Below are 144,179 nucleotides of genomic sequence, written 5' to 3' on the forward strand. Positions count from 1 at the left end.
GTAAATGTAATGAAACATAAAAGTGTGATTTTTTTCACAAAAGAATTGAGCCACAGTCTGGGAAACTGGGCTTAAACAAGACTTCAAAGGCTAATCAGGGACAACACTTCTCAAACCGGGCTTAAACAAGATTTCAAAGGCTAATCAGGGACAACACTTCTCAAACTGGGCTTAAACAAGACTTCAAAGGTTAATCAGGGACAACACTTCTCAAACCGGGCTTAAACAAGATTTCAAAGGCTAATCAGGGACAACACTTCTCAAACCGGGCTTAAACAAGACTTCAAAGGTTAATCAGGGACAACACTTCTCAAACTGGGCTCAAACAAGACTTCAAAGGCTAATCAGGGACAACACTTATTAAACCGGGCTTAAACAAGACAAGAAGGTTAATCAGGGACGACACTTCCCACTTTTATGGAATTTTTCATTGAAAGAAGTCTCTTCTTAATGAAAATCTCGTGTAGGCAGAATATGCCCTCCCTGATTAACCTGCACAGTGTAGGCAGAATATGCCCTCCCTGATAAGCCTGCACAGTGTAGGCAGAATATGCCCTCCCTGATTAGGCTGCACAGTGTAGGCAGAATATGCCCTCCCTGATAAGCCTGCACAGTGTAGGCAGAATATGCCCTCCCTGATTAGGCTGCACAGTGTAGGCAGAATATGCCCTCCCTGATAAGCCTGCACAGTGTAGGCAGAATATGCCCTCCCTGATTAGGCTGCACAGTGTAGGCAGAATATGCCCTCCCTGATTAGGCTGCACAGTGTAGGCAGAATATGCCCTCCCTGATTAGGCTGCACAGTGTAGGCAGAATATGCCCTCCCTGATTAGCCTGCACAGTGTAGGCAGAATATGCCCTCCCTGATTAGGCTGCACAGTGTAGGCAGAATATGCCCTCCCTGATGAGGCTGCACAGTGTAGGCAGAATATGCCCTCCCTGATTAGGCTGCACAGTGTAGGCAGAATATGCCCTCCCTGATAAGCCTGCACAGTGTAGGCAGAATATGCCCTCCCTGATTAGCCTGCACAGTGCAGGCAGAATATGCCCTCCCTGATTAGCCTGCACAGTGTAGGCAGAATATGCCCTCCCTGATTAGGCTGCACAGTGTAGGCAGAATATGCCCATCCTGATAAGCCTGCACAGTGTAGGCAGAATATGCCCTCCCTGATTAGGCTGCACAGTGTAGGCAGAATATGCCCTCCCTGATTAGCCTGCACAGTGTAGGCAGAATATGCCCTCCCTGATTAGGCTGCACAGTGTAGGCAGAATATGCCCTCCCTGATTAGGCTGCACAGTGTAGGCAGAATATGCCCTCCCTGATTAGGCTGCACAGTGTAGGCAGAATATGCCCTCCCTGATAAGCCTGCACAGTGTAGGCAGAATATGCCCTCCCTGATTAGCCTGCACAGTGCAGGCAGAATATGCCCTCCCTGATTAGCCTGCACAGTGTAGGCAGAATATGCCCTCCCTGATTAGGCTGCACAGTGTAGGCAGAATATGCCCATCCTGATAAGCCTGCACAGTGTAGGCAGAATATGCCCTCCCTGATTAGGCTGCACAGTGTAGGCAGAATATGCCCTCCCTGATTAGCCTGCACAGTGTAGGCAGAATATGCCCTCCCTGATTAGGCTGCACAGTGTAGGCAGAATATGCCCTCCCTGATAAGCCTGCACAGTGTAGGCAGAATATGCCCTCCCTGATTAGGCTGCACAGTGTAGGCAGAATATGCCCTCCCTGATTAGCCTGCACAGTGTAGGCAGAATATGCCCTCCCTGAATAGCCTGCACAGGCTAATCTGCATTAAAACTGAACGCACAGGAATTACGACAGTTTTCCAAAAGCTTATCTCAATTAATTGTGAAACAAAACATATAACTGTTCAGATTTGACAGTAATAGCTACTAAATTATGTCATTTTATCATTTAACACTTTTGTATTTCCCTTTAGAACAATGTGATGACATAAAAGCTGGTCCAAACCAAAACCTCACCCTGGTAACAGATGGACATGCAAGCCAGGCAGTATTCCAGTGTGACCCGGGCTTCTCATTGTCCCATAGCAACAATGTCACATGTCATGGCGATGGCACGTGGGATGGACCTCAACCTGTTTGTGGTATATCACTCAACCTTGTGTAATTTGTATATCACTCAACTTTGTGTACAATTTATAATATTTTATATTACACGATATTGTTTTCATTAATCCTTAAAATGTGCCCCTTATTTGAATTAGTTCTTTTGGTGTTTATTGCAGTCTTTTACATTTAATACAGGTTACAAACATGAATTTGTACACTTCAAAAATATTTAAATACCTCAATTCAAATAATGATTTGTGCTAACAATTTTTTTTTAAGTTCTCAAGCTGAGACAAGGAGCTGCACCCTGCTCCTTTAAGCTCATTATTGCTGTGTTTGTTCTGAACAATAGAAAATGTTAAATATCTTTTAGATATCATGTTTTTGCACCTTTTTCTGGTTTATGGTATTAAACTTTATTTCGAAATAAAAAAACCTACATGACCTTTTTTCCATTATGATAAGGATTACATATGGCCTTTCTCTGTGAAAAAGGGGTTAAATGCATGTGCATAGTGTCGTCCCAGATAAGCCAGTGCAGTCTGCACATGTTAATCATGGACAACACTTTCTGCTTTGATGATATCATTTGTTTAAAGACAGTCTCTTCTTACCGAAAATCAAGTTAAGGTTGAAAGTGTTGTCCCTGATTAGTCTGGGCGCACTGCACAGGCAAATCTGGGACGACACTTTACGCACATGCATTAAACCCCCTTTTTACGGAGCTTGGCCAATAAATTTTGACCCCGTTTGACCAAACGATTCTAAATGTCTCCATACGTTTGTCATCCATACAACTTCTCATTTTAGTGCGTTGCCCATCTATGAGCACCAGTTCAGGCCTGTCCTACGTTGTGTCTGCCACTGCCGGGGGCCAGTCTGTGGCCTCGTTCCGGTGTGCAGACGGCTACTCCATAGAGGGCGCCCTACAGGTCACATGTCTGCGCAATGGCACTTGGGACACTAAGCAGCCAACCTGTGGTAATACTCTATGAGAACCAAGCTCTGGTAATACAGGGTTCAATGCATGTGTATAGTGTCGTCCCAGAATAGCCTATGCAGACTTGCCGCTTTCACTGAATCTTCTGACTGCACAAGCTAACCTGGGACGACAACACTTTACACTTATGCATTAAGACCTGTTTTTTCAGAGCAAGGCTCACTTATTTTTAGGATCAACTATTTTCTTGTTGAGAAACCAAGCGTTTTGTATTTTTTGTGAGGGGTTCTTGGCAAATGGAATTGATTGGAATAAACTTGAGCACAATGATAACAATTCAGTCATTATGTAATTATCTTGTGAACAAAAAAATGTGGCAACATTAACAATTTGCTTGTGTTTTGGCTCACCTGAGCATATTGATCCTAATCTCGACATGTTAATGGTGTTTGGCTTTTGTGTCATGCATTGTCACATTTTAGCTTGAAAACACACCAGAATATACATGTTTTACCAAACAACAAGAATTTAGGCCAGACATTTGTCTATATGATTATCTCTACTAAATTTGAAAATCATTCCACTCAATTTAAAAACATGGTTGCCAGGGGCAGGGTATTTGTTTCTTAATTGACTATTGGAAAATGATATGAACACATTTATGACCCAATCAACCTAATACTAGTCACAATATTTTGTATGAATTACTACTACATCAACTTAGTTTGAATAGTTTTACTTAAAGCAATAGTGTTGTTGTTGTTGTTTTTTTGGAGGACTGAGGGTGACCACAGAACAGGTCTCAAAAATAATTGCTGCTTTTTTTACAATTATGACCTTGACCTTTGGTTTAAAGTATTCCACCATCAACATATGTATCAACTTCTAATAAAAAACATTAATGTAGCTCCTTTTAAGTAAAAGTTCTTATAATTCCTTATATGAGCGACATAAGGCCTTCTTGGCCCATTTGTTTTATTGGATTCTATTGTCAATCTGAATTATTTTTTGTTGATTACACTCTGTAATAGTTTTATAAATTAAGTTGCTCATGAGCTAATCTTGTTCATTCCAGGGCAGTCCTTTGGTCTTACCTCGGGAGGGGGAGAGTGCAGCAACTCAACTGTCACTGCTCTGATAGTAGTCTTCGTCCTGGTTGTCATAGTTGCAGTCGCCCTGGGTTACCTAGCCTGGAGGTACTGGAGGAAGTACAAGACAGAGAATACTCGCACTATCACTTATTCCCAAAGTAAGAAGTTTTCTTATGTGTTACTATTTTGCTGCTATTTTTGCAGTCATTCACATGTCATTTTTTTAAAGATCCAAACTAATTCTTACATGTGACAAGTCTCATTGAGCATAAGCTTGTGTGTTTCTTCAAGTTTCTAGACAGTTTTGAAGGATTTAAGTACAGCTTTATGTTTAACTCTAAGATTAATAAACTAGTAATTATGTTGAACTATTTATCTTCAGGGCAGCCTATTAAAACTAGTCCAGAAGGGCATTATATGTTCGATGACCTTGACATGAAAATACCAGACATGCAACCCCCTCGAGGTCACCAGCGCCACATAACTGAGCTAGGCAGTATACCAGAATTGACATCTCCACCTTTGTTTTCTGGTCGCCACATCACGTTAGGTGGCATGGTTTCACCTTCAATGGGTCCAGTTACCACTAGAGACATTGAAATCCAAAAACATCCAAAAAGCAGTTATTCTCAAGGAAGTGGATCAAATGATAGTTTTAGTACTTCAACATTTGAATCATTTTTACCTGTACCAAAGGAAAGAAAGAAACACGGCCTTCATAGTCCCACTAATAGAAAACCTCCAGAAGGCAGTGAAAATGAAAGTGGCATTAACTCGCCAGCAGAAACATTACAGGCATCTTCTCAATTAGATCGTCTAACCTTACCTGAACAAATACTCACACCAAGAAATCCTGAAGAATTGAAAGCAGCAGCATCAGCAAAGAAGTCGAGACAAAGAAGAAATTCATCTAAAGGTGGTGAGACAGAAAAGGAGAGGAAACAAAGGAAAAAGAGTGACCTGATTGATAAGGACAAAGACTTTCTGAGGGTGATAAAGGGGGACCGATCAAGCTCCCCTATGGCCCCTCGTACCCCCTCACCCTACAAGATAAGTGGTACTAGCCAGGACTACGAGGTGGACGAAATGGATGCTTAAATGAGTCACGTTCTGGGAAAACTAGGCTAAATGCATGTGTGTAAAGTGTTATCCAAAATTAGGCTGTGCAGACAACACTTTTCATCTAATCTAGATTTTCGTTAAAAAGAAACATATTTTATTCAAAATAATCCACACAAGTGAAAAGTATCGTCTCTAATTAGCCAATGCAGACTGCACACGCTTCTCTGGGATGGCGCTTTACGCACATGCATTAAGCCTAGTTTTCGGTTTTATTTTGGAACATTGCTCATAGAACTGCATGCATTGGGTAAAACTAAAGCAGCCATGTCTTTTTTATTTTTATTATGAATTTTACGTTTAATATTTAAAGTTAGTAAATAATGCAAAGAGTTTCATATTTTACAATGTATTAAAAGTATGAATTATATTCAGATACCCAGAAAATGTTATCTTTAAGTTTTGACTTAAAAGGTTTGTGAATACAAGCCTTGTGTGATTTTGAGATCAGAGGGTTAGGGTAAGGGCTAAGGGCCTGTGCTCATGGGGGATATTGTGTTCACCATATGTCGGGCATCAAGCCTGGTATGGTGTGCCAAGTCAATTGTTAGCTTGTTAACAATCAAGAGGCAACATTTTTATCAAGCTTGAAGAAAATTAATCAGTCATAACGTTTTTGTTGAGAATATCTAAGCCAACTTCCGGTTTGGGTAAAAGGTAGTCAAAAAGTTGATCCCAAGGTTTTTAAAATGATTATATTCATGCAGACTGACACGAGAAATTCATGACTTACCAGACATCCAACCAAAGTTCGCCCATCAAATGGAACTGGAGTTTTGTTTTGATAATGGTGTTATTATTTTACATTGTGTGTGTGTGTGTATACATAAACAGCAAATGTCTATGTTGAACTAAATTAAACTCATAATCAGGGTAGATTCAACATATATTGAAATTATACATTAACATTGTATTGAAAACTTTAATAAAATTTATTATTTGGTGTTCAATTCCAAATTTAAAAGTTAGTTTAAATGTCAAGTTATTATGAGTTTGCGTTGATGTTTTTGTCACTCATAATATGATACAATTTTACCTGTTATTGTATTGTTGTTTTGTTTGATAATAATTTTATTTATAATGAATTTATTTGTATGTAGTCCCTGTTATATTGGTTTGACATGTTGTACAACGCATTATTTAAATAAAATACCAAGTTTTAATAATTGAATTGCAATTAAATCTTCAAAAGTGAGAACCATGCGTTACAATTGGAGCCGGTCTTAGGGTTAGGGAAAACCGGGCTTACTGTTTATGCATCAAGTGTCATCTCAGATAAGCCTCCGCATAGACTTGATTTTCGTTTCGAAGATACTTCCTTTAAACAAAATGTTCCATTAAGGCGGAAAATATCGATCCAAATATCCTGTGTCGACAGCACAGGCTAATCTGGGACGATAATTTATGCATTTGCATTAAGCACGGTTTTCACAGATCGCTGCTCAGTTACATAACTAGCGGTTAGTGAGAGGAGACTACCTGTAAACGATGACCAGATCATGGTCTATACGTCTTAATGAAACTGTGTGTGTACTTATAATGACGTGTTAACCGTGAAATAACTTTTTTGGCCTGTGGTTTCTGGAAGATGACCGACACGTAATTGTTTATGAATGTAAACTTCAAGTGTGTATGCACGATTATGTTCAACTTTAATGTCGTTACCAGTTGTTACACGGGTGCAGGATCACGTGACTTTATGGGGTTCACATGTTTATGGATGTAAACACACCGGTAAGTGGTGCTTTTTTACAAACAATTTTCTGAACTTCAACTTTCTAACGCATTTCCAGTAGTGGATAAGACAGTTTTTATGCGAATTATGGCAATGTAAAAAACAACATTAGAATTACTTAATTTAAAATAAGCCTGTGTTCTTGGCTGAAATTCGATGTTTACAACATTCATTTACACGGTTATGCTGCACGCGTTGTGAAATTTTGGCACCGATTTCAGACGTATTCAATAATGTATTCTTAAATCTTGAGATATCGGCACAAACTGCAAGAAAAAGCACTAAAGAGTTTTGCAATTATATTTCACTAACTTGCAAAAATAAAGTTCTTAATGGTGTGTGTTCAATCTGTCCAGTCCGTGTGTACTCATCTGTGAATTCCGTTGATCCTGCACCATGATTACTGTTTGGCTGGCTTGAAGCACGCCAACATGTAATAATGGCACATGTATGCTTTAATTCCCTTGGCCGACAAAGAAGGAGCGGCAATAAAACCAAGTTCGTAAACACCAGAGCGACAACACGATACATAAATATCTCATTATTTTGCCCATTTGCTGGAATCTTGGCGTTTCTGATTTGTTGTTCTGGATGTCGTTATGCCAGGTAAGAATGGCATCATAAAGGAAACACTCTCAAACGATGAATATACGCACCGATGCGAAAACTCTAATATTGGATTTTTTTTCGTATTGGCGGATTTGAAAGGCGCGCTCAATGACACGACATTGTTGTATCGGCGGGCTTGTTTTGTACGTGTCATGTCGCCCTCCAAAACCATAAACACGCCAGAACCATTGAACGTATACACACCGGTCACTAACGCGAAAGGAATTGTGGGTAGCACTTCTTATACGAGTGAAAAGTGAAAGCGAAAGTAGGTCAGGTAATCGTGCTTCTGATAATCACTATCAGTCCTAATAGAGATTCAAAATCACATTTAAACATAATTAATTAACATTTCTTTAAACAGCATTCCGTTTTAAACACACAATAAAGAACGATTTTGCTTTCATTATTAACATTTTCATTCCTACGCAGATCTACTTTGATGTAAGCATAATTCCCCAAACCAGGGGAATGTGATGCGTCTTAGTTTAGAGATGACAATAACGTTGTGACGTTATTATCTATGTATAGAATGCGCCAGAACGCCTTTTTCCAGGGCGCCAAAACACGCCAAACAATGGCGCAATAACAAGAGATATGTGTCGTGTTGCCCTTCTGGTAGGTTCAAACTACATCAACCGGCGCTCCTACTTCATGGTTATTCTACCGTCTTGGCGGATTTGAAATTCGTCGACACACCGGAGCGCCTAAATGTTTTCGTATCAGCGATACTTCTGTGTTTCGTATCGACACGTATTTTTGTCGTGTTCTCGTGATGTCGCCTCTCGAACCCGCTAACACTCCAGAACAATATGGCAGAAATCAGCCACCGCAATTTACATAGTCATTGTGATAAATATATTTCGTATTTATTAATGAAAGGAAATGCATACATAGTGGGTAATTTGCAGATGGTAAACAAATTAAACACACAAACAAGTTTACTTCGTTTGAAATCAAACGTATACCTCTGCTCTAGACGACAACCGAAACTAATTAATTGATTTTAAAGGGATGGTTAACCAGATTGCTTTATGTCACAAAAAAAAAAGTTCTAAAATACCGTCATTTAATGCTTTATATTGATAAATTTAAACATTGGATCTAAAAATCTCCAGTTAAAAATCAAGAATAAAATTTAAAAAAAGAAAAAATGCAACCCTAAACAGGGCTCGAACCACTGACCCCTGGAGTCCTGGAGTAAAAAGTCTCACATTAAGACCACTCGGCCATCTATGCTCATACAATGAGAGATGTATTTTAAACTTTATATAAGCAATCCTCGTAGTTTCACAAAATATAACGACAACAACAGAACTCTCCAAATTACCTGTTAGACATTTTTTAAGTAATGTAATATAACAGTTGTGATATGTTAATCAATATAAACTAATAATTGTAAAAAAATACAGTATTTTAAAACTTTTCTTTTTTTCGTGATATATAGCAATCTGGTTGACCATCCCTTAAAAATACTATTATACCATTGTTAATGACCGATATATTTAAATGAATCAATACTATAATTTACGTGTAAATTTCTGATATAAATTTTGGCTTAAAAGCCATTTATACAGGTATTTACATAATTTATTCAAATATATGTTTTGGGTTAAATGCCATTAATCTATTTATTGACATGTACAATTCAATATACACATTTGGTAAAATGCATATAACTAGTCTGTATAAAAAATAAAACAAATGTGCACGCTATTGCTTATTTAACTCATCGTCATCACCATCGTCATTCCCTTGACCGAACTAGAAGTAAGGGGGGCGAAGAGACAGAGATACTCCAGCAGTCACGTCTGTTGTGGGCGGCTGTAATAGCTCAACAATTGGAATGGGGAATACGTCCACTCTTTCACATTTTCCATATAGCTATTCTTCTGACGATCTCGACGGCGACCTCCCTCTTGCGTGTCCTGGAGCACAATTTTGCACAGTTAGTCATGCCTGGTGACGTGTCGAAACCATGCCCGCTTTGTCGAATGAAGGTCGTCAGGAGGGGTTCTTGTGGGCAAACCTGTGCTGCTGTCATGTTCCGGACGTACTCGTTGATTTTGTGCTTCATGTAGGAGATGCATAGCAGTCTTCGGAGACACTTGTGTTCAAAGGCCTGTATCCTGCACTTTTTGACCGCGTGAAGCGTCCAGATCTCGTAGCCGTAGAGTAAGATGGAGACTACGAGGGACTAGTAGAGCCTGTTGTTTGTTAAGAAGCGGATTGTTCACAAACTTCTTAGTCTTGTCAACGCAGCGGTCTCCATGACAATTCTTATTTGAACCTCAGCGGTACTGGTACAATCATTGGACAGGGTTGCTCCCAAGTACTTGAAGCTTGTCACTTCTTCCAGCTTTTCGCCGTTCAAAGTGATTACTGCAATGCTGCCGTTCGTGCTGGTCACCTAGTTCTTTTACTTCTCCACTATTTTATGAGTGTTTAAAATCTTTAACACAAGGGTTTTTGTTTACTAGCATCGCAATAATGATCATAAAATACTGATCACATAAAGTTTTGGTAAATACCATTCATATTTGCTATTTAAACTTTATCTTCATTTAACACTAATCTTGTATGTTTATTAATCATCGTATTTCAACCAATTTGCTAGAGCTTTTTCCTATTCCATCAATTCCAGTTTTTACCAATATTTCAAGTGAAATATTTGCTCCAAATATTGACATTTAATACACTCTTACAAAATACTATGAAAACACAATTGTAAGATGTTTAACCATGATGAACACGCACCTGAGTTTGTAATATACTGAAATCTGATTTTCGCAATAATGAAATCAACAGTTTTCATTATTGTTAAAGTTGTAGTACAAAAGTGTAAAATATACTGAAATCATTATTGAAACTGGAATCCTTCACACATGTTAACAGTTTTCAAGACCACACATTTAGTACAGGTAGTCTTTGTAGACCAAGACTATTCATAACAATAGCAATAGAAATTATTGTATTTTATTTTCATAAATCCAAAATGTCTGTAAGTCAGAGTTTTACTTACCTTTACTTCAGCCATTGGATTGGACGCATCCAGAAAACTGTACCGAGCAACACAGCTTTTGCAGTGTCTCTTGAACGTGAACTATTTGCATTGACACTGTCCATTTAAAGGGGCAAATGTGGTTTTAAAACTGCCAACCGGATCGCGGTCACACTAAAGGCAGCTTAGTTCAGAGTGAAATAAGAAGTTTTAATTGAAAAATAAAACTAAGTAGACGGATATAGTGACTTCCGCATGGACTCGTGATGGGGTAGTATACTATAGGGACATAAACGAACAGATCCACAAAGTGCCACCGGAGCAGTACCGCTACAAAATAGATCTAACCTGGCCGAATGCACATTAAAACTTAAATTCAGAACTTAAATGAACAGTATACACACATGATATGGATAGCAAGTGATATACAAACAGTTACAAATTGTAATCCACGAAAGACTGGAGAACTTCGCACACCAGGTTTTTAAACGAGCACAATAAACGCTTACGGTAAAAAAAGAAATATTGTATGCCGGCAATAAACAAGTTTACAATAAACAGAAATATTTCATTATTTTTACCTTAAATAAGATCTTGTTATAAATAACGCAATGAAATTACCAGTAATATGCATTAAACACCAATATGTATAATGGAAAGGTACATATGGATAAATAAATATATAGCATTTGATCAAATAAATTTTATATGGACATGTAAATAAAAATTGCTATATCAATTAAGCCAATACAAGAATGTAAATCAGAGGTGTAAATGTAAACGCATGCACTTTTGTATAAAATTTAAGAAGTAGAATTGGCGATAGCGTGCTAATTTTTGTCATATTTTGTTTCTTGACTAGTCGTATGCATTGAACACAATATGTATATAAGAAATGTACATACATGTACATGTATATATAAATGTATTGACATTATTTAACCGTTTTGTTAATTTTGCGGTATATCTTGTTTATACAATAAACTTACCTTGAAGAATACTAAACCTGAATAACCGCAACTTACCAAGGTTTAAAAGTTATCGAGGGGTAACTTTAACCAGCGTTTATGCAATCGGGTTCAGATAATGCAACAGAAGTACCCTGCGGAGTTATGGACGATCCTGGACTGGAATAAGGCCATACACAACAAGCTCACCGTCGAAAACTTGGGAGGGCTTTCCCATTTACCCTGACATGTTGCCGCATTACACAGGCCAATGTGAGATTTCACTGGCTAGCTCAGTTCGTAAAGCCCCGAACTCTGAATCAGCAGTTTTGGAGTTCGCATTCCAACCTGGCCATATAATGTATGTGGAGATTGGCAATTACAAAATGACCTCCCCTTACCTTGGATTCACGTAGTTGTGATTTACTGGCATGTGTTTGTACACTTAGTATTAGTAAAGCCCTTGTAATGCCTGTACGGATTTGGATATTCCATTACAAGACGATGTGTCGCATACAACTTATATGCACCATGGTCAATTGTCAAAGTCACAATGAATTGTCAAAGGTCACAGATGTTTATTTCTGCTTTATAACTCCTAATCGCGTGAAGGTATTGTGTATTATATCGGCCTACTATTCCATGGTACAATACAAACTCGCGCAACTCCCTTGTTTTAGGTTGAAGCTTGTGATAACAATTCAAGGTCAAAGGGAGTATTTACATGATATAAAAGTAACTTGTGTCCCACACATCAATCTGGACAATTGCTGTTATGTCAAGATGTTTGTCTAGGTCAAGTATTGTGCTCTTTCTTATTGGTTTCCTGCATTGGTCAAGTATATGTTTCGTAAGCGTATCTGACATCCTATACCATGTCATGTTTTATTATGTGATTTTAATATAAAAATGGGTTGTCTCTTCAGGATATGCACGCTTCCCAACAGATACATCCATAATTCGTTAAAAGAGATCAATACATTCGGTTTCCGAATACAGATTCACACTGGGATAATCTTCTTCATACACAATGGAACCGAAACATGCATTTACTGCGGATTGATAAAGGGTGCACTGCACTGAGTTTGCCATTGGCCTCTCGGTGGGTTCAGTGATGTTTAATCGACCCGATTTGAACTTTTGCAACAGTCAGTGGAACTACATTACGCTGGTTAAGAATAACCAGCAGGCAAAAATTGATGGTAAGGATTATGGCACGGAAAAGTCAGGAGAAAAAAAAACATGGCGTTGAAAATTTTGACGTCTTCCGAGAACCTGCTATGAAGCATTCCACCAAAATCTGAACAACGTTTTGAACAACTAACTATTGCTTGTTTTCATCCAAATAGTTTTTTATTAAAACAAAAAGTTAACTATAACAAAAGTCTGCAATTGGTTGTACCAGGGTCAAATTTTATCAAGCTTCTTATGCCATTTGTGGACTTTTGCAAATACTTAAAATTCCATAAGTTAAATTGATCATTTAGAATTTATTGTTTCTTACACAATTATTAAGTTGTTATAAATACCAACGTTTAATAATAGTAGACAGTAGAATATTTGAATATACTAATACCGTGAATTTTAATTGTCTGCTTATCGATATTGTTTCAGCATTTGGATGCTGTTCACGTTACGTGGGGTTCAACTCCACGCCCATGGAACTTCCTGAAGCATTCGATCAATGTGATTAATGTGAACAGTGACGGGTACCCGCAATATCAAGTCCATACGGACCAGAGCATGGACGACCTCATCACGGAGGTGTAGAATGGCACCGTCATAAAAGACCTCGATGCAAGACTTCACTGATACATATGGGTCACCTACTGTACAAGGCCAAAACACATGTGAAGTATCAAGCCAATCGGTTAATCCGTTGAAGAGTTATTGATGGAAAACAATTTTCCCACTTATTGTCATAGTGACCTTGACTTTAAACCTAGCGACCCGAATTTCAATAGGGGTCATCAGTTATCCAAGGCCAATGCACATGGGGAGTATCAAACCAATCGGTCGATTCGTTGACGAGTTATTGATCAAAAACGATTTTCCCACTTATTGTGACAGTGACCATGACCTTTGACCTGGTGACCCCAATATCAATAGGAGTCATCTACTGTCCAAGTCCAATGCACATGGGAAGTATCAAGTCAATCGGTTAATTTGTTGATAAGTTATTGATCGGAAACGATGTTCACACCTATTGTTACAGTGACCTTGACCTTTGATCTAGTGACCCCAATTTCGAAACGGGTCAACTACTGTCTAAGGCCAATGCACATGTGAAGTATCAAGCCAATCGGTCAATTCGTTGATGACTAATTATCGGAAACAATTTGCACACTTATTGTGACAGTGACCGTGACCTTGACCTTTTACCAAGTGACTCCAATTTCAATAAGGGTCATCTACTGTCCAAGGCAAATGCACATTAAAGTATCAACTCAATCGGTCAATTCGTTGATAAGTTATTGATCGGAAACTATTTTCACACTTATTTTGACAGTGACATTGACCTAGTGACCCCAATTTCAATATGGGTCATCTACTGTCAAAGGCCAATGCACATGTTAAGTATCAAGCCAATCGGTCAATGCGTTGACGAGTTATTGATTGGAAACGAACTGGCCTACCAACAGACAGACAGACCAACAAACAGAAGACATCCAGGAAAACAATTTACCCATTCTTCTTTGAAGGGGGCATAAAAATGGAAGATGCGTGTTGTTCCTTAGAAAATGACTCTCGAACAACAAAAAGGCTTCGAGAGCCTTGCATCCTGGATTGAGCTCGTATGTGACTCTTACCTGAAATGTAAAATGTTTGATTGCCAAAAGCTTTGAATATAGGGCTACCTTTAAATGTTGTTATGGTTACACCGCCATCTAGGCCACATGTTTGATTGTCAAAAGCTTTGAATATAGGGCTACCTTTACATGTTGTTATGGTTACACCGCCATCTAGGCCACATATATGCTTTTGACAAAATTTGCTTATCTTATCCTGTAAGTTAACCATTTTACACTTTCACATTCTTTTGGTAACCTGACTTAAAGAGCAACAGAAGAATTCTGACTTAAAAATATAATTCTATAAAGGCATGCCATATAATAACATTGAAAATAAATAATAAAATATTTTGAGCTAAAAAACGATGATTTTGATTATCGGTAATTTCCGTTTTGCGTTCGGTATTTTCCGCCGCTATTTTCCCACGATGACGTAGTCGAACACCACTGCGCACGACCCAGAACGACCTCCATTGTTTTTTACAGTTACGCAAATTTAGAGAAAAACGTCTCTGTATATAGGACTGTGTTGATCATTTACTTGCATTTTAAGGTATTTTCAATCTACGTTGAGTTAATTACGATTCGAATTGTTACGTGACATTGCGGATCTACATATTATTCGATAGTGCAGTGTGCAGCAATTGTTTGCAATTCTCGTCCTAAAAAAATGGATTCTTCGGCTTCCCAAAGGACGATAGTATCAGGCGCAAATGGATTCTAGCCGTAAATTTACGACGGTTAATCGACGGGAAAGTTGTGGACTTTACGCCCAGCAAATATTCAAAGCTTTGTATAAAACATTTTGAATATTTTACTTTTTTTTATAACAAATTTTTTCAAATAAAACTTCCATGAATACTGTTTTGCTTATCTTTTAATTTTGTTAAATGTCAAAATGGGCTCTTTATTGTTGATTATGCTGCTATTGCTGATATTGCCTTACTGAAAACAAGTTCATAATAAGAACCGCAAAAAGTGTTTTTACCAAATCCATTCAGATGATTTCCAATTGCTTGTTTAGAAATAGAGATGATAAGCTAGAAATAGTGTGTGATTTTACTGATTTCTTTATGTGGTGGATTTTCTTTTAAATGATAGACGTATGATTAGCCATTCAAACTGTATGAACAAAACAAAAATACTCTTTCACTGTTAACAGAATAATTCAGAAATTTACAATTTCAATAGTAAATGCCATTTTCCCAAAATAGTTCGCAAAATAGTCCCCGAGCTTGATTCAATAAATATGAATTAGTAGCCAGCATGTGTCATATACCAATTATTCCTCATGTAGTGTACATGTATCTTAATTTTATAATATTCCGTTATGTTTTTATAAATAAAGTAGCCATCGTTCAATAATAGTTATCAATTATACTGATTCTACTTGCCAATGGCTATTGAGGCAAAAAACGAACAACACAGGGTGCCGATTGTCCGGATGCCGTTTGTCCGGATATCTATTTAGGCTACTGGTAGTGCAATATATTTTTTAATACAAATATTGTCATATGCATGAACTTAATTAGAAACAGTTTTGCGGTGTTATAAACAAATTTTGGTTAGTATGGGCGTTAGCCATTTCGATATATCATTATAGAATGTAATTATTTTAATATACTAAAGGTGTATTGCTTTATACATTTCTAAAGTGGATACAAAGCAAAACATGTTTTATTACTATTATAACTACAAAGTTAAATTTATCATACACGTTTGTGTTGCAGTTGTAATAAAAGTAGACAATACACAAATGTAAACTGTCATCTTATGACAGCATTATAATGAATGCAAAATTAAATAAGACGATTTCAGTTTATTATGTTTACATTTCATTTATGAAGTTCATTCAATTTGGTGGTTTCTTGACAAAATAAGTAGGTCACTAAAGTGTCTGTACTGGTGCAAATCACTATGCCAACAAGGCATAGACGTTGCACCAAGTTGGCAAAATTTGGTGTATTACCACCGTACAGCTGCCATAAATCAAGTAAGTGTCATGAAATAGTTAGTCCTGTTTGTTACTGAAGTCATGTTATCAGTGATCTACTGTTATCAATTTCATCTGGCACTGACATTAATAAAACAAGCAGATTATTTGTCTGCAGTTATCATTGTAACAGAATATACGACATACTGCACCTGCAGGAGAGTAGTGACAACTAGATATGAAATAAAATGCAAAATAAAAATATTGACATGGTATTTGTCCTTTATGATATAAATTCACCTCGCTCGTGGAGAGTTTAGAACAATTCAATTTCTTCATATTTATATGAAATCACGGTTTATTGTTTAGACAAATTATTTATATATAAAAGAACAGAAATGAGATAATTTTCACTTAGAAGTGAATGGCGACAGCAGCGAGATCAATTTACCATAAATACAAAATCGTGTGCAGGGACAATATCGGGTTTCAACAAAATGGCCATGTCCGGTTAATAGCAAAAGAAATGAAACAAATATTCTAGACCATTCTGTTTTGAATGACACGACATTTACGTAAGCTTTATTCAATTCAAATCAACATTATTTGGTTTGACTACGTTGTTGAAGTGTTAAATTGGAACTGTTAGTTTGGACTTGCATTCGTACATCGATCAGTTTCTGGTACTAATTGTATCTGCTCAATATGTGTCATTTATAATTGTCTGATTAAATCATAATTCAATACTTAAAACAATCAAGATACGCCGTCATGTTTGCGTACTAAGAAAACCTTCGATATATATGTCGAACTTTACAATGACAACAGCCGATATCGATTCTTTTGTTATGTACTCAAGCAAGTGGTATTCGACTACGTCGCTTCCGGTCTATACAAAAATGGCGACTCGGTCACGAAGTCCGAATACAAGTAGGATACGGCAAAGTTTTCGGCTGTATACACGCTGAATAGGTTGGTTTTAATAGAATAATGGCATGGATATGCATGAACACATTATAATCTCACATAAAATTGGTCTATTTAAGGTTATTAAAACCTCGTCCTTTATTCTTTAATATAAAATTTCTACAGTCTAAAATTATTAATAATTTCAAATAACTATGCTATTAACATGTCACTCATATTCTAAATAAAGAGTAAAATATTTCTGAAAAATAAAAAAGAATGCTAATAGCGAGAAATAGGTGTGTTTTGTTAGTTTCTCTAGATGAACGTTTTTAATTCACGATAGATCGAGAATAGCAGCCATGCCCCTGGTTTTTTTCAAGGCACATAACTCATAAATATATGGATAACTGCACGTGAAAAGTGTGTCTTGCACATTTACACTTTATGTTTATGAGATATTTCAAGTTTCAATTCAATTGCTTTAGAACTGCGGAAGAACTTACATTGTATGCTCGTGTCACAAAAATTACTAAGTACAAGACACACAACACATGCATGAGTGGATCATAGCGCGTGAAAATTATGTCTTAGACGTTAACACTTCATGGTGGTGATAAATTATTCGCTCCAAAGACTTTAAACATAATATACATGTAAATCTTATCAAGAGCACATAACTCAGAAATATTTGCATTATAGTGAAAATTGTGTCCTGCACACTAAAACTTTATTGAGATGATAGATTTCAAGTTTCAATTCAAAACGTTGAGACATGTGATAATAGTTCGCTCCGCTAACTTGAAAAGCTTATTTTCAAAGGAAGAAATGCCTAAGACACCTGTCTTTTACTAAACGTGAATTTTGTATTGCAAATCTACACTCCATATCAATGGTAAATTTAAGGTTTGAATTCAATAGCTTGAGTAATGTGGAATAGGTAGTGGAATTACAGTTATTTTAGAAGAAAATGACATTCAGAACAATGCTAGTAATGTTAAAGACGATTTTAATGACAATCTATAATTAACAATTAAATGATCAAGCAAATGCAGTTAAAATTATGAGGAGAATAATTGAAGATGGAAATTATGGGAATGATCCTTTTTTATCACAACATGACGACAAAAGAAATGTCAACACGAAAAATGACACTATTAGTTTTGACATGAAAATATTAAATGTGCATATTATGTTAACACCAAAAGCCGATATGAGTATATATATATATATAAAGGGTCACAGACACACGTGTGGTAGTGCGGTCTCGTCCGCTTACGCAAGTGAACCGGTCACGGGACGGTTACGAGTTATGTAACTTTGTGAGCACTTATGTAATACGGAACTATATTATCGAGTCAAATTAAAAAAGGCTTATTTCCGGTCAGGATGACACCACTGACTGGTTGTAATTCAATTAACTAAAGGCATTCAGTCCGATACGCCTGAATATACTCAAAGAATTAATCTATAAGTGAAAACCAAAGCAGCTTTAACGAAAATAACTTACTTTTATTATAAGAACTAAGAAAATGAAGAAGAATGGCAGAGAATTAAGAACAGGTACATGCCAAGTCTAAAGTATCCAAGTATCGTTAAAAATGAACAAAATACAGCAAATACCTTAATAAATGTAAAAAGAAGTTCACAATCTGTCAAAAACTGATTGAAATATTAGTTACTGTTAGTCTGGAAGTTTCTTCAAAAATTTAGTTTCGAAAATAAGTCTAACTATATTTAAAGAACACAATTTATGGAGAGTGGAAAACTCCAGTGAATCAAATGTAAAAATAAGAAGAATTTACTAAATTTATTTAAATAAAATAGTCTTTCTAATTTAGAAAATGCCAAATAAAAATTAGCTAAATAATGGGAATAATTTGGAAAATAATGCCAAAAAGTCTTGATGCTGGTCTTACAATAATTTAGAGTTTAATTAATTATTTACTTATAAAATTTCCCACCTTTTACTAAGAGTTGTTACCTTTTCAAGAAAGCATCAAGAAGTCATTTATTCAGCCAAAACAGCTGATTTTATACAGTTCTGAGAGCACTGGCGGAACAGTCTATTTTCCCTCAGAACAGTCAATTTACATACATTTTGATTGGTTAAAAATATAATCTCTACTCATAGACTAAAACATAATAAAAACACTCATATCAACAATATTATTTAAATTGAACATAACCAAAATACTTCTAACAAAAGATTTCCAAGCAATATGGTCCCCTACCGGTGAAACTCCACAATTGTCAGTATTTGTTTTTACTTTTATTTTATATATATATTTGTTGCCATAGCAACCAGAATTCTTGACGTATGAGCAAAATGAAATGACGTGCATAATCTCCATATTGCCATCTATCCATGTTTCAAATTACATGAAAAAATATGAAGAACTTTTAAAGTTATCGCAGAATCTAGAAAAGTGTGACAGACAGACTGACTGACAGTCAAAGCGCAAACCATAAGTCCGCTCCGGTTTCACCGGTAGGGGACAATAAAATATGCTAGCTCTATGTGCATTCATTTATCAAAACACACCAATAATCAATAATCAAGATCTTAGTTCTGGGGAACATTGAAGGGGTTTTCTTAAAGATGGCTTATCATTAACAGTTCCCATTATTGATTAAGTTGCAACAAACTGATAACAATGCACAATGTAAACAGGCCTAGATTGTATAATGTTGTTAATATTATAATGTCATATTACTTGTATTTTTTTCGACGAATCCTTGATAAAAAGCAACTATTTTGTATAAATCATTTTCACATTTTTTTTATTTATTTAATACGCGCCTTATGCCAAGACTTAAAATGTATGTTATAGTGTTTACGCTGGAGGTAAATGGTAACATTTTAAATGGGTATACTACTAATAGACTCATGGTGGACATTCATAATAATATTACAACATGACAAGCTTTAATATTTGTAGATTTAATGTCAAAGGACTGGATGCCAAAATTAAACGCAAACAAGTTTTTACATGGTTAAAAACAAAATCAATTGATATAGCAATATAACAAGAACTTCAATATGATAACAAACAATTAAATACTGACTGGGCTCAAGCATGGGGAGGGGATGTTTTTTTGCAGTGGACAAAGTACAAACAGCTTAGGCATCGGAATTCTATTAAAACCCAACCAACAAATACATATCCTCGATTATAAAGAAATTATAGTAGGAAGGCTACAGGTTCTAAAAGTAAAAATATATATTTCTCATATTGCTTTAATTAATATATATGCTCCAAATAACGACTACCTTGATTTTTTTAATACATAAGAGAATACAATTTTCCAGTCTAGATGAATTCATTTTGATAATAGGAGGAGATTTTAAAGTAGTACAAGATTTTAAGTTAGACAAGTTAAATGGGAAGACAACTACGAACAATAAACGCTCAAATAAAGTGAATTATATAAAAGATAATTACGATTTATCTCACATTTACAGGAATTTTAATCCTTTCAAATCAGCTTTTACTTGGCATTCAAATACTAACCCCCCATTTTTTCCCAACTAGACTACTTTCTAATATCATCTTGCCTAATAAGTAACGCTCGGCAATGTTGAATAAAAACTGGCTTTAAGTCAGACCATTCCATTGTTATCCTAGACATACATTTTGATTTGAATGAAAGAGGTCCAGGTTACTTTAAGCTTGACACAGATTACAAATTCAAGATAAAAAATGCAATTACAGAAGTTGTCCATTTCAACAGTGATGCAAATCCTAATATATTATGGAAACTTATTAAAGGCAAGTTCAGAGATGAAAGCATTAAATTTTCGGAAAACAAAAAGAAACAAAATATCAAAACTGATAAAGAACTAGAAAATAACATAAGAAATATGGAAGAATAACTGGAAAGAAACCCAAACGATGCAATACTTATGCAAAATTACAAAAAAAGAAAAAGATGCATACAATGCACTAAGCGAAGAAAAAATAAAAGGTTTTCTAATAAGATCTAAAGCTGAATGGATTGAAGGGGCTAAAAAAAATACAAAGTTCTTTGCTAATTATAAATCCAAAAGATCTTAACAAAAGGTGATAAAACAACTAAGGATAAATGATACATTAGAAAATGACCATGTACAGATACTTAAAGAAATAAAAGAATATTACTCAAGCCTTTATGAACCTGATATCTGACATAATTATGATGACAAAAGTCCTTTTTTTGAAAATGTAAAACTGTCAGATGAAGATAGAACAAAACATCCTGAACAATTAACAGATTACGAATGTTTCAATGCTTTGAAGGAAATAAAAAATAATAAGAGCCCAGGATCGGACGGTTTGACCATTGAATTTACAAACAATTTTGGAATGATATCAAGCAGTATTTAATTAACTCCTTAAATTTTTCATTTCAACACGGACATTTAACCCCACTTCAAAACCAAGGAATAATTTCACTGTTGCCGAAAAAGAAAAAATATATTTTATCCATAAATAACTGGCGGCCCGTTTCTTTATTAAATGTGGATTACAAAATTGCAACAAAATCGATTGCAAATAGAATAAAAATATTCCTTGAAAAAATAATCAATTATGACCAAACAGGATTTATCAAAGGGAGATATATTGGGAAAAAGATACGAATTTTAAATGAAATAATCGACAAAGTAAATGACAATAACGAACCTGGACCATTTTTTCAGACTTCCAAAAAGCCTTTGATAGCCTGGATCACACTTCAATGGTCAAATGTCTAGAAACAACGAGGTTCAGTCAGTCTACTATAAATTGGGTTAAATTATTTTATAGCAATGCAAATTCATGTATTACTAATAATGGTTATTTCTCAGAATTTTTTAACATCAAAAAGGGCGTAAGACAGGGATGTCCCCTCTCACCATACCTATTTATAATCTGCATAGAATTTTTAGCTAACCAAATACAAAATAATCAAAATATTAAAGGAGTCAACATAGGCAATATTGAAATAAAACAAACACTGTTTAAATGTGATGCATGTTTCCCACTTGATGGCAACCAACAGTCCTTTGAAAATCTCATCAGTACTATAAACAATTTTTCTAACATATCAAGATTAAAACTAAATAATAACAAGTGTTCAGTTATGACACTAGGTTCATTAACTAATAAAAATGTAAAATATTGCCCGAAAGAAAAATTCGAATGGAATTGCGAACACGCAACAGTGCTGGGGATAAAACTGTAAAATACAACAAATGCAACTACGGAATACACTATTTTAAATAAATTTCAGGAATTTAACAACTGTTTATAAAATGGAAGAAGTGGAAACTTTCCTCAATCGGAAAAATTACTGTTCTTAAAATGTTTGCTATACCAAAAATAATATATCTACTTACAGTCCTCCCCAAATGAAAGTATAGTCAACGAACTTAAAACAAAAACGTTCAAATTTCTTTGGAACGAGAAACCTGATAAAATTTAGCAAACACAAAGAATACAAGACTACAAATACGGTGGGCTTAAAATGATTGACATCGAAAGTTTTATAGCTGGATTAAAGGCAAGCTGGATCAAACGTTTAATATATCAGCCGGAATCAAAACTGACGGCCCTGTATTTATTTTTTAGAAAACAATGGCAACTTTTTCATTTTGAGAAATAGTAAAAGCCAAATAATTAAAATTTAATCATTAACCATTAAATCCTCATTTCTAAAAGAAATTTTAATTTCTTGGGCTAAACTAAATATCCAAGTAAATAAAGAGAACATAGGAAAAGAAATAATTTGGAATAATTCACATATCAAAAACAAACACACTGGTCTTCTGTTTTACAAAAAATGACATGACAGAGGTATCGACCTTGTGGAGCATTTTTAAGACTATAGAGTTCGAGATTTTTACACTTGATATCAAATTAAACAACTATATGATTTAGAAAATACCGAATTTCTGAAATATTATACATTCATTCAAAGTATTCCACTACATTGGAAAGAGAAGCTGAAAACAGAAGCTATCAGTTATTAACAACCCGATCGCCTTATTTAACTGATCAACAAAAAAACAAAAATATGCACATTTATTTACTCCAAGTTAGTCCTATTAAAAATTCCAGATACTGTTAAATCCATTATCAAATGGGAAACACATTTCGTAAAAGGACTTGATTTTAAGAGTATCTTTGTTAAACCTCTATTGCTTACAAACTATACTACATTGAGAGAATTTCAATATAAATATTTAATGAGAATTATTCATAATAATAGCTTTTTACTGAAATGCGGACTTAAACCCTCCAATTTATGTGATTTTTGTTGCATGATGATTGACTCAAACATTCAAATGTTTTGGGAGTGCACAACAATACAAACATTCTGGCATGATCTGAAATTGTACATTGAAACAACAATTAATACACGCAGTGGAATTGTCTACACATACAAAAAAAAGTTTTTCTTATGATTAAGATGGTAATTTACCAACATCCGTAGCTGTTAATTGTATTACATTACTGACGAAATATTTCATTTTGAAGAAAAAGAACCAGGCAACGATACCCACAATCCATAACTTTTAAGATTAACTCCAGCATAGACTTAGAATTGAAGAAATGATTGCTATAACCAAATATAAATTGAATATATTCAGAGAACAATTTCAACCCCTTTTAGCAAATTTACAATAAAAAATAGATTTTTGGGCTAAGATTTTTGTGCGCATTTTTTTCTATGTTTTTTTCTCTTTTTTCAATTATGTTTTTTTTAAAGCTCTTCTTTCAGTTCCTTGTTTTGCTCCTTACGTTATTAGCTACAAATTATCTCAAAATATATATGATCTCTGTATTTCGGTACTTGTGTAAAACTTGATGCTTTTCGAGAATAAAATACTAAAAACCAAAAAAAAACCTGATAACAAATGTGACAAAACAATTAGTACAGATTTACAAAAGAAATTACAACTTAGCTAAAATTGTCATTATATTAGAAAAATATGCTTTTTGAAGTATTATACCTTAAAGTGTTTTGAAACCAAGGGGTCTAACAAATTCCAGAGCTGATCCAAAATAGATTAGGGAATCTGAGTGAGCAGGTTAAACAAGGGAGATAAATACTGCAAACTTATGTACATGTTGTCTTTGTTTAAGTTAATATGCTTATCATAAGTGCTGATGACTAACTGTTAATTATGAAAAATCTGTGTTATGATAAATGACATATTACAGTTGGTGTTACATAATAATGACATCATAAAACTAAACTTTACTACACACGCAAAAAGATGCTCACAACAGTTGCAATGCGGGCGAAAGTTCTGTTGTAATTGTTTGATAAAAAACATAATGTGTTCAACTTAAGAGAACGTCCTTTAACATCCTCGCAGTTTACTCTTCCCTCTTCAGAGTCACTCGTACATTGTCCTCATTTTTAGTGTCTGAAAAAAGAAAAACAAATACAATTATGAAGATGCAAATTTGGAAATAGAACATTGGGAAAACAATAGCTGAATACCAATAAAATAAAATAATTTAGACACAAAATTTGAAACAGCCTCCTGCATTCAGTTTTCAGTGGAATCCTTGTCATCGTTAATTCATGGGCTTTTTGAAGAAGATGAAGTCCAAAAAAACAATTTCAAGGTCAAAATGACGTTAGGTAATGTAGTTTTAATGAGAGTATTCATATGTTACATCCGTACAATTATCAAAGCTTTAAGTTTTATCCAAAATTTGAACCTTCTGAATAAGTCTAAGTCCAAAATTAGGTCAATGTCAAGGTTATAATGAAGGCATGTGCTGTGGGTGTGTTTTCAGTTTTCAAAAATTTCATCCATTAAAGTATCCAAGCTTAGAGAAAAGATTATTGATGTCACACGAAATGCACCATTTTGGATTCACCAAGAATATGGAACTTATGAATAACTCGTAAAGTAAGCAAATGTCAAAGTAAAAGGTCATGAGATGTGGATGTGTTTGACTTGTTTAAATATTACATCCAAATAAGTATCAAAGCTTTGCAGCATGTTGTACTGATGTTAGACGAAACGCGTCAGTTTGGATTAACCATGAATTTGGAACTACTGAATTAGTCATGTCAAAACGATGATCTATGTCAAGGTCAAAATGGCGTAAGGTAATATGGATATATTGATCGTTTTCAAAGACATAATCTATGCAAGAATCAAACCGTTGTAGGAAAAATTATTGATGTTTAACTAAACGTATCATATTTGATTAACATCATAGGACTGGTGGCAGGAAAGACAGAAAACCGGACAGGTCAATCGAAATATGACTACAGGTATCCATAGATGCCGAGGGAATAAAAAGACCTCTTGGAGAATAAGTGCTCTATATGCATTCAAATAAAAGAAATAAGATGCAAAATTGTGAATGATCCCAAAGAAAAAATACCAAGCATTCTAAAATACTGATCGAATAAGCACATTCTATAAAAAGCGTGAGTATAAAGCTTCTGTTCATACGATATGTTGTAATCTGATCTATTTGGTTAAAACCATATGAGCTCTGCTGTTTCAAATAAGTTATTATTTCAACGTCATTTTCGGTCCCTTTTTTATTCTTTATTAATTGTTCATTAAAAAGTATTATAGAGTTGCCTATTTTGGATTAATCACTGTTTCGAACTGAAATTTTGGTACACACATCAGTTTTGACACAGTATCTTCAGTATTTATTTTGAAGTTGACACTGAGCCCATTAAGTATTTTATTAAAGGGTATTGTTTTACTAGACATCGTAGAATTATGTTTTTGCGCCCATCGACTGTTTTCTGCTTGACCAATCTGAGCTGATTGAAATATGAGTAAATAATCAAGATTAATTTGATAAAATACGCACTGATGTTCTGGTATGTAATTGGATTTAAACTATGTGTATTTCGAAGAACTTGCCTGTATATTGCTCAAATATATACATATACATTTCTTTGATTTCTGAAATAATTGGTTTAACAATACTAATATAATTGAGAGATAATAGATGTTTACAATCTCTACAACGATTTGTATGAGACTTCACATCCATTTACACATACTACTACTACTAATAATAATCTTTTTATTTTCTGATTATTAAAGATACACAATCTGATCTTTTAATATCTATGCTTGAGTATAATTATATTTAAAAAGATACAAAATCTGATCTTTTAATATCTATGCTTAAGTATAATTATTGTCATGCCCTAGATTGTTCATGCAAACATGTGTTTATATACATGTACATTGTTCATTTTCACCGTTTATGTTTTGCATCTAAATGACTATGTCACTGTTATTTAATGCTTTTATTGGATGCTGTGTGAAAGTTAGAGCTGATAACAGCCGATGCCTACCTTTTGCGCTTCTTTATTATTTGTAATATCCTTTTTAAAAGTCTCACTGAATTAGCGTCTGTTAATGTGGCAGCCATTTTTGCATAAACAGGAAGTTGATTTCCTGATGCTGACATAAGTGCCTTCTGGGTAGTTTACACTGACTACAGTATTTTGACAGGTTAGTCATACGAAATAATTTGATTAATACTCATATTCCTTCTTAAAAATTGTTTAAAAAGGTAATAGTTGTCTTTATAAATGATTTATTTATTTAATTGATATAAATTTGACTTCTGTTTCATTGTAATATTGTCAGAAATAACGTTTTAATATGAGTGACATTTACCGTGTCAAGAACGCTCAAATTCTATTGTGCGCTCTTGCGCGCTGTGCTGCGCGTTGTTTGTGCGCTTTTTGTGCACAATTCATATGTGCGCTTTTACGTTATTATTGCACAACGTTATGTGTGCGCTTTTGGAGAGTATAAAAGGCACTGAAAATTCTCATTCAAGGACTCTGAACTTTGTTTTCCTAGGTGTGAGATCTATTTTATTTTTCTTATATAAGCATTTAAAATATAGTTTTCAATAAGACTTAGCTATTAAAAATTAAGACTGAATTTTATAAATAATTTAAACTGCATTTGTCATCTTTTTAGGACATTATAAAATAGAGAGTGCAAATACTTGACATGACACATGTATATTGCTGTATTGTAATGTAAATGTCTGAGAATTAATCTGTCTGTTAAGAAATATATATATTGAAAGTTGTAATTTATTTATTCGTTATGAATGAATAAAATTTAGGAAGGTTGTAAATCTTGAGTTTGTATTTTTTGACAATTTTAAAACTACTGAATAGGCAAAATGTTATTTTTAGTTTACTGTTTATCAGAGTCCATTTTAGTTCCATGTTAAACTTGAACAAAAGCTTCAAGTTTGGAAAAGTTAAAGGAATTGAAGTAAAATCACAGCTACCGCTCGGCTCGTGACATAATTTATGGTGGCAGCGAAGTGGAATCTTTGATTTCTACATAGATTCAGCGATTGAATCCAGTCTTCGAAAGCAAAATGTCAGACTCCGAATCAGAACAAGAGAATGAAGTATTCTTCAGAACAGCAGCTTACCAGCATTCTGAAGAACCATATCAAGAAAATAAAACAGCACCAATATCATCTAAGTCCAGTACCCCTAGATTAAACCAAAGTGTTTCTAACATAGAAATGTCAAATGGCAATACAACCGATTGGATGAAAGATGCAGTCACAAATATGGTGTCAATGCAAAATCAGATGTCAAATGCTTTACAGAATGTTACAACACTTCTCGCAAATTTATGTGATAGAAGCCACAAACACGTTGAAATTTCCCCCCAGGAACAGGAAGCAAACAATAACCACATCTATAATGACAGAGGTCAGGGTGAACAAAGCTGGGACATTGGTTACCAGTATTCAAGGGAGAACAGGTCTTATGACAGGCAAACAAGTAGTGTAAACTCTCATAAATGCAGTTCAAGCATGAAAATCCCTTTTTGTACTGGCAAAGATGAGTGGAAAGTATGGATTAACCGGTTTGAAATTATTGCTGAAAGACTTCATTGGAATGAAGAAGAAAAACTTGACAATTTATTACCAAAATTGCAAGGCAGTGCTGGTGAATTTGTGTTCACTCAACTGAATCATGAAGTTTTAACCAACTATAGAGAACTTGTTAGTGAAATTAACAACAGATTTAGGGTGTTGAAACTCCAAGAACTTTTGCTGTAAAATTTAGCAAACGAGATCAGAAAGTAGGTGAAACAGCTGAGGAGTATGCTGCAGAACTTAAACGCCTGTATGACAAAACCCAAACACGGAGAGACTACAGAACACGGCAAGAAGATTTAGTGAGAAGATTCCTGGACGGTCTACGAGATGAAAAAGTGCGGTCAGAAATTAAGTTTATTAAGGAACCCGAGGACATTGATGAGGCAGTGCACCATGTTGTCAATTACATACAAACCAGAAATAGGCATCAATTTCACGATGACAGAAAGAGAAAATTTGTGCGTAGAACTTCGGGATCAGAAAATGAAATAGATTATGAAGTGATTGAAACAGATAATGACGACACTAGCCAACATGTCTATAGAGTCCCAAACAAGAGCCAGCGAAAGCAATTTAATTCAGAAAATACCAAATGTGGCATGAAGACTGATATTTTAGGAGAGGCTGCAAAAAGCAAAGAAACTGATGTATTGCAACAAGTTCTAGACAAACTAAACCAGTTAACCCAAGCCCAACAAAAACAACAAACAACTGAACATGGTTTTAAGCAAAAACTCAAGACAATTAAATGTTATTCTTGTAACCAAGAAAATCATTTTGCTAGGGATTGTCCATTGAAAAATGCCAGGTATCAGAATGAGCAAGTTGCAAGAAAAGACTTCTATCAAAATCAGCCTTTAAACTTGAAAGGACCAAGCCGATTGGCCGAGGGGAGGTCCTTGCAAACTTAAATGGCCATGATGACTCAGCAAGTGTAGGCGAAGAAATCGTGCGGCGCAAAAGAGCATTTAGTAGTGGAGTCTATATCAAAGGAAATATTGAAAATGTGCCAGTTATTTTAACAACTGATACCGGAGCAACAAGAACAATCATTTCAGACAGAGTTTACAATAAATTGGACCCTAAAATAAGACCTCAGCTTAACAAATCAGCTTGTTTGACAGGTGCAAGTGGAATTCCTTTAAAAGAATGTGGAAAAGCATTTTTTAATATTGAATTAGGACCAGTCTCAATGTACAAAGAATTGATTGTTGTTGAAATTAAGGATGATGTTTTGTTAGGAATAGACATTCTGCAAAATGATGATAGAGGTCCCGCAGGTATTCTTTTGTCAAAGGGAGTCATAGTTTTGAAAGGCAAAAATATACCATGTATTCAAATTGGAATGAAAAACGATGTTCGAAAAGTAACAGCAGCTGACCATTTCATTATTCCACCTCTCAGCGAAGCGGTCATTCATGTGTTAATTGAGCGTAAAGAATCAGATGATGTGTCTCAAAAAACAGATTTTATTGTAGAACCTACACAACACTTTTTGTGAAACATATCCATTAAAGATGGCCTCAGTATTAGTTGATATAAATAGAAACCCGACAAGCTAAATACGTCTTTTAAATCCATTCCCATATAGTGTGGATATTAATCAAGACTCAGTATTAGGCCAAGCCGAACAAATTGACAGTATAAAAAGTACACTTAAAGGTCAAAAACACAGAGGAAGAGGACAATAATTTCTCAGTACGCCGAGTTACTTTCAGTCACAAATCAGAGCAAATTATCAATAAGGTGCAAGAAGAAATATCCTTAGAAAATAAAGAAATTCCAGAACACTTACAAAAATTGTACCATATGTCTGTTAAAAATTGCAATGAAGAAGAAAAACAAGTCATAGCAAAGCTGCTCATTAGATTTCAAAATAGTTTTTCAAAAAATGATCTTGACATTCGTTTGACAAACTTAACAGAGCACCCTATCAATACAGGTGATGCACAACCAGTGAAACAAGCGCCAAGAAGAGTGCCAATGGCGTATGAGGGAGCAGAAAAAAAGGCAATAGAAGAATTACTGGACAAGGGAGTAATAAGAAAAAGTACGTCACCATGGGCAAGCCCTATTTTGTTGGTTATGAAGACAAATGGACAGGTCCGACCATGCATAGATTATAGAAGAGTAAATGCCCTTGTCAAACCAGATGGATTTCCCCTGCCGCGAGTGCAAGATTGCCTAGATGCTGTAGCTGGTGCTAAATATTTTAGCACATTTGACCTTACTAGCGGTTATTTCAAGATCCCACTCAAAGAAGAAGATATACCAAAAAGTGCATTTGTCTGTAAATATGGACATTATGAAATGTTGAGAATGTCGTTTGGACTCAACAATGCTTGTTCAACCTTTCAGAGGACAATGGAGCTTGCTCTTCACGGTTACAATGGGAAACATCTCTTATTTATATTGATGATGTGATTGTCTTTGGCATCGATTTTAGCCAGCATATGAGCAGAGTGTATGAAGTTTTAGAGAGAATAGAAGCTGCGTGATTGAAGTTGAAGCCCGAAAAGTGTGAAATCTTACAGGAAGAAGTCTTGTTTCTTGGGCATGTGGTATCGAAACAAGGAATAAAGCCTAACCCAACCAATGTTGCAAAGATAGTTCAGTGGCCGGTACCCACAAATGTCAAAGAGGTCAGACAGTTTGTTGCTATGGGATCATATTACCGTAGATTTGTTAAAGATTTTGCCAAACTTGTTAGACCAATGGTAGAGCTCACGAAGAAAGATGTGACATTTAAGTGGCATGATGACTGCCAAAGGTCTTTTGCATATCTCAAGAAGATTCTGATCAGTCCAAATATAATGGGATATCCACTTCAGGTTGGAGAATTCTGCTTGGACGTTGACGCCAGTGACGTTGGCATTGGATCTGTACTTCACCAAAAGCAAGATGGCCGTGAACGTGTTATCGCATATGCAAGCAGAGCACTTAACAAGAATGAAAAAAACTATTGCGTAACTGTAAAGGAACTTATTGCAATCCGTTACTTTGTAGAATATATTCGACAATACTTGTTTGGCCGAAGATTTGTTGTGAGAAGTGACCATCAAGCATTAAAATGGCTTCTCAAGCTTAAGGAACCAAGAGGAAAAATTGCAAGATGGATTGAAATCTTGTCACATTATGACTTTTCAGTTGAATACAGACCAGGACACAAGCAAGGTCACTGCGATGCCTTATCAAGGTGTAGAAACCCAAGAGACTGCGACTGCAATTTAGAAGACATGAATGAAACTCTCAAGTGTGGTCCGTATAAGAAGTGCACAAAAAAGCACAAGACATGGTTCATGAAGACTTTTTTAATGATTGTTTAACGGGTGTAAATGCAACCTGCAAAGGGCAAACGTGCGAAACCGAACCAATAAGGTAAACAAAACAAATGGAAGACAAGCCTGAAAGTTCAGGACTTCAAACTCAGCTTCCAAACTTTGTACCATGGGCATGCAATAAATCATTAGAAGACCTTCAAAAGTTACAATCTTTTGACCCAGATATAAGCTGTATTTTGGAGGCGAAAAAAAAAAGGCCCAGCTGTAATGACGTCTTAGCACTCAGCCCAGCTTCGAGACACTATTGGGTTCTCTGGGATGTTTTATTTGTTCGAGATGGATTATTATTTAAGAAATTCATAAGACAGAACCAAACTGATGAGCACTTGCAAGTTATTGTTCCATTTGTTATGAAAACTGATGTTCTTTTTGAACATCATAACTCTGTAATTTCAGGTCATTTGGGTGTTAAGAAGACCTTAGAGAAAATTCGGCAACGGTATTTTTGGTATGCAATGAAGACTGATGTCCTTTTGCATGTTAAGAGGTGTGAAACATGTGCTGCGAACAAAAAGCCAATGAAGACACCTCGAGCGCCTATGTGTTCAATTACAACAGGTGCACCATTTGATGTGCTTGCAACAGACTATCTTGGTCCACTGCCGCTCACAGAACGTGGAAACATATATATTTTGGTGCTAACTGATCTTTTCAGTAAATATATTGAAGTAATAGCTGTACCTGATCAGAGCGCAGAGACGTGCGCATCTTGAATTCTCAATGAATACATTTCAAGGTGGGGTTGTCCGCCAAACATCCTTAGCGATCAAGGTCGAAACTACGAGAGCAAGGTCTTCAAGGAGTTGTGTAGAATGCTGGAGATAAGAAAGATAAGGACCAGTCCACGAAACCCACAGTGCAACGGCCAAACAGAGCGTTTTAACAAGACCTTGGTGCGTATGATAAAGGCATACCTTTGTGGAGAACAAGACCAATGGGATAAGAATATAGGATGCCTCGCAGGAGCTTATAGAGCCACACCTAGTGAGTCGACCACATTGACCCCAAACCTTCTTACCATTGGCAGAGAAGTCCGTTTACCATCAGAGTTGGTGTTCGGTAGCACAACAACATGCGACAACAACACTTTTACATCGTATGGAGATTATGTCGACTGGCTGCGGTCAAGATTTCAAAAGGCACATCAGGTAGCAAGGGATCACCTTGGGACTGCTGCCAAGCGCAACAAAGCAATTTATGATGCAAGAGTGTCAATAAACATTTACAACACTGGTGATGTTGTTTGATATCTCAATGAAGCAAGAAAGCCTGGAATAGCACCGAAGTTAGAACGAACATACGATGGTCCTTTTCTGGTGAGCAAGAAAATTTCAGAAATGAATTTAAAGTTACAACTAGACAAGCAAGGAAATGAAAAAAATGTTCATCATAATAAACTCAAGCCATACGAAGGAGATCAAGTGCCAAAATGGATTCTGAAAGAACAACGGAAGTTAAAATTTTAAACCATGATGTTTCATATTTAATATATTTTGTGTGCAGTTATAAAATTTGTTTAAGTGATGTACATGAGTGTAAACCAAGATTGTATGAACTTCATTGCATTAGATGATGCAGAGAAAAAGATTATATTGTTTATTTATTTGTGTCTTAAAAATGTGTATTTTAAAAACTGTAAAAGTATCTGCACCTCAAAAATCACAATGGATACATAGTTATGGAAAAATCAGCTCTTGTAATTGTTGTGATAAGTAATGTCAACAAAAGAAAACAGTATTTGTGATGGAATAGTGCTAATGTGATACTGTTATAGAAGAGATGAAAAGTTAACTTGTGGTATGATTAAGTTGTGAAGTTAAAATTTCAGAGAGTTGTTTAAAGTCTTAAGTACGGGTATTCACGGTATTGAATAGGGAAAGATTGACCTTAAGTATGGTCGGGAATGAATCATCATGTGTGATGGGCAATGAGCCGGGAACCGATTGATAAAATGCAATGATTAAGAATAAGAGCGGGTTTTGAGTCTGACAAAATAATCGTTATCAAGTTAACAGTGTAACAGAAAGCACAGCAGTGAATTTGAGCGTTGTTGATATTTTGCATTTGAATTTTCGTCAGTGAAATGATAATGTGTAATTGGGTGTTAAATTCATCAGAATTTGAACGAAATCAATTATTTATTTATTTTTTTATATTTTAATTTCGGCGAAAGGAAATATACAATGTGAACGCATACATAATCCAAAGACATAAGTGGAGAACAGTTATTTGTTAGTGATGTGATGTGGCTAAAAATATGTTTCAGAAGAAAAGTAACAACATGCTTGTTTTTCATTTTCAGTCGACAATCCAATCATCTTGCCATCATGTCTCAATTCTCAGTAGTCAACGTCGTCGCGCCTATCAGTGCCTGAAATGCTATCATCGGATGGACAAAGTGTACATTGAGGCCAAATACCGCGTGTACAACCATTTCCTGAAGGAGCACATGAGTCTGGATCAAGCTCCATACTACTGTCGTCAGTGCCTCTTCAGATGTTTCAAACGCGAAGAACTGGAAAAGCATGTTCACAGTTTCCGTCGTCATGCACTTGTGCTCCAGGAGAAAAACATCCCTGACAGTCCAGAGTTCCTTGTCAGTAATCCATCTCCATATCTCATTACTGACCGGGATGTTGCTGTCCTTTCTGCTGAAGAAAGCAAACGCCATTGGCTCTCCATCTCCAAGAAGCCATACATCTTGTACCAAGCCATACAGTCTGCGCTGTCCAATCAGCAACTTGCCACTGTCTCCTTTCCTACAGCAATCTTCTCCAGCACAACCGTCCAGACTTACTCCTCTTCAGACATTTCAACCTCAACCTATCACCTACGTCAACCTCTCTGAATGCATAGGCCCCCTGCAACAACTGATCAATGTCATCGGAACATCAACAAACTCCCCAACGCCAGCACCAAACCAACTAACCCTGACCAGCCTCCCACCATCTCACACCGCACAAACAGAAGCACCTCAAGCCATATTCAACCAAGAAGATCCTTTGACCACTCTGCCAACCATCGAAGAATGTCGTACTCTTGCCCCTGAAACAACATCTGACTCCAGCTCTTCATCTGCCTCTTCATCATCTTCATCATCAGTCTCATCCAACTCTTCTGTTAAAAGACACAATGAACTAATGGCTGTGTTGGCAGACATCAATAACAACTTGAAAAATATACATACAGAAATCAACAAGCAGTATCGCTTCAATTGTGACTTCACAAAGAGCATGGCAGACCTCACTGACATCCTGAGGAGTCAAAACCAACCCACACAACCAGCTGCTGAGTGTCCCCCACCCACATATCATCATCCGGATTACAGCCACAGCAACACCCATCACCGTCTTGACCATTCTGCAACTGAAACATCTACCGTCCGATACAACCAGCACCGTGACCGTTCTCCTTTGCGCCCCAGAAATCACGACTCAAGGGACAGACATGATAAGGAAAACCACCGCGACAGAAGATTCGTGCATCGTCGTATGTATTAGTTGTCTGAAACATTGAAACATTGTCATTTCACTTACAATAAACATTGGTTAACATCTTTTAAAGCTTTACATATTCAGGATTGTATCATTTAGTGCTTTAAATTATCTAGTCATTTTGTTTAGAAGGTTTAATAATTATTTAAGTATTAATGTTTGAAAGTGATTACCTGTTGACTAATTAACTTTGGTATTCAAGTTGAAATATGGTATTCAAGATTTTCTTGAGAGTAATTTTTTGTTGTTTGTCAAAATATTGCTGAACAATTCAGTTAAATTATTTACATTGTGTTTACTTGTACAAATTGGAAGTCTAGTCATCACATTATTTATATTGACTTTCTGATCTCAAAAAATGTATTATTGTACATAGGATTGAAATTTGTTGTGATTGTTTTTACAGCATTTTGTTGTATATGATAGTTCTTGTGCTTTAAGCAGTGAAACATAACACTGTACAAAGTGTTGTACCTTAAAAAATGCTCTAAATTACACTGTACAAAGTGTTTATTTATTTTTTATATATTACAGTTCTACTTATATTGTAACTGTAAGAGAGTTAAAGTACAAATTTTTAATAACTTAATTATTTAAAGGAGGACCTTTAAAATTGAAGGAGGGGTAATGTCATGCCCTAGATTGTTCATGCAAACATGTGTTTATATACATGTACATTGTTCATTTTCACCGTTTATGTTTTGCATCTAAATGACTATGTCACTGTTATTTAATGCTTTTATTGGATGCTGTGTGAAAGTTAGAGCTGATAACAGCCGATGCCTACCTTTTGCGCTTCTTTATTATTTGTAATATCCTTTTTAAAAGTCTCACTGAATTAGCGTCTGTTAATGTGGCAGCCATTTTTGCATAAACAGGAAGTTGATTTCCTGATGCTGACATAAGTGCCTTCTGGGTAGTTTACACTGGCAACAGTATTTTGACAGGTTAGTCATACGAAATAATTAGATTAATACTCATATTCCTTCTTAAAAATTGTTTAAAAATGTAATAGTTGTCTTTATAAATGATTTATTGATTTAATTGATATAAATTTGACTTCTGTTTCATTGTAATATTGTCAGAAATAACGTTTTAATATGAGTGACATTTACCGTGTCAAGAACGCTCAAATTCTATTGTGCGCTCTTGCGCGCTTTGCTGCGCGTTGTTTGTGCGCTTTTTGTGCACAATTCATATGTGCGCTTTTACGTTATTATTGCACAACGTTATGTGTGCGCTTTTGGAGAGTATAAAAGGCACTGAAAATTCTCATTCAAGGACTCTGAACTTTGTTTTCCTAGGTGTGAGACCTATTTTATTTTTCTTATATAAGCATTTAAAATATAGTTTTCAATAAGACTAAGCTATTAAAAATTAAGACTGAATTTTATAAAAAATTTAAACTGCATTTGTCATCTTTTTAGGACATTATAAAATAGAGAGTGCAAATACTTGACATGACACATGTATATTGCTGTATTGTAATGTAAATGTCTGAGAATTAATCTGTCTGTTAAGAAATATATATATTGAAAGTTGTTATTTATTTATTCGTTATGAATGAATAAAATTTAGGAAGGTTATAAATCTTGAGTTTGTATTTTTTGACAATTTTAAAACAACTGAATATGCAAAATGTTATTTTTAGTTTACTGTTTATCAGAGTCCATTATAGTTTCATGTAAAACTTGAACAAAAGCTTCAAGTTTGGAAAAGTTAAAGAAATTGAAGTAAAATCACAGCTACCGCTCGGCTCGTGACATTATATTTACTGAATAAGCACAGGAAAAAAGTATTAATGTAACCACTATATAACATCTAAAATAAGAATTCTTCGACTTGTTTAATGTTTTAATAAGATCGGTAAGAAAATCTAGTTAAATAATTTACTTAAGATGTGACAACCTATACAATAATTAAAGCAAACTATAATATAATAATTAAACAGTTATAAAATAAAGTACACGTACAATGTATTTGAACTTACATTTTATTGCAGATTATTAATGGTCTATGACAGACAGATCTTCTGATAGTGTATTATAACAGTGTACGCAATAATTACTATACATTGTATTGATTAACAAAGATTCTTAATCTTGCTCGAACTCTTTCTGACAATCCAAACAAATTTGAAATAGCAGTGTTCAACTGTAAAACTTAAACAAGAGAGCCTGAAAGGCCCAAAGTCGCTCACATGAGATTCAAAGGAACTTACCTGTTCTGTGCAGCCCAAGATGTCATTAGAACAAATGTTCTAACCAACTTTCATGAATAGTGAACACCCTGGCGGCAACGTTTTTCAACAGACCGGGGCCATTTTTTTACACATCCAAGGTAATATTCTGACCAAGTTTCATGAAGATTGGACAATAAATGTGACTTAAGAGTGTTAACAAGTTTTTGCAATAGCCAAATAAGGAAAAATGCACCGCCCCCTGGTGGCCATGTTTATAAACCAACTGGAACAATTTTTAAACTCGTCCAAGATATCACTGAGACAAATCTTCTGACCAAGTTTCATGAAGACCGGACAATAAATGTGGCATCTAGAGTGTTAACAAGGTTTTACTATAGCCATATAAGGAAATATGCCCCGCCCCCATGTGTTTTCAACCAACCAGAACGATTTTTCAACTCATCTGAGATATCATTGGGACAAATCTTCGGACCAAGTTTTTTTATGATCGAAAATAAATATGGCCTCTAGAGTGTTAACAAGGTTTTACTACACCCATATAAGAAAAAAATGCCCTGACCCCTGGTGGCCATGTTTTCAACCAACCCAAACAATTTTCGAACTTGTCCAAGATATCATTAGGATAAATCTTCAGACCAAATTTCATGAAGATCGGACGATAAATGTGACCACTAGAGTGTTAACAAGGTTTCACTAAAGGCATATATAGCCATATAAGGAAAAATGCCCCGCCCCCGTGGTGGTCATGTTTTTCAAGCAACCGGAACCATTTTCAAACTTGTCCAAGATATCATTGGGACAAATCTTCTGATCATATTTCATGATGTTCGGACAATAAATGTGGCCTCTAGAGTGTTAACAAGGTTTTACTATAGCTATATATGGAAAATGCCATGCCCCCTTGGCGGCCATGTTTTTCTACCAACCGAAACCATTTTCAAACTCATCCAAGATATCATTGGGACAAATGTTCTGAATAATTTTCATGAAGATCGGACAAAATATGTGGCCTCTAGAGTGTTAACAAGGTTTAACTAAAGCCATATATAGCCATATCAGGAAAAATGCCCCGCCCCCTGGTGGCCATGCTTTTAAAGCAACCAGCATCATTTTCGAACTCGTCCAAGATATAATTGGGATGAATCTTCTGACCAAGTTTCATGAAGATCGGACAATAAATGTGGCCTCTAGAGTGTTAACAAGGTTTTACTATAGCCATACAAGGAAAATTCCCCGCCCCTTGGCAGCCATGTTTTTCAAGCAAACATTACTATTTTCGAATTCTTTCAAGATATTAGTAAGACCAATCTTCTGACCAAATTTCATCAAGATTGGACAAAAAATGTGGCCTCTAGTGTGTTAACAAGGCAAATGCTGACGCCACACGACGGACAAAAGGCGATCACAAAAGCTCACCATGAGAACATTGTGCTCAGGTGAGCTAAAAACTACCATTTCTTACCACTTGATATTTCAACCATAAAGCGTGATTTGTCCTGAAGTTCGTAACGAACAACCTGAAATACAAAAACCAAGACATATACTTCCAAATACTGGACAAGTATGCAACAAGAAAAAATCTGATTTGATGTATACATTATTGCCAATTTGAAGACAGTTTGTGTGATGACTATTTCCAAATAGTGTCAACTTTGTGAACATATTGAACTAAGATAATGTACAAAGGGACATTATCATTATTGCTTAACTCTTACTATTTTTTTCACATGTGTTTTGTATATGTGAGTTATCATTAATTTGATCAGCAATTTCAACAAACATGTTTTCTGGGACAAGTGTCAATTAAATCGGATTGATAAGTTTAAACTATGTATAGAATAGGACTTAACAAGAGCTGTCAGAGGACAGCGCGCTCGACTATTCGAGTGCTTGACAGTAAAACGTAAGCCATCATGGGGAAATTGTTCAAATTATTCAATAAGGTCAAGGTAATAGTTCATAGGTAATAGTCGAGGTAATAAAGAAAGGAAAAAACATTTTTTTTTTTTTTTGGGGGGGGGGTAGGGGGTTTGAGAGGGGGGTATATTGTGGGGTGTGGTCATTTATTAGACGATCTTTCAAAAATAAAAAAGGAAAAAAACAATATTTTTTTTTTTTGGGGGGGGTAGGGGGGTTGAGAGGGGGTATAATGTGGGGTGGGGTCATTTATTAGATGATGTTTGAAAAAAAAGTAAAAAATAAAATTGGGGGGGGGTTTTGGGGTTGGGGGCAGGGATTCTGGATAGGGGCGTGGGGTATTGTTTGAGTGGAATCCATTGTGGTATTCAGGTAAGTGTTGTTTTGTCAAAGTATTAATAAAATCTGATCATAAATAGAGAAGTTTTGGCAATTTAAGCAAAATGTTCAATTATCTAATTATAAAGGGGGCCATAAATCTGTCAAAATGCTTGATACAATGGTCTTCTCTTGTTTATAGGCTGGGGTTATGTTGGTAAACAAGTATGCAAAATATAAAAGCAATATGTCAAAGGACATAGGAAATATTTCGGTTAGTAGGCAAACTTAAACATAGATTTATCAATAATATGCATATTATAAGTACAAAAGGGGCAATCATTCTGTCAAAATGCTTGATACAGTTGTCTGCTCTAGTTTATAGGTTTGGGTCATGATGGTAAACAAGTATGCAAAATATGAAAGCAATATGTCAAGGGACAATGAAAATAATTGGGGTAGTACGCAAACTTTAACATTTGCACGCTCACGGAAACGCCAACGCCGACGCCGGGGTGAGTAGGATAGCTCCACTATATATATATTTCATATATAATAGTCGAGCTAAAAATGCTTAACCTATATGAATCATTTTTTAATCAAGTTTATTTTTTCAAAAGAATGTTTCCGTCCTGACGGTAAATTTGAGGTCAAAGACTTTGAGGTGCTCACCATTGACCAAAATTAATTTAACTGTTATAAGTTGGTATAGTATTTCAATACAAGAAACCGTCGGGTGATGCTCCCCAAAGGTTTTTTGTCACAATATTGCACTATATATTCAGATAAAAGGTAACGTCTTGAGGGGCATAACTTGGACAAAATAATACGGTGGATGGTTTAGCAACTAAAAATTTTCAAAGGGCCATAACTCTCTAAATAAATCATCTAACCAGAACCCACAAATAACATGCGCATCTCCTCAAGGTAGTTAAGCTTCCCATAAAGCTTCATTGAATTCCAGTCAGTAGTTGGGGAGAAATAGCTCGGACAAGAATTGCACAATATGTTCAGTTTATAGAAAATTTAAAAGGGCCATAACTCTGTGAAAAATCATCCGACCATAACCGGTTGATAATATGCACATTTCCTGTTGGTAGTGAAGCTTTCCATAAAGTTTCATTGAATTCCCGTAATAAGTTGCTGAGAAATAGCTCGGACAAGAATTGCACTATATGTACAATGGAAAATTTCAAAGGGCCATAACTCTGTGAAAAATCATCCGACCAGAACCGGCTGATAATATGCACATCTCCTCTTGGTAGTGAAGCTTCCCATAAAATTTCATTGAATTCCAGTCATAAGTTGCTGAGAAATAGCCCGGACAAGAATTGCACTATATGTACAGTTAATGGAAAATTTAAAAGGGCCATAACTCTGTGAAAAATCATCCGACCAGAACCGGCTGATAATATGCACATGTCCTCTTGGTATTGAAGCTTCCCATAAAGTTTCATTAAATTCCGATCATTAGTTGCTGAGAAATAGCCCGGACAAGAATTGCACTATATGTACAGTTAATGGAAAATTTCAAAGGGCCATAACTCTGTGGCAAATCATCCGACCAAAACCGGCTGATAATATGCCTATCTCCTTCTAGTAGTGGAGCTTCCCATAAAGTTTCATTGAATTCCTGCCATTAGTTGCTGAGAAATAGCCAGGACAAGAATTGCACTATATGTACAGTTAATGGAAAATTTCAAAGGGCCTTAACTCTGTGAAAAATCATCCGACCAGAACCGGCTGATAATATGCACATGTCCTCTTGATAGTGAAGCTTCCCATAAAGTTTCATTGAATTCCGGTCATTAGATGCTGAGAAATAGCTCGGACAAGAATTGCACTATATGTACAGTTTATAGAAAATTTCAAAGGGCCATAACTCTATGAAAAATCAGTCGACCATAACCGGCTGATAATATGCACATCTCATGTTGGTAGTGAAGCTTCCCATAAAGTTTCATTGAATTACCGTCATAAGTTGCTGAGAAATAGCTCGGACAAGAATTGCACTATATGTACAATGGGAAATTTCAAAGGGCCATAACTCTGTGAAAAATCATCCGACGAGAACAGGCTGATAATATGCACATCTCATTTTGGTAGTGAAGCTTTCCATAAAGTTTCATTGAATTCCAGTCATTAGTTGCTGACAAATAACCCGGACAAGTATTGCACTATATGTACAGTTAATGGAAAATTTCAAAGGGCCATAACTCTGTGAAAAATCATTCGACCAGAACCGGCTGATAATATGCACATCTCCTTTTGGTAGTGAAGCTTCCCATAAAGTTTTATTGAATTCCTGTCATTAGTTGCTGAGAAATAGCCCGGACAAGAATTGCACTATATGTACAGTTAATGGAAAATTTCAAATGGCCATAACTCTGTGAAAAATCATCCGACAAGAACCGGCTGATAATATGCAAATGTCCCATTGGTAGTGAAGCTTTCCATAAAGTTTCATTGAATTCCGGTCATCAGTTGCTGAGAAATAGCCCGGACAAGAATTGCACTATATGTACAGTTAATGGAAAATTTCAAAGGGCCATAACTCTGTGAAAAATCATCCGACCAGAACCCGCTGATAACATGCACATGTCCTCTTGGTAGTGAAGCTTCCCATAAAGTTTCATTGAATTCCGGTCATTATTTGCTGAGAAATAGCCCGGACAAAAATTATGCACGGACGGTCGCACACACACACGCGCACACGCACGGACAGACGAAGCGGCGACTATATGCTCCACCCAAAATAAATTTTGGGGGAGCATAAAAACAATAAAAGAAAAACTGATATCCCACCCAAAGAATTTCTTGTGTAAACACACGGAACCATTTTCTAACTCGGCCCAGATATCATAACAAGAACTGTTATGAGCAGGTTAAATAATGATTAGACAAAAATGTGTCTTCTATGGTGTTTACAAGCTTTTTCCTAAAGTTGACCTAGTGCCCTAGTTTTTGCCCCAGTGACCAGTTTCAAACTAATTTGACCAAGTTTCATGACGTTTAGGCAATACATATGACATCTATAGTTTTAACAAGGTTAATGTTGAGGACGCAAAACAGACGATACATGATGGATAAAAGATCACAAAGACTTAATATGAGCACAACATAGGGGGAAGAAGCCTTAACGAGAGGCCTATGGGCCTCAAGGCCCTTAACTATTCTGAGAAGGTGAAGTTTATTGGCCAATAAATGTGGCGAATAGAGCGTTTACAAATTTTCACTAAAGCCATATAATGGAAAAAAGGAAAACTGCCCCGCCCCTGGCGGCAATATTTTTCAACGGACCGGGAACTTTTTCGAACGCCGATGTTTCAGAATAAATCTTCTGACTAAGGTTCATTCATTAACGTGTCTTCTACAAGGTTAACAGGATTTAACTATGGCCATCTTAAGAAAACTGCCCCATCCTGGCAGTCAGGCTTTTCAACAACCCAAACCATTTTTGAACTCGGCCCAGATATCACTATAACATAAGTTCTGGACTGGCGGAAATATTTTCCAACGGACCGGAACCCTTTTCAAACTCGGCAAAATTAGCATTACAACATATGTTCTGACCAAGATTCATGAAGATTGGACTAAAACTGAATCTTCTGGAGTGGTAAAAAGGTTTAAACACTACTATAAAAGAATTAAAAAGAAAACTGTCCCATCCCTGGGGGCCATGTTTTTTTTTAAATCCGAGAATAACATTAAATCCAAGTTTAATGAAGTTTGGACTATAAATGTAACCTCCACAGTGTTAACGGGCTTTTTCTTTAACATGACCTAGCGTGTGACCTTAGGAAACCAATTTTCAAACTCGGACAAGATATCATTAGGACAAATGTTCTGACCATGTTTCATAAACAACGGACGATAAATATGACCTCTGGAGACTTTGTAAATGTTTACAACACATATTCATGATCCACGACGCGCGATTCACAACGCTTAAAAAGCAATCATCAAAGCTCACCAGAAGCACTTCGCGCTAAGGAAGCCAACTCCTACCTTATCCGTGAGATATAAAGGAATCTTCGATGTCGGCTCTTGCATGCAGATGTTGCTGATGGAGTCTCGGTTACCCACAATTTCCGGTAGATCAGCAATTTCCTGGATGAGTTCCTGGCAGCTGAGTTGCTCCAAATAAACTGCGTGGTACACTGCAATGTAAGGAGGTCAGTTTGAATGCTCTATTGTTTATATAGACTAGCGGTGTATTTAAATGTGTTTAAAGGGGACTGTGTCACTAAGAATGGCCCACGGGGGCAACATCCTAACACAAGAATATCAAAGGAAACTGATAAAGGCTTCTCAATAATGTGCATAGTCAATTTATGGGTTCATTGTGTGGAAGCATATTATTCTCGGGGCAATAACTCCATGAAAACTTACTGGAGCAGAACAACAAGACAATATGTGCGTGTCCACCTTGAAGGAATAATACATATACAACTTATTAAATTTGGATCATAAGTTCCTGGGAATTAACAAAAAAACCCAGAAAATTCATTAGAAAAATGTCATTTTATGAATACAAGGGTAATAACTCAAAATTATTTGAGCACAATAACCTGATCATAAAGCACAACAGCATGTCTACTAAAAAGGGATGCTGCATATAAAATTTCATAAAATTCGGGTCATTAAAATACGGTGTCAAACGCGGGAAGACATTATTATTCAAGTGGTAAAAACTCAAAGAACATTCTACAGACCGGAACGCATTGACAATACGCGCAAGTCTGCCCTAAAAGAAAAACGCACATAAACTTTTATCAAATGCGGATCATTAGTTCCAGTGCTCTCGAACGGACACAAAAATCAAATAGTAAAATAACATACTAACATTGAAAGGGGAATAGCTTACTGAAATATCGTTAGACTGGAAGGATCTGATGTGCGACTCCACCAATCTAACGGGATGCTGCAACTCAACTTTTATCAAATTTGGATCATAAGTGTAGGATATCTCACATGGAAAAGAACTGTAAAATCAAAGGCAATAGCTCCCTGTAAAATCATTGGACCGGAATGACCTGGCAAGGATGCACATGTCGATCCCAAATAAATGCTGCTACCAAGTGTCATCAAATTCGGACCATTAGTGTCTGAGATCACACGCGGTAACATTGAGAAGTGTAGATGACGGAAAGTAGAATGAAAGACAGACAGACGGAGGGGGGACATTGAGAAGGACGGAAACGATTATCGGGAAAATTCGTGTCAGACCCATTCAAACTCTATTCCCAAAAAATTAGAATATGGACGGACAGACAAAGAGGCAACCATATGCTTCCGAATTTCATAGAGCATAAGAGTTTGACATACTAGTTTACACATTCTGAGACAAAATCATTTAACAGTAAGCGACCTGATCAGTCCTTTTTTTCCATTTCCATCTTTTACATGTTTACACCATTATTGTGAGTATTTTAAGTATCCATAGGATAGACACAGTTCTTTACCAAGCAAGCTATCACAGTTTGTTAAAGCGATGTATATTGGCATAAGTATGGATCCTTAGTTCAATGTTTGTTTTTAATTACTGTTGGCTAATTTGTTTCCATCAAATTTCTCGTTTTTCATAATATTATATTTAATTAGCTTATCATTCATATGTTTTAGTTAAGTGAATTAATGTACACAAGATGCAAGAGGAATAATGCCCTAGACGCTAAACTTCGACCCCATGGATCTAAACTGTGCTGAGCAGGTAGTGTTCACTAGGTTCCATAATAAAACTGCCCCAACATGGCAGCCATGTTTTTGAACAAACCACATTTTCTAAATAAGCCCAAACATCATAGCAAAACACAATGTGTTTAATGTTCTAAGCAAGTTTGATGACGTGTAAGTTACAAATGTGATTTTGAAAGTGTTAAATTGTTTGAATAAAGCCTCATTAGAAAATCTACACAGACTTATAACAGCAATATTTTCAACTAACTGGAATCACATCTTCCTCAATCGGCGAAGAAATTGTAAGACCCAATGTTTGGACCATGATTAGTGAGCAATAAGTGTGGCCTGTAGAGCGATCTCAAGCTTTTTCTTTACATTTGACCTTGTGACCTAGTTTTGACCCCACGTGACCCAATTTCAAACTCGGCCGAGATTGTATGAGGACCAATGTACTGATCACGTTCCATGAAAATTGGGCAACAAATTTAGCATTTGAGTGTTCACAAACATTTTATTTAATTTGACTAAGTTACCTTGTGTTTGACCCCAGGTGACTCAGTTTTGAACTGACTGAGATTTTATTGGGGCGAATATTCTGACCATGTTTTATGAAGAATATTCAGAAAGCAAATGTTGACTGCGTACACCACACAACGAACAAACAGCGATCACATAAGGTCAGCATAAGCACATTATGCTCAGGTAAGCTAAATACATTGACAACTTTGATAAAACAAATCTAAAGTTTACACAACAGGACAAGACAAAATCAGGAAAAGTAAAATAATCATTTTAGTTCCCTTATAATATCGGTTTTAGCGGAAAACATCGGTCTACATTCTTACTTGTGTCAGACCCTACACGCATGAACAACGTTAATCTGGGTCCCACTGTTCTGATGGGTCTGAAATGAAAAGAAAAATACACTTAAGACCCATCACAATTTTTTTCATTAAATTGAATTTATTTTAAACAAGGCTTTAAATAATCGTGATGTATTAGGAAGGTTATTGCGCTTCCTGACCTCTATTCAGACTATTGTCTAAAATGTATCTTATTCCCTGAACACCAACATTTAAGAGTATGACATCTTTGGTCAAAATGGTATTTTATTCCCTGACAATCAGCGCTAAAGAGTAATATACCACCTGATCTATATCGTCAAAGTTTTGTTTACATCCCCAACATCAACTTTAAAGGGTAATGTTGAATTGCAAAGCTTATTTTCAGAGCTTCAAAGGGTAATTTCAGAGCTTCGAAGGTATTTTCATCCAATATTATAAAGTGTGATGTGTATAAATATGTGCGTAAACATCGCCAAAATAAGCACCAAAACTGTTAAATCAGGGATGCGATTGAGGACAAATTTGAGGGGAAGAAGTTTTGTCGATGGATTTTGAACAAGGAAATGTGCATACCGAGTCACAAACCTCATGTTTATCGATCCCTGTGAACGATGCTGGAAAACTATATACTTTCGCAATATGGTTACCACTTTTAGAGAGTTCAATTTACAATAAATTATCACGGGAACCATAATTCACGATTTTTTCATATGGATGATGGAAGACACTTTGGCTTACCCAAACTATGTGGAAACTTATATTTATTGCTCATTTATACCCATGGTTTGTTTTCGTATTCCAATTTACATTTGTTGTTCACTGATTTGTCAATCAGTGAGATTTGGTGAGAGTCATTCGTTCTTTTTATGAACATCAATATCTTCAAAACCACACCAGTTGCAAATGAATCAGAAAAGAAATAACAAACACATTTTCAAAGACTGATTCTGATTGGAAGACGACAACAAACGACATAGGTCGTAAGAAAAATGCTACTAAAGCAACATTAGGATACAATCATGATACATCACTATCTCCAGATATTCAAATTTTGCGATGTTAAACACTAAATGTTTGAGAAAGAGAATCGAACAAAGACAATGGAGTATTTATGCAATACAGACTATTAAAGCAGATTTAACTAAAGGCTAAAAAGACCTGATATGATAGGTAATATATAAAAATTGCTTTACTCATATTAATGACAGGGTTGATTATTATAATACAATTATTACTTTATGTGTGTGTTGTATATTCCGCTTTTTTTAAACACAATATTAAAAGTTTGTCATAAATTAACATTTTGTGAACGATTATTGATATTAATTAATTTTACTATAATTTATAATAATTTATAATAAGCATTATTATATATTCATATACTATAACTATTTTTTTTCATTAAATTTAAATGATTGCCCATTTCAGCTTTATAAAATATATTGTTGCTTAAAGAATGATGATTTGGTAAATAATTCATTTGCAGATGTATAGTCTAAAAACTTAAACTTTGATTGTGTATTGCTCTACATTAATGTTTGATAACTATTTGTCCTTGATTTTAAATTGCATGGTCCCTTTTCACAGGTATATTGGATAATGAAACACTGATGAGCATCAAGTAATCTCCCCAATAACATCTCATGTGGCTCATACTCGGGACAAAACCACTATCAGTGAGAAAACTTCGGTGTATAAACACCACAGGATTGTGAAATTCTGGCTGACAACCCAAATGTCATAGTTGAATATAAACAGAAGACCTCCGTTTTAATAAAGACATTATAGAAAAACATTTAATAACAAAAATAAACTAGAGCTTTTTCACAGACGTGACGTATACCCCAACGTGCCGCATTGACACAGACTATTTTGCATGCTGTCTTCACAAAACAAGAGAATCTAATTTATGGCGATTTTTAAGAATTATTATGCAATTATCATTTATGGCCATTTTGACCTTTGAACTCTTGAATTCTTGCCCACGACACGTCGTCCAATGACTATGAATAAAATTAATGTACAGAGTCATTTTAAAATCTCACAATAACGACATAGTTATGGCTCAGACAAGTTCATTTATGGCCATTTTTTACTTTTGAACTCAAAGTGTGACCTTAACCTTGGAGTTATCGACGTAATTCTTTTGCATGACATATCGTCCAATGAATGTGTACAAATGTACCAAGTTATTTTAAAATCTCATAATGAATGACATAGTTATGGCCCGGAAAACGTAATTCTTTCGCGCAACACACCGTCAAATTTTGGTGAACAAATATGCCAAATGATTTTAAAATCTCACAATCAATGACATAGCAATGGCCCGGACAAGCTCATTTATGACATTTTTTGATCTCTGAACTCAAAGTGTGACCTTGACCTTGGAGATATCAACGTAATTCTTTCGCGCGACACACCGTCCAATGATGGTGAACACATTTGCCAAATGATTTTGAAATCTCACAATGCACAACTTAGTTATGGCCCGGACAAGCTCATTTATGGTCTTTTTTTACCTTAGAACTTAAAGTGTGACCTTGACCTTGGAGATATCGACGTAATTCTTTCGCGCAACACACCGTCCAATGAGGGTGAACAAATTACCAAATGATTTTAAAATATCACAATGAACGACATAGTAATGGCCCGGACAAGCTCATTTATGGCCATTTTTGATCTTTGAACTCAAAGTATGACCTTGACCTTGGAGATATCGACGTAATTCTTTCGCGCGAAACACCGCCCAATGATGGTGAACAAATTTGTAACATGATTTTAAAATCTCACAATAAATGATAAAGTTATGGCCCGGACAAGCATTTGACCATTGAACTCCAAGTGTGACCTTGACCTTAAAGACATTGATGTACTTTTTTCGCACGACACACCATCCCATGATGGTGAACAAATGTACCAAGTCATTTTAAAATCTAATGATAAATGACATAGTTATGGTCCTGACAAACTTTCGGTTTAAAACGCACTAAGTAACCCCGTGACCTAGTTTTTGACCCGGCACGACCCACATTCAAACTTGACCTAGACATCATCTAGATACAGCTTTTGACCAAGTTTGGTGAAGATCGGATGAAATTTCGGGACAGACCGACAGACTGACCGACAAAGTGACTCCTATATATAATACTACAAAGGTTGATTTTCAATATATGGACTCGGAAAAGTTCATACTGTTTTAGCTTCTCAGTCTTCCGTGTCTTAGAATAAAATTCCTAAATTAGGTTATACAATCATACACATTTTTATATATCTTATAATGGTATAAGTTACATCTTGTTTATCTTATGTTTATGGGTTAAAGTAATGGATCTATGTTTTGATTTGAGTCACGACTATTGCAGCAAAATATAACTATTTAAATCACTATTGCAGTAGTATTCCAAAAGTAATAAACTCATAATCAAGACTAAATTGCAATTCTTTTGTGCACGTACTTGAAAAACTAGTAATAATTATTTGTCGCATAATAATCCAAATACAATATTAACTCGTAGAATTGTTCTTTGTTCTTTATTTAGTTTTCAACACAAGGTTTCCAAGTCAACATATTTTTTTTATTTCCCAAATGTCCGTAAAATATCCTGAAGAGCTAGATACATGCGGCGGCCAAACGGCCGGGACCGCCCCGCGACAACAGCTAATTGTGTACCGTCTATACCCAGCTGTATGCGTGGTTCTGACTTCTCAACATAAAATTCAAATATTGATGTAGATTGGAATACTCAATGGTGACGTGTGCAATTACCGACGGAAACATGTGCAAAATCACGTGCCCAAAGGTATCGACGTTATACGACGTATTCAACGGACGTATATTGACATTAGCCTGCCGTTTACATAATATTTTACACCAATTAATGGGAGGCATGTAACCCGATACATGACTAATTAGTGAAACGAGCAAAGTTTAATTAATTTGGGGGTTCTCTTCTAGTGTAACGTAAACATATGGTGTATGTGTGCACATCCATTTAGGTAGACACGATATTGAACTTGCTGCAAAACAAACATAACTTAATACTATCCTTAGTAGTATATTTTAGTCACTATGTGACATATTTTACTAAGTCATTGGTGCAAAAACAGTGATATTACATGTTTATAATTCTACTTAAAATGCACCAAGATTATCAGGACAATGTATAAGTTAATAAAGAATAAATAATAATTATACATTTTGTAATTATTTCAGTATTGCCTGAAGTGATTTGAAGTTATTTCGTGTCCTTGTATCAAACAATGATGATTTACTATGTATTATGTGGTTTTGGATTACGACATTAAGCTTTGAATGGACATCATCTTGGTTATTTTCTCAATCTGTTCATTTCTAAATGTATTATTGTAATATTCGGTAATTACTGTTAGTACAATAAGCGTTTTTCCATGACATTTCATTAACAGTGATGGTATTTTTTTTATCATTCTGACTGTATTGTTGAACTGTGTTCATGCAAGCATGTTTTGATGATTTAAACAAATCCAATTAAATATTCAGTTTGGGTATAAAATCAATTTGAATATTCAAGTGTCTATTGTACATATAAATGGTCAAAATCAAAGAATTCCATAGGTTAAACACTAGTATATTATACATTCTTGTAAAGATTATTCCACGACTGACGTCTTATTCCAACTTGTGTGTTTATTTTGACATTATATTGAACGTTATAAGTAGCTATTTTTTGAAGTAAAACCAATACAAAATGTATTATTTATACTTCAAGCAAACCATGTTAGGCCTCATGCCCATATTTTTGGATGGGTTAACATACCACACTGTTTTTAATACACATTTAATGCAATTGTGTTTTTTTTGCTGTTCTTTTCTGCAGTTTTTTACAAAAACAATAACAGATTAATGCATTAAATTTTTTAAAAAACATTTACACTAAAAATGCACGCATAAATGCTTATTTTCTAGTTAAGTGTATTTTTTAAAAGAAGATACATTTTTAACGCACGTTACTGTATTTACGCAGGGGACAATATCAAAGAATGAGTTACACTTATTGTAGTAGTAAATAAGTGGCTAAGTATATATTACAGAATCATCAATAATTATATTTATTGATTATAAAAAAGGTTGTGCTGGCATATTGGATAGGGTGTCCGTCTAGCTATCAGACTGTCCCAGTTTGATCCCCACTGGCACTGAAGGAGAGTTCTAAAGACCTTGTCTGAGGAAACAAGTAATATAAATGGTTCCTCCCAGAAAAAGAAACTAGTATCTCGATAAGCCTCGCGCTTCTGCACGTGCAATCTAGCAACAATAAAATGGTTTACATAAATAATTTCATGTCATATTTTAAGATAAACATGCCATAAAAATTCAATCTTGCAATTATTCATTTTATCTGTATACAAGTACAATGCCAATATTGGTGGTTAGTGAAATATTTGAGAAACACCATAACTATAAAACACTAGTATCACAGGCGTTGACGGCTTAAACGTTTGAGTTTGTTTTCTGGCAAAAAAATCGACATACCTATGCAACTCTATTTTCGCAATACAGTTTATGTGCTGCCCCAGTCCCAAGTTGGGAACCAAGCGATTGCAAAAGTCTGATTCTTTTTGGTCATTTTATGTTATGCTTTGTTTTTCTTAGGGGTACATAAAATATATCAGTTTCAGGAAAAAACACACAACATGGTTAAGTTAACAAACATGTTTCGTAAAATAATCTTAAACACCCTTATGCTTAAAGCCCATGGCGTATTTTACATATCTTAACATTCTTGTATTTCAATTGTTTTGGATTAAAACCTTATTTCCTAAAGAACGTTGATATTAATTAATTATTTTGTATTGATATTCAGGTATTGTTTGTTTGTTTAGTTTTGTTAGAGTTTGTTTATTTGCTTATAGAGGTATATTTGTGTATACTAGTGAAACATTGCTGTATTATTAAGATTGAGAATTTCTTTGTATTTTTCCGTAATTTACCACATTCACATCTGTAATATCATTCGAAATAAAGGGAATACAGATGGGTATTATGGACTTGGTAACTTGCCTCATGTAGAAGACTGCATAGTTTACGTTAATGGATTAGTAACATAAAAACAATTGCTATATTATATGTATATACATACCTCAAGCAAAAATATGAAAAGAAATCATTATTTTGTTGCGAATTGTACTCTATATGTTCTAGAATTGTATGTTTTTCACCGCGAAACATACTTTTATTACTCTATGATACAAATTTAGTTATGCTTCCTGTGTCCTATTTCCCAGGCCTAAAGGGAATAATCCATAGACTGGTTAACTACTAATCGTGATAACTTTTTCCAAAATCTATTTTGATAAACATAACCTGTCTAAAACTTATTTACTCAATCCCGATTTGTTTCGAATGTATTTGCTTCGATCAATGTTATATTTAAGTTTAATTGTTATCATTATAACATGATAAAAATTTGTTTAAAAAGTTTGATATGTTCAAAACATTATAGTCCGCATCTGTACTCTCGCGGTATGGATATTCTCGCGGTATGGATATTCTCGCGGTATGGATATTCCCGCGGTATGGATATTCTCGCGGTATGGATATTCTCGCGGTATGGATATTCCCGCGGTATTTCAATTTCGCCCCTTATATGCTGTTTACATGTCAGGGTTTTGTGACCCATTTCCACTGGATGTCAGAAAATAATTTTACCTGTGATTATGTGCAATATTCTGGTAAGTTAAGGCTGCAATACATCAGAAACCCTTTTTTCACGGAATTAAACAATATTTCTATTTACCTTTCTTGTAGTTTGGCTAATTTTTACGTGTTTTCACTTGCTCAACTTGCACTTTCCCGATTTCATTAATATAGGTTACACATTATTATATAACAATAAGGCCTCAAACCACTTAATATAATTCTGATGGATTTTTACTGCCCTGAATGCTCAGAAGGATTGGGTCTTAAAAGTAAGATTATCAATTATTTCATTTGCAAAAATGAAAGATTTTAAGAAGCCGCATGATAACATCATTTTCGTACCAAAAATCCTCCTGATTGTTCAAAATACACAAAAACTTGACATTGGCATATTAAACTACTGTTGTTGTTTTTTTTAACTGTATTATTTTTGTTGATTTTACTTTTTGTAAGCATGTAGATATGCAAGAATTTTCAAAGCGTAGATAAATTAATAACAGTTTGTATGTTGATCGGTACATGCAAATGAATGTTTAACTTGTAAATAAATAAACTTACCACAAAGGCATTCAGTTCCTTGACCTCTGTGTTGTGATCATTTTGAGTAAGACAGTGCAATTCTAAACAGTATATACTAGCTTGTCTGGTTAAAGTCTAAATTTGATTTTTTGTTTATTGTTTAATTAATAAATCGGCTATTATTTTTTTGCCATGTTTTATATGCTAGTACAAAACTAGCATGATTTAAAGATAATAAATTAAGTTTCTTATAAAGAAGTGAAACTGTAGCTGCTCCAGCAATTATAATTGCATTCTTATAATACACAATTTTGCCAAAAAAGTACGGCAAACTACGAAACAACATACACACAAAGTAGAATAAAGCTGGGGTCACCGCCTTGGAATGATCAATCCTAAGCACCGGGGGTTTAACCCTGTTTTAGACAGCTCAACCTCACACTTGGCCCAGTAATATTCATATGTGTAAATAAAATTAAACCTTAAAGCATCGCAACTCAAATTAAACAGTATTAAATTAAAACGTATTCAATTTAATTTCCATATAATTACTCAGTGGTTGGAAGGAGACCAGGTAAACAGAGTTACAACTTTTTGAGGAACGATGAACTGAAATTACTAACAAGTGACAACTACACACCTTTTTTTTTAAACAAAAAGATTTAAGAATATTGCATTTTTATAGTAAATATTTCAGATCATCATCGTGCAAATACAGGAAGAAGCAGCAATATTGGATGTAAAATATCCATATAACATAGCTTTGCTGTTTATGTAACTGTAATATACTATGAAAACAATAATTCCGCGGTTGGAGACATGCCTCCCCAAACAGGGCTTTGACCTAGTGACCCCAATTTCAAAAGGAGGTCATGTACTGTCCAAGGCCAGTGCACATATGATGCATCAAGCCAATCGGTCACTTTGTTGACGAGTTATTGATCGGAAACGGTTTACACACTTATTGGGACAGTGACCTTGACCTTTGACCTAGTGACCCTAATTTCAAAAGATGTCATCTACTGTCCAATTTCAATGGGCATGGGAAGTATCAAGCCAATCAGTCAATTGGTTGAGGAGTAATTGATCAGAAACGATTTTCACACTTATTGAGGCAGTCACCTTGACCTTTGACCTAGTGACCCCAATTTGTGTAGGGGTCATCTACTATTCAAGTCCAATGCACATGTGAAGTATCAAGCCGAACGGTAAATTTGTTGACGATATATCGATCGGAAACGAACTGGCCTACCGACAGACCGACCGACAGACAGACATTCAGCAAAACAATATACCACATCTTCTTAATGGAGTTATTTTAACCACACCTATTCAGCATTGAACAATATTCCTTGAAAAAACAATGGTATTGTGTGATTTTCTTTACCTAGACAGCAGTAAATTTTCCAGACGTATACTATCGGCAAGGCCACATATCTGTATCAAGTCATCTCTCGTCAACCGCAGAATATCTGCACCTGCAATCAACAAAAGCACCTTATATTGAAAACGTTTGATTTTAAGCAATGGGATGCATACGTGAAGAAAACCAGCAAATGACAACTTGATCATCTCACTCAAGCTTGAGTGAAACGATAAAGTTTAATGATTTCACTCTTGGTTCTGTTGACATACTTTTAAACTACACATGTGTCTGTCAGTCGAGGATGCCCCAAGATTCAACTTTTGTTTCATAACTCCACCGATATAAGATAAGTAACTATACATGTCAAGGATCAGAATTGAACTATATCAACGACCATAGTCCTATGGATACAGCGTAAATGATAAGTTTAATTTAGAGAAAAGGAAAAGGTTTGCCTTTTAATTGTTGAAAAAAATAAAAATAGATTTTTTTTACAAATAGTAAATATTTCAACTTTCTTTGAACTACAGAGTTTCTTTTTAGCAATCAAAAGTTCTAAGCCGAAGCTTTCCACCAGAATAACGTGAAGTTGTACATAAAGTATACTTTTCACATTGTTTTTCATCAGAAGATAGGGTTTACATGAGATATATGAGACCTGTTTATTTGTTAATATTACAAGAAAAATAAAATATTGGAATGCATTTTGTATAACAAATGTTTTTTATGTGCATTTTGAAATACTCACATAGAAACACTTCTTCATTGATATACTAATATTTTACAAAAGGATATAACACAAAATAAAACAAAAAAAGTAAATAACGTAAAATACATAGATTTTTTTTATTATATACTTGGATATATATTTAAGGTAAGATTTGAATACATATTCCACATACACTATCTTTTAACAATCTCACTGTATGCTTTGTCATTTTCAGCTGCCTTACATCTGTACTAATGAACATTAACACTCAAAAGTCTTCAAAAATTTAAATTTTAATTTTCGAACGCTTTTATACGAGTGTTCCCAACTCTTTTATAAGGTAAATTGTCCCGTCTTATAATCAAGATAATATGTTAAGCATTATGTTTGTGTCATAACATATGACAGAGCAGATAATATTAACAAGAGCTTTGAAATTAACTTGATTAATACCACAGCACATTTCTAGGCTCAAATTCAAGGTCAGATCGGGAATGCGATGTGGATGAGAAACATGTCTTGAACATCTACACTACATGGTGATGATATATTTTATGTTTCAATTCAAACGCTTGAGAATTGTGGAAAAACGACCCACAAACCGACCAAAAAAAAAACAGAGTGAATCAAATATATTTATATAAAATCTAATATTCACATATTAACAATTGAGACCTTAATATACGAATGAATAATATCTGAATACAACTAGCATTTAGTAAAAGATCTGGGACCACAAATAGTTCAGGATTCTGCTTAAAATGGGAAGTGTTAAAAGTGAAACAAGAATGGTGACATTTTCTGTTCAATTCAATAAATTTCTTAATAATTAGCGAGTATTTGTTGGACAAAATATAGGATATTTCTAGGATTATTTCGTTAATAATAAGGAATATGTCATGAAAAAATTTACTTGTTTTTTAACATATTCATTAAGCATTTGCAAAAATGTCAGCTTTTTAAAGATATTTAGACTTTTTGTGTTAACTTGTTCACTGGGACAGGAGTAGATAAGCAAAATGGAGAATGGAGTAGCACCCTTTAGTTTGGCTCCATATCTTTCCCTACCCACACACTAAGACATGCACATACCTACATAGTCCTGGAAAAAACTTGTGTACTTTGTAAATTGATGTTCATTCAGCCACTTCTCTACTTCTTTTGCAGTCGCGTCCACCGACATTTTCTGAGGCTGAAAAACAATCACATCTCTGTCTCTGTTTTTTGATTGCCGTGCTCAACAATATTACAGTCAAACAACAACAGTCAGTTGATTTTTCACTTAACAAGCTCAGTCAAACGCAGTGGTAAACTCAGTACGACTACATTTTAAACAGCGATGCAAACGTTATAGATTGTGATGCGTAATAACAGATTCTTAAATAAAATGTGCTAAATTACCAAAACAAAAAACCGCTCGAAAAAGTTCAAAATCATTCAAACATGTTTTGGAATATAATTTTATTACAGGTAAAGAGGTCATGTTCAAATCAAAAGAATTCTAGTAACCTTTTAATTCGGTTTATCTAATTATTTATTTATTCATTGAGTTTATTGTGATGAAAAAAAAACACTTCATGGAAGGAAAATACCGGTAACCAGCCCCCTTACAAAGTCAACCATAACTATTCGCTTTAAAAAGATCTGATATAGTTTAAGAACAATTTGTAATACTAGTTTGCATTGTGCGGAAAACATTATATTTATGTTTTGTTTTACAAAATCACTAAACTATTTTGAAAAAAAACAACAAATTAAACAAACAAACGAGTGTTTTGTCCCAAACATGACTAAAAATGCCCCATCAATCACTTTGACAAAGGCATAGCAGCCATCCCATGCCAATGGCTAAGTGCAAGGACACAAAAGTAAGAAATAAAAAAATCACCGAGCTGAAAATGTATTGCATATTTACTGTAAACTTGATGGTTATGACATATTTCAAGTTACATTTCAATTGCTTAAGAATTATGGGAGTAAAATAAACCTAATAACATTTGATGTGTTTTAAACATAGTATGCTTTGTCATAACAATAGCTTAGACCTAGGGCATATAACGTATGGATTACTGGTCATGAAAAACTTTGTTTGCGAAGGTGTAAAGAGAATACAAGAAACATTAATGAATTTAATTGTTATATGCTATGCCCAGGGTAATTATTTATGGCCTCATTGAGTAAATCAGCTATTCTGTTATTAGAATTAACTGCAATAATAATATTATTCTTACATATCATAGTGATAGAATTTTCGGAGTTTGTGCATTGGATATAATATTTTATTAACGTTCTTGTGAATTCATAATGTCAGATCTTTGTAAGAACATAGTTAGTGAACAAGAAGAAGCTATTGAATGTGATTTATGTAACAAGTGGCAGCACCGAACATGTGGAACCGATAAGTCAATTTTGATAATTATAGAATTATATTTTTCATCAAGGACTTAGATATCTGCTATAAACGTCATTTGATTCATATATGTATACTGGAGCACAACAATTCCATGTAAAATGTTCATTATAATTGCTAGTTTTTTGTATCATTCTTTTTTTAAATGAATTAAAGGCATAACATGATATTTACATAATGAATAATAATCCATAAGTTATGATTTGAAAGAAGAATAATAACTATATTCAAATTTTAACTGAAACAACAAACATTTTGACTAAATAAATATTATATTCGGAAATTTATTTGAGTAAATAAAATTGTTATATGACATTTAAAAACAGCTAGTATTGAATTGTAGTTCTCAGGTGTTACCTCTCAAAAATAATCTTTAAAAATTAAAGGAAACACAAGGATGAACATATTTTCAACACTAGGCAAATAATAAGAAAGTTATGAGAGTTTTGAAAACAAATTCAATATGATATTAATTAGGTAAACAGTTGACCAAGCCCCAGTTTCTGAATTTCATTTTTGATGTCTGTTTTCGTTGGAATTTTTTACATATTGATTCAGTCTGTCATCAAGATTATCATACAATAAAAAGTTTGACACTAATGGGTGATTTCAAAAATAATGAAGCCTATATGAAAAAAATTCTCAAATTGTATATGTTAAGTTATGGCAACAATTTTGTTTGTATTGCATAGGGGAAGGGTTCAAATTTTATAAATGAATAGGGTCGTCTGTCAGATGTAATCCTTTAGCAGGTTTACTGGGATACATGTGTCATCTTTAATTTGATAAATAACTAAGTTTATAACTGATGGGATATCAGAGACATAAGGAATCTCCATAATTATGCAGTGTGTCATAGATCTGTACTTCCCATAAAAAACATTTATTTAACAAATTGTAGATACATTTGACCTGGTTTTCAATATATTTCACATAGTTGTAGATATGTGACCTTGGTTTTATAATTTACCTTTTTCAATATAATAAATATCTATTTGACATTTAGGCTTCATTATTTTTTAATCACCCTATTATGTTTAGTCATGCAGAATATTTACTATTTACTATTACTATTCACCATCCCAATTTAAAAATTAATTTAATCTGTAGCCAAAAAAATGTGACAGCATTTTAGTGTTTTCGCTAATATTAAGTTACAACACACATCTACTATTATATAAGATATTAGGCACTTATGGTGTAATATACAAGCGTTGATTAGATAAGCAAGTGTATTACACAAGATAACAGCTAGTTTATAACGGGTACTTAAGGTGCAATATACAGGCCCCTTTAATCAGCATTGATGAGATTAGGTGATATCTTTAAAGGGGGATAAGATGGGATTAGCGCATCATCATGCAAAAAAAAAACAATTTTAAAAAGTTTATCACTGTATTAAGTATTATTAATGAATTGATTTGATTTGACTTAATTAATAAACACAGTATTATGTGAAGTTGGAATAAGACATACATTTGGGAATAAACTGTGCTTTTTTACAGTGCATAATATGCAGTTGCATAATATGCAGTTTTACATGTTGTATTTATTTAGTTTGAAATATTATAATTAAAATAGATACTTGCATATATAATAGCATCATTTAAATTGATTTTACTGGATTGTGTATTGATTTTTGACATTGCCAAGGGTGCACGGAATGCGTATGGGTCCCACAACAACTCAAACCTCCCATTGCCAGACAGTCTAGCTAGAACGGCCAACATATATAGAGCCAAGATCCGACCAGCGGAGCCGAAGGACTTGCGGTTTGTCATAGACCAAACCTTCCAACAGTCCAAGACTTCCTGGAAGCGTATATCTGGAACGGTCCGAAACCCCGACACCTGGTGTTTGCCACACAAACCCAGCTTGATCTAAGACCAAGCGTTGGTTCATGGACGGAACTTTTAAGGTAATTTACATTAAATTTACAAAATTCTAAACATCAATTGAAAATATATAATAGCAAGGATCAAACCAATAAACTCAATAACTGTGCTTCTAAATGATCTTCCTTCAGTGCGGTAGTCACACCCAGACAAGAGAGGAATAGAACCCATTCAAACAAATCTGACTTACCTATCTTCCCAATTTTGCTCCAGTCTGGTTCCCTTCCTACCTAATTTTATTTCAAAGTTGACTCCATAGCTTTATAAACAAAATTGACTGTCACATGTATAACTCTTTATTCTCAGGTTGTTGGTGAACCATTCTCATCTGGTAAGCTCGAGTCTATCCATGACTTCATTACACACAATGGCAAGGAGAAGCAAGTTCCGTTGGCATTCATCTTAATGTCGAGGAGGAAAACAGACGATTATGTTCAGGTCCTTACAAGTATCCGTGATGCGTTAGATCATGTTGTTGTCGAAAACTTTGTAATGGACTTCAAGCTTATTTGACAGTGTTATATAAACATTATACAAATTTCACTTTCAAAAGAAAATAGATCAACCATATTCATGTATGAGCTACCCAGCGTATACTATCTTAAAAAAATATACAAATTACAGACATTGTTATTATGTCTCATATGATCATAATATTATTAATATAATCTAAGTTCGATTTTATTTAACTTTCAGCGGCGTGGTTGGCGGTCCGTCAGGTTTTTCCGGGAGCAACCATCAAGGGATGTGTTTTTCACTACATACAGGCTGTTTGGCGCAAGGTTGGGGACCTAGGGTTAAGGCCAGCCTACATGGAGAAGACATCTATCCATACGTATATTAGAAACATGATAGCGCTACCATTCCTTCCAGCCGCCGACATTGAGCCAGCGTTCCAGCTGCTTGCTGCTAGAGCCAAAACTGAACAGACCGTAAGGTTCGCAAGATACATGGAGGAGCAGTGGTTGAACAATGAATTATTCGATATTGACTGCTTGTCAGTGTATGGGATTAGTGTAATAACTAACAATGACACTGAAGGCTGGCACCAATCCCTGAATAGGAAAGCAGGAGGCCAGGACCTGACATTCTACCGCCTGGTCCCAGCACTATGTGCAGTGGCCGAGAATGTTCAGTACGAGTTGCGGTACCTCAGGGATGATCAATCCACTAGGAGAGTGAGGCCAGTGAGCCGTATGATAGAGAAAAGTATTAGAGACCTCTTGGCCAGGTATAAGGCCAAAGACATCACAACGAGTGAACTGTTAAGTGAATGCGCCAAGGTATATGGCCCCAAGGTAGAACTCACATGGAACGCACTGCACACATTGAGACACTTGTTACCAGATTATAAAACGTTGGTGTTCATGACATTATTAAGTAGGGATGTTGTGTTTGTAAAACTGAAATGCTTAGTTTTGGTGCATGACGACTATTTTTAAAGATATTGTGTTCTGTAAATCTGATATATTTCATATTTGTGCATTTAAAACATTTTTTTGTTAATTTTTAAAGATATTAACTTTTCCTTTTATTCCAAAAAATCATTAAATAATAAAAAAGTTTATTTTTTTATATTTTTGCTTTTTAATATTATTAATATCATTTAGTTAAATTATAAAATATCAATAATTTTGATTACTTTTTAAAATTAATATAAATATGATTTTACCATTTTTCAATTCACCAAATGACCCTATTTAATTGAATTATAAACAACAAACAACTATAGTTCCACAACATTAATGAAATACATGCATTCCAAAAACCAAAAATGAATTCTAAAACCAAAATTTTCTAAACAAGCTGCTTCATAGATAAAGTTAATTAAAGACTTCATAAACAAAATAATCATTTTGATAATAAATCAAGATTATACTTCAACCTAACAATGATAAATTTATAGGGGGGAAATGTCTGCACTAAAACTGAAATGGGGGAACCGTCTGGGGAGGAAACGTCTTGGGGAGAAACGTCTGGGGAGGAACCGTCTTCGGGGGGGGGGGACCACGAGTCCACAAACCCCCAAAGGCATAATAACGCTTTTTTTTAAAGGGTTTATTCCAGTTCATGATGATTGAGATTTTATATAATTAATTGAAAAAAACACTGCTTATGCTGCATATGATTGGAGGAAGAGGTGAGTTTTTAGTGCCTTTTTGAAGGAATTCAGTGTTGAAGAACCTCGAATGTTTGATGGAAATGAGTTACAGAGTTTAGGAGCAGCGTACATGAAACTTCGCTCTCCGTATGATACGGATTGAATCTTCACTGGAATCACTAATGAAGTCGCTTCGTTCTTTGATCTTAAGTTTCGCCTTGGTTCGTGGACTTCAAGTAGGTTTTTCAGATATACAGGCGATTAGCCATTTAAGGCTTGGAACGCATTGGTAAGTATTTTGAAGTGAATTTTTTTTTCTACTGGGAGCCAGTGCAATTCTTTAAGGATCGGTGTTATATGACTTTAGCGAGATGGTCTTGTGATAATACGCGCCACAGTATTTTGAACATTTTGAAGTTTCTTGATAGCTGATTTTGCCTGATGTGACCTATTTGCCTAATCTGACCGAAACATGATCTACGTATAGCATTAATATCGTGTTCCATGTTTATTATTGAATCAAACCAAGCACCGAGATTTCGAACTTATTGCGATGGTTTAATTGTCGAGTCCCCTTCTTTAACAGTTATCCTATCTACGTACTTGGCGTTGTTTTGACTTGAATACTTAACCGATCTGTTATATATTTGTAATGTAGGTACATTGCATCGACCTTTACATTTTGATGAGGTTTGAGGTCACTGGGGTCAAGGTCACCGAGGCTAATAATATATTTTCCGTGACACTTTTGTTACAGATTCTCATAGGGTCTTCAATACTTTACCGATCTCTTACATATTTACCATGTAGGTACCTTGCATGGACTTCCTTTTGACGAGGTTTTAGGTAACTGGGGGTCAAGGTCACCGAGGCTAATAATAGATTTTCCGTCACGCTTTTGTTACATTTGCTCATAGGGCCTTCAACACTTTACTTATCTCTTACATATTTGGCATGTAGGTACCTTGCATGGACATCTACCTTTTGATGAGGCTTGAGGTCACTGGGGTCAAGGTCACCGAGGCTAATAATAGATTTTCTTTAGGTCACCCTTTGGTTACAGTTTCTCTTAGCGCCTTCAATATTTGATCGATATCTTATATATTTGGCCTGTAGGTACCTTGCATGGACATCTACCTTTTTTATGAGGTCCCTGGGGTCACTGGAGCTAATAATAGGTTTTCTCAAGGTTACACATTTTCCCACACAATTAAACCATATATCGACAATGCATCATTGGGGAGCATCCATCTGTTTTACTGATATTCTTCTGTCAACTTCTTCTTCAGTTGTCGGACGGCAAAGTGTAAAATCGCATGTTTTTGCTGTTTGGTTATTAACATTACTCTGTTTTGAATTTGAATAAGATAGGGCATGTTCAGAAATATCTTTTTTGATATCTCCAACTTTATCTATGAAAAAATCATTAAAATCTTGTGCTAACTCATCGGATGTTTTGCCATACGGGAGACCTGTTTCAGATGGACCATCTAGCAAGTGTTTTGTGATTTTGTGATGCTCTTTTGATCACGGCCACAGGATGTTACTTTATCTGAATAAAAATCTACACGTGCTTTTTTCAAAACATTTTGTTCATTTTGGCGCAGTGGTTTCTTCAAATTTCATGGTCAATAGTAAGTCTCGAATTTAGCCATTTTGTTTCCAAGTTTTGTTTGATATGTTTAGCGTCATGAAGCTCATCGGTGTACCACGGGCAAGTCGGCCGCATGGTTATAGATTTTGTTCTTAGTGGAGAATGTTTGTCTACAAAGCTAAAAGTTTAATATCATAAGTTTGGACAAGGGTTTCAGAGTCATGTATATTTTCAAAGTGTATTTCTGACTCTGTGATATCCTGTTTAAATGTTTCAATATTGATCTCTCGTAGTTTCCGAAAGGTTAAAGTTTTTCTTACCAAAGCTGGTTTTGATGCTCTTGCATTGAAGATGACGGCATAATGGTCTGAAAGTTTAGGATTGATCACAACTACGTCGGAGACCGTATCCACAGTGTCCCTGGTGATCACAACGTCCAGAATGTGCCTTCCTTTGTGTGTTGACTCTGTTACATGCTGCATCATACCAAAAGAATGGAGTATGTCATTGAATTTAACAGTATCCTTTTTAGACGGATCGTCAAGGTGGAAATTCAAATCGCCGGTCAAAATGATGTTTTTATCTGCTGATGCATATCTTAATAAAAACTGGGAGAATTCTTCCGTTAAGAAAGTACTTGATTTCAAGCGATTGGCTTTTGATGGAGGTGGTCTGTAGATCACAGCCAATCGTAGAGAGTAGTCTTTTATCTTTACACTACAGTCCATGTGTTCAAAGGTAGTGAAACGTGTGTCTTCAGTTGAAGTCAATACTTCTATTTTAATGCTAGTCTTGTGTATTAGAGCGACTCCACCCCCACGTCCAAAGGGACGTGGTTCATGTTTTATTTGGTAGCCTCTAGGTAAGACATCGGTAATATCTGGCGATGTCGGCGTAAGCCAGGTTTCTGTTACAGCTACAAGATCAAACTTATTAGTTGATATAAAATCTTTGAGTTTGAGAAGCTTTTCTGAGAGTTTTTTATTTACCGATCTAGTATTTATGCTGCATATTTTGATGTTTTTCTGCCCGCTAACGGTGGTACCCTGGTTTATATCCTGATTTCGTTTCGGCTTATGTTTAACGACCTGGGCGCCTCTGTTTTCCTACAATAAGCAAATAGTATTGTTCATGTAACACTGTGACGAAAATCCAGAATCTACAAGTCAAGATAATCACACTTAAATCCAACATTTTATCAAAGCTAAATTTTTGCAGCGACACTTGGCGCACTCGCTCATAATTTGTGTTCCTAGATTATGAACATTGATGTATTGCTGTTTGATGATACATTGTGACAACTCCGTACATTACTTCCCTGACACGAACTTTAAGGACTGTTTAGAAAAAAAATCCTTTATTATTTTTCTAAGAAGGGGGTGTATGTAATACTTTTTATTTACTCAGCAATGTACTGGTAATTGGACAAAGTACATAGTCATATCTGAACTATATTGTGGAAAACAATGACGTACATTCGACCTTTATATGGCGGTTAGACCGACATTTATTGTTCACTAACTGCCTAGGCAAACAGGTTAAGGAGCCCAATATGTACCAACTTATTTAATGACGACAGAGTGATAGACAACTTTATTATCAATTTATACCTTTTTTATGTTATTAGATTATGCCAAAGTGATGGATAGCGCTGTTAACTTACTAAAAACAGGTGGGCTGACAATCACGTTTTAGCCAAGGTGGTCAACCTGTATAAAACTAGGTGTATTTCTGACTCTGGGAGCCACTTCTATCGAGAATCACACTGGATTAATATTTCAATTTGGCCCCACGGGATTGTGTGCGGAGTGACGAAAAGACGGACATTTACTTGTTGGACGGATTATAGTTGTGTTACAGTATCTTGTTTTAATTATTTAATAAGAATTATGAACTGAATAATACAGTCTAAACGATCATTTTACCAAGAATAAAAATGATATATAAAAGAAAAGGATATGTTGCCTTCTTTTGCAAACCTATGGGTTATTTAACGAATCCAAATTACACAACGCAACTTAAACGAACCTAGAACTCTTTTAAATACACAATAAGATTGAACAACAACGAAGTGCCACAATTAGGCTGGGTCTAATAGGAGAGCATTAGGCTGGGTCTAAGAGGACAGCATTAGGCTGGGTCGAAGAGGAGAGCATTAGGCTGGGTCTTAGATGAGAGCATTAGGCTGGGTCTAAGAGGACAGCATTAGGCTGGGTCTAAGAGGACAGCATAAGGCTGGGTCTAAGAGGACAGCATTAGGCTGGATCTAAGATGAGAGCATTAGGCTGGGTCTAAGAGGACAGCATTAGGCTGGGTCTAAGAGGACAGCATTAGGCTGGGTCTAAGAGGACAGCATTAGGCTGGGTCTAAGAGGACAGCATTAGGCTGGGTCTAAGAGGACAGCATTAGGCTGGGTCGAAGAGGACAGCATTAGGCTGGGTCTAAGAGGACAGCATTAGGCTGGATCTAATAGGAGAGCATTAGGCTGGGTCTAATAGGACAGCATTAGGCTGGGTCTAAGATAAGAGCATTAGGCTGGGTCTAAGAAGACAGCATTAGGCTGGGTCTAAGAGGACAGCATTAGGCTGGGTCTAAGAGGACAGCATTAGGCTGGGTCGAAGAGGACAGCATTAGGCTGGGTCGAAGAGGACAGCATTAGGCTGGGTCTAAGATGAGAGCATTAGGCTGGGTCTTAGAGGATTACATTAGGCTGAATCTACAAGTAGAGTGTTCAGCTGGGTCTAAATGGCATTAGGCTTCAGCTCACTTTTATTGTATTGCAATAAAGCAGGTTAAAGTTGTTTTAACTTATTACAAACATTAAATCAAATCTCACATGTGAAATAAACAAAATACATATTTATGTGTTTGTACAGCACCATTAACTAAAAAATTGAATAATTAATCAATTACACTACATTAAGGCCAAAGAAATTGTTAGAAATCTTGGCCAGAGATTTCTATTTAGATATACCCATAAATAAACCTCTGTGTTACTTGTGGTAAAAATACATGCAGACCATGGTTTTAACGTGTTCAAACAAAACCTCAGTCGTCTAATTACCCTAAACTCCCAAGGCCTCGACCGGCAAATTTCTCTGAATCTCAGTTTCATACAGGTGGCTATGTAAGATTTTCTTAGTCTCAATAATGAAATAATTCGAATATCTTTGGATGAACTGCTAATTTTGATGAATGCTAAGTATTAATATCAACACATCTTTAACTCTAGTAAGTATGGAAAGCCAAAGGGGACCCCCGCTAAAATACATATACTTATATAGTAATCATCGGAATTTTTAATTTTCGCGGAACTTTCACTTTCCGCGAAAAAATTATGCCAGCATGGCCATAAAACATTCGATAAGAATCGAAATCTAAAACGCGCTGAACTTTCATATAGATCTTTATTTTCCGTCGGAACATTTTATCTTTCAACCATGTACAAAAAGCGGGCTCAATTATTCGCGCGGAAACTACTCTGTACAAAAAGTAGTGTATAAAATCGCGCGGAGATTGTAGAATGCTATTTTAAGAAGTCTATCTAAGAAAGAAAATCCAGTAAATACCGGATCCGAAAAGCGCGGAACACAAATATCGTAACACAAATATAGTCTGCGAAAATTGAGCATTGAATTACTGTACAAAAGGCGGGTTGCTAGGTGTTAGAATCCCTAGTTACCCGATGTAATTTGATTGGATCCGATACTTAGAAATAACCAATCAGAAACTTTGTAACACATTCAACACAATCAGTGCGTTCAGTAAGTGTAACGTTTCAAGCTGGCGGAGCGAATTGCATGGTTATTGTTTCTACTCGATGGATTCGCAGATAATTCGAAAATATATCAGATTGGGATCAATAACTTTATTGCATACGATCATTTACATGTATTACCAGGTTCGTACTTGTACTTTTTTAATATTGTGCAAAACCTATCCGATAATATGCATAATGTTGACAATTGTTAATGAGCCGCGTTCTGAGAAAACTGGGCTTAATGCATTTGCGTAAAGACTAAAGTTTCATCCCAGAATAGCCTGTGCAGTCCGCACAGGCTAATCAGGGATGACACTTTCCGCTTTTATGGTATTTTTAGTTTCCAGGAAGTCCCTCCTTACCGAAAATCAAGTTAAGGCGGAAAATGTCGTCCCTTATATGCCTGTGTGGACTGCACAGGCTAATCTGGGATGACACTTTACGCACATGCATTAAGCCCAGTTTTTTCAGAACCCGACTCAAATAATAATTTATTGTAATGTAATGTACTTGTGTCTTGTATTCGTTCCATTGAAAGTCAATATATCAATAAATTTATTTTTGTTTTCAACCTATTAATTAAAATAAGGTATTGTTTCGAATCCGTTTTTAGTTTCGTTATAGCTGACGTAGATTAAAACATTTCGTCATAAGTTAATAATTTTTTTTTTATCTTATATATATAAATTGTGTAGGTGTGTGTTGCCAGTAATGGTTTAAGATATGCCAAACAAATTGTGCCACTCTATACAGACAGATTTCAGGTCCCAATTTCAACTTCAAAGGTCAACATATCACTGATATCAGGTTTGTCAGCTATTGGTTTGTATTATTCTTATCCACATTGCAGCAAAAATAACTGGATAACTTAACTTTTCAAAAGGTATTACATGTGATTTAAATTAATCATGTTTCAAAATCATTCACTAAATGCGGCTAATTCTCCACTTGAAAGTGTTGTATGTTGGAATTGTTTTGTGACAAAAACTTGGAGTAGATCTATTTTACTCCCCAACTTCCTTTAAGAAAGAGCCGCCACTGTAGAGTGATGGAAAATCTACTTCTTTAAAGTATTTATAAGTGAATATACCCTTTTCACAATAAGCCAATAGTGCATAGTCAAATGACTCGTAAAATTCCAGAATGAGGCTTAACATGTAGATTTCTAATATTATATATATAATATATACTTTCCATTTTAAGTGCCAATATAAGAAATACATTTTCCTGATTAAAGTACTTCTTTGTATTCAATTTTTAGCGAGGCTGTTTTCGGAGAAAACCCGAGCTATTTTCATAGCCTGCTCGTCGTCCTCCGTCCGCCGGCGTCGTGCTAAAACCTTAACATTTCCTCTAAAATCAAAGTGCTTCCACCTACAACTTTGAAACTTCCTATGTAGATGCACCTTGATGAGTTCTACACGCCACAACCATTTTGGGTCTCTAGGTCAAAGGTCAAGGTCACTGTGACTTCTAAAAAAAAATTCTGACAAGATTTCGCAGCCGAGCGTCGCACCTGTTTACACGGGAACATTATTTAACCCAGGACGTTGTGATCGAACAAAAAATGCATGTTTTTATTACTTTGTTCCGTACGCTACTGTACACTCTGTATAAGACTAGGTAATGAGGGAGTGTTATTTTTCGGGTACCCGCTAAATACGTTAATGTTTAGCATTACATATTTTAAGTATTAAAAATACATAGGTATAAAGCACTTTATAATTATGATAAAACTGGCTAATATTTATATAGTATTATTTTCTGACAATCTGTTTGGAAAGATTACTTTCAATGTTGACAATATCTTTTATATTAAATAAAAGCAACAATTAAGTATTTGGCGTTAAATTATTCCAAGAAATGACTACCCAATGCTACAACCATGAGAAGACAATCACATTTCTATGTATATTTGATAATTTGTCAATGGATGTTACACGCGTGAGCCCTACCATTAGCCCAAACAGGTATTGCTTAGGAGTTTTGCTATTTTCTAGTGAAAAATACTTCTCAGGAACTATTGCATTTGGGAAAGTCTATGGCTAGTAAAATTTGGATTCCTTTGGGTTACCCAAGATTACAAATTTATGTTTGATGAATTTGCAATAAAAAGCTTTGACAGAATTTTCCAACATAATGTCACAGAGTCGAATCAAAAGTGTATGGAATAAAGTTGATTTAATGTGTAATACACATGCATATGCTACTTTGGTTCAAAGTTGGTGTTTTCACCAAAACTGCAAACATAGTAAGCTTAATGGTATTGCAACTAAATAAAAGATTCAGATTTAAATTGTATTATTTGAATGCGCTGTCTTATACACATGAGCCTCGCTCTGTAAAAAGGGGTTAAATGCATGTGCACTCCAGATTAGCCTGGGCAGACCGCACAGGCTAATCAGGGACGATACTTAACGCACATGCATTAAACCCCTTTAACAGAGCAAGGCTCATATATGTTCAATAAACCAAAAGATAATCAAAAACAAAATAAGACAATTTAACCGTGTGCCACTCAAAAACACACTAAGACGCATTCGAGAATTAATTTAATTTAAGACCTTTCTTACTAGATTAAAGTTTTAAAGGCTTTGTTTCCAACCCAAGGATACTGATGAGCAGCATACAGTATAAAACCTGAACAGATTGCAAGTTACTTGCAGGCTGTTTGAGTTTTATGATGGTTGCATGTAGCCATTTTGAAATTGCCTCAGAGCAGGAAAAGGATAATAATAACACAACAGCAATTATACTTAAGTTATTTTAAGACGTCGGTTCCAATCAAAGTGTCATAGCACCCATAAATGTGGTATGTACTTATTTCATTTAAAAGAATAGCACAGTGGTAAAGAAGTTTACTCTAGAAGACCCTGGTTTGAATCCCCATGAAACCAAATTATCTTTTTCTTTAATCAATACAGCCTGGCTTTAATAGAACCGATGTTCATACTAATGCAAGTAACTTGCAACTGTCTAACCAAAATCGGAGATGGTGGAAGGCAAAATTAATGGCGGTGCAACTTAAATTATCTAATCATACTCAAACAATATACTGTTGAATTACAGTATCTTGTACAGCATGCATCTAATACTACAGCCAATTTTGCTTACAAATAATATTATAAGAAACACAAATCATTAAAGACTTAACTGTATTGCATCAACTATTTAGCAGGAATAAAATATAAAGAGAAAAATTATGGCATTTTTTTCATCTGAACATACAAGTCTTGATATACAATCCCATAGCATATAAAAACGACAGTTTACTATTTCTCCGTTCTATATGTCAGCATAAAGACAAGATGGTATTCACTGTGCAATAAAACACAGGCAATCCTATTACAATTGCTTTTAATTACATGAACTGTACCTTCACTAACATTCAAGAATTTTAATATAAATACATGATGAAAGATGAGCTTTTTCTTGTCTTAAAATAACTTGATACTTTGTAATGACCAAACAATACAACTCAACATACAAATTATCCAACAAAATATATTTTAATGACACAATATTTTTATTCAACATTAGGAATAGCTTAAGATTGCAACGTATTACACTAAAGTCACAGTGTCAATCTAAGCAAAGAGTAAAATCATACAGAGATGTCCACAACGGATGATGTGCAACATGGCTCTGACTCAGATTTCCACATCAGATGATGTGCAAGCTGGTTATTACAAGGATGTGAACAACCGATGAGGTGCAAGCTGGCTCTAAGACAGATATCCACAACAGAGATTTTCCTCGCTGGCTCTGACTCTAATGTCCACAAGTAAATGACATGCAAGCTATCTCTGACTGATATCCTAAACCTATGACGTGCAAGCTGGCTCTAACACAGATGTCCACAACAGATAACGTGCATGCTAGCACTAACACCGAAGTCCACAACAGAGGATGTGCAAGCTGGCTCTAATACTGATGTCCAAAAGAGATGACGTGCAAGCTGGCTCTTACACAGATGTTCACCACAGATGACGTGCAAGCTAGCACTAACAAGGATGTCCACAACAGAGGATGTGCAAGCTTGCTCTATCACAGATGTCCACAGCAGACGACGTGTAAGCTGGCTCTTACTCGGTTGTCCACAACAGATGTCAGATGGGCAAGCTGGCTCTGCCCCCAATATCTCCACAGAAGATGATGTTCAAGTTGGGAACACTGCTACATCTATAAAATACAAAAACCATGTTTCATACTTGCATGTTATTTTACTACATCATATTTCTTCCACAATACAGAACATTATACTCATTATTTGCATTCTGCTATTGATATCTGAAGGTTTACCAGATGCTTTGTTTGTGTGAAGATAGTTCATACCAGAAATTAGCCATAAAATACTTTTTAGACATAATGTGCATTCTGCTTTAAGAAATATAGCTCAGAATTCACTGGTTAAATCAAATTGTTTGGACTAAATTTGCTTGCCATGCAGACAAAATGTTGAGTTTTGAAACTGCGTCGTATCTGGTGTGAATCTTGTGTTATTTTATTTGGTCAGTTTATCAGACATGTACACCTGTCATATGTTAACTGTAAGAGTTTAGAATGTCTTGACAGTAATTGTGTTTGTAATACATTGTGTTATCTTTCAGATTTGTGTGACAGTTAAATATAATCAATAATCTTGTTCTGCATGCCGGTCAAATTGTTCCGTGGTAACACCTACCCATTGCGGTCAACTTGTACCTGTTTTTTAGTCAATTTGTACCTACCCGAACTAAACCCGTACCCGATATACAGAAATAGGTGTAAAATGATTAGTTTATAAGTCAAACTCATAGAGACAATTTTTGTTTTCCTCTTGATGTTTCCACTTACATTATCTAAGCATTTATCACGCAAGTTGTCTGCTGCAGATATGTATGAAGCAGCGAAGTTGTTGATGAAAATTGACACTTGTGGTTGGTGTCTTTCAAGGATATGGCCATTGTGACAAAATAAGACAAATGGTAACAAGTTGAATAGTTTGAATGAGGTACGAGTTGACAAAAATGGGTACGAGTTGACCAAGATACAAGTTGCCTTTGGGATGAATTGCCTATAAAGCCTTGTTCTTTTTCTTTTTAATTGAAGATGTATACGGTGCTGGACTAGAGCACACGACTACCATAACAATAACTTGGCTCTCTTCTAACTGAGCTTAAGGGAAGATGTTTCTTACCCACAAACACTATATTTCATTTTTTGACGACATATGACATGTTTATGTTTTATCAGAGACGTTTGCATATCGACAAACCGTGAAAACAACACTCGATACTCTTGAGCTGCTTTAATTGCATTCAAATTCATAATTCATGTATGTTAAATACTAACCTCATGGCTTATGTCATCAAAATTGATCACTCTTTTGCCCTTAAAAGGTTTTGTGTTAATGTGAAACAACCTTTATCATGATGACTGTATGAATGCTGGATAAGACGCGAGTTTTGATTGGTTCATTCTAGGTGTCGGAACCAATCAAATTATATCGCGTAACCACATAGCAACCCGAATTTCGTGCAGAAATTCAATGCTATTGAACAATCGCGAGGAGTATTGAATCTTCCGTGCGATTTTGATTAGCAACCCGCAATTTACATAGCATTCCAACTTTTGTACAGAAGTTCAATGTCTAATTATTCCGACGGAAGATATGAAAGTTCCGCGCGATATTTAGACCCCGCTTTTTGTACTTGTTTAATCGACAATTGTTCCGAGGAAGATACGAAAGTTACGCGCCATTTTTGCACAGTTCGCGAAGATGTGGATTCAATGAACGTTCCGCACAATTTTTGAACCCGCTTTTCTACGATGATTTGCACATCCGCGATAATATGGATTCCCGAGATTCCTTTGGGCATGAAAGTTCCGCGAAAAATGAAAATCCCGATAGTTACTATATAATTATATGTATTTTAGCGGGGGTCCCCTTTGGCTTTCCATAAGTAAGTATTTCCCGTATTAGCATTCTCAATTATTTTTCTGCCGAGAACACTCACCAATTCATTCGTCTGACTGACTGACACATCTTGGGACAAGGGGGGTTGAATAACAGGTATTGATGGCCTGAAAACAGTAAAAATGACAATCATTACTTTGGCTCTAATGCAAAACTTAAATGTTCCTATGTAAATTGAATTTCTTTGCAACGTTTCGACATAATTGCAGTCATACATCGATGGAAAGTTAACCAAGTTTAACTCATACTTTTCCTCGGCAAGTGGCTTCTATCTATTAGGATAACCAGTACTAAGAGCATATACAAATGTTGGAAATGACTGTGGATAACCAGTACTAAGAGCATATACAACTGTCCCAAGATACGCCCGTTCGAAGGTTTTGGACACCATGCTCAATGCTTGAAATGCACTAAGTGACCTCGAGACCTAGTTATTGACCCGGCATGACCCATATTTGAACTTGACCTACATATCATCTAGACCCAACTTCTGACCAACATTGGTGAAGATCGGGTGAAAACTACTTCAATTAGAGAGCGGACACCATACTTAATTCTTGAAATGCACTAAAAGACCCCGTGACCTAGTTTTTGACCCGGCATGATTCATATTCAAACTTGACCTAGATATTGTCTGGACACAACTTCTGACTAAGTTTGGTGAAGATCGGATAAAAACTATTTGAATTAGAGAGCGGACACTGCTGTGGACGCCGCCCGCCAAGGGTGAAACTATTATACGCCCCGTTTTTAAAAACGGGCGTATAAAAATGACTGTGGATGACCAGTACTAAGAGCATATACAAATGTAGGAAATGACTGTGGATAACCAGTACTAAGAACATATATAAATGTAGTCAATGACCGTGGATAACCAGTACAAATGTAGTAAATGAGTACTAAGACCATATAGAAATGGAGGAAATGAATGTGGATAACCAGAACTCATAGCATATACAAATTTAGTAAATGGCTGTGGCTAACCAGTACTAAGAGCATATGAAAATGTAGGAAATGACTGTGGATAACCAGTACTAAGACTATATATAAATGTAGTCAATGACGGTGAATAACCAGTACTCAGAGCATAGACAAATGTAGTAAATGACAGTGGCTAACCAGTACTCAGAGCATATACAAATGTAGGAATTATATGTTAATAACCTGTACATACTAAGAGCATATACATATGCAGTAAATGACTGTTGATAACCAGTACTAAGAGAAAGTACAAATGTAGGATATGACTGTGGATAACCAGTACTAAGACCATATACAAATGTAGGAAATAACTGTGGGTAACCAGAACTCAGAGCATATACACATGTAGTAAATGTCAGTGGCTTACCAGTACTAAGAGCATATAAAAATGTAGGAAATGACTGTGGAAAATCAGTACTTAGACCATATATAAATGTAGGAAATGACTGTGGATAACAAGTACTAAGACCGTATACAAATGTAGGAAATCACTGTGGATAACCAGTACTAAGACCATATACAAATGTAGGAAATGACTGTGGATAACCAGAACTCAGTGCATATACAAATGTAGTAAATGACAGTGGCTAACCAGTACTAAGATCATATATAAATTTAGAAAATGACTGTGGATAACCAGTACTAAGACCATATATAAATGTAGGAAATGACGGTGGACAGCCAGTACTCAGAGCATATACAAATGAAGTAAATGACCATGGATAACCAGTACTCAGAGCATATACAAATGAACGAAATATATGTTGATAACCCGTACATACTAAGAGCATATACATATGCAGTAAATGACTGTGGATAACCAGTACTAAGAGAAAATACAAATGTTGGAAATGACTGTGGATATAGAGAATATGTGGTTGGTGACTATTAATATCATGTGATATCAGACGAGTCTGATATGGCGTAGGAAAAGTTGAGGCTTGCCGAGCCTTTTCACATGCTATATTGGACGAGTCTGATATCACATGAAATCAAAAGTTACCAACCATTTATTTTATTTATTACGCCACATTTAAAGTAGAATAAGAAAATAAAAATAAAAAATATATAAAAAAAAACAACCGCTAAATTTAATTGATGTATGGTAGTAAAATATGCAAATTAGTTGCAGCCTGATTACAACAGCTAGCTTCTATGTATGCATATTTACACATAAAAAAATAGTTCGCAAGTAAGCTACAAACAATAAAATTTAAACGCACATTATTTAACAGAATTTAAAAAAATGGAGCGAGAAATTGATACTTAAAATTACAATATCTGCACTAGAAACACATTACCAATATTTTTTATAATAACACATTCGACATTACATGCATTTCCTAGTACACGCTAACCGCTATTTTCAAAGCGAATGTGTAGTGTGAAAATATCAAACAACGGACTAAAGTCAATCACAAAAGCTAACCATGAGCAGGTTTTGCTTTGGTGTGCTTAAAACATAAAACAGGGCATTACATGTTATATTAAAATTCATTCAAAAAGCTTTAAAAATAGGTTTTGTTTAAAACAATAGAAGGGTTTGTAATATACATATGAATGGCATTGAATAGTTTACAACTTTTATAAACTAAATATATGTATCAACCCCACAGCTGAGTCTTCAACGACACACTTATGAAAACTTTATCTACATTTAGCTGTTTTTTTTAAGTACATTATTTACGCTGCTACATTATTTTTTGTAATCCTGTCTCGGATTGAAAAGGCTTTTATTCCAGTTCATAACAAAATGCAGCAAGCCATAGTATGATTGAACAAGAGCTGTGTTCGTGAAACACAATGCCCCTACTGCGCGGCTTTAAAGTCATATATTTGACCTTTGACCATGAAGGATGAGCTTGACCTTGTACCACACAAAATGTGCAGCTTCATGAGATACGCATGCATGCAAAATATCGAGTTGCTATCTTCAATATTGCAAAATTTGACCTTTACCTTGAAGGATGACCTTGACCTTTCACCACTCAAAATGTGCAGCTCCATGAGAAACGCATGCATGCCAAATATTGAGATGCTATCTTCAATATTGCAATATTGCAATATTTGACCTTTGACCTTGACCTTTAAGGATGACCTTGACCTTTCACCACTCAAAATGTGCAGGTACATGAGATACACATGTATGCGAAATATCAAATTGCTATCTTCAATATTGAAACTTTTTGACCTTTGACCTTTACCTTGAAGGATGACCATGCCTTTGACATTTCACCACTCAAAATGTGCAGCTCTATGCGATATGCATGCATGCCAATTATCGAGTTGCTTTCTTCAATATTGCAAAATTTGACCTTTAACCTTGAAGGATGACCTTGATCTTTCACCACTCAAAATGTGCAGCTCCACGAGTAATGCATGAATGCTAAATATTGAGTTGCTATTTTAAATATTGCAATATTTGACCTTTGACTTTGACCTTGAAGGATTACCTTGACCTTTCACCACTCAAACTGTGCAGCTCCATGAGATACACATGCATGCCAAATATCAAGTTGCTATCTTTAATAATGCAAAAGTTATGGGTAATGTTAAAGTTTTCGGACGCACTGTTGGACGGACTGACGGACGGACGGACAGACTGACACACTGACATTGACTGACGGCCAGTTCAACTGATATATGCCACACTACTGTGGGCATAAAAATCTTTCCTCTTACATAAAATAAAAAAAAATAACTGCACAGTCATTCTGCCTATCTTGTCACATAAGAACTTTACATTCTTGTACACCAGCATACTTATATTCAATTCTTTGTTAAAAAGAACAAAGACACACAATTATTCCATGCAAGAACATGAACACAATACTTATGGATAAACGCAAAGAAATATATATGTGCCAGAAACAAATAATGATTTCCATTGGATAAAATGAGTAAATTTTCTAAGGAATTTGTAAAAAAATTCTCAATCAGTCCACAACACAAAAAAACACCCACGTGGTATTTACACCCTGACCTCGTGCCGCCTGATGTTGTATTCTTGCTATGTGCCATCTCGTGGTACGCGAGTGTTTTCACTTCTGTGTAGGAACAAGAAGTAAAGTCTTCCTACGATGTTCTGATCCCTAGAAAAAAACACAAGGATTTCAATAAGCATTCATACGCTTTGTCTGTTTTTCCACTCATTTGAAACTTTTAAAGGGATGTAACCCAAATTGAAGAGGAAATAAGTGGCCAGTTGCAAAAAATATATCGTTTTTTTCTGTTGGTGTATCTGAGGTTGTTTGTCAAATTACTTAAAAGGGCATACAGCTAACTAAGAATACCTTTAGAAGAGTATAATTAAATTATTTTTGTTTACATATGATCTGTTTTCTATAAACACTCAATAAAACATACATAGGTGCCGCGCTTTGCGAAAAGGGGGTTTTCGCATGTGCATAGTGTCGTCCCATATAAGCCTGTACAGTCTGCACAGGCTAATCAGGGACAACACAATCCACTTAAATAGGATTTTTGCTAAGAATATACTTTCTCGAAATGAAAAATATCCTAAAAGGGTAGTCCCAGATTAGCCTGTGTGGACTGCACAGGCTAATCTGGGACGACACTTTACGCACATACATTAAAACCCCTATTCACAGAGCACTGCTTATATATAAATTGCTCCTGAGGGCACTTCAGGAGAGCAGGGAAATCATGTGTTCTGGGAAATCACTTATTTTCGTGGAGGTCTTATTTGTGTGCTTTTAGCGTTCCCAGCATTGGGCTAATTTATGAAACCAGATATAATTTACCGATGTTACCATTTATCTGGTTCTCAACAGACTTAATGTAGTCCATCCATATACAGTGTTAATAGTTGTTAAATGCGCATCTTTTCAAATAATTTGTAATCTTTAAAGTTTAAATATTCCATTTAAGTGATAAAAACATTAACAAAAACTATTGGTAGTAAAGTTAAAATTGTGTGAATAAAATCAAATAATATCAGTTAATAAGTATGGGAAAATATCTCTCCAAATTTTTAAAAGCAAGTGATTTAGTTCTGCTAGAATCAATATATATAAAAAGCTGCATGTAACGCATGGACATTTCAATTCATATAAAAACTTAATATCTCAGAGAAGAGTTTGAACTGTTGACAGTTTTCAGAATCTGAAATATTCATTACATTTGGCATTACACCAATTTATTTTCACTTTTATTGTTATTTTAGATTGCACAAATGTAAGAAAGCGCAAATATGTGAATTGAAATGTGCATGTTAAACTTTAATAACGGTATTACGTTGGAGTCCCACTGCCACTCCGACTCTGTATGAAAATACTATTTTTGGGAATATTGCTGTTTTTCTTAACAATACTTAATATATTATTTTAGCTCCAGGTAGATCAATACACATGTGAACAGTCAGATTAAGCATTGTATCAATAGGTGTCCATGTTTCGTGGGAGATACTAATGATATGCACCTTTAAAATGAACTGATTGAAAAAATGCAACCAATCACAACTAAGAAGAAAAAATCAGCAATTTTTCTATATACATACACATTTGTCTGAATGAATTGGCATTTAAGCACCTATTTTTATGAAAGACTGATATTCATCAAACCTTAAATTCAAATTACAAACCTTAAATTCAATTTTTTTATCAATTTTGAAAAGTTCAGGGCTTGTGTCTCCTACTTTCAAAACTTCAAACTATAGGAACAAAACTTCCTAAATCAGATGCCAGGAAGATCAGAGTTCTAGTTTTCAAAAGTTTGTGCAAGCCCTGCAACAAATGTGCTTATACTGAAATATTAACTCTTTACATAATCCTTTCATGATGGCTCACAACGTCACAACGTGTCCATGAATTCAAGAGTTTAAGCAGGTTTATATTGAATCTGGTAAAAAAAACATAAATGTCAATTGTCCTGACCAAAATGTTAGTAGTCATGACCTTTAAATTTGAATATATTGGTTTTAAAGTCATTTCTCACATATTTCTTAAAAAAAATGTAAAGCAATCAATTTGACTTTCAGACTAAGTAAATCTTTTTTGGAGTGTCCAGAAAGACCTGTTTGGCCTCGAAACCTTTGAAAATAGCTTCAATCTGGAATAAAAATGGGTTTTCTCAACATAACTAATTCTTTTTATAAAAGTGGTCAGTTTACAATCAATTGTTCTCACTTATTTTCGTAATTTTTGAAATTAAAAGCAAACCATTTACTTACAGAAATATATAATTTTTAAATTGATAACATCTTTTATTGTCTTTTTGCCAAACAGTGAACAATTCCGTTAAAAACTAATTACATTCCTTGACTTATTACTTAAAACCAAACTTAATCATCCTTTAAACCTAACATGAATTGTGCCCAATAAAAAGCAAATTAAATAAGAGAAAGCCATGGGCCCTAGTGGCACTCACCTGAGATCCTAAAGGAACTTAACTATTCTGACAAAATAGAGGTCAAAATAATAAAAGTACTTTATGAAACATAAATATTTAATTTCTACACCCATTAATTGTTTAATTCCGCTAAGATATTGTTTGAACACATTTTTTACCGAGGTCATGAAGATTAGACAAAGAAAGTGACTTATAGAGTATAAACATGCTTTTTTTATTTAACCTATTGACCTTTTTTTGAGCTCGCATGACCCAACTCAGCTGAGATTTGATTGGGAAAAATATTTTGACTAAGTTACATAAAGATTGGCCAATAAATGTGGACATTAGTGGGTAAACAAGGTTTCACTACCGGTACATGAAAAGCAATATAAGGAGAACTGTCCCTCCCCCTCATGGTGGCCATTCTTTTCAAGGAACCGGAACCGTAATTTTAAATTCAGCCGAGATATCATAAAAACTTATTACCTGACCAAGTTTTGTGAAGATTGGACTGTCAATGTGTATTTTCTAGAGTGTTAACAAGGTTAAACTATAGCCAAATAAGGAAAAGTGCCCCAACCCCCTGGCGACCATGGTTTTCATCGGACTGAAATCATTTTTGAACTCAGCCCAGATATCATTTAAAAAATGCTCCGACCAAGATTCATACAGATTTGACTAAAAACCTGACTTCTAGAGTGTTAACCAGTTTTTACTATAGCCATATAAGGAAAACTGCCCACCCCTGTGTGGCCATGTTATCCAAGATACAGGAACCATTTTCAAAATCAGTCGAGATATAATTAGAATAAATGTTCTTAACACGTTGCATGAAGATTCGACAACACTGTAAAATAAAACTTCAAGAGTGTTTACCAGATTTTACTACAGCCATATAAGGAAAACTGCCCTCCCAGTGGTGGCCATGCAGACTGGAACCATTCTGAACTCTGCTGAGATATTATTGGGACAAATGTTCTAACCAAGTTTCATGAAGACTTGACAATAAATGTTGCCTCTAGAGTGTTAACAAGGTAAATGTTTAAGAATAACGATGCACAATGGACGACAGACAAAAGCTGATCACAAAAGCATGTTTTTCTCAGGTGTGCACAATAAATATGCTAAGTTTGGCATGCGCCTGTGCTTAAATTTCATTTAAATTACAAACACTATCATTATGTGCTTGTTTTAAGAATCAAGTTATGTAGAAATGACCATAGGTCACCTGACATTATAAAAAATAGATTATAACAATTGTCACAGGGTATATATAAAAATACAAATTAAGTTTATATTAAACACTTTGTGTTTATTAGTATCAAGTAGTTTTAATTACTTCCATCCTGGGTCAAAAGTATTGGGGGTTGGGGTGGGGCCGGGTCAGAGATTTTCCTGCGACCGCGATTCGTAAAAGGATCATAAAACTGTGTCCCTTCAGATATTGCTTTCATATTTGGTATCCATGTGTAGCTAGACAACACCTTTCCATGCGCATACAATTTTTGACCCCTGTGACATTGACCTTGAGTTTGAGGTAAGCGTTCAGGTTTGAAATCTGCGGCTGCGATTCGAAAAAGGCTCATAACTACTGTGTCCCTTCAAATATTGCTTTCATATTTGGCATTCATGTGTATCTGGACAACATCTTTCCATGCGCATACAAATTTTGACCACTGTGACCTTGACCTTGAACTTGAGGTCAGCATTCAGGTTTCATAATCTGCGACAGCGATTCGAAAAAGGCTTATTCTACTGTGTCCCTTCAGATATTGCTTTCATATTTGGTACGCATGTGTATCTGGACAAGACCTTTCCATGCGCATGAAATTTTTCAACTAGGGGTCTGCGTTCATGTTTTGAAATCTGCGACTGTGATTCAAAAAAAGCTCATAACATTTGTGTCCCTTCAGATATTGCTTTCATATTTGGTACCCATGTGTATCTGGACAAGACCTTTCCATGCGCATAAAATGTTTGACCCCTGTGACCTTGACCTTGAACTTAGGGTTGGCATTTAGATTTTGAAATCTTTTATGCGGTTATCTCCGCCGTATGTCCGTCCTCGCCACTATCTCCGCCTACACTATTAGCACTAGAACCTTGAAACTTACACAGATTGTAGCTATTAGCATATGTGCGACAGTGCACTATTTGGAGTTTGATCTGACACCTGGGTCAAAAGTTATGGGGGTTGGGTTGGGGCCGGGTCAGAGATTTTTGCTCATTTGTTTAGGTTATTTTACATTAACATCTTCACTTATACACCGATTAACTTCAAATTGATACTGATCATTTCTTATGACAATACGGTCAATCTTAGCTATGCATAGCCCCATTACCAACCCTGGGGGGCCCCTGGGTCAAACATGCGGTGTGGGGATACGCATCAGCATCTGCCGCGCCATTTCTAGTTTAAATTTTGTATTTATTTTCTCTGTAAATTGTTTGTATTATTATTTAAGAAACCTGACGTTCGCGGTTGTGTTTATTAGTAATTTATTAAAATAACTTATATCCACACCGTCACGTAACACTGGTCATTATTAATATGTATTTTCAATTGAATGCAAACATTTATTATTTTGATTATATATCTAATTGTATGAATAAAATGTTTTTATTTCAGATACCCTTATTGATCAATTAATTATAAACTTTGATTGATTCGATTGTTTGTCGTTTGAACCCTAATACGCAACATGCGTGTAGCTAAGCCTGCAACACGATGCGTTTATAAATTTGACCTTGTGACCTATTTTTTGTGCTCACATAAGCCAGTTTGATCCTCAGGCGAGATTTTATAGGGAAAAATGTTCTGACCAAGTTTCATGAAGATTGGCAAATAAATGTAGCCATTAGAGCATTAAAAAGGTTTCAATATAGCCATGTAAGAATAACTTCCCCGCCCCCTGGTAGCCATGTTTTTAAAGGAACTGAAACCATTTTGTGAAATTCAGCCAAGATATCATTAGAACAAATTATCTGACCAAAGTTTTGTGAAGATTGGACTGTAATTGTTTTTTCTTGAGGGTTAACCCTTCCCATGTGGCGACCGGATATATCCGGTCAAGCAATTCTTAACCCTGCTCATGTGGCGACCAGATATATCCGCCAAATTGTGTAGTTCATAATTTCCTCCATTTGCTGGGCATTTCCAATAATTCCAAATTTGACATCCTTTAAGCTCTTAATAATCCAATTCCTTACACTTTTATGCAACTTTATCCTTATTTTTCATATGTTCTAAGCTCTTTTTAGCTGAATAAAATTGTAACGTAATGTACATTATAATTGTACATTATAATATATAAAGGGACATATAAATGAACGTAATAATATATATATAATAACAGACTTTATCTCATTGTACATTATTGTGTTGTTGTTGTTGTGTTATTGTTGTATAAGCAAACTAATTTAGGAAATAGAATCTTCGGGTAGGACGTAATGAAATTTGAAAAATTGATTATGTAGGTATAGTTTCATTTCTCCAATGTAATTCAATTATCGGGAATATAGGTTGATTTGTCTATAGCCCACCATTAACAATTCGGCTAGTACATAACAAACCCCAATTCAGATATGGTATATAATGAAATTTAAATAATGGAAATATCCAATTTCCCAATGTACATAACAAATGCAAGTTCGGATTGAATGTATATCTTAAGGGTATCGGGGTTTACGTAATTGATTATAGGAGCGTTAGGTTTCACACTACTAATGTGGTTTGTCCATAAGAGAACACCTGGTTATATGATCAAGTATGTTAATGAAATAAGGTCTCCTATTCACAATGGTTATTATCCACACATGTTCATCACGAACGTATTGGTCAAACGTGATAATTGTATATTGCACTTTTCTACTGTAACATGTGGTACAGGCATGAGCGGTCCATCCAATCAACAAGGGTTATTTGAAGGGGTGGGTTTAGAAAATCGTCCGAAGAGAAGAGTCAACCAACCAAAAATGGAATAAGAGATATCTTAATTTTATGATTATTTTGATGAGAATAAAATGCTGTGTGTTTGTTGTAAGAATTATTCTGCACCTCAGATCTATAGAACACTTTGTTAGTCAAATAGTTACGAATCACTTGGTATTGTATTCTACTTAAGAAAAAGAATAAATAGCACTTAGAAATTATTTAGAGACTTGTCTTCTTAAATAGAATAGTGTAATAACAGTGACTACGGGACACATAATATACTGGTGCGCGGTGACAGGATCAACCGGAAGTACCACTTCTTTCACGGGCCAGAGGGAAGAAGACGTGCCGGACCTCCACAACAAACGGGCAAATATTCGGTGAGTGACTGACTTATTTTCCTATGGTTAATTATCTAAGATGGCAGATCAAGCGGTTCCACAATTCTTTCAAAATGTAAGCGAACAAATTAGAGGAGTATCAAATGCTATCGGAACTCAAAGCGTCTCACAAGTAGTTCAAACTTATGACGGAAATCCTAAAGAATACAAAAATTGGATCAAAACCATAGAGAAATATGGGGTACTTTCACGTTTGGCGGGAGATCAATTGAAGTTAGTAGCTTACCAATCTAGTAGGGGACTTGTTAGCGATTACATTCAGAGGTATTTGACTGATTTTCCTGATGAGTCATGGGCAACCTTAAAAAATGAACTTAAGATAAGATTCGCAGAAATCCAGGACCCTCATTATGCCCTCGCTCTCTTAAAAACAATCAAACAACAACCCGACGAAAATGTCCAATTATTCGCGGAAAGACTCCTGTCTTTATCTAGTGAAGCGTATGAAAATGTTGAGGATAACCTCGAAATGATCGAAAGTCAGTTAATTGGAACTTTCATTGATGGCCTGAGACATGATTATTTACGCCTTAAATTAATGCGAGAAAATCCAACTACTTAAGCGTTGGCAGTCAATTCCGCATTAGCCGAGCAAAATGTAAGAGCAAGATTCGAATTAAGGTCACATTTGAGTCATAATCACGTTCAAACACCACTTAATAGACCTGTTCCCATGGAAATCGATCATTTGAGACCATCGAACACTTGTAGGTATTGTAAGAGACAAGGTCATGTTATACAAGACTGTAGACGTAGGAAAAACGAAATAAATGCATACACGGTAGGTCAGAACAGTAACGCGATGGGACAAAACGGTTACGCACGTAAGAACGAATATGACAAAAATTGGAAAGACAAAATAGACTGTTGGAATTGTGGAAAATTGGGACACTTCAGTAGGGAATGTACTCAAAGAAAACCGTACCTTAATAAAAAAAAACTAGGAACGTCTTACCAAAAAGGGGTCTATGGTAATGACGGAAGCGTAAAGACGTATAATATTGCTTTGTGTGGAAATCCAAATTCTTGCCTCATTTCAATAGGAAATTGTGAATTTAGGAGCTTGATAGATTCCGGAGCGGAACTTTCCGTACTCAGTAAAAGAGCTTATGATCTATTAAAAAACAAACCACCACTTAAAATGACAAAAGATAATCTAAAGGCGGTCGATGGTAACTCGCTATACGTTCGCGGGAATGTAAAATTAAAATTTAAAATAGGTAGTATATATATTGAACATCCATTTTTTGTTGTTGAAAACATTAATAGGAACGTAATACTAGGGAGAGATTTCTTACAAGATAACGGTGTCCGTTTATACTTTGATCTAGGATGTTTAAGGATAAAAGATTGTTATGTACCTCTGGAAGAAGATGTACACCTTTCAATAATAGCGAGGCTAACTAGACATACCGTTCTTAAACCACAAACTGCATATAGACTCCTTGCTAAGACTAAAAGAAACGGCATACGCTCAAATCAAAATTATGACTTCACTGGAATAAGTAATTCTTTCTTTGATAATGAACCCGGTTTAACAATTGTTAACTCAGTAGTCAAGGCAACGCGTGATCGTAAATTCCCTATTCTAATTATAAACAATACCCATAAAACGATTAGACTAAAACGTAATTGTCCCATAGGCCAACTTCAATCTATCCAAGATAATGAAATATGTTCCATAGAAAGCGTTATCAAAAATAACACACCCAAAATCAGGCTTGTCTAAAGATGAAATCCTATCAGATTTACATGTCGCTGGAGATCAAAAGGAAAATATTCTCCCGGTACTCTTAAAACACAGAACTCTCTTCGCAAGAAATAATTTAGAATTAACACAAACTACAGCGATAGAATTTAACATCGATACAGGGGACCATCCTCCCATTAAATTAAGGCCGTATCGAACACCATTAAACAATAAGGTATTCATAGATAGAGCGATCGACGAAATGCTAGCGGCAAACATAATAAGCCCATCAAGAAGTCCGTGGAGTTTCCCTATTGTTTTAGTAGATAAAAAGAAAAATAACCTTGATTCAAATAAAGATAATAAAGAGGAGAAAAGGTTTTGCGTCGATTTCAGACAGCTTAACAAAATTACAAAACCAATTGCCTATCCATTACCATTAATCGATGATATATTGGCGTTATTAGGGAAAAGTAAATATTTCACCAGTTTAGATTTAATATCGGGTTATTGGCAAATACCTATAAAAGAAGAAGACAGAGAAAAAACGGCTTTTGCTTCAGGGTTCAGGGGTCTATTTCACTTTAACGTCATGCCATTCGGTGCGTCTGGGGCGGGATCAATATTTCAAGAATTAGCTAATAAAGTACTTAAGGGTTGTGAAGGATTCGCCGTAGCATATTTGGATGATATTCTAATATTTTCACCTGACTTACAATCTCATTTATCACACGTAGATACAGTACTGCGAAGTCTCAGTAAGCATAACCTAAAGCTTAAACTATCGAAATGTCAATTCTTACAAAGAGAGACTAGATACCTAGGCTTCATTATAGATCAAAACGGTATAAGGCCAGATCCGTTAAAAGTAGAAGCGATCCGACAATTCCCTAGGCCAAAGTGCGTACGCGATGCACGATCTATCTTAGGTGCAGCGGGATTTTATAGGAGATTCTGTCCTTCGTATTCAGAAGTAGTCGAGCCCCTCATAAATCTCACGAGAAAGAATGTCCCATTTACATGGTCAAAACAATGTGAAGATAGTTTCATACAATTAAAAGACTCATTTACGCAAATTCCTTACCTTTCTTATGCGGACCCAAATAAAGGTTATATTCTGTATACTGATGCTTCTGATAAATGCATAGGATCCTGCTTAACTCAAAAATGCGGGGACAACGAAACCGGAGATTATGTGGGTGAAAAACCGATATTCTTTCTATCACACCGATTAAACCCAACACAATGTAAATATAGTACTATTGAGAAAGAATGTTACAGCATATTTTACAGTCTAAATAAATTACACCATTATTTACACAACGCCGAATTTGTTATCAAGACGGATCATCGACCTTTAAAATTTCTTCTTGAATCTCCGATGCAAAACAAGAAAATACAATTATGGGCCTTAAGTATAGCAGGTTACAATTGCAAAATTGAGTATATATCGGGAAAAAAGAATATTATTGCCGACTTTCTAAGCCGACCCCCAAACACCAAAATAACCAATGACCGAGGCGAACAAACGGAAATAGAATTAGATATTAACGATACACATTATACGATTAATTCGAAAATAAATGGACAAAACCAGACGCGCGAAATTAATGTAATTGACTCTACACATATCGATCACAGACAAATAATTGATAATAGCACGATCCCACAAACAGTTATAAATAACGAGACAATCGAACCCGATAAAATAAACGATTGAAACATGGAAATTGAACAAGGAAAAGACCCACACATATCTGAGATTAAAACGAGATTGAAATTAGGGAAACAAAACAAACACGAAGATGATAAATTTATAATGGTTGATGTGATATTATATTATATATCGAACGTCGATGAAGAACCTACCTTTAGGCTTTTTGTACCTAAACACCTTACAGGTTTAATTATTAATCAATATCATGACGAAAATGGACATGGCGGTTCTCAAAGACTTTTTCATACCATAAAAGATAAATATTATTGGCCTAAAATGTTCAAAGAATTGAATGATTACGTGTCGAAATGCGTTGTCTGTCAAAGTAGAAACTTGAAAGCAATTAAAGCTCCCGTATCATCAGAAACCGCAATACCGCCATTCCCTTTCTCGGTCGTTTCCATAGATATATGCGGGCCATACCCAACAACGCTTTCCGGAAATAGGTATATAATATGTTTTGTAGATCAATATTCAGGATATATCGAAGGATTTCCGTCGCCGGATAAATCTTCTGATAGCGTAATACACCTGTTAGTGAACGAGATTTATTGTCGTCATTCATGTCCCAAAAGGATAATTACCGATAATGGTAAAGAGTTCACTAGCATGGCATTTACAGAAACATTAAAATCCATGAATATCCAACATGTCAAAACGTCCACATATCACCCCGAAGCTAACGGCAAAAATGAGCGCTCTCACTCAACTATGAACAATATACTATCGAAACGCGTTCAAGAAAACGTACAGCAATGGGATTTACATTTAAACATGTCTTTGGCAGCTATGCGATTTTCCAATTCAGAGACATCGAAAAATTCGCCTTTCTTTTTAGTATTTAACAGAGACCCCATTCTTCCCATAGACAATTTGTTGAAACCTAGGCGTAGATATCACGGTGAAGATTATCATAAAATAATATTAGAAGAACAACACAAATCATTTAAAAAGGTGTGGGCACAAATTCAAAAATCTAAATATAAACAAGCCGAATATGCGAATAAAAATACAAAAGACATCAAATTCGAAATTAACGACCCCGTTTACTATAAGAACTTTCAAAGTACAAATAAATTAGACAGTAAATGGAGGCCATATTATCGTATTATCGAACAAAAATCACCGTTAACATACGTAATAAAGAATCAATTAGACAACTCAACTATTAAAGTTCATGCTGACCAAATAAGACATGCTAATATAAATGAGTGGCCTATATCAAATACTAATATAGGACGCCCCATAAGGAAAGCAAATTTAGCTTTTGCCGAAAGTAGTGAGTCTGATAGTAATTCAAGTAAATCAATACAAGGATTACCTATCATTACTAGGCAAACCCGCCAAATTCGGGACGATTCTGACAAGGAAGAAGATATCCCTTTAGCGGAATTGCAAAAACATTTACGAAACAAACAATTCAAATACAATGCGTCAATATCTAGCGAATCTGACACGCGTCAATACGATAGGGTTGAACAACAATATCCGCCCCCATGTCAATCGGACACCGATTCGACCGATAATCACATGCAAATCGACGAAATAGCTATTAAGCATAATAAAAGAAAATCCATACGACAACGTCAAAGATCTAATAAATCTATTAAGAAAGTGATTTTCACGTGCCTAGAGGCAATAGCTGACCATATGTAAATAATTACAGTAACGACCACACGAGCAATATTACTGTCTATACGCTTTAACGACTCCAAATTGTGTAAGTAGAAAAAATAAATAGATAAATTGTACTGTAGTAAATAGATCATAACACTATATTTCTTCTTTGTAATATTTCAGATGATGTTACCATCATTTGTTTTGATATTATCGTTGCGCATGATCGGTGGGCTTGAGATTAATGAAAATGTTATATTTCAAAAAGTTAAAGAAGTGTCTGTGAGCTCATTGGCAAATAGCCCTACTTCTCGATACCACCGTTTTCTCTACGTTTCTTACCCAGCTTGAAACAAGACTAAATGATATCACAAATACCACGAACGTCATGACATTCCAATTCAAACGTAATGACCAACTATTGCAAACGGACGCTTTTGAACAATCATTAACACAACTCCATACGGAAATCGAATACATCCGTTCTGACCATGATAACGTACTTGACAGTTATCTAGATTATAAAACGCTCAGTCATACCCAGAAACGCTCATTGTTACCCCTAGGCGGATTCTTTAAATTTCTTTTCGGCACAGCTGACGATTCTGACATCCGTAATATTCAAACGCACGTTAATCAACTTGAAGAAAGCCAGAAAACTATTATCCATGTGTTACAAAATAGTTTATCCATTCTCAATGTTACCCAACAACACATAACTGAAAATCGCCACTCCATTAACACTCTGATATCTACTCTTAGACAACTTGACGAGAAAACATGCACACATATGAGCGTTTGCAGGCAATGACCCATGCTGTTCAAGATTATACGGTTAATTACAACTCCCTGAAGATCATGATTGATGAATAACGTCAGGCTGTTTTCCACTCATCACTATATCTAGAAACTTTTAAGGGACAACTTAATATGCTCAGCACTGGCAAACTTTTTCCATCCCTTATTTCACCTATTCACCTGAAAGACGTACTATTAGACATTGCGACAAAATTGCCTAATAATTTACAACTACCAGCTAATCCCAAGACCGACCTATGGCATTATTACCAATCTACCTCGACGACCGTCATAATGTCACCTACCGCTATTATCATTACAATGGACATCCCTCTCCTTGAGATAGGAGCTTCTTTCGAGGTATATGAAGTATTCAATTTCGATATGCCCTATTCACCTGCTAACGAAACTATCAATGGCAATAAGATCCACTATAACATGTCCGCTAGATACGAACTGGAAACTAAGGGCTTCTTGATTGATCAAGCGCGAAATCACTACTGCCTATTGACAGATCATGAATTGAGCACTTGTCAAGCGCGACGTACATGTGACGTACAATCACCATTCTACTAAGTGGACATGTCTAAATTATGCGTTATAGCCATTATGATTAACAACACTCAGCACATAAAGGATTATTGCAAGGTGATCATACATCCTAACACCATCTTACCGGATGCCAAATATTTAGGATCTGGTAACTGGGCGATAGTCTCTAGACAAGACCTACGCCTTGTAACGATATGTCAAGACCATTCCCAAAATAAACTATCCGCTCGCGCCATCGCTCCCATAGACATTGTTAATGTACCCATGAACTGCCGCGCGTACAACGAACACTTTACATTACATGCTTGGTACATTAACTCCAGTCAAACACGCCTTCAAACCGACAAACTTAAATTACCTACCTTTAAGGGTTCTTCCATTTGGGAACCATTCCATGCCTCTCTCATTAACTTCACTAAAACTGAAATGCCTCATGAATTGTCAAACATCAGAGAAATACCTATGGAAGCTTTAATAACAAAACTGCAGGATATCAGACAATTTAATGACATTGACGCGACATCCGATGACTTCCTATTATGGGGATACATTGTCATAGGCGTGGCGACCGCTCTGAGTTCTGGTGCAGCACTCCTCATTTACTGTAAATGTAAACGTATGACCCAATCTAAACGTCCCATAATTGCCCAATTTCGATCTGCCAACGATGATATGCGCCTGGGAGAAATCAGTCCCCCGGGTTATGCGGGCGTGGCCTCCTGCGACGTGGCGCACGAACCTCTCGTGCCTGAGGTCGGCAAGCCCTCAGCACCCCTACAACAACCGAGAACACTGTCATCCCTATACCCGTCTCTACGAGGGTGACAAACCCTTTCAGACGACGACATCAGGATGATCCTTGACGATAACAACTTGTCAACAACATCATTATCTAACATTTGATCCAAGTTGTGAACCATAAACAGCACCATGGGCTGTTTACTGGATATTATCTACTATCGTCAATAATGAACAGAACAATATACTTGAAAGGACTAAAATCTACGAACATTGTTTAGTGCACTACTACATCGATCGATATATCACCCGTATTCGTCTATTGTGACTGTATATATGTGTTGAACACTCGTATACTCTTCAAAGAACGTTTGGAATATGTGTTATTAAGATGTTGTCTATAGTTAACCAAGATGCATTGAACACTCGTATAATCTGCAACGAACGTTTGGAATATGTGTTATTACCATATTGTATATAATTTACCAAGACTAATGTCCACACCATGAACTGTATCTAACAATGATTTTTGATTCCACGAGTTATTCTACCGCAGAATCAAACCAACCACTACAAGAACTCTACCGGCCGCTGCCGCCCAATCTACCAGAAATCCATCATTCGCTGACACCAAACTCCACAAACTTTATCGTCCGCTGACACCCAGTCTACAGGAGCTCCATCGTCCAATATCACCCAGTCTACAAGACCTCCATCATCCGCTGACGCCAACTCTACAAGAACAACATTGTTCGCTGACGCCCAGCTACACTAACTTTATCGTCCGCTAACACAACCTACAAGAACTGTACTGTCCACTGACAAAACGGATATAAACATTTCCTTATTTTATAACTATATATTTTATTTATTAACCATGTACCTCGTTGACCTCTTTGTACACATTCCTTTTTTGGATTACTAATTCGATTTTCTTTCAATCATTTTTTCGATTCTACAAAGAATTTAATTTTCAATCGCCAATTTCCATTACTTTACCTCTTAAAGAAACTCAATTAGAAGAAATACATTATTTTATAACTACATTTGAAAGAATGGACACCCTTGAACAAGAACATAATGTTTCAATTTTTACTTATATGATGAGATCTGGCGAAATTCAAGTGGACACATTGATTTTCTTGATTACGTATTTCAACATACCTCTTCTTCACCAACAGATGCTCAACCATTTAACAAATGAAGAACACATTCTCAATTATCAAATTTGCAAAGCAATATTCACGTACTACGGCATAGACTCCAAAGAATCACTACAAACATTCCACCGATTAAAATATTCAACATCCATCCCAAACAAAATTCGCAACATGTCAATCACCACATTCGCTCAATCAGATAACACTCAATTGCACAACCGCATTCAACAATATTTCACTCAAGGCCACCAACGTCAAAGACGTTATCAATTTTCATCAAAACTTTTATGTAAATTCTGTTCACAACATAGCATAGCAGCAGTACAAACACCTTGCTGTAAACTTAAATATCATCCAACATGTGGCACACCATACAGAACTTTCAACAACACACATGTATGTACATTTTGTTTTACACAGTTGACATTACCAGATATAGCCCTCATTCATGCATCACATTAGTTACCACACATACAGAGATACAGACAAATACTACTAGAAAACAAACGACGTAAACTTGGTAATAGACATTAAAAAAATTTAAAAAAAAATAAAATAAAATAAAAATCCAATCTATTTACTCATGATTATATTGTATTCACTCAGTTACAGTACTGTCACAACTCATATTTCGTATGTTTATATAGTGCAATACATGTCATGTTACTTCTCGAACCTCTTAATATGTTCAATCATTACATCATAACAGGAAATATTATCGGAATCTTGTTGGTTCAGAGTAATACAATGTCTTATCTTCGTACAGATCTCATGAAATTTTTGATTTTGATTTAAATTTTTGACATGATCATAATTTTTTCATATCATGAAATAAGAAAAAATTCATTTGAAAGAGAGAGTTGTGTAACGTAATGTACATTATAATTGTACATTATAATATATAAAGGGACATATAAATGAACGTAATATATATATATATATAATAACAGAATTTATCTCATTGTACATTATTGTGTTGTTGTTGTTGTGTTATTGTTGTATAAGCAAACTAATTTAGGAAATAGAATCTTCGGGTAGGACGTAATGAAATTTGAAAAATTGATTATGTAGGTATAGTTTCATTTCTCCAATGTAATTCAATTATCGGGAATATAGGTTGATTTGTCTATAGCCCTTCATTAACAATTCGGCTAGTACATAACAAACCCCAATTCAGATATGGTATATAATGAAATTTAAATAATGGAAATATCCAATTTCCCAATGTACATAACAAATGCAAGTTCGGATTGAATGTATATCTTAAGGGTATCGGGGTTTACGTAATTGATTATAGGAGCGTTAGGTTTCACACTACTAATGTGGTTTGTCCATAAGAGAACACCTGGTTATATGATCAAGTATGTTAATGAAATAAGGTCTCCTATTCACAATGGTTATTATCCACACATGTTCATCACGAACGTATTGGTCAAACGTGATAATTGTATATTGCACTTTTCTACTGTAACATGTGGTACAGGCATGAGCGGTCCATCCAATCAACAAGGGTTATTTGAAGGGGTGGGTTTAGAAAATCGTCCGAAGAGAAGAGTCAACCAACCAAAAATGGAATAAGAGATATCTTAATTTTATGATTATTTTGATGAGAATAAAATGCTGTGTGTTTGTTGTAAGAATTATTCTGCACCTCAGATCTATAGAACACTTTGTTAGTCAAATAGTTACGAATCACTTGGTATTGTATTCTACTTAAGAAAAAGAATAAATAGCACATAGAAATTATTTAGAGACTTGTCTTCTTTAATAGAATAGTGTAATAACAGTGACTACGGGACAAAATTGATTGAAACTTTCAGTAAACAACTGTCAACTTAGTCTGCCATGTTTGTTTAAATCAACAATGTACATGCAGTTACAAATTCATTAAAATTATTTTTTCAAAGAGATGTCATGCTTGATTTCTGATCACATATGTTGTTAAAATAAATTTAATAACTATTTTCAGTAAAAAGAGCAAAATTTAAGAGTTTTTTAATTATCCCCACGCTTTTCGGGGAGAAAAAGTGGGGATTATGTGGTTATCTCTGCAGTATGTTTGTCCGTCCGTTGATCCTGGCCACTATCTCCTCCTACACTATTAGCACTAAAACCTTGAAACTTACACACATGGTAGCTATGAGCATATGTGCAACAGTGACGGCGACGGAATTTTGATTTGACTCCTAGGTCAAAAGTTATGGGGGTTGTGGTGAAGCCGTGTCTGAGATTTTCCTGCGACCGCGATTCGAAAAAGGCCCATAACTTCTGTGTCCCTTCAGATATTGCTTTCATATTTGGTATGCATGTGTATCTAGACAACACCTTTCCATTGGCATAAAATTTTTGACCACTGTGACCTTGACCTTGAACTTGAGGTCAGTGTTCAGGTTTCGAAATCTGCGACCGTGACTCAAAAAAGGCTCTTACCTACTGTGTCCCATCAGATGTTGCTTTCATATTTGGTATGCATGTGTATCTAGACAACACCTTTCCATTCGCATAACATTTTTGACCCCTGTGACCGTGACCTTGAACTTGAGGTCAGAGTTCAGTAAATAACTTCTGCACCAAAGTGTAGGAAACAGACAGAATTCAGTGATTTTTCTTTGCTTTATATTTTACAGCCTGTTCTCTAATTATTATGGATTGGGAAAAATAGCGTGATACGGGCTTCCTGAAAAGGCCGGATCGCCGGTCTTGTCGGGCAAAATTCTTTACGGTCCGGCGAAGTTTTTAATATTGCCGGTCCTTGTGACAGGCAAAGAAATTTTGACTAAATACCGAAAAGTCTAATACTTGCCAAAAGAACGTAAACACCCCATTAGAAAACACCCTCTTTTCGTGAATTTCAAGCCTTTTTTGTAATTAAGAACACTAACGCCTCACTAGTTCTTAAGAGTGCTGTCCCTTTGTTGTTTTTTGAAAACGTCAATTTCATTGGTCCGACATATAACAAAGGTTGAAACAAAAAACTACACATGAAGACTCTGATTTTGATTCTGATGATGGTCTTGACTCATCAGGATGAAGGCAACACCAATCGTGTTATGTTATTTTGTTTTGAGTCTAACTACAATTTAAAGCTGTTGACCATCATACATTTTTATCACTAAAACACGCAAGTGTTTTGTTTTACTTTATCGAGTGTACTTATACACACTGACAGGCTGCACATTGCAATTAATATGAGTTAACTTAACTCTTCAGTTATAAACTCACGCTGTTCGGTCAGGTGAAATTTTATCTGGACAGGCTAACTTTTCCATCAGCCTGTCCGGTTGACAGGCACTTTTTGGGACTTTTCAGGAAGCCTGGTGATAAACAATTTAACTGTGACAAATGAACAAGAGCTGTCAGATGACAGCGCGCTCAACTATTCGAGTGCTTGACAGTATAACGTAAGCCATCACGGAGAGGGGGTATAATGTGGGTGTGTGGTCATTTAATAGATGATCTTTCAAAAATAAGGAAAAAAAAAATATTATTTTTTTTTGGGGGGGATTCTGCGGTGAGGCATGGGGGATGGTTTGGGTGGAGTGCATTGTGGTATGTCAGGTAAGTGTTGTTTTGTCAAAGTGTGAATCAAATGTGATCATAAATAATGAAGTTATGGCAATTTAAGCAAAATGTTCAATTATCTAAGTATAGAAGGGGCCCTAATTCTGTCAAAATGCTTGTTTATAGATTGAGATCATGTTGGTAAAGAAGTATGCAAAATATGAAAGCAATATGTCAAAGGACATAGAAAATATTTGAGGTGGTACGCAAACTTTAACATAGAATATGCATATTGATGAATCTAAGTATAAAATGGGAAATAATTCTGTCAAAATGCTTGATACAGTTGTCTGCTCTTGTTTATGGATTGGGGTCATGTTGGTAAAGAAGTATGCAAAATATAAAAGCAATATGTCAAAGGACATAGGAAATATTTGGGGTAGTACGCAAACTTTAACATTTGCACGCTAACGGGAACGCTAACGCCAATGCCGGCCAGAGTAGGATAGCTCCACTATATATATTTCATATATAATAGTCGACCTAAAAATTATTAACATGATTGTAAATAACACTATTTCAATTGTTTATAAAAGCATGTTTAACTGCATTTAAAATTAAATTAATTAAAAAGTGCCACGGCATTATATCGCTGCAGTGTACGACACTTAAAGGAGTACAGTAGTCCATTATGATAATTCTGTTTAAACACATCTACAAAAACAAAACAATCATAAATTATTTATTTTGGTTACCTGTTGCAGTGCATTTGTGTAGTAGGACAACTCTAAGACTCCGAATCAACCCAATTGTGATCATTTTTAAACTAGTTTTTGCCCCCTACGTTGTCATCCGCCATGATAAAATCGTGGCCAGTTACTTAAGAGACTGATAATGGCAACTGGGTATATTCCTTGTGGAAGTTGTGCTTTTCGTGTATAATATTGTTAAAAAAAAATTATGGCTCAAATCAACAGCACTCATGTATTTCATGTTTATCTTTTGTCTCAATAGAAAATGCATAAAATTATGCCGCACGTGCACAAAGGCACGTCATCCGCAAGGAAAGCGTGGGTTTTATTGATTTTTGCATAAACACTTTGTTGCCCAGAGATAATTGAGATATTTTAATTTTGGTTAAACATTTTGTAGTTGATTTTAATAAAATTTAATCACGAATAATTTTGAATTAACATTTCATCTAAATTAATTTCAATTCTTTATTGTTATGGTCTTTAAAATAAGCAATTATTGACACCTATATTGTACTGCAAAATAGTTAAACAGAAAATCCGGAAAAAAATGGAATTATACTGTTAGGTGTTGTGAAAACACGCTTAGACTACAGTTTTTCCACAAGCGATTAAAATGTGCGAAAGTAACTATTTGCCAATAATATGGTCAATAATTACCTGTAATACTTTGTTCTGAATCTCATTATTTGTTAAATTAATACATTGTAAAAAATATTATGGACACAATTTATATACCAATGAAAAATTAAAGGCTGTAACACACTTACGATGTGAAGTATTAACTATGACACTAAAATATTAGAATGCTTGCAGCTTCGATAATGGTTTTTAGTCTATTTGCTTTAGCAAATTTACTATTGTAAACCATAAAACGAAAAAGATGTCTTGTCGGTTGAGGGTAAAAATGCAATAAAATGCCCGTAGTGGTCTTTTCACCATTTTGGGAATGGGGCCGGGTCACAATGAATTGGGAAATTTCGCGGCGTTTTGACTAAAATTTCGAAATAAGTGTAGTTGCTATTTTGCAAAAAAATGCTTCGAATTGAGAAAAGAAGTGTAAGGTTGAACTTATATGGCTGGATGGGAGATGAACAAAATGTTGAATTTTTTTTAAACCTTCAATATTAAGAATATTTAGGTCCCATTTGGGTAAAACATATACGTTTTTTCATTGGGAATGGGCCCGAATACCGGACCCGATTTTGAACCAAAAACAAACACTAGCCTATTTTCTTATTCTGACAATTTTTCACTTAGGAACTTTTTTTTCGAAGATTTTTTTCTGAGAATGTGTCTACAACTATTTTTAGTGATTTTTTTTAAGACAATTTTAAGTGAATACAAGAGCTGTCATCATAGGATGACTTATGCCCACTATAAACGCTTGGTAGAAGTTATGAGCTTTTTTCGAAACCTTAACGCAGATTTTGAAACCTAAACGCGTACCCTAAGTTCAAGGTCAAGGTCACAGGGGTCAAAATTTGTATGCGTATGGAAAGGCCTTGTCCATATACACATGCATACCAAATATGAAGGTCATATCTCAAGGGACATAGAAGTAATGAGCGTTTTTCGAAACCTAAACGCAGATTTTGAAACCTAAACGTGGACCCTAAGTTCAAGGTCAAGATCACAGGGGTTAACATGTTTGTGCGTATGGAAAGGCCTTGTCCATATACACATGCATACCAAATATAAAGGTTATATCTCAAGGGACATAGAAGTTATGAGCATTTTTCGAAACCTAAACGCAAAGTGTGACGGTAAGACGGACAGAGAGACAGACGGACAGACAGACGGACAGTCCGATCACTATATGCCCCCTTTTCTTTGAAAGGGGGCATAAAAATACATACAGTATACATGTAATAAAACACGCCTTAAATTTTTACTCCCTGAAGTCTATTAGAACTCCTCAATTTCAAAAGTAGGGAGTCCAAAAGACTCCTTACTCAGGTTAGCTAGTGTCGTATACTGTGCTGTATAATAAAACTTAACAAGAGCTATCAGAAGACAGCATGCTCGACTTTTCGAGTGCTTGACAGTATAACGTAAGCTATCATGGGGAAATTCTTCATATTCAATAAGGTCAAGGTAATATAGTCATAATCCAACTGGAAGTGGACCATAATTGAAACATAATGATCGCTAATGTTTTAAAGAAGTGGGACATCATAGACGATTCTGAGTTCAGGTATATTTTCCACAATCTATTGAACATTTGTTAAGACATACAACAAACTAATAAGATTATATTTCAAGTTTGATAGCAATAGCTTGGGTGGGATGGTTGGACGGTCTTTCAAAAATAAAATAATAAAAATGTGTGGGGTTTTTTACCATGTTTCAAAAGAAAATAATTTCTTTGTGTGTTGGGGGGGGGGGGGGGTTGGAGATGGAGAACCATGTGGGGGCGTGATCATTTATTAGATGATTTTTCAAAAATAAGAAAAAAAAGCAGTGTTTGTTAAACACAATTCATCCTACTGCGCCGCTTTGAAGCCATATATTTGACCTTTGACCTTGAAGGATGACCTTAACCTTTCACCACTCAAAATGTGCAGTTCCATGAGATACGCATGCATTCCAAATACGGATTTGCTATCTTCAATATTGCACAATTTGACCTTTGACCTTGACCTTGAAGGATGACCTTGACCTTTCACCACTCAAAATGTACAGCTCCATGAGATACGCATGCATGCCAAATATCAAGTTGCTATCTTCAATTTGGCAAACTGTGACCTTTGACCTTGAAGGATGACCTTGAAGGATGACCTTGACTGTGTAACATAACAGCATATGCATATTCTTTATTCTTATAACATAAATATTATGTTATACAATATAACAATATAATAGAAATTTAATTACAGATAATATTTATTTGATAGGAATTTATAAGTAAATTTAATTATCATAATTGTATGTCAGAAATTATCAATGGATATTTTCACTGGGGGCTGACGAGGTCAAAGCGTAGTCCGTTTCGCTACGAAGTCGGGTGTATGTTTTACTACGAAAACATTGATTAAATACACATGACATCGAGAACGGATTAGTCGAAAATTGTGTTTAAACATGTAAGATTATGCTTTTCTAATAACAAAACACTGAATTTAAGCACAATGACATTTCATAGGGCTGTTACATCAAATTATAATCCAAGATGTGTCTGGTTTATGCGGTTAAACATGAAATATACCGCTGATTTATAAAACTGAAGTAAAGTTTCACTTTTAAAAAAAGCAATTAAGGTTTACAACTGTGTTTAAGTGACACAATTTTACAATTCCATATTGGTCTATGTATCGTTAAGCCACTGGTGTGTTTAGAAATGTGTAGGGTGACCCAGTTATCAGAAATAAAGGCTAAATATTATTATTAGGCATGATCATGTCTCTGACAGTATACGTATATGCCTCGCTACGACAACGCTTTAGCGTGTATGCGTTTCTCACAGAAGACGTATTGGTTATCTCTCAAAGGCAAAATAAAGAAGTGTTTTTTTAATACGGAGTCATGGAGTGGCTGGATGTTTCCTTTGAGGAAGAGGTAGTAACAACGGCACAACATAATCCGAAGCGCACAGTCGACATGGTAATGCACATTATGATATAATTGAATTCACGACTAGGCCAAAGGAAACGATTAAAATCGAAAATCCATATATAAGATGACAGTTGAGAGTCGAGAACCTAATGTCGTCGGTCTCAATAAAAATGACGCATCTTCACCTTGTGACAATCCCTTATACGTTCATTTTGATCGAGACCGACGATAGGTTTTCAGCATACGGTACTCTTTATCAAATAACATTCGATTCTCGTTATCCCCAACTCGCTTATTTCGAAACTCTGCTTATGTCAAAGTAAATCCCATGTCCCAACTTTGATCATTATTTATCTCATACGGATTTTGATTTTTACATTGAGCGCGTTCGGCATACTAACTCGAGCTAACACGAGTTAACCCGGGTAATGCTCGAGTATTACTCGTGTTACCCTGGTTATGGTGCGCGAGTCACTCGATTGTTACCCACCTCACGGAGCCGGGAAGCCGGGTAAGACTGTCCGAATATACTTCTTCTTCCAACAAGAAGCGGAAAATGGCTGACCTGGTTGACGAGAAAGGAAACAGGTAGATAAAATATGAAATAATGTTATTATTTGGATGAAAATCTAGCAAGCGTGACTTTACTTGATAAAAACTATTTATTTATCTTTCTACTGTCGGGGTTTGCGAGTGTAGTTTATGTATTATTCGGCCTAAAAAGAATCAACATGGGTGTACCATTGTGGGTGGGGTAATTTCCTACTCCTATAAATATGAGGTCGATTTACATCGTTTAACGTTATTTTGCAATAGCATCGTTCCGACTAGCTGAAATAATTCGCGTTCAGAATAAATCTGAAAATAAGCAAATTTGAACATTTTAGTACATGTTACCCAACATAAATGGGCCTAAAGTGAGTGGACACACGATTACACCGACGGCGGTTTTTAATTATCCTGGTATTTTCAAAATTGGCACCATGTTTGTAGGCTTGTTTGGTCGGTCCTTATTGACCTTACATGATTAAGAAATGTGAACTGGTCCCATGTGGGAACTTGAATGCTTGCCTAGGAATATACCATGTATTAATTGCAGATTGTGACAAGTGATTAATTTCTTGGATTAAAGATGGTCATTTTTTCGCGAAATTTTTTATCAACGTGTGTTTTGATATTGCATCACATTGCCAAAGAAGAAGATTATGCAAATAGTAAATGTGGAAATTAGGAGATTGACGAACGTGTTGGTTTATTACCATGCGATTCATTCACAATTCAAATACCCTGATACATGACCTTGTTCAAGTTATAATCAGGTTTATGTAATATTTTAAAGAGAGCCATGCCATGATTTGTATTCCATTTTTAAACTTATTAATGTAGACACATGCATCTCATATACGATTCTACTTCCTTATTAAACCCTGTTTCAACAGCTCCGTATTGTCTTAACTTGTATCATTACAAAATCACAAGCTTTCCTCCTGGAGCTACCGTGAAAGATCATATGAGCGCATCTCTTGGAAAATCGGGCTGAAGGAATGTGCTTAAAGTATCGCCCCCAGTTAATCATGTAACACATTTTCCGCTGTTATGAAAGTTGTCTTGTCAAAAAAGTATCATCTATAATAAAATCCAGTTTAGCAGAAAAGCATTTCCATGATTTGCGTTTGCGGACTCCATCTGATATTTTTGGCCAATATTTCACGCAATATGCTTTACTAGAAAGCCCGTTTTATTGAAATCCACTTTATCATAAATCAACTCTCGCGATACAATTCGTCGGAAAAAAGTTACGTCATATTCCATATCAGCCTCGATCTGTGAAAAGGCAGTCCACACAGGCTAATCAGTGACGACACTTTCCGCTTTTATGATTGTTTCCGTTTACAGAAAGTCTCTTCTGAGCAAAAATCCAGTTTAGGCTGAAAGTGCCGTCCCTGATAAGCCTGTGCGGAATGCACAGGCTAATATGGGACGACACTTTACGTACACGAATTAAACCTCTTTTTCACAGAGCATGGTCCATATTTATTTTCTTTTAAATCTACTGTGAAATCGGCCTGATCCAAAGGTTCATGATATAATTTTCCTGATAGGTAACTATGCGTTCATATCAGTCAATGTTTCGATGTACGAAATTTTACTCGAAAATAGCAAGAAAGTCTTCTTTTCCGGTAGACTTGATTAACATTATATCAAGGTGCAGTTCATTTTATTCACAAAAAGCAATACAAACAGTTATGGACTTTTTTCAAATATCATGTGCAATAGCTCATGCCGTCGTTATTTTCACGCCAAACTTTATAAAATATATTCGTTCTCTTTTAATCGTTTGCTGTATTCAGCAATAATTGTTGAGAAGTTGTTCCTATGATAAATAGAAAATTCTCGACGTTTTTTATTATTTTTTAAATCTCACATTATGACGCTATATTACAGGTTGGATCAGCAATAAAGGGTTAAGGCGTGGGAACACCGTGGTATCAATTTATGTCGAAACTGGCTGCAAAAAAGGGAATATGAAAATTACTTTATGTATAGTACCATCTTTGGCAATCTTCTTGTTGTACGAATTATGAAGTACCTTAGGTAAGAATGGCGACGGTTACTATCATTATGAAGCTTTTAACGGTTCGAAAGAACGAACAAATTGTCATCGATTTTGGAATTAGGACCTTATGAATCCTCCTTGAATCACTTAGTGCAGAACATATATCGATGCTTCGTGATTAAAATTCCTTTCTGATAGACGAATGAAATTCAAAACACAGCAAAACCATACCGTTGTGTGTACTGTACTGTACTCGCTATAATCGTTAAATTATAAACCACATGGATTCATAATATATAGGTAAACAACAATATCAGCTTTTATACTATTCATATAAAGCAAATTTAAAATCAGTATTATTTCATTGTATTACTTGGACAAATGCACCTTCCTAAAATTGCAGGTACTACAAGTTTGCATCGGCTACATAAATTATATTGCTGATTGTCTTGTAGTATACGCCCAAAGGGAGCTGATTTCAAAACAGGGTGGTCTTGTCTAATAAAGGAACATGTGTACGTCAATACGTGCATATAAACATTTCCGAACGAAGAAACGGTTGACATAAATTCGAAAACATTTACCTTAGTGGAATATTTCCAACACAACGTTTCAGTTAAAATGGCGAAGATGACCAGCTGATACCTGTGATGGACTCTGAACTGCTTATGGGGAGTATAAATATATAATCAGCACAGACCTGATTGTACGTTTCGGCCTATTTTATCAGTTTTCAAGATGAAACTCAGATTACACATTAAATTGAGTATTGAAGGATGTCGATTGAAATAAAGGGGAATGGCTATAGTGAACATTATATTAATACAAATGAACACTTAGTGGCCAAAACCATCACTCGTTGTGATCATCCTATATTTGCTTTGAATTGCCAATAGGCAAGTCAGTGCCCAAAAGTGTGATCAATAGAACAGATGGGTATTATGACGGGTCACTCATGAATATAATAGTGCATCAATAATCGATAAAAACAAACAAAAAGTCACATATGAGTTGAGATTTTGATATACAACCGATAGGAACATGATGATCAACAAGTTTATGTTTTACATTTATACATTGTATATATATCGATTGAGAGACGATATTGTTCGGGTACTTAAAGAAAAAGACAAACACACGTTTAATTATGTCGTAAACAGTTTACGAAATACAATAGCTCATTCTTAAACGGGGTTCGTTTAAGTAATTCTGATTAATACATGCGATATATCGCTGGGTCTACATTCATTTGTACAACATAGATTAAACTACAATGTGATAACGTTATCATCGCGACACCAGGTATAAGAGCTGCCTTCAAACACCGACAACTCTTAGGAGCTGGGTTCACAGCGTGCGAGACTTGGTCTAGTCCTAGTATCGGTTATCTTACGAAAAGTTTACATTACGACTGAATTATGTAGTTTATAAAAAAATGTTTAAGATATTGAAAGAAAATATCGTGAAAACTACCATTGGTATGAATTAAATAACTGAAATTGAGGAATCTATCATGTTGGTTTTATATACATATCTTTAGTTATAGAGTATTCTATTCAATGTATGGATTCACAATAAAAAATATTCTTCGTCAATAATATTTTCTCTAAGCAGAAGTAGCAATGGTTAGAGAAGTGCACCTGCGCCGATATGGGCCTCTGAACGTGACCACAGCTCGACGAAGGTTTCCTACTACAGGGGTTGAAGATTTATATGCCCACTTCTCTCTAATCTACAAACTGAGCTTGACATTAGGTATTTAACGGATGTACAGACCACTGGTTCAATTAAACATACGTATATTACCATCATATTATTATATTTTTAACAATAAAATGATTCATTTAAAGATTTTAACATACGTAACAAAGCCACTCCACTTTATCATAATGATTACCTAACACAACTGTGCCAACTTATGTTATTCCAAACCCGCGTTCGACCTTGATTTATGTTTACCAAAAAATACTTGTACCTTACGAATGTCAATAAACGACGTGTAGCCATGAATTATACAGCACGCTGACTTATTGCAATGAAATAACAGCAATAATAAGGACACGAGCACCTTTATTGAAAAAATGGCATCTTTCTCCGCTTGACCACCCTTCTCTCTCTTAAACCAGTAAACGGGCTCTTTTTAATGGCAAATTGCTTATTTCTGTTTTAGGTTTGAGATGACGATGTAATAAAACTGATTCAATATAATAATATAATAATGCTGACTGTGATGGGCCATAGTTCAGGAATTGGTGGAATCATACAAATTCAAAGAACAACGCCTTGCCAGTTAACCGTTTTAATCGTAGTAGACGTTACGACCAAAAAGTTGGTAAAAGACTGAAAATACACAGAAAACAGGTTTAGAATGACGTAGACTTATTAAAATACTTTTATGACTAGTGATATTACAATACAATATCTATTTTAACGTGTACCAGTTGTTTAAAGAACATATAAACCTAACACAAGTACGAATAGGTTTGAGTACGAATCTTGAAAATGGTAAATTTTACTATGAAATATTCAAGAAGAAACTCTGAACTTATGCAAAATGAACATTATTACCAATATGACTAAATTAACAATATAAACACAATATCCTTACACTGTGTGGACTAAAGAAAGCCATGAAATTACAAGAAAATAAATGTGCGGGATGCCCGACCAGACGTTTCCGGTTCAATACTAGGTTACATTATACTATTATTAAAGCATCGATACAAAAACCGACACGGCTCGGGGATGAATCGAAAACAGAAATAAATGGAACAGTCGTTCCAGAACACTCCCCGTCCGATGACAATAATTTGGAATCGCTATCAAAAATAAAACACGAAAAAATAAAATCCTGAATTTCACATAAAAATTATGGTACAACCTTTGGAATAAATACGGTAACAATTGACAATAGCAAATACGGTACTAACTGATAATAGTAAATATGGTATTGAGTTGAAACATCAAAAGAGAAAATTTTGATATGACCCAATTTACCTTTTGTTTACAAGAACAAATATGGTATTCACTTAAAATGGTAAATACGGTATCGAATTCTTTGAAAAATAAAAAAAACTAAACCATTGCTTAATGACAAATCAAAATTGTTTCTTCTTATAAGCAAAGTGATGACTATTTCTAACAACACTACACCAGACTAAATTACACAATTACAATTCTCAAAATATCCTGATGCCTTAGCTTTAATTGCTGTAAAGATGTATTCTTAATGTATCTTTGTATTATATACATTGAACTTCTTGTGCATAGAACATCATTATGCATAAAATGAAGAAAATTACATTCATCTTTAAAAACAGTTACAAAATGAAGACATATTTTGAAATGTGAAAAGGCATGAACCATAGATGCTTTCATTGTTACATCTGAAAAATAATCTTTCACCCTGAAGTGAGTAATCTTACATGAAAGTAGACATTTAGTATTAAAACTAACAAGTACATAACGCATTGAACTAGTGTATACTCAATACATAATAGCACAACCTTTCAAATGAAATGCATATGACCATTTTAAAGTATTCAATATCATATATAAGTCTTACATTAATACTGCATTTAACCAATGCCATTCAAAATTATCTTTAGCCAAGTAAAGATAATGTCTTTTAAGTCTTAAAACATTGTGAATAAAATTACACACATTCATTTACCCAAAACAATGAGCTATCAATTTCAAAAATTAATGGCACAATATCAAAGAAATGTTCAACATACATCTATGTACACACAATGACTGTGACACCATATCAATCTATAACAGCCTTTATAGATTTCAACAGTTATTCAATGAAAACACTAGTAAGTCACCATTTACTGTGTTTCTAATATCTCACAAGCAATACCATCTCAACAATGGGTCTTACAAGGAAACTCTGTTTTCCTTCGGCATTTATGATACACAATTCAACTTTGCGAATCTTTCCGTCTGTGCTTGGAAAGATTTTGTTCACCCGTCCCTTGGGCCAACAATTGCGGGGTACGTCGTAATCTCTCAGGAGGACTATGTCATTGACCTTTAAGGGACTTTGATCATGATGCCATTTAGGCCTTGTTTGCAGGGATTGGAGAAACTCTTTTCTCCACCTTAACCAAAATTGGTTTGCAAGATACTGGACCCTTTTCCATTGGTCTTTGTACAGGTCCTTAAGGGACATTTCATCAACTGGTTGTTGGTCAAGATCAAGTTTCATAGTGAGAAGTGCAGATGGACTCAAAACTTCAGGACACTCTGGGTCAGTGGATACAGGTACTATGGGGCGAGAATTGATTATTGCGCTAACCTCTGCCATAAGTGTGGCTAGGACATCATGGGTAAGGGTATGAGTGTTTGACAGCATGGATTCTAATAAGCGTCTGGAAACCCCTATCATTCTTTCCCATATACCCCCCATATGTGAACTGTGGGGGGAATTGAACACCCAAACACTATTTGTTTTTGCAATGAAGTCTTAAGTGTCTCCGTCTTCTACATTAATCACATCTACTCCAATGTGGTCTGTAGCACCTACAAAGTTTGTACCACGATCTGAACGATACATCTTAACTGGGCCTCGAATGGCGATCAAGCGTCTAAGAGCATTTATGAATGCTGATGATGACATTTCATCGACTACCTCTATGTGAACTGCACGTACAGAGAGACAAGTGAAAAGCACTGCCCAACGTTTAGCGCTCGCATGTGAGCTTCTAGTCTTACGCGATACAACTTGCCAAGGGCCAAAACAGTCTACACCTACATATGAAAAAGGTGCGTTTTGCTGTAACCTGTCTGAGGGTAAGTCGGACATCTTTTGTTTCTCAAAGCTACCCCTAAGCTTCTTACAAGTCACACAATTGAAAAGGAGAGAGGAAATGGCACGTTTACCTCCAACAATCCAATAACCTGCCTGCCTTACTGCACCTTCAGTGAATAAACGCCCTTGGTGCTGAACGGATTCATGGTAGTGACGTATGAGCAACTTAGTGACATGGTGTTTTGCGGCTAAGATTATGGGGTGTTTCTCTTCTATTGGAAAGTCACCCTGACGCAGGCGTCCACCAACTCGCAGCAATCCTACATCATCCAGAAATGGATCCAATGCAACCAGAGTACTACTACTACCTACAGGGCTCTGTGAGGAAAGAGCATCAACTTCTGCTTTGAAGCAATCATACTGAACTTCTCGGAGCACAACCTCAGTAGCTCTAGACTTACTCTCTGGGGAACTAGAGATGGAACATCTATGCCAACCTCTCTGACTACAACACTTCTTGAAAGACGAAACAACATGCACTAGAACACTTAGAGCAAGCAGTAATCTACTCCAAGATGAGAAGCGCTCAAAACGGTCTGTTTCCAAGCGAGCATTGCTACCAACAGACGTTTTCATGGTAACAACATATGTGCGAACTTCAAAATCTAATTGTGGGTTTAGAAGTGGAAAGAACTCATTCGACATTGGGGTTTCCTGAGTGCAAAGGAAAGTTGGACCTGACAACCACAAGCCATCCTGCAATTCTTTGGGACTGGCTCCTCTAGTACCGATGTCTGCAGGGTTTTTGTCTGTTGCTACATATCTCCATTGCTTTGGAGAACTTACACGTCTGATCTTTTGAACTCTATTACTGACGTAAGTATGGAACCTACGGGTTTGGTTTCCTATGTAACCTAGCACTACTCTGCTGTCTGTATAGAAATGAGTATCGGCGATATTGACACCAAGATTCTCAGAAACTAAAGTGTACAGCTCTGTGGCCAAAACAGCAGCGCAAAGTTCCAAACGAGGAATAGTATGACCTTTAGCTGGGGCGACCTTAGCTTTACCCATCACAAAACTGGCCTTTTTCTCACCAGCACTGGAACACCCTACCACATACACTACTGCTGCTATTGCCTTTTCTGACGAATCTGAGAATACATGAAGTTCAGGATTGGACATTTCTGAAAGTGACACATTGACCAGACTTCTACTGACTTTCACACACTCCAAATCTGCTAAACTGCCTAGCCAATTGTACCACTTGGCCTCAAATTCTGTGGTCAGAGGTAAATCCCATTCTATACCGCTAGCGATTACATCTCTTAAAATCAGCCTGCCATTGATCAAAATTGGCGACAAAAAGCCGATAGGATCAAACACACTATGAATGCTTGAAAGAAGGCCTCTCTTCGTGACGGGTCTATCTTGTATATGACAATCGAACAGGAAGTAGTCCTTATTCAAGTCCCACTGAAGTCCTAAACTACGCTGAGTAGGTAAACTCTCAAGATCAAAGTCCAGACGGCTCAAGTCTGTTGACAAATCTTCCCGAGACAACCCTTTCATAACGTCTGGGACGTTTGAAGATATCTTATGAAGCCGAATTCCCTTCCCTGCTAGTGAAGCTTGGGTACGTTCAATCAAACTCCTGGCTTCTGAAACCGTAGGACAAGAAGTAAGACCATCATCCACATAAAAGTCTCTCCGAACAAACTCTTTGACATCTTCGTCAGAATTCTCAACTGATTTCTGCAGACCATAATTTGCTATGGCTGGAGATGGGCTATTCCCAAACACGTGTTTACACATGCGATACTCAACTAGAGATTTTGAGGGGTCATTATCTTCATACCATAGAAACCGAAGGTAATCTCTGTCACACTCTTTGACACCGAAGCAGTAAAACATTTGCTCTACATCAACTGAAACTGCTACCTGTTCCCTACGAAACCTTAGTAAGACACCAAGCAGACTATTTGCTAGGTCTGGACCCTGGAGCAACACAGAATTGAGCGACACACCATTATACTGACAAGCTGAGTCGAAGACAACACGAATTTTATCAACCTTTTTGGGATGGTAGACTCCAAAGATAGGTAGGTACCAACACTCAGCATCATCTGCTAGCTTAGAAGCAAGTTCTGCATGACCACTAGAAAGCAGGTTACCCATAAAGTCTACAAAATGCTGTCTCTTAACAGGGTTCTTGTTCAGACTATTTTGGAGGGATTTGGCTCTTTGAAAAGCTTGGGCTTTATTGTTGGGAAGCTTGGGTCGTGGTGACTTAAATGGAAGTGGGGCGGACCATTTACTGTCGGAACCTAGTGTGAATTCACTGTCCATAATGGACAGAAACTCTCGGTCTTCAATGGACAATGACGCTTTCTCATCACGGACAGAAGATGCGAACACAAAATCATAAGTCATACAATCTAACTCATGAACATTGTTACATGGCATAAACAGTGAATATCTACCATTATCAATGATATACATGCTTGAACAGTTATTTTGATCAACATTGTCATTTTCACATTTTTCAGACACAACATATTTACTCGAACATGGTGGCAAGATAGAGGCTCTCCCATCACCTACAATGTAGGTTTTATTTACATTTACATTGTTTGTAATATGCGAACTACCGAGACAAGTCTCGCCCACAATAACCCAGCCCAATGGAAGTTTATGAGCATATGGCATATTTGATGCCCCAATCTTCTGATCCATCACATGGTGTGCTTCTATAAGGTCTCTTCCAATCAGAAGGTTGACACTACATGAGGGATCGACTGGTGGGATGTGTGGCGCTAGATCCTTCAGGTGGGAGTACGCCAGGGCGACTTCTGGCGTAGGAATCTCATCTCTGTTGTTAGGCACTTCACACTCGAGCATTGATGGCATATCATATGAAACACTATTTTCATTAACACTTGTTACAACTAGATCAGTGGCTTTTCTGCCATTTTTCACTTCAATGCCGTTACACGTATTAACTGAGTATTCAACAACATCACCCTTGACATTCAATTCATCGAAAAGTGTAGGTGAAGCCAACGATCTATTTGATTGATCATCGATCAATGCGTACGTTTGCATTTTCAGTCCTGTCTGTTTGCTAGAAACTTCCACCAAAACTATTTTAGCACACGACTTCCCGACAAAGCCAGGGGTACCGCAAACTTGAGTGCATGAACTGTTCACGGATGAAGAATTTGTTACACCTTGGGGAGCAGGTACTCTATTCCGCTGCTGAGGCTCCCCGCCATACTTTGACGACACTGCTGGAGTAAAGTGCATGGCCGTGTGGTGGTTGTTGCCACACTCACTGCATTTCAATTCTTTATGACATGAGCCATGGAAATCATCAAGACACTTGAAACACAGAAAGTTGTCTTTCAATAACTTCTTTCGATCAATGTAACTTTTCCTTTTAAAGTCCCTACATGACGCTAACATGTGAGAGTTGGAGTTGTGCAATGGACACTTGAATTTTGCTTGCCTACTTGGTGTGTAAGTACTTTGGTTTGTGTCCACATTCAGTTTGTTCACTCTGACACCCAGGGATCGCTTCTGGGCCTGAGGTGTGGCTATGCTAGTTGTCATTTCATACACAAAGCTAGGATCATTCTTCATCCTGCATTGCAAGTTCAGAAATTCCACAAAGAATGAAAATGGTGGGTACGGCACACTGTGTCTGATTTTGTACTCTGAAGCTTTAACCGTCCACCGCTCTTGTAGATGTATTGGAAGCTTGGCCACGATGGGAGAAACACCATACGACGTGTCATAGAAAGAAAACATGTCTTTGTACTTGGGGTTATCTTTCAGAAAGTTAATTTCTGACACACAATCATACAACTCATTAAGTGCTTTTGAATCTTTAGGATTAAGTCTAGGAAAAGCCTGCAGCCTTTGCCTTAAAGCAATTTCAACTCTTTCTGCTGCTCCATATCTCTCATCTAGACGATCCCAAATTCGTGATCTTGCAGATTCAGCACTGCCAGCACATGACGCGCGAATACTAGATGCCTGTCTGGAGGACTCTGGACCTAGCCACTTAATCATCAAGTCTAATTCCTCAAATGCTGTCACGTCAAGCTCACTCATTACAGTTCTGAAACTTGTCTTCCACATCAGATAGTTTTCACACTTTTCGTCATACCGGTATAACCTGTTCAGTAGAAGTTCCTTTTTAAGCAAGTATTTACTGAAGTCATTTATGCTTTCGACTAAGAGTGATGGTTGCTCTGTTGTAGGTGGTGGTGGTGCAAACTCAGGCGGAATAAGAAATGAACTATCATCATGGATTAAAGTTTGTTTTTCTGACTGTACATTTTGCACCTTTAAAATGTTTTGCTGTTCTGACACTTTAGAAGAATTTTCTAAAAAAGTTGCAACCTTTTCCTGAGATGATGGAGAATGACAGGAAAGTTTCGAAAGTACCGACTTATTACCAATATAATGCACACTTCCTTCGAAAGTTTCTGCCTTTACTATGGCTTCTTCTTCCTTCGTTTTCAGTAGCTGCAGCTCCGTTTGCAAATCCGCTTTCCTCCTTTCAGCAACAGCTCTTCTAATTGCCTCATTTTCTTCAAATTCAGCTTTCTCTCTCTTTAATTGAGCTTCCTTCTCAGCGAATAGCGCTTTCGTCTTAGCCGCCTCTGCTTCAGCCTGCAGCTTGACTGATATTACGGATGAATGAGCTGATATCCGAGAACTACCAGATGCAACTGAAGACACTTCTGTTTCATTATCCTCAATTTTTTGTATGGATTCATTAAGTTTACACAAGAATTCTTGTACATTAAATTCTATAGAAGAAATTTTCTTCTTGAGTGAAATGTTCTCAATGTTACTTTCTACTGTACATGTTCTTGACAAATAATTTGAAAAATCACTAGTAATTGCCTCTAATACTTTCTTCTTAGTTAGAAAGTCCCGTTCCACTGCTTTAAGACGTTTAACATCACCCTTCGGTATATCAATTAGAGTAATAGATTCAATTTCATCAAAAAGTGGATTAACAGTGTTTTTGAACTTTTGAACATTTTCTTCGTAAATTTCCATCGCTGGTTGTGTTAACTTTTTGATACTTGAACTAGTTCTTGTGGTCATATTTTATGGCGGTTGTATAGTTCTTATACTAGTTCTTTTACTGTGATGGGCCATAGTTCAGGAATTGGTGGAATCATACAAATTCAAAGAACAACGCCTTGCCAGTTAACCGTTTTAATCGTAGTAGACGTTACGACCAAAAAGTTGGTAAAAGACTGAAAATACACAGAAAACAGGTTTAGAATGACGTAGACTTATTAAAATACTTTTATGACTAGTGATATTACAATACAATATCTATTTTAACGTGTACCAGTTGTTTAAAGAACATATAAACCTAACACAAGTACGAATAGGTTTGAGTACGAATCTTGAAAATGGTAAATTTTACTATGAAATATTCAAGAAGAAACTCTGAACTTATGCAAAATGAACATTATTACCAATATGACTAAATTAACAATATAAACACAATATCCTTACACTGTGTGGACTAAAGAAAGCCATGAAATTACAAGAAAATAAAAGTGCGGGATGCCCGACCAGACGTTTCCGGTTCAATACTAGGTTACATTATACTATTATTAAAGCATCGATACAAAAACCGACACGGCTCGGGGATGAATCGAAAACAGAAATAAATGGAACAGTCGTTCCAGAACAATGACCATTGTCCGAGATGGGAAAATGTGGTATAACTCTTGTCCGAGATGGGAGAATGTGATATGACCCTTGTTCGAGATGAAAGCATGTGGTATCACCCTTGTACGGGATGGGATTATGTGGTGTGACACTTGCTCGAGATGGGAGCATGCGTTGTGACCTTTGTTCGAGATGGAAGCATGTGGAATAACATTTGTTCGAGATGGGAGCATGTGGTTTAACCCTTGTTCGAGATTTGAGCATTTGATATAACCCTTTTTCGAGAGGGGAGCATGTGGTAAAACCCTTGTTCGAGATGAGAGCATGTGGTATAGCCCATTTTCGAGATGGCATCATGTGGTTTAAACTTTCTTCGAGATGGGAACATGTGGTATGATCCTTGTTCGAGATGTGAGCATGTGATGTAACCCATGTTTGAGATTTCAGCATGTGGTATAACCCTTGTTGGAGATTTGAGCATGTGGTATAACCCCTGATCGAGATTTGAGCTTGTGGTATGGCCAATGTTCGAGATGGGAGAATGTGGTATGGCACTTGTTTGAGATGGGGGCATGCGGAATGACCCATGTTCGAGATGGGAGCATGCTGTATGTTCCTTGTTTGAGATGGGAACATGTGGTATGTTCGAGATTGAAGCATGAGATATGACCCTTGTTCGAGATAGGAGCATGTGGTATGATTCTTGTTCGAGAAGGGAGAATATGGTGTGACACTTGCACGAGATGGGAGCATGCGTTGTTACGTTTGTTCGAGATGGGGGCATGTGGTACAACCCTTGTTCGAGATGGCGGCATGTGGTATTACCCTTGTTCGAGATGGAAGCATGAGGTATGACCCTTGTTCGAGATGAAAGCATGTGGTATCACCCTTGTTCGAGATGGGAGAATGTGGTGTGACACTTGCTCGAGATGGGAGCATGGGTTGTGACCTTTGTTCGAGATGGAAGCATGTGGTATAACCCTTGTTCGAGGTGGGAGCATGTGGTTTAACCCTTGTTCGAGATGGAAGCATGAGGTATAACCCTTGTTTGAGATGGGAGCATGTGGTATCACCCTTGTTCGAGATGGGAGAATGTGGTATAACCCTTGTTCGATATGGATGCATGAGGTATGAAACGGCGTTTCATTTCATGTCACAAACTGTCATCACATCATGAGGACGTGTCGCATACAACGATACACAGTTGACTTTTGAAGTTTTAACATATTTTGTATCGTGCCGCGACCATGGCTTTATCATATGCTCGTGATACGTGTTCGAACGAAATTGGTAAAAAGGACCATCATATCAAAACGACGCGTCGCGTTCCCCAACTTTTGCTGACGCTTGCTGAAAAGTCAATGCCAATTTGAAAATACGCATGATGTGTAATAACCGTTACAAAAAATACACTCCCATCTATTTACATTCGTTAACATTTTCACTGTTGTTATTGTCTGTTACCCAACACTCATTATTGTGTCAACATCCTACACAATGGACATCTGAGTTATATGGAAACACTTCTAGTTTTTATATGACAAATATGAACATATTCGTTGTGATATTTCCAAATTTTATTTCATTATTTATTTTTATAGAAATACTTTATTGTGATTCTTTTAACTCGATTTGTCTGTGCATTTTGAAATGTTCATATTGAAGTTTTAAATTGAGACTGAATTGTACATTTAATTAGTTTCAAAGATTCAAATAGTGTATGATTTATTTTTTTGTAGAAAGCATTTTGTTTGGTGTAATCATGCCTTTTCAAGAATTGCGTGTGTCATTGAATTCAAACCGGAACTATACATGCTTCTGACATACACATATTTAATGTATGTTTTGAAACATTATTTTTACGAATGAAGATATACATAAATGCGTAAACGTCTAACCAAATATGTATACCTTAGGGCATGTTGTGAGTAATTGATTGAACAAAAACCAATAAAGCACCGGAAACACCATCCCCACAAATGTTGTTCTGTCCATTAGCGTCACGTGTCTTAATTATTGAAAAAAACAACAACATCATGCGATCGGAAGTTGTGGCAAATATTGTGGAAATAACAACATTCACCCAGCCAATCCTTGTTATTACCTGATGCCTTATATAAATGATAATTTATTATATATTGCTATTTCCTCGTCGAAAAAGAAATTTGCAATGTTTTAAACTGTTACCGGTGAATATCGAACTGTTGACCGGTCAACAGTTTGAATTATTACCTGATGTCTTATATAAATGATAACTTATTATTTTTTGCTATTTCCTCGTAGAAAAATAAATTTGCAGTGTTTTAAACTGTTACCGGTAAATATCGAACTGTTGACCGGTCAACAGTTTGAACTGTTGCCCGCTGGAATAATGACGTCATTTCGTCGAAAAAATGACGTCATTTTACAGTTAAACAGTCAAAATTATTTATTTTATCGATTACTGTTGTGTGTAAATAAAAATTTAGTTTGCTGTTATTTTTATGTTGGAAATTTGATCAGGTAATAAAACACTTATTTCATGGATGCTTGGTGAACAGTCAAAACTGTTGTCCCTCGGTATCAGGGCTGACATTTGGAACTGTTGCCCTCAAAGTCATCCCTGATACCTTGGGAAACAGTTTTGACTGTTCACCGCGCATCCATGAAATAAGTGTATACTGTTGCCAGCTGGAATAATGACGTCATTTCGTCGTAAAAATGACGTCATTTTACAGTCAAACAATCAAAATTATTTATTTTATCGATTACTGTTGTGTGTAAATAAAAATTTAGTTTGCTGTTATTTCTATGTTGGAAATTTGATCAGGTAATAAAACACTTATTTCATGGATGCTTAATGAACAGTCAAAACTGTTGTCCCTCGGTATCAGGGCTGACATTTGGAACTGTTGCCTTCGGCCTATCGGCCTCGGGAAACAGTGCCAAAGTCATCCCTGATACCTTGGAAAACAGCTTTGACTGTTCACCACACATCCATGAAATAAGTGTATAATGACGAATGCATGTATTAATGAGTGCGAAAACCCCATTTTACTTTAATCATGTGTTTTGCTAAAGGCAATGTAATTTTGTTTTTGTGTATCGTGTTTCAAAACCAGAGAATTCATTTTGAAGTTTGTTTGAAACGAATTTAAAAAAGAATGGCAATGTTATCTGATTCCTCGTCCTCTTTCGCTAATTAGACAAATTATAAATCCAAATTGGAGTCCTAAATTGTTCCATAGACGATCGATAAAATACAAACATGAACATATTCGTGCTGGGAGCGCTGTGCGTGTTGAGCGTGATTGCCATGGTATCCTCCACGGCATTGTACGGGGGATATCCGGCCTATGGTGGTACTGTTGGATATGGTAACTATGGATACGGAAGTGTAGGAGGCAGCATGGGAGGCGGCGGTGATGGCGGATTCGGGGGCATCTTCGGTATCCTTATTTTCTGAGATTGATTTATTTTCTTTATTTTGCAATGTTGTAAAGACTTGTTGCTTGTTGCTGCGTCTCTACAGATATATAATGTCTCTTTGGTTTCGTTTTTCTTTTATGATCACACATTAGGTGGGTTCAACAAAGTTGCAGTTACAAAGCTGTGTGTCTCATATTCATGAACTTTTATTCTAGTTTTGCATCATACAAAGCTTATAACAATTCCAAAGCGCCATTTAAATAAGATTAATACTTTGAAAAATTCATTTATGAAAAACGGCTTGTTTTCATCATGTATTCTTAAAGGGGCCTTTTCACAGATTTTGGCATGTTTTGAAGTTTGTCATTAAATGCTTTATACTGATAAATGTAAACATTAAATTTTTAAAGCTCCAGTAAAAAATCAAAAATAAAATTAAAAATAAATAAAAAAGCAGCCCGCAGCAGGACTCGAATCAGTGACCCCCGGAATCCTGAAGTAAAAAACGCATAAGTCAACTGAGCTATACTGCCAAGCATACATAACATGCGTATTTTATACTTTATATACGCAATCTTCGTAGTTTCACAAATTTAGACGACGACAACAGAACTCACTAAATTATTCAATCGTTTCGCGTTGCAACGCTTTATAATTTAAAGGTTTTTAAATCGTCAAAAGATGCATATAATGGCTATATTAGACCGTGGCAAATGTTCAGTAATACTGTTTCCTCACAAATAGCATAACTAAACCGAAAATTTGCGAATCTGAAACAACTTTTCTCAATTTTGTCAATTTACCAAACCGTGAAAAGATCCCTTTAAAAGTAAACCGTCGTTTATACAAAGTTTAAGAGTTTATTTTTTCTTGCAGTGTTTGTCTTTATCATCATAATCAACGTTTTGTTCGGTGGCGCTGGTATCGGAGGTGGTATTGGAAACAATAACAACAACAAGAACTATTACTAGACACTGGTTACTGTTGATAGAACGTTATTTACGCAATATGTCATTCATAGTTAATATTTTAAAATCAAATTGTTAAATCTCCATTATTGCCAAAGAACATACTAATTTTAATGATGATGCGAATAAAGCTTTTGAGTTGTTCGAAGTTAACTACACATCTATAATTGTCATAAATATGCAACCATGGCTCGAACCATGACCAGTAAATGTGTACATGTGATGCTTACACAGAAAGATATATATGTAATGGATTAAGCATTAACTCACATACATATATTGATAATTAGCTAGCATACTTGTATCAAAGTTAATTGGCAAACGTGTATTGTGCTTTATCACCTACTTGTTTAGAGAATTTTTTGTTTAAGAAACTAATTAGAAGTTTTGTCTCAAATACTTATGCAAATGATTGTTTCACATAATTATATAGAGGCGTATTTAAACACACATGGCATTCACTCACATCTTGCATATAACATTTGTTATCATACTTTTATTAATGCATTAATGCGAATAATTTTAATCAGCATTCCCTCTCATGACTGTATAAAGCTATAAAGCAATTTATCACATAAGTGTATAAAGCATTCCATCCCATGATTTGATAAAGCAATCGCTTATGGAACTGAATAAAACAACAAAATAATATAATTGTTTGAAGGATTGCCTCACATATTTTTACAAAGCATTATATCACAAGGTTTCTAAAAAACAGTTTTTACGTACTATTAGTGGTATAAATCATTAAATCAAATACTTGATTTTAGCATGTTCAGGTATTGTTTTATTCAGCATCATTATAAATAATTGTATTAAGCATTTGCTCACATAACTGTGTACAGCATACTCAAGCTTAATAGCATACACCATTAGATCACATCATTGTTGTACATATTAATTACCATACTTGTGATTGCATTAAACTTAGACGCTCATACTGCAATTAAGCATTTATTCAAATACATTCTCAATGAAACTATGCAGTGTAATTTGACAAGAGACCACCGCAACGGCATAAGCCGCTCAAACGATAGCATTCGCCAGCGAAAGCGTGCCTCAAAACCACGTTTGATTCAGTCAACATGTGTACATGACATATGTGGGTGACTGTTTACATAGGTGTTTTTGAAGTTAGCAATTTTACACGTTTATGATTTCTGTTGGGTCGTTTAATTATCATATTTACATAAACCACAAATTATTGCTTCTGGCAATATTTCGTTCGCAAACAACTTTAAATACCTCCTTCCTTCTATCACTACGTTTGAAGTTAGCAATTTTACACGTTTATGATTTCTATTGGTTCGTTCAGTTTTAATATTTACATTAACCACAAATTATTGCTTCTGGCAATATTTCGTTCGCAAACAACTTTAAATATCTCCTTCCTATATTACTACGTTTTTACACGCGTTCATAGAACTTTCTATATCAGTAAATGAAACAGTGTCGATTTTCAGTCTCGTCCTAAGTGCCAGACAATTCAAGCGCCTATTCGAAAGTACTAATGGAGTGCGTTCAAATTGCGACAGTGTTTGCCTTGTGCATATGTTTTGCACTAGGACATGTTATTTGGGATTCGAACAATGAAACGCCGTTGCGAAAGTCGCTTTCGTTCTTCAGTAAGTAATTTAAATTATACTTATCATTTCTATTGCAAAGAATTATTTATTGTTAAATTCATTTTAACTTTGCGTTTTACTTTGATTGACGCCTTAATATTAATAAACTCGGATTATATATGTAATATTGAAACAAATAAATGAATGTTGTATTTTACCTTAAAATCGCAAAACATATTTAAATGAGAATTAAGTTTGTTATTTGCGCACTTAAAAATGCCATAATAGCAAATCAATCACTGATACTGACACTATATTCAAAGGTTAACATAAAAAAAATGCTTCAAAAGCAAAATAAAAATAAGCAAAAAAGGAAACAAAGTTATCTTTTGTCGAAATTATTTCATTAAAAAAATCTGAAATGTGTTTCTAAATACATATACCATTCCTTTAGACGCAACTGTCATGCTTTATTTTTATGGAAATCGACCATTAGTAGCGGTGGCATGTTTATTTAAAATACTTATTTTATTACACTATAACATAATGGTTGTATACATAGTGTGTTGCTTAGTCAAGATTCTTAATTTGTATTTGAACAATTAACCGTCGGTTTCTTTTTTCATATAAAATCAATAATGCAATTGTTGGACCATCTGTTTTTAATTCTTGAGAATATATCATCTAAAAAAGTTCATACCATTATTGATTCATTAATTTGCTTTAAAACCTTTTCAACAGTTTGAGTATTTTTAGTTATAAGAACGATAGTTTTGTGTGCCTCTAAGTTTATCATTTATATGATCCGAGAGCATATATTATTAACCCTTAACCACTTAGATACGTATTTAGACGCATTTATTGTCCCTTAGAAAGTCAAATTTAAGACCTATGAACAGAGAGAAGAACATGATCCACGCACATTATCAATTTTTATCAAACCACTAGATTGATATCTGCCTGATTAAGACGATGTGTCATATAACTGTCTAAACACGTGCAACACATGTCATTCTTTACTTCATTAGGTTTGTATGTTTCTTCCAAAAGTAAGAAATAAAGCACAATTGTTACGGCTTCACTAAGCTGCCCTGTTTGTTAATTGACATGTTAATTCACTGATCCATGTTTTTAAAGCTTCGTGCTATTGTTATCAATGACCATAACACTCGCATGAAAAAAGCAGGATATGTCATTATTTTGTGTTCTGTAAATTTTTAAAATAGAGACACACTTTGTTCTGTTCACTTAATATGAATATTCAATTATAATAAACCTTTCAGTTTCTTATTCAAAGTAATGCAATTTCAAGCAATGACTGACCTACCAAATTGCCAAACTTTGTGAACAATTGTCAACGATTAGATCATTTATGTTATAATCAGTATATTGTATATTAGTATACATCACTTTTATTCATATTGCTAAACTCCCATAGGCTATCGTGACATAAAAATATTGTCAGACCCAGCGGGAAAAAAATACTGTAAAAAAATACTGTAATAAATGTTTATATAATGTCACATCCTCAAACGGATGATAAAGCGTACTGTCAACGTGAGATTGGTAATTTTCACCGACACCATATCGTTCATTTAATATAGTTTGTATATAGTTTGTCTGCATGCTTTAAATTAACAACATTCTCGGTAATCTCGTTCAGTAAAAATGTTAGTTCATTTAATAAAAAAGTCGATAATAACGCACGTTTTATTGATTGTGCTTACTTGCAGTATGCCGAGCATCTTGCCCCACTATTCCCAACGCTCGCAGGGTTAATTTCCCGCCCACTGTCGGCACTGTAGTACCATACAGTTGCGACAGCGGCTATTCGCCTGACCCGACCAGCAGGATGATTGCTACTTGCGATGCAAACGGTTATTGGCAACCGAGCGTGGCCTGTTTGAAACGTAAGAATTATTGCCTGTCCTTCGACATATTTAATAAGATGGTGTAGAACATGAATCTCTTTTGTTTACAAAGATGCGCAGTGCATTCAAGCGTCTCGTAAGAGATTCTACGGTTTCATTCAGTGTGTTTCTCTTTCATAATTTATATTATTATAAGACAGCATTGTCATTCTTTTATTCTTGTCATTTTATGAAATTTTATTATATTATCATTCTTGATATCCCTGTATCTGCGTACTCATTTTGTTTCATACTCAGATGTTCGTGTTCCATACACACTCCATCAAATCTATCACCGCTATAGTACAGCTTTCACAATTATGTTGAACACACACCCCTTCCTTTTCTTCCATATAACGTTTTTCTTTCTTATTTAAATCCATTATATCAATGTTTTATCATGCACCATCCATTTTATTCCACATAAAGCAACTTCATTAGTTTTGCTCATGCAAAAGTTATCAGAAAAGATATATAATATAGATATACAATATAGAATGCAATGTATGCAGTACACGTTAAACAAAGTATAAAAATCTAAAGCTTGTATTCATGTCCTTCAAAGAAACTTGATTGCTAACCTTAAGCATACATGTTTATTGAAAACTTATATCAAAGAACGTGTTCACAAATTGTCAAAATTGATCTTTCCAACGTTTGGTCACATATTTGAAAATATAATGACACTATACAATTCATGGCAATAAATACCACTAATGACTTAAACTCATACCAAATATACTGATTTGTTTATGATTTCCACTATATAACAATCAGCATTGACGCATTGATTTGACAAAAAGCTTTCAATCCAAAGGGACCTTGTTCGAGCCTCGGTAGGGAAACTTATCTATCTTAAATACTAAAAATTGTCTTATTATAATAGAGCTCTTTAGTTTCTTGGTCAAAATAAAGCAATTTCAAGCAATGCCTGACCTACTAAACAAATTGCCAAACTTTATGAACAATTATCTTTTATTCAGACAACGATTAGATCATTTATGTTATAAACAATATATTGTATAATGTCACATCGTCATATGGGATATATAACGTAAGTCGATAGGAACGCATGTTTTATTGATTGTGCTTGCTTACAGAATGCCAAGCAGCTCTTCCCACTATTCCCAACGCTCAACCGTCGGCAGTATCCGGCCCGCTCACTGTCGGCACTGTTGTACCATACAGTTGCGACAGCGGCTATTCGCCTGACGCGACCAGCAGGATGATTGCTACTTGCGACGCAAACGGAAATTGGCATCCGAACGTGGCTTGTTTGAAACGTAAGAATTATTGCCTGTCCTTCTAAATATTTGATAAGATGGCGTAGAACATAAAATTCGTTTTTCACAACAAATACGCAGTGCAATCAAGCGTCAAGTAAGAGATTCTTCGGTTTCATTGTGTGTTTTTCTCTATCATTATGTTCTATTATTATTATTAGACAACATTGTCATTTTTATTCTTGTCATTTTATCTTTTTTAATTATATGCTCATTCTCGATATACCTATATCTGCGCCTTATTTCAAATTCAAATGTATTACCGCTGTATTATAGCTCTCACAATTATTTTGAACACACACCCCTTCCTTTTCTTCCATATAACGTTTTTCTTTCTTATGCAAAGCCCTTATCTCAAAGTATTAACATAACCCATCCATTTTTTTCAACACTACGCAACATCATTAGTTTGGATAATGCTAAAGTTTCCTGAAAACCTATATATTATATAGATATACAATGTAGAAAAAATGTATGTATTACACGTTAAACATAGTATAAGAATCTAAAGGTAGTCTTCGTGTCTTTCAAAGAAACTTGATTGCTGATCTTAAAAATACATGCTCTTTGATAACTTATATTAAATAAATAAACAATATATTGTATAATGTCACATCCGCGAACGGTTGATACAACGTATTGCCAAAGTGTGATTGTTAATGTCCACCGACACCAGGTTGTTCAGTCTATGTGTAATGTTTGTAATCTGATAAAAAGAACATCTTTCCATTAAAAATTAATCGACGAACAAGCATTCAGTAGACATTTTATATTAATTATTTTGATGGTGTAATGTAAGCACGTGTTCTTCGGGGACCATGATTAGGCGAATCGTTGATATGCTCATGATCTCATTCTTAATTTATATGTAGAGTTCGTCTTCATGCTTTCAAATTTGTACATTCTCATAAATCTCGTTCAGAAAATATGTTAGATAATTATATAGAAAAAATACATATAATTACATGTTTGATTGTGTTGTTTACTAACAGTATGCCAAGCATCTCTTCCCACTATTCCCAACGCTCAACCGTCGGCAGTATCCGGCCCGCTCACTGTCGGCACTGTTGTACCATACAGTTGCGACAACGGCTATTCACCTGACCCGACCAGCGGGATGATTGCTACTTGTGGCGCAAACGGAATTTGGCAACCGAGCGTGGCCTGTTTGAAACGTAAGAATAATTGCCTGTCCTTCTAAATATTTGAAAGATGGCGTAGAACATGAATCTCGTTTTTTACAACAAATACGCAGTTCATTCAAGCGTCAAGTAAGAGATTCGGTAGGGAAACTTATCTATCTTAAATACTAAAAATTGTCTTATTATAATAGAGCTCTTTAGTTTCTTGGTCAAAATAAAGCAATTTCAAGCAATGACTGACCTACTAAACAAATTGCCAAACTTTATGAACAATTATCTTTTATTCAGTCAACAATTAGATCATTTATGTTATAAACAATATATTGTATAATGTCACATCGTCAAATGGGATATATAACGTAAGTCGATAGGAACGCATGTTTTATTGATTGTGCTTGCTTACAGAATGCCAAGCAGCTCTTCCCACTATTCCCAACGCTCAACCGTCGGCAGTATCCGGCCCGCTCACTGTCGGCACTGTTGTACCATACAGTTGCGAGAGCGGCTATTCGCCTGACCCGACCAGCAGGATGATTGCTACTTGCGACGCAAACGGAAATTGGCAACCGAACGTGGCTTGTTTGAAACGTAAGAATTATTGCCTGTCCTAAATATTTGATAAGATGGCGTAGAACATAAATCTCGTTTTTCACAACAAATACGCAGTGCAGTCAAGCGTCAAGTAAGAGATTCTTCGGTTTCATTGTGTGTTTTTCTCTATCATTATGTTCTATTATTATTATTAGACAACATTGTCATTTTTATTCTTGTCATTTTATCTTTTTTAATTATATGCTCATTCTCGATATACCTATATCTGCGCCTTATTTCACATTAAAATGTATTACCGCTGTATTATAGCTCTCACAATTATTTTGAACACACACCCCTTCCTTTTCTTCCATATAACGTTTTTCTTTCTTATTCAAAGCCCTTATCTCAAAGTATTAACATAACCCATCCATTTTTTTCAACACTACGCAACATCATTAGTTTGGATAATGCTAAAGTTTCCTGAAAACCTATATATTATATAGATATACAATGTAGAAAAAATGTATGTATTACACGTTAAACATAGTATAAGAATCTAAAGGTAGTCTTCGTGTCTTTCAAAGAAACTTGATTGCTGATCTTAAAAATACATGCTCTTTGATAACTTATATTAAATAAATAAACAATATATTGTATATTGTCACATCCCCGAACGGTTGATACAACGTATTGCCAAAGTGTGATTGTTAATGTCCACCGACACCAGGTTGTTCAGTCTATGTGTAATGTTTGTAATCTGATAAAAAGAACATCTTTCCATTAAAAATTAATCGACGAACAAGCATTCAGTAGACATTTTATATTAATTATTTTGATGGTGTAATGTAAGCACGTGTTCTTCGGGGACCATGATTAGGCGAATCGTTGATATGCTCATGATCTCATTCTTAATTTATATGTAGAGTTCGTCTTCATGCTTTCAAATTTGTACATTCTCATAAATCTCGTTCAGAAAATATGTTAGATAATTATATAGAAAAAATACATATAATTACATGTTTGATTGTGTTGTTTACTAACAGTATGCCAAGCATCTCTTCCCACTATTCCCAACGCTCAACCGTCGGCAGTATCCGGCCCGCTCACTGTCGGCACTGTTGTACCATACAGTTGCGACAACGGCTATTCACCTGACCCGACCAGCGGGATGATTGCTACTTGTGGCGCAAACGGAATTTGGCAACCGAGCGTGGCCTGTTTGAAACGTAAGAATAATTGCCTGTCCTTCTAAATATTTGAAAGATGGCGTAGAACATGAATCTCGTTTTTTACAACAAATACGCAGTTCATTCAAGCGTCAAGTAAGAGATTCGGTAGGGAAACTTATCTATCTTAAATACTAAAAATTGTCTTATTATAATAGAGCTCTTTAGTTTCTTGGTCAAAATAAAGCAATTTCAAGCAATGACTGACCTACTAAACAAATTGCCAAACTTTATGAACAATTATCTTTTATTCAGTCAACAATTAGATCATTTATGTTATAAACAATATATTGTATAATGTCACATCGTCAAATGGGATATATAACGTAAGTCGATAGGAACGCATGTTTTATTGATTGTGCTTGCTTACAGAATGCCAAGCAGCTCTTCCCACTATTCCCAACGCTCAACCGTCGGCAGTATCCGGCCCGCTCACTGTCGGCACTGTTGTACCATACAGTTGCGACAGCGGCTATTCGCCTGATCCGACCAGCAGGATGATTGCTACTTGCGACGCAAACGGAAATTGGCAACCGAACGTGGCTTGTTTGAAACGTAAGAATTATTGCCTGTCCTAAATATTTGATAAGATGGCGTAGAACATAAATCTCGTTTTTCACAACAAATACGCAGTGCAGTCAAGCGTCAAGTAAGAGATTCTTCGGTTTCATTGTGTGTTTTTCTCTATCATTATGTTCTATTATTATTATTAGACAACATTGTCATTTTTATTCTTGTCATTTTATCTTTTTTAATTATATGCTCATTCTCGATATACCTATATCTGCGCCTTATTTCACATTAAAATGTATTACCGCTGTATTATAGCTCTCACAATTATTTTGAACACACACCCCTTCCTTTTCTTCCATATAACGTTTTTCTTTCTTATTCAAAGCCCTTATCTCAAAGTATTAACATAACCCATCCATTTTTTTCAACACTACGCAACATCATTAGTTTGGATAATGCTAAAGTTTCCTGAAAACCTATATATTATATAGATATACAATGTAGAAAAAATGTATGTATTACACGTTAAACATAGTATAAGAATCTAAAGGTAGTCTTCGTGTCTTTCAAAGAAACTTGATTGCTGATCTTAAAAATACATGCTCTTTGATAACTTATATTAAATAAATAAACAATATATTGTATAATGTCACATCCCCGAACGGTTGATACAACGTATTGCCAAAGTGTGATTGTTAATGTCCACCGACACCAGGTTGTTCAGTCTATGTGTAATGTTTGTAATCTGATAAAAAGAACATCTTTCCATTAAAAATTAATCGACGAACAAGCATTCAGTAGACATTTTATATTAATTATTTTGATGGTGTAATGTAAGCACGTGTTCTTCGGGGACCATGATTAGGCGAATCGTTGATATGCTCATGATCTCATTCTTAATTTATATGTAGAGTTCGTCTTCATGCTTTCAAATTTGTACATTCTCATAAATCTCGTTCAGAAAATATGTTAGATAATTATATAGAAAAAATACATATAATTACATGTTTGATTGTGTTGTTTACTAACAGTATGCCAAGCATCTCTTCCCACTATTCCCAACGCTCAACCGTCGGCAGTATCCGGCCCGCTCACTGTCGGCACTGTTGTACCATACAGTTGCGACAACGGCTATTCACCTGACCCGACCAGCGGGATGATTGCTACTTGTGGCGCAAACGGAATTTGGCAACCGAGCGTGGCCTGTTTGAAACGTAAGAATAATTGCCTGTCCTTCTAAATATTTGAAAGATGGCGTAGAACATGAATCTCGTTTTTTACAACAAATACGCAGTTCATTCAAGCGTCAAGTAAGAGATTCGGTAGGGAAACTTATCTATCTTAAATACTAAAAATTGTCTTATTATAATAGAGCTCTTTAGTTTCTTGGTCAAAATAAAGCAATTTCAAGCAATGACTGACCTACTAAACAAATTGCCAAACTTTATGAACAATTATCTTTTATTCAGTCAACAATTAGATCATTTATGTTATAAACAATATATTGTATAATGTCACATCGTCAAATGGGATATATAACGTAAGTCGATAGGAACGCATGTTTTATTGATTGTGCTTGCTTACAGAATGCCAAGCAGCTCTTCCCACTATTCCCAACGCTCAACCGTCGGCAGTATCCGGCCCGCTCACTGTCGGCACTGTTGTACCATACAGTTGCGACAGCGGCTATTCGCCTGACCCGACCAGCAGGATGATTGCTACTTGCGACGCAAACGGAAATTGGCAACCGAACGTGGCTTGTTTGAAACGTAAGAATTATTGCCTGTCCTAAATATTTGATAAGATGGCGTAGAACATAAATCTCGTTTTTCACAACAAATACGCAGTGCAGTCAAGCGTCAAGTAAGAGATTCTTCGGTTTCATTGTGTGTTTTTCTCTATCATTATGTTCTATTATTATTATTAGACAACATTGTCATTTTTATTCTTGTCATTTTATCTTTTTTAATTATATGCTCATTCTCGATATACCTATATCTGCGCCTTATTTCACATTAAAATGTATTACCGCTGTATTATAGCTCTCACAATTATTTTGAACACACACCCCTTCCTTTTCCTCCATATAACGTTTTTCTTTCTTATTCAAAGCCCTTATCTCAAAGTATTAACATAACCCATCCATTTTTTTCAACACTACGCAACATCATTAGTTTGGATAATGCTAAAGTTTCCTGAAAACCTATATATTATATAGATATACAATGTAGAAAAAATGTATGTATTACACGTTAAACATAGTATAAGAATCTAAAGGTAGTCTTCGTGTCTTTCAAAGAAACTTGATTGCTGATCTTAAAAATACATGCTCTTTGATAACTTATATTAAATAAATAAACAATATATTGTATAATGTCACATCCCCGAACGGTTGATACAACGTATTGCCAAAGTGTGATTGTTAATGTCCACCGACACCAGGTTGTTCAGTCTATGTGTAATGTTTGTAATCTGATAAAAAGAACATCTTTCCATTAAAAATTAATCGACGAACAAGCATTCAGTAGACATTTTATATTAATTATTTTGATGGTGTAATGTAAGCACGTGTTCTTCGGGGACCATGATTAGGCGAATCGTTGATATGCTCATGATCTCATTCTTAATTTATATGTAGAGTTCGTCTTCATGCTTTCAAATTTGTACATTCTCATAAATCTCGTTCAGAAAATATGTTAGATAATTATATAGAAAAAATACATATAATTACATGTTTGATTGTGTTGTTTACTAACAGTATGCCAAGCATCTCTTCCCACTATTCCCAACGCTCAACCGTCGGCAGTATCCGGCCCGCTCACTGTCGGCACTGTTGTACCATACAGTTGCGACAACGGCTATTCACCTGACCCGACCAGCGGGATGATTGCTACTTGTGGCGCAAACGGAATTTGGCAACCGAGCGTGGCCTGTTTGAAACGTAAGAATAATTGCCTGTCCTTCTAAATATTTGAAAGATGGCGTAGAACATGAATCTCGTTTTTTACAACAAATACGCAGTTCATTCAAGCGTCAAGTAAGAGATTCGGTAGGGAAACTTATCTATCTTAAATACTAAAAATTGTCTTATTATAATAGAGCTCTTTAGTTTCTTGGTCAAAATAAAGCAATTTCAAGCAATGACTGACCTACTAAACAAATTGCCAAACTTTATGAACAATTATCTTTTATTCAGTCAACAATTAGATCATTTATGTTATAAACAATATATTGTATAATGTCACATCGTCAAATGGGATATATAACGTAAGTCGATAGGAACGCATGTTTTATTGATTGTGCTTGCTTACAGAATGCCAAGCAGCTCTTCCCACTATTCCCAACGCTCAACCGTCGGCAGTATCCGGCCCGCTCACTGTCGGCACTGTTGTACCATACAGTTGCGACAGCGGCTATTCGCCTGACCCGACCAGCAGGATGATTGCTACTTGCGACGCAAACGGAAATTGGCAACCGAACGTGGCTTGTTTGAAACGTAAGAATTATTGCCTGTCCTAAATATTTGATAAGATGGCGTAGAACATAAATCTCGTTTTTCACAACAAATACGCAGTGCAGTCAAGCGTCAAGTAAGAGATTCTTCGGTTTCATTGTGTGTTTTTCTCTATCATTATGTTCTATTATTATTATTAGACAACATTGTCATTTTTATTCTTGTCATTTTATCTTTTTTAATTATATGCTCATTCTCGATATACCTATATCTGCGCCTTATTTCACATTAAAATGTATTACCGCTGTATTATAGCTCTCACAATTATTTTGAACACACACCCCTTCCTTTTCTTCCATATAACGTTTTTCTTTCTTATTCAAAGCCCTTATCTCAAAGTATTAACATAACCCATCCATTTTTTTCAACACTACGCAACATCATTAGTTTGGATAATGCTAAAGTTTCCTGAAAACCTATATATTATATAGATATACAATGTAGAAAAAATGTATGTATTACACGTTAAACATAGTATAAGAATCTAAAGGTAGTCTTCGTGTCTTTCAAAGAAACTTGATTGCTGATCTTAAAAATACATGCTCTTTGATAACTTATATTAAATAAATAAACAATATATTGTATAATGTCACATCCCCGAACGGTTGATACAACGTATTGCCAAAGTGTGATTGTTAATGTCCACCGACACCAGGTTGTTCAGTCTATGTGTAATGTTTGTAATCTGATAAAAAGAACATCTTTCCATTAAAAATTAATCGACGAACAAGCATTCAGTAGACATTTTATATTAATTATTTTGATGGTGTAATGTAAGCACGTGTTCTTCGGGGACCATGATTAGGCGAATCGTTGATATGCTCATGATCTCATTCTTAATTAATATGTAGAGTTCGTCTTCATGCTTTCAAATGTGTACATTCTCATAAATCTCGTTCAGAAAATAGATAATTATATAGAAAAAATACATATAATTACATGTTTGATTGTGTTGTTTACTAACAGTATGCCAAGCATCTCTTCCCACTATTCCCAACGCTCAACCGTCGGCAGTATCCGGCCCGCCCACTATCGGCACTGTGGTACCATACAGTTGCGACAGCGATTATTCGCCTGACCCGACCAGCGGGATGATTGCTACTTGCGACGCAAACGGTTTTGGCAACCGAGCGTGGCCTGTTTGAAACGTAAGAATAATTGCCTGTCCTTCTATATATTTGATAATATGGCGTAGAACATGAATCTCGTTTTTTACAACAAATACGCAGTTCATTCAAGCGTCAAGTAAGAGATTTGTTGTATATTGTGTATTTATTATGTGAGTGTCAACACTAATGTGAAGGAAATATCACAAGATACACGAGCTTCTATTCTACGATTTTATTGTTACATATTTATAGTAGCATATGAGCGTCTATACAGTTGCGCTACTAGATAGCTAATGCGCAGGGCTTATCACCGGAGCGGGATAAAGCGGGAATCCTTAACACGTGGTTGATCACGTGGGTATTGTAATGTTCTAATAAAACAACATTACCCTCTTCATGAATAAAGAAAATTGAACTGCATGTTTAAATCAAAATATAATAAGGTTTAAAATTCATGCATGATTATAGAACACAAATTAAGTACTCTATGTAACGAGTTTGTTTGTATTGACTCTGTGTGCTATGAATAAATCAAAATATACAAGATTAAAGTTTATGCATAATTATAGAACATGAAGTTGTCTGCGTATTGAATGATTATAAAATCAACGGTTGTCATACCAGTGCTCCAGCTAGGCCTAAATCGAAGGGCGCCGCGCCCTGCCCTCCCGAACCTCCGCCCTGCCCCCCCGAACCCCCGCCCTGCCCCCCCCCCTTCTCAAAAAAAAAAAAATTTTTTTTTTTTTTTTTTTTTTTTTACATATGCTAATTAATAAATCTCTTATTTTATTGTGATAATTTTAATCCTCATTGTAGACAATATATTTGAATGGTTTAATAATAATGGGAATAATACAATTATTTATAACATATAAATTAACATGCACTATAGGAAGCATTTCAGAAACACCCGCGCGCTCGAACGTGCCCTTTTCACAAAAACTGCGCGTCGAAAGTGCCCTTTTGACAATATACTGCGCGTCGAAAGTGCCCTTTTGACAAAAAAGCCCCCCTGCCCTTTTCAAATCCTAGCTGGAGCACTGTCATACTCCGCTCCGTAGAAGCGCGCATTCTTCTTAACTACTCTCCCAGACCGTGTTGCATAAGAATTGTCTAAAGGTATGACCTGGGCAGTCTTGGCTGAAGCAGCTGATTGGGGTTCCTTAGGGGTATTTGCAAGGATGTTGTAGTCGGGTACAGATTTGTCTGAAACATTTTCATTAGTTTTGTGTAACGCAATGCGATTTCTGCGATACACTACTCCTTCTCGCGTCTGTACGGTGTAAGACCTTGGACAGTGCTTTTGTATCACTTTTCCCGGAACCCCAATTTTACCCATCTGTATCCTAACAGGGTCATTTAAATTTAGAGGCAGAAGGGATTTGACCGACTTATCGTAGTTATGCTTGCTTCTCGCTTGAGTGTATTTTGAACACTGTTTGACCTTGCGGGCATTGATAACCTGGGGGCACAGTGCTTTGTTTGTAATCGGTAATACTGACTTAGTTCTGCGATTGAGTAACAGCTGTGCAGGGCTGTAGCCACTGTTGAGTGGTGTGTTTCGGTACTCTAATAGTACGACATAGATGTTCTGATTGCTATCCCTAGCTTTTTTCATAAGTTTTTTGGCGATGCCCACACTTCGCTCGGCTAAACAGTTTCCTTGCGAGTGTAACGGCGATGATGTGGCGTGTGTGAAATGCCACGATTTTGCAAAGTCAGCAAACTCAGTGCTAGAGAACTGAGGTCCATTGTCACTATGCAGCACGTCGCAAATTCCGTTGCGAGCAAAATGTGTCTGCAATTTTCGAATTACTGTGTACGACTTTGTGTCCGGTAGAAAGTCAATCTCAAAGAAATTCGAATAATGGTCCACTGTCAGTAGGTAATTCCTATTGTCAAAATGAAACAGGTCTGTAGACAAAACTTGATAAGGCCTGTCTGGGAATTCTGATGTAATCATTGGCTCTTTAGCATTCGAGTCTCTGTGAGTGAGACAAATTGGGCATTGTAAAATGTGCTCTGAGATTTGCTTTTTCGTGCCAGGCCAAAACATACAGTCTTTTGCCCGCTGCAGGGTCTTTGTCACGCCTAAATGACCTATGTGTACCTGTCTGATCATGTCGGGCTGCAGAGATCTCGGAATAAGGAGTATTTGACCTCTGAAAATTAGGTCATCCTCATAAGACAGCTCATCCCTATGATTGAAGAATTCCGTAATCACGGGGTTACAATTTGATCGAGATTCTGGCCAGCCATCGAGTATCGTCTGCTTTAGAAGTTGCATCTGACTGTCGTCACGAATTGCCTGTCTGATTATTTCTAAACGTCTGTCAGTCACCAGCAGTTGCTTTCTAACCGAATGAACGTGTGTGTCCAATCCGTCAATTAGAGTTGGGTACGTGTCATTAACTGAGTGTCTTGACAGATAGTCTGAGACGGGTATGTCTTTACCACGCACATGCTCCAAAGTGATGTCGTATTTCTGTAATGACAGAAGTAGTCTCTGCAGCCTCGGAGGCGCTGCCGATAGAGTTTTTTTTATGATTGACGAAATCGGTTTGTGATCACTGTGAACAGTCACGTGTCGTCGATACGTCAGTTGGTGGAATCGCTTGCAACCAAACACAATTGCAAGTAGTTCGCGTTCAATGTTTGCATACAGCTTCTCACTTGCGGTCAAGCTTTTTGAAGCATATGCAATTGGCCTACCTTTCTGCCCCAGGGAGCAACCTAACCCGTTTTGAGAGGCGTCGCATTCAAGCACAAGGGGCTCCTTGGGGTCAAAGTAACCTAGAACTGGTGCATTCGTAATCACGGCCTTGACTTTTTCGAAAGCGCGCGATTGAGGGTCATCCCAGAGGAATTCTACCTCCTTTTGCAAGAGGCTCCTAAGGGGGGCTGTAATCTCTGCGAGATTTGGCGCGAATTTTGCCAGGTAGTTGACCATGCCTAGAAAAGTCTCTAACTCGGCTCGAGTATGGGGGGCTTTAAGATCCGTAATTGCGTTTTGTTTGCTACTGTCGGGTTTCAGACCTTGACTTGAAACAACATGACCAAAGAATGGCACTTCAGTCGCACTTATAATACATTTGTCCGGGTTAAAACGGACACCCTTGTTTTGAGCTAGTTTTAGCGCGTTTCGCAAGTTTTGATCATGCTCCGCCCTTGACCTGCCACTTATAAGAATGTCGTCGACAATACAATGGACTCCTGGTGATTTTTCAAAAATTTCATTGCATTTCTGCATGAAAATGTCACCCGAGGAACTAATTCCGAACGGTAGTCGTAGGTATCGGTACCTTCCGAACGGTGTCGAAAAACACGTCAGTAGGGACGACTCGTGGTCAAGTTTCACACTCCAATAGGCACGCTAAAGTGCGTAGCTCCTGATAAGTCATTCGTAACGTCTTCTAACGTCGGCATTGGGTAATGGGGCCTGCAAATAGCGTCATTCAAAGCTTTTGGGTCTATGCATACCCTGAGTTTGCCTGTCTTAGGTTTCTCTATAAGAACTGTACTGTTAACCCACGCGGTTGGTTCGGTGACCTTTGTGATGATTCCATCGAAAACCATTCGATCAAGCTCAGCCTTAAACCTAGATTTTAGGGCTTCTGGGACTTTGCGCGGGGGGTTCACGACGGGGACTGCATCTTCTTTCAAATGCAATTTGGCATAACCTGGGATTTCCCCTACACCGCTGAATAGCGTTTTGAATTCGGACATCACAGAGTCCTTGGTAAGAGGCGTCTGCTCTTTTGGGGAGTTTTCAACTGAATATGTCAATTTGATCAATTTTAGATCAAGTGATGATTTGAGGCCAAGTAGTGGAGGGGCTTTGTTTCCGACTACATAGAATAATGCGTCTATTTTGTCTGATAAGTGGGAGCAGGGGAGACGTACTTTACCTATAACCTTAATTAGGTCACCTGAGTATGAGGTGAGTTTACTGTCGGGGGGTTCCAATGGGCTGCTCAGCTTAAGATTGCGAAATGTATCGTGAGGGATTATATTGCACTCACTTCCTGTATCAATTTTGAAATTGACCGGAGTCATATTTGGCCCAATTGAAATTTGTACAAATGCACGGTCTGGAGATTGTGAAGAATGTGCACTTACCACGTCAACGAAGTACTCTAAGGTGTCGCCGGAACCACTGTCACTGTGTCCACAGGCACCTTCCATAACACTATTGTCAATGTCATGCACTGACTTGTGCGCACTCCGTTGTTGTCTACACTTAAAGGCAAAATGGTTGAGTTTGTGGCACTTTCTGCACTGCTTTCCGAAGGCAGGACAGGATTGTTTGTTTGGCCCATGGTTGTTGCCGCAGTTGTCACAGGGTTGCTGTCCACGGTGTTGCTGTTGTTGTTGTTGTGGGTACTGCTTATGCGTTGCCTGGCGTCGTTTCGGTCCTGATTTCCGCTTGGAGGCGATAGCGTCCACTGGTGTTGCCGTCATTGACGTTGCACCGGTTTGATTGGAAACAATGTTCATTGATGCCATTTGATGTTGGCAGTATTCGAAACTTTGAGCAATCTGAATTGCCTTATCGAGAGTCAATTTGTCACCCTCGTTGATCAGTTTTTCACGAATTCGTGTGTTGTTGGTACCGATCACTAGTCTGTCCCGGATCATCTCGTCTTGGATGCCATTGTCTTTAAATTTACAATCTTGCGCTCTAAGGCGGAGAACTTGTCGATTGAGTCTGCCCCTTGGACTTCATTGTAAAAACGAAATCTGGCGAAGACAGAGTTGAGTTTCGGCTGCACGTACGTTTGAAATCTCTTGTAGTGTGCCTCTAGACTTTTGTTTTCCTCGTCGGAGAGCTGCCAAGTTTGATATACGTCTCGCCCTTTGTCGCCAATCCATAGAAGAACGTAGGCGATTCTTTCTTCTTCTTTTTTGTCCTTTAATGGTCCTTTGAACACAAGTTCGGAGTGACGCTTGAACTTTTCCCATGCTTCAGGTAGATTTGAACTCTCCCAGTCCATGCTGGGCGGTGTAATTCCTGACATATTCATTGTCACTGTTTAGTATCCCGCGCGTCGTAAACGAAATCCAGTTGATATCAGTTTATGTGAACGTTAAGTCCGTTATTCTGACACCATGTTGTATATTGTGTATTTATTATGTGAGTGTCAACACTAATGTGAAGGCAATATCACAAGATACACGAGCTTCTATTCTACGATTTTATTGTTACATATTTATAGTAGCATATGAGCGTCTATACAGTTGCGCTACTAGATAGCTAATGCGCAGGGCTTATCACCGGAGCGGGATAAAGCGGGAATCCCTAACACGTGGTTGATCACGTGGGTATTGTAATGTTCTAATAATACAACAAGATTCTTCGGTTTCATTGTGTGTTTTTCTCTATCATTATTTTCTATTATTATTAGACAACATTGTCATTTTTATTCTTGTCATTTTATCTTTTTTAATTAGATGCTTATTCTCGATATATATATATATATATATATATATATATATATATATATATATATATATATATATATATATATAATTATTTTGATGGTGTCACGTAAGAGTTCTTAGAGGAGCTTGATTAGGCGAATTGTTGATATGCCCATGATCTCAGTCTTTATTTATATGTAGAGTTCGTCTTCATGCTTTCAAATGTGTTCATTCTCAGTTATCTCGTTGAGAAAATATGTTAGATAATTATATAGAAAAAGTACATATAACTACATATTTGATTGTGTTGTATACTTACAGTATGCCAAGCATCTCTTCCCACTATTCCCAACGCTCAACCGTCGGCAGTATCCGGCCCGCTCACTGTCGGCACTGTGGTACCATACAGTTGCAACAACGATTATTGCCCTGCACAGAACAGCCCGATGATAGTTACTTGTAACGCAGCCGGGAATTGGATACAGGACGTGACTTGTGAACCAGGTTTAAATTATTGCCTTTTCTTTGTTATGCCGTTTAAGATGTTGCCTGGATGCATATCATTTCTACAACATGGCATTTAATTCTAAAGTAATCTTAAGGTTTCATTCCGTGTATTATTTCTTACATTTTCGTCGTTTAATCTCATTCAATTTTATCAGTCTCAATATATGCGTTTATCTTCCACTTTTTCCCATCCACATGTTTGTCTGCCATACACTCCATTTCAATTCAATCAGCGCTTTTCTTAACTACACATTTTACCGCAAGTATCAGAACCAAGCAGACAACATTACAATCTAGTTTTGTAAATCCTTAAAATTATTTATGGATCGTACATCACTTGGTATTCTTAAATCTTCAATCAGTCGCTGTCTTCATGAGTACTGATGTAGGTGATGCCAGACTAAGTATAGATCTGATATCAGTGTAGCCTCGCATAAACGATGGCGGGATGTTACAAGAGTAGAGCATGGTAAAATGGGTCGTTTGCCAAACGCGGTTAACTGTTGCGGAATCCTTTAAACATATGCTGAGAAGTTAGGTTCGAATTCCAATGGCCTCTTGTATTCAAACATTATGTGAATAAAATGTTCGAATAAATGTAAATTTATAAATATATATTATTTGACGTACAAACGTAGATTCTGAAATCAAAATCGTATGCTCCTGTTTTCGATGATGATTGGAATCGACTTCGACTTATGAGATCTTTAATAAAAATAAGCTTATTACATGCCAAAGATTTTTAGAAGAGTTTTCTCCATACATACCTTATCATTTGCATTAATAATATATTCTTAAATGATGCGTTATGGACTAAATTTGCTAAGTCGTGTATTCCAGTGGTGAAATGACGGAAATATGGTCTCATTTTTATCTCACACAGCGCTCTTGTTGTCCTTGGTTTTGCTTATTAAATTGAAAGTCTGCAACAAATATCGTAATCCTGTAGTATAAATAGTTGGCAAAAAGAATTCAAGACCACCTTCATATTTTACAGCTGACAGATTTAGCATCGGCTGTGAAGGATCTCAAGCGATCGTGAGGTGCCCTACACCGTTGACAATTGAAGTTCGTAACGCAGTCTACGGGCGGGGGCAGACTGACATTTGCCCGAGGACCAACCCTACACAAACTGCTAACACGAGTTGTGCTAAAGATGTAACAGCCCTGGTGTCAACGCTTTGCGGCAGTAGCGCGTCGAGCTGTTTGATACCAGTGAGCAACGGTTTACTTGGACCTGACCCATGTCCGGGTACTTTTAAGTACCTTGACGTGACGTATTTCTGTAATTAAAGCGACCAGTTTGTGTCAGCTACATTGGCAGACATTGAATTGATTGTGTTTGATTGTAGCATTATTAAGGTCATGCTTGGAAACAATATTCTGTAATATTTTTGGACCTCAATAAACGGAAACATAAATAAGGCATTTATCATTTTCACAAAAATAATCTCCTTTCATGGTTTTTATCGTATCCTGATAAGTATATTCTGCAATCCATATTAAAAGTAAATACGATAAGACTTAAGTGCTTGAAAACATTCCCTGAAAAATGTACACGTAAGAACAGCCAAACATAGAGAGGGCCAGGCGAACGAACGTTTATTGGGATTCTAGACTACCCCTCATCTTTACATAAGAGGGTAAATTAAAACATTACTTTCTTTTAACATAAAATCTGCCACGAAGAAGCCGAATCAGATTAAGTAGGTGACAGGAATTATGTTTTACGTTTATCACATATTCATGACAAGATATCAGAATTTGAAAAAGTAAACCTGAGGAAAAACAGCAATAAAATAGTATATACACATTGAAAAACTACATCATTGTTCGCAGTGCAAAAATATACATGTTGAATCAATAGCATAAAACGATTTAGCTACAAATATATACATTTACATGTATCAAATTCTATCATCTATGCCAGATAAAATCCACAACAATAAGACTGTATCAGTTTTCTATTACTTATGTGTAATGCAGTCTGCATACAATATATTAAATTAAAAATATCTTGACTTAAGTAATAATACATACTTATTTTGATGTGGAACATGTGTATATAATAATTTATGAACATACAATTCCTAATAAAGCAGCCATTAAAGGGACCGTCAACCAGATTGTCGAAAAAGTTATAAAATACCGTTTTTTTTTTACAGTTATTAGTTTAATTGCAAGTTTGAAATGAACACACGACATTCAAATTTATAAAGAGTGTGTCATAACGCACGGGTCGAGCTTTGTGTGCACTTTTTATCATCCTATTTATTTCATAGAGATAATTTAGACAAAATAACAACAACATGGGCCTTTTTGGACGTTCTGAAAGCATAGAAAGTATGATGAAAATGGTTATGAAAACTAAATATAAAGACGATTTGCAATCACCATCATATTAAATGAATATTGTTGGAAAATTGAATGCCTGTCTCACTAAGAATATAATTTCATGATGAAAATTCCCTGTACAAAACTTTTGATTTTTGACACCATATACAAATTCAAAATATACAATAAGATCATTGATGAAAATTAATAAAAAATAAATTTGCGAGCATTACTTTTTACTCACGAATAAGGTAGTCATCAAGACAGCCCTGTTGACCCGTACATTGTTGTTTATGCATTACTTGTTACCCGAGCAGTTCACACGGTGTCAACAACTCTGACCTAAACATAGGTATAGAGCACTAATGCGCTTTTCAGCGCAGCTGTTTTACTCAGCTTTTCATCTTAATGACTTTTACATAACGCCAGCAGACACGCATGAATATTTTCGAATATTTCATAGGCAGATTTAAGATACAACCTCTGAACGTTGGCTACATTACCGTGTCTGTTCTAAGCGCAAAGGATGTAGCACTGTTCATTGTAAGGAATTCCGGACTACTCTCTGTATGTTCAAACGACATGTATTGTGGTCCAGTTACAATAACACGTTAAAATCCATCTCGCAGAATATCAGTTTTGCTTTCAAGACGAGAAAACAATCATTACCGGAATAGCATAGTGTCACGATAAGAGGACAATCGTTTAATTATCCAGCCACAATGTTTGCCGTACTTGGTCAGCACGTCTGGAAATCGTTCCTGAAATCCTGGATAGGCTTTCCTTATTTACAAGTTTGCTATTTTGAATTCAATTTGGTATCGAAAAGCATTGTGCTTAAATGTGCCATGCGCGCATTGACATTTTTAATTACCCTCGTCATGCGAAAATGGGTCTTATTCCATACGCGCCCATCATACATATAGCCCACTCAGCCTGCGCATCTCTCAGTCTGGTCAGGAGATACATAATAAGACCATAACATATTGAGTGATTTTATAGCGAACAGCATCGCCTCTGATCTGACTGCGGAAATGCACATGTTGGGTCTAAGAAACGCTGGCCGAAACGCATAAGACCAATTTTCGCATGACGCGGCTATAAAAGTGTGATTTAAATGTGTCGAAAGAAAACTGCGTTTTAATCAAATATTATCATACGATATATATCGATAGTGAAATAATATACTCATAATAAGGCATGTGAGGACACATGATTTGCAGTCCCGTAGTATATTTTTTATCTACTTACACTAATGTGTGGTTTGACATTACTAAAACACATTTCATGCGGTGAATATGCAACTTACAAGTGTAATAAAAAAAGCCATTTGTTTTCATTTTATTTATGTATTTAGAAAAGTACATTGCAAACTTTATTTCAAAGTCAGCGTTTACGCCGACTACATTTTTAAAGGATATTTCTTGTTATATTTAGTTGTTTTAGGTTTTAGCGATTATAAAGCATTTTTGAGGTTGTATATAGTATGCCTTTAGTAATTGGTGAACTTATGTCCAACGTTTTATAAATTGAGTACTGTGAATATAAACAAGCTTAACCTTCTTCTATTGCGTTGTTAGAGCCCGTAAATACAAATTATCGCCGCTACCTGTTGAGAACAAAAGAAGTTTTCCCAGAAATCTCCGCTGTAGAAGCTTAAACTAGGTTACGAAACAGATCATTCGTGTTATATTTAATTGTTTGTTATATTAGGGTTTAAGCGATTATGAAGGATTTTTGTTGTTGCCTATCGTATCCCTGAAGTTATTGTTGAACTCATGTTCAACGTTTTATAAATTGAGAATATAAACAAGGGTAACCTTATACTATTGCGTTGTTTTCCCGAGTCTATTAATAGCCTCAGATTATGAAATACATGTGCTGCGTCATTAAGACGAAGCAGAAAGTGGACTATTTTAATCAACGGTACCATGCGACTACGACTTTTATTATGCAAGAATATACCCTCCGCAAGCCTTTGAAGCCGGGGCCTTATGATTGCAATTACGTAAAAAATTGACCTCTAACTGAAGTAAGCAAAGGAAACAGAGCACCTAGTTGACCCTTTCCTTCTATATGCGAATGCAGGTTGAATGTTAAGTGTGCTGTTCACAATCGTAACTCACTACGTGAGCGTACCCGTCGCTTGGTTTGAGTCAAACAAAGAATGAACCACAACATAATTATAATATGTATTGGTATTAAACAGCATTGTATTAAATTCTCTAGCAAACCACATTAAAACTTGAGCTACGCTGGTCGTAAGACCATAAGACCCATTTCGCATGACGCGGCTATGAAAGTGTGATTCAAATGATTGGAAAGAAAACTGCTGTTTTCAAATCAAATATGTTAATGTTAATGTTAATCAAATATTAACATATGATATATTTCGATGACGAAGAAATGCACTCATAATAAGCCAAGTGAGGACACATTATGGTATTCACTACCATAATATAATTTTAATCTACTTTAACTAATGTAGATCTATGGTTTGCCTATTATATCACACATTTCATGCAGAAAATATGCGACTTACAAGTCAAAAAACACATCAGTTTTACTTTTGTATTCAATTCAATTATTTAGAAACCAAAATTTCAAACTTTGTTTCAAAAACAACAAGACTACCTTTTTAAAAGATAATTCTTGTTATATTTAATTGTTTTTATAATTCGGTTTAAGCGATTATGAAGCATTTTGATGTTGTTTATCGTATCCCTGTAGTAATTGCTAAACTCACATTCAACGTTTTATTAATTGAGAACTGAGAATATAAACAAGCGCAACCTTATGCGTTGTTATCACCCGTACAACTGGACTTTCCCTTGTTTATCGGCAGCCGCATCTATTAAAAGCCTCAGATTATTAACGAGCTGAGCAAAAATACTACGTCATGAAGACGCAGCAGAAAGTGGATTAGTTTAATCATTCATAAACAATCTCTTCCGCGACACGTATAATACAATCATTGTTTATTGATTCTTTTCTATATAAGCTCCGTTCGAAACTATTACATTAAACACGATATTTATATAATGTTTCCATTTTTGAATGAATATAGAAGAGATATCAAACCTGTTGCATAAATTAAACAACTCTTTCTCGCGCGGATACGGCGTGTGTGGCAGGTAGTAGGCTCTCCGTAGATAAGCCGAACCGACTTGAAATTTTGAGAAACAACATAAGTGTTCGCTACGCGAACAACTAAAAATTGACACAAACTTATTTAAAGGCAATTACAATTCAGCTAAAATAGGATTAACAACAAACATGAATTGCAATTGCTATATAGAAAATAACACTGTCGTTGAAAGGGTGTGGATGAGAAGATTTCTAATGTTTTGAATGCCCTATTTTACTTGTAAACATGTTCAAAAAGCCAAAACATTTCCCAAATAGGGTTAGAGTGTTTAGCACATTAAAAAGGGAAACTGGCCACAATAAATCTAAATATTCCTGATTCACTACTTACAAATGTTATGAAAACATGTTTATTGCATCACAGTCATTACATATGCAAATTACTTTTATTGCAAGTAAAAGGTAAAGAAATATCATTAAGTCTGTGGAATTATCATGTCAACAATGAAAGCAAAGAATCATACCAGATAGACATATTTTGCACAGTCATCAAAATTGGTCAATTCTAACTCAAGTTATTACCCCGAAACCACATACATGTAATAATCATTTTTCTATTTTTCAGTAGCCGTGCAAAATTAACCTTGACTTGATTTGCCCTAAAAATGCAATGTAAGCTACCTTAATACAAAATTTCAGTTCAATACCTCCATCCAAAGTTATCCAGTGAAAACTGTTTTTTATTCCTATTGTAAGAATTAGTGACCATGACCCGACTGGCCCCAAATAAATCCCAATCAAGGTTTTCATGCAAGCTTGCTATATTTAAGTTTCATCAAGATAAGTCCATGCAAACTTATGATATCTAGTCAAAACCACTGGTTCCATGCAAACTGCCCTGGTATAAAACCATTGGGCCGTGCTCCATGAAAAAGGGGTTTAATGCATGTGCGTAAAGTGTCATCCCAGATTAGCCTGTGCAGTCCGCACAGTCTAATCAGGGACGAAACCTTCAACCTAAACTTGAATTTTGCTTAGAAGAGACTTTCTTTCAACAAAAAATATCATAAAAGCCGAAAGTGTCGTCCCTGATTAGTCTGTGCGGACTACACATATAGGATCTGGCAGGAGTTCAGGAATTTTGTTTGTAAGCGAGCATTTGGCGAGCTTACTTACGAATTTCCTGGACGAGTTTAATAAAATATGGTATGATATGACGAGTGTCAGATCTTTTTATGACATGCTTTTAAATGAGCAAATTAAATAAATATTTACGCAAACATAATGATAAATCCAGAATGTTGTTTACATTTCGTGACGTCATTTACCGTTGCAACGTCATTTCAGCAAAATAACAAAATGCGATTGGTCAATAAACGAAAACTCAGCCAATGAAAACGCTTAAAAAGTATATTACACATTTGTAATATAAAAATATATGTTATGGTTATATTACATGGGAAACAGGGTATGGCATGTGATAAAAGCTAATCTGTGACGACACTTTACGCACATGCATTAAAGCCACTTTTCACAGAGCACAACCAAATTCCATTCTTTGTTCCTAAGTCTCAGAATTTCCAGAAGTATTACTACAGGCCCAATTTTCAAATGCGACATTTTCATCAACAAAATGAATAAAGTACAACAATTTTACAAAAACATGTGGAAGGTTAAACAAAGGCAGACTTTATGCTGATGACATATGCTGTAAAATTATTCAAGAACTATGAATTTTGTATAGAGTTCTTCAGAAAAACTTCTTTAACTCAAGCGGCAATACTTGAAAACATACAGTAACTCAAACAAATCTAAATGTCCTTCAAATGTGTAATTTTTATATAAAGAAATAACCACCTGCACCTTTAGCATCTATAACTTTATAACTCCAGCTATGTTAAGTAATGTATATGGTATGATACTAAAAATGTAACCCCCATCAATCAAAGAGTTCAACCACATATGATTAGACTGACTTATAGAGGGAACTCATCTGCTTTATTTAGTTCTTTGTATTATAAATTATATTTCAAACATTGAATATAACTGACAGATGAAGTATATTAATTTTTGTTCTTTTAAACAGGTTATCCTTATAACTAAAGCTGTCAGAAGACAGCGCGCTCGACTTTTCGAGTGCTTTACAGTATAACGTAAGCCATAATAGGGAAATTGTTCATATTCAATAAGGTCAATGTCATATAGTTATATTCTAACTGCAAGAGGACCATAATTGAAACAGATTGATTGCTAAGGTTTAAAAGAAGTGGTACATTATATACGATTCTGAGTTCATGTATATTTGCCACAATCTATTGAACATTTGTAAAGACATAAAACAAACTAAGAAGATTATATTTTCACTACTCAAAACGTGCATCTCCATGAGAAACACAAGCATGCCAAATATCAAGTTGCTATATTCAATATTAAAAAAGTTATGATAAAACGTTAACGAAGGTTAAAATTTTAGGAAAGAAAAATACAATGATATTTGACCTTTGACCTTGAAGGATGACCTTGACCTTTACTTTTCACTAATCAAAATGTGCAGCTTCATGAGATACACAAGCATGCCAAATATGAAGTTGCTATCTTCAATATTGCAAAAGTTATAAAAGTTTAACCAAGGTTAAAGTTTTGTGACACACACATACCATGACTGACTGACTGACACAGTGACAGACAGACAGACATACAAACAGACAGGCCAAAAACAATATACCCCCGATCTTTCGATCCGTGGTCATATAAAAAAAAATTGGGGGGGGATTCTGGGGTAGGAAGTGGGATGTGGTTTGTGTGGAGTCCAGTGTGGTATGTCAGGTAAGTGTTGTTTTGTCAAAGTATTAATCAAATCTGATCATAAATAAAGAAGTTATGGCAATTTGAGTTTTTACCTCAAAGAGAAATGCGCACACATGTACATTGTGTATGTGCAGTTATTCTAATTTTTGTTAACACTTTAAAACTTAAAAAAAAAACTGAGTTAATCTGTCTTAAATGTTACAACAGTGTTGGAAACTACTGCAATTTATTTGTGTGTTTTT

At 35.7% G+C, this 144,179-nt stretch overlaps 4 protein-coding genes and 1 long non-coding RNA gene across 7 annotated transcripts in view; 2 read left to right on the plus strand and 3 right to left on the minus strand.

The window, feature by feature from the left end:
• LOC127879355 (CUB and sushi domain-containing protein 3-like) overlaps positions 1 to 6,217 on the plus strand; it is an 83,028-nt gene extending 76,811 nt beyond the window's left edge. Inside the window, exons 58-61 of the mRNA XM_052426130.1 lie at positions 1,952 to 2,119; positions 2,895 to 3,065; positions 4,100 to 4,273; positions 4,498 to 6,217. Of these exons, the coding sequence (XP_052282090.1) occupies positions 1,952 to 2,119; positions 2,895 to 3,065; positions 4,100 to 4,273; positions 4,498 to 5,213 (1,229 nt within the window). The 3' untranslated portion in view covers positions 5,214 to 6,217. The remainder of the gene's footprint in view (positions 1 to 1,951; positions 2,120 to 2,894; positions 3,066 to 4,099; positions 4,274 to 4,497) is intronic.
• Positions 6,218 to 18,648: 12,431 nt separating this feature from the next.
• On the minus strand, positions 18,649 to 102,864 carry LOC127879358 (upstream-binding protein 1-like). Of its 3 annotated transcripts, XM_052426133.1 has the most exons (11): positions 102,731 to 102,864; positions 100,080 to 100,154; positions 76,806 to 76,914; positions 72,882 to 72,948; positions 64,112 to 64,228; positions 56,215 to 56,314; positions 54,435 to 54,525; positions 45,850 to 45,908; positions 43,331 to 43,482; positions 38,550 to 38,604; positions 18,649 to 24,553 (listed from the first exon to the last, which is right to left on the minus strand). In XM_052426133.1, exons 3-11 carry the CDS (start codon positions 76,841 to 76,843, stop codon positions 24,504 to 24,506), a joined length of 729 nt encoding a protein of 242 aa, XP_052282093.1. In that variant the 5' UTR covers positions 76,844 to 76,914; positions 100,080 to 100,154; positions 102,731 to 102,864; the 3' UTR covers positions 18,649 to 24,503. The 3 variants fall into 3 exon arrangements, with proteins under 3 accessions (XP_052282093.1, XP_052282094.1, XP_052282092.1); XM_052426134.1 differs by lacking the exon at positions 100,080 to 100,154 and having other exon boundaries at positions 102,731 to 102,851; XM_052426132.1 differs by lacking the exons at positions 64,112 to 64,228; positions 72,882 to 72,948; positions 76,806 to 76,914; positions 100,080 to 100,154; positions 102,731 to 102,864 and adding an exon at positions 63,443 to 64,105.
• Positions 90,585 to 111,018, minus strand: LOC127878700 (uncharacterized). Its single transcript, XM_052425230.1, has 3 exons — positions 107,034 to 111,018; positions 91,229 to 91,355; positions 90,585 to 90,657 (listed from the first exon to the last, which is right to left on the minus strand). Exons 1-3 carry the CDS (start codon positions 111,016 to 111,018, stop codon positions 90,585 to 90,587), a joined length of 4,185 nt encoding a protein of 1,394 aa, XP_052281190.1.
• Positions 111,019 to 112,124: 1,106 nt separating this feature from the next.
• LOC127879367 (uncharacterized) lies at positions 112,125 to 112,624 on the minus strand. The gene is made up of 2 exons (XR_008049034.1): positions 112,450 to 112,624; positions 112,125 to 112,181 (listed from the first exon to the last, which is right to left on the minus strand). It is a non-coding gene; the product is annotated as an uncharacterized LOC127879367 (long non-coding RNA).
• Positions 112,625 to 122,859: 10,235 nt separating this feature from the next.
• LOC127878701 (zona pellucida sperm-binding protein 3 receptor-like) lies at positions 122,860 to 129,816 on the plus strand. The gene is made up of 7 exons (XM_052425231.1): positions 122,860 to 122,917; positions 123,290 to 123,472; positions 126,189 to 126,371; positions 126,744 to 126,926; positions 127,916 to 128,098; positions 128,471 to 128,653; positions 129,638 to 129,816. The coding sequence occupies exons 1-7, from the start codon at positions 122,860 to 122,862 to the stop codon at positions 129,814 to 129,816; spliced, it is 1,152 nt and encodes a 383-aa protein (XP_052281191.1).
• Positions 129,817 to 144,179: the final 14,363 nt, after the last annotated feature.

The sequence above is a fragment of the Dreissena polymorpha genome, chromosome 4 (assembly GCF_020536995.1).
Source record: "Dreissena polymorpha isolate Duluth1 chromosome 4, UMN_Dpol_1.0, whole genome shotgun sequence".
In the NCBI taxonomy this organism is placed as follows: domain Eukaryota; kingdom Metazoa; phylum Mollusca; class Bivalvia; order Myida; family Dreissenidae; genus Dreissena; species Dreissena polymorpha.

Coding starts and splice junctions, on each gene's coding strand:
- LOC127879358 (XM_052426132.1), bottom strand. CDS start 63,850: ATGGACTGTAGTGTAAAGATAAAAGACTACTCTCTACGATTGGCTGTG. Junction 54,526..56,214: donor TTTTTTCCAGGACTATGTAG/GTATGTGCATGT, acceptor TGTTGATTGCAG/GTGCAGATATTCTGCGGTTG. Junction 43,483..45,849: donor GCGTGTAGGGTCTGACACAA/GTAAGAATGTAG, acceptor CTTACATTGCAG/TGTACCACGCAGTTTATTTG.
- LOC127878700 (XM_052425230.1), bottom strand. CDS start 111,018: ATGAGTGAGCTTGACGTGACAGCATTTGAGGAATTAGACTTGATGATT. Junction 91,356..107,033: donor AGGTTATTGGATTGTTGGAG/GTAAACGTGCCA, acceptor TTGTTCTTGTAG/AGTTGGCGTCAGCGGATGAT. Junction 90,658..91,228: donor CAGCGAATGATGGATTTCTG/GTAGATTGGGCG, acceptor CGGTTGTTGTAG/GGGTGCTGAGGGCTTGCCGA.
- LOC127878701 (XM_052425231.1), top strand. CDS start 122,860: ATGATTGCTACTTGTGGCGCAAACGGAATTTGGCAACCGAGCGTGGCC. Junction 126,372..126,743: donor GAGCGTGGCCTGTTTGAAAC/GTAAGAATAATT, acceptor GCTTGCTTACAG/AATGCCAAGCAGCTCTTCCC. Junction 128,654..129,637: donor GAACGTGGCTTGTTTGAAAC/GTAAGAATTATT, acceptor GTTTACTAACAG/TATGCCAAGCATCTCTTCCC.